Source organism: Telopea speciosissima, chromosome 6 (genome assembly GCF_018873765.1).
Source record: "Telopea speciosissima isolate NSW1024214 ecotype Mountain lineage chromosome 6, Tspe_v1, whole genome shotgun sequence".
Classification (NCBI taxonomy): Eukaryota; Viridiplantae; Streptophyta; class Magnoliopsida; order Proteales; family Proteaceae; genus Telopea; species Telopea speciosissima.
In genome coordinates this window covers 42,731,767-42,875,582 of record NC_057921.1, presented here as the reverse complement: position 1 = coordinate 42,875,582, position 143,816 = coordinate 42,731,767, and the positions used below count along the sequence as shown (strand labels likewise).

Genomic DNA, 143,816 nt, shown 5'->3' with positions numbered 1-143,816 from the left:
AGAAAGATAGACACAAGAAATGCTAGCATAGGCCATGCTCCCAGACATAAAATATCTTCCTTTAAAAATATTTGTTTTTTTCGATTCTATTTTCTAGGGTTTTGATCACTTTTGATGTCGAACCATTCATCGATGGACACGTGTTGTTACCCAAGCAAGTGTATAGGAAAAGAATTCAAATACTACACTATTAGTTGCCACATGCATACACAACACGTGTAAAAACATGGACCTATCAACAAGACTACATGAAAAATAAAGTAAAGGTTGGTGATCAACTCACACAAGAGTTGCCCTACATGATTATTTCATCATTCATCATATGGGGTGTAGCAACATGACTTTGCTAAATACGACAAAGTCTCCAAATATTATCAATATATGGTCCTTTTTGCCCATTCTTGTCATGTCATTGGTCTTTGTATTAGTGGGGTCTATTCATTAAGAGGAAGTCTAAGAGCACAGTTAAAAAAAATAAATAAAACACAAAAAAGTTTGTTTCCTTGAATTGGCTCAATGAGTTGCTAGGAAGTTAGTTGGTGCTTTTGAATTTTAAGGCATTCTTCCACACAGGAAACAAATCAAAGAATCCAAAACTCAACTTAGTCCACATCCCTCTCTCTCACAGCATCAATGCTAAGGTCAAGGTGTATATGATTTCAGTTCTTAGGGCATCTTCACCATCCCACTAGTTGAAAACCTAACCCTAAGAACAGAGAGGGATTGGAGGGTGAAAATAATAGCTTTCAAGACTAAAATCAGATACAGTTTGATTTCACTAAAAGGAAAGAGCAACAATGGGTTATTTGAAAATAACAAACCCAAGTTGCATCTTAATCATCAGTAGGACATCAGATAACAAAAGATACATACTAAGATGCCTCTGTCTTGTTTGTAACAATGTGTCTGATCTACCATAAATCATCCATGTTACATAGATTATCTGCCACATCACCATGGATGATCCAGTTGTTTTCAGACATGTGGCAATGGGAGGCTGAGTTGTCAAGTTCCCCAAGAGTTGACATGGAAGAAGACAGGTTATTGAAGGCCCCCATGTCATAACCACTGTTGTCCACATAGTAACACCCCTTTAGTAATGGGTTATTGTTCCCAAATTCATATGGGCTTGTTGGTATCTCTGAAATTTGTTGAGGGAATTGAGAAATATTCATGGAATGTGAAGAAGAGATGCTTATTGGGCTAGTGCTGTTCAAATCTCCTGAGCTTGGATTCTTCTTGTTATCATCATTGAAACTCATGGTTATTGGTTCACTTATGATGAGAGGTCCTTGTTCAAGTGGGGTTGGTGATGCCTGAAGGGCTTGATTGAGTAGTTGAGACATTGGGGGATCAGAGCTTTGAGTTTCCATGGCTGAGGAAGAAGAAAGAGCTTCTTCTTCCATCTTCTGGAGTAACCTGGGCATCCAAAAGCATCTGATGGCATCACGAAACCTTGTGCTATTCTCATCAATCTTAAGATGCCTTGCTTGTTTCTGCACCCTTGTTCTCCAATAGTTCTTGATTTCATTATCAGTTCTTCCAGGTAGATGTTGTGCAATCTTAGACCACCTAGAATTGTCAAATAGACAAAACAGGATGGAAGATGAAGCTGTGATTAGATTACCAAGATCAGTAATGGAGATACAAACTAATTGATGTTGAGCAGATCATATAGTAATGTTATTGACAATTGAATAAGCACCTGTTACCCCACTTGGAATGGAGTTCAAGAATCACAAGCTGCTCTTCTGGAGTAAGGTTTCCACGCTTCACATCCGGTTTCAAATAATTCAACCATCTTAATCTGCAACTCTTGCCAGTTCTCTTCAATCCTAAAGAAAACAGAAAAAAAGGAATTGATACTAAATCTCTTATATTATGAATTATGAATCAAAACAGTTGTGTAGCATAACAACTGTTTGTTTGTTTGTTTACCTGAACATCTAGCTAAGAGATTCCAACGACCTTCACCATGATGAGAAATGTAATGGATGAGAAGAGTGTCTTCTTCAAGGGTCCATGGCCCTCTTCTTAGCTCACTATCTTCTTCACCATAACTGGATCCACTCTTGGATGGAGAAGACATAGCAGCAACTCTCATTTGAGAGATACCCAAAAACTTAAAAGAAAGATTACAAACACAAAAGGGCTCAGTATAGTTGAATTGAAGTTATACAGCCAACCCAAGATTTATATAGTCCAACAATTAGTTCTAGCACTAGTAAAGAAGGCAACTTTCTTTTCAACACAAGAGCCTAAGAAAAGTAAAACCCACTGTAGATTTGATTTATTTTCCACATCTATAATTTTTTTTGCCTCAAAAATTAAATCAAACTGGAATTTCCCAAAAATGGTTTGGTCTCTTAACACAGCTTTCTATAGTTTTATTTCAATGCCACCAAGGTCCCCTGTCTGGATGATTTGTTAATAAACCAGAAGAGTCAAAAGCTCTGGTGGCTTTTGAATGAATGATCCTCATTAAAACTTTTGACCAAAAGCTAAAGAATGAGGTTTGATCAAGAAATCATGATCATGGAATCAGAACCTTCGGCATGTGGGACCCCATCAAAGAATGGATTTTACTCTTTAATTTATATCTTTCTACCTCAGTAATTTAGAACTTAAAAAGAGAATCTCATCTTATCAACTGATCCACTTAAATAGGCCAATAGAGAAACTAAGAAACAGAGAAAAGAAGAGTTAAAAAACAATTCTTGAAAATGAAATCTGGGTGCTTGGGTGTTGGTTCATTCAAATTCAAGGTTCTTGGGTTTCTAAGATTCTCTACACAGTTCTGAACCATATATCATAAATTATACAGTAAATCTAAACGTGGGTCTATTGGGTTGGCCGCCAAGGCAGGTTTTGAGGGATTGAGCATTTGTTAACAATTTTACAGATAAAAAAAGTTCCCTCTTTTCTATTGGATGTCAAAGGATGTCTGCTTCATACAACAACAGTTCATTTCCCTATGAGGTTCCTGTTTCTCTCACACCCTCAAATTTAGAGACAAGGATACAAGAGGTAATAACAAAGAAGACTACTTTTTTTGTCTGCAGCTAATTTTGACTCCAAATTTATTATTTTTTTCTCATACCGTACTGTGAAAATGAAAAAACCATTGAAAGAATTTAAATGAATGGGTATTGGGTAGTGACTGGTTTGTTTCTTGTTTCATTTTAGTAATTTTTTTTTCTAAAGTTAGCCGGTGTTAGATGAATTTGCTTGAGAAGGGAGGGACAGAGAGAGTGGATAAGGGTGTGATAAGATGGTTTTTTGTGGAGAGGGAAGGGTTCTTATAGTGGGTGTGAAAGGTCTGAAACGTGAACTTTGAGGATAAGGTGAGAAGCAATTATTGGTTGGTGGAGGGAAAGTCTATGTTCATTGCTTGGGTTTAAGTTTTAATTTGAGAAAAGAACAAAGCTTCTATTTTGGGTCAGTAACCCCATAAGTGAGGGGGATAGAGGTTTGTGTCTGATTTCTAGTTTTAGGAGTGAGAACACCTACTACCTATATGAAATGTGATTACTTGAGAAGGATAAAAGGCTAACCATATGAATTTGGACTGACCCAAGTTTCATTTAAGGAGTACCTACTCTAGGCTGTGTTTGTTATGCATTTTTGGAATAGATTCTGAGCCTAAAACGCATTCTGAAGCAAGAAAATGGAGAAGAATCGGGTTTGAGGATGCGTTCTAGACCCAGAATCTATTCCGAGAATGCATCATACCAAACACAGCCCTAGAGTATATGGAAGAGGAAAGAGATTGCCTTTTTTTAGTGAGAAGAGAGAACCTCCAAAGACCCCTCAAAGGAGAAACAATGGATGAACTTAAAGTTGGCTTTCTTCTCCAGAAAATTGGATCCTTACTACAGTCTCTTCCAATTCTCTGTTTTTCTACCTAAATCCATTTGTCATTCCTGTTCTTTTTTATCCATTAGGGAACTAACATTGTATTACAGAAGTAAAGGATTTACAAACGGGAGTGCAGAAGGACTTTCCTATAATATCTCTATATAGTTGTAAGTAAAGGGAAGTGAAGGAAATGAAATAGCTTTTGAAAAGACAAAAGGAAAATTTTGTTATCATGATTGTGTGACCTCTCTAAAACTTTAACCATATTTGGTAAATATACTTTACAGAGAATACGATACCAGGTCGCCTGTGGTGTACGGCCCTTGCGTTTAGACATAGGGCCACACGAAATGGCCGTCGCACCCCTAGGGATTTCCGCCTTTCCATGGGCTTACGGTGGTCATTTCGTGATGTCCTGTGTTTGGGCGTAGGGGCCGCGTGCTGTATGCGACCAGGTATCTCTCTTTCTCCCTACTTTAAATATAAAATGTATTGTACTTTTCAAATCAAAGGAAATTGATTGCAAAGTAAAATGAATTTTGATTACCAAATTTGGAATGTTTCGGTTCCTTTCATTTCTATTCCCTATATTTCCATTGCAATCAAACAGAGTCCTTACAAAAATCACAAAGAAAAGAACTACATTTAATGTATGGTGGATGGACAAGAGGATTTGGCTCCATTTTGTTCTAGAATATAATGGCATATATGGACAACAAGTCTAGTAAGTTAAGTTTCTTGTTGGTGTAGAGCCAATTCAATGTCTATCTTCTTTCTGTCATTCAAATTGTCATTGTAACTTAGGAGTCTTAGATTCATCTCTCTCCACTCATCTCCACCAGAGACAGAGTAGTCACTTCTTTTTCACGTTCCTTTGATTAGATGAAGATTAGAAGTCATAAACCAAGAAATGAAATTCTTTTTCACATCGCTCCAAAACTTCTGAAGATTGAAGTCACAATCTAGAAAGTGAATGAAAAGAATGAGGTGAGAGCAGAGCAGAGAAGAGTAATGGGACAAAAGGATTTAGAGATCCTAAAACAAAGAGAAGTGAAGATTTTCTTTGCCAAATAGTTTGTGAGGTTGTGATAAGCTGAGAAAAATAGTTGGTCACAAAGGTATGACATGACTTAGTGACATGGGCAGGCCATGAAAGGTCATTCTCTCAAGTCCAGATAAGTTGATTTCACTTTTTGGCTTTGGAAGGGCTCTCAAAATGTGCCTCTCTAGGCCCTAGTACCATTTAAGATAACTATTGACAAACCATGAACTCTTGGTTGCAATGATTAAGTCCCAATAATATGTTATGAATGAGAGAGAGAGAGAGAGAGAGAGAGCAATGGATACCATAGAAAAGAGATGATGATAAAGGATGATAAAGTTGATTGATAGAGTAGTACTGTTCTTTGGAGGTCTTGCAGCTATCAAATAATGTTTAAAGTTAAGGACTAAGTTTCCCTTCACCCATAGAGGTAAGAGGATGGTTCATCCATCCTCCTAGGGTTCATAAAACACTCTTAGGGTTTATGAATGTTCCAAAATACCCTCTCGATATCTTTTCCCACCCTCTCCTGTCCCTCGGTGAACGGGTGGGTGGAGGGAAACTCGATTCGTAAGTTAAAACTCAGATAAGTTCGTTTGAATTTAGGCTTTCTGGTCTTTAAGATGAATAGGTGGTTTTAATGCAATTTACAGCTGCATCATCTCAAAACTTTTATGAGGGATAAATCTTTAAGTTTGCAGTTGAAAATTTGTCCACGAAATCCTCAGATATTTTGAAAGTACCAACCCTTTATTGCCAAATGAGTAGCTTCCTCAAGTCTCAATTTCTAAGGAAAATGAAGAATTTCAAGGTCTACTATTTAAAGAGCCGAACTTCTTTTTTTTTTTTTTTTGATAAAATTTAAAGAGCAGAAGTGGAATACAAGATAGACAAGCAAATGACATAAAACATAAGGGTTGATGTTCTCTATGCCGTTGCACAGCCTACGCCCAGACACATGGCTTGCCATTCAGGGGGCCAGCTAGCTAGGGGTGTAAATGAATAGCCGAAATCCATTTTTGTATCCGTGTCTGTATCCGTCCGAAAGCTAAACGGATGCAGATACAAATAAGCTATAGCTATCCGAAGAGCTATGTGTACATGCGAACGGATAAAATATCCAATCCGTATCTATATCTGTATTCGTTTAGCACTATCTGAATCTATTTGAAAGCTAATAGGATGCAGATGCGAATATAGCACTATCCGAACCGAATCCAATCCATTTACGTCCCTAGGGCCAGCATAAGGGCTGATGTTCTTTTCACCAACCCCCATGAACCCCAGGTGTCTGGGACGCAGCCTGTGCCCCCAACACAGAGAACATTTGGCCTTTACAACAGAACTTCTTTGAAATTTAATAGTAGCAATTTCTCCTAAAGTTAATAGCTAAGTCCAAGATTCATTGTTATGAGGGCAAGCCACTGAGAAAGTTGAGGTCAATGCAAGAGCATGCAAAGAAACACATGCACTTAATGCGAAGTGATGATGAAAGTGAGCTTGATGATTGACAGTTCATGACAACCCCTTCACCTACTGTCTTTGATGGGATTGAAAACCTCTTCTTCCTTACAACTATGGAAATGGAAGGGATCAAGACAAAGACAAGCATAATTAAATGGGAGGGATAAATATTTTGATCCTCCATTAGATTGTTTAGCCCTCTTGGAAATTTTCATCAAAGAAAAATTGCAAATCTTTGATGAGTTACAACATAGATCTTTTAAGGCGTGCTGTCCTGTTCTGCCTGTGCGCAGACGCAGGGTCGTGTGCAATGACCACATAATCATAATTCATTTTGATTTTACAATTTGGACATCATTGAACTTGTAAACCATTTAGTCTGATTTCTTTGATTCAATTTATGATTTTAATTTGTCTAATTCATGAAATAGTATGTCATTATTACGAAGGTCATTACTTTCTTATTTTATTTTATTTTAAATAATAAGATATGTAGTTGTGTAAAATATCACAATAGAACCAAGATTTACAATTCACTCCTATTTCCAAAGGTGGGATGTGAATTAGATATGGGGATTTTGGATTAAATAATCAATATTTTATTATATAACTCTTCTTCTTCAAGTTTTTGGACTGTTTTGAAGAAAGTGAGAGAACCATTTGCTCTCGATGGATTGAATCTGAACTTATGTAAGATTGTCAAACACTTACATGGTTAGACTAACCATTTTCTTCCCATAATGAAGCATGGAATTCAATCTTCATGTCATTTTTCTTTGGATTATTTGTTGTTCTTTTAGATTGGTGAAAATATTCTAAGAATTTGGCACTTGATTTTAATATCTAGCTTGATGTGCCTAGTTCATTTAAAATCAATCTTTGCTCACTTGGTGACTCAATGGAAGACCTAATATAAAACAAATCATAATACAAAAGGCTTTATTGCTATGTCAAAAATTGATTTATTTAATATATCTATATGTTGCATCATATTCATCATTAATAGTATGCCCAATGGATTTTTTGAAATTTCTAAGTGTTCATAATTTTATATAATTTTATGGACTTCCAACTTTGGTTGATCTTATCCAAGCTAAATTTGAGTTGATTGACATGTCACTGACGGGAAGTTACATTGGATGTCAGATAGAGTATGTTAGACGTCAGAACAATTGAAGTCTTTATACCTTTCCAATGACTGCTTAGATTATTTGGTCTAGTTTTTTTTTTTTAAACTATTCAAACCAAGTGGCATATATATATTATATAATGCACATGATGGGATTTTAGTTCTAATTTTGTGAATATTTACAAATATATGTGTGCATATGAAATTGAAAAAATGCATGGAGTTATGTATATAAACTTGTTATATAAATTTTTTGAGTTAACCATGTATGATACTGCGATATGAACTTCTTACTAGAAGTTACCACAAAATTGTGGGGTTTTGAATTATTTAGTATATGCATTTTCATTATGTGATTACGCTATTGTCATATACAATTATATGACTCCAGAAAATCCAAAGTTGTGAGACTATTGTCTTGAATGCATATTATTTCATGGTGAATCTCTGTTCAAAGAGATACTTGTAGCAAAATTCACATATTTGATGGTGGAAAGTGAATTTCTGTGAAGAACATTAAATTATTAAACAAACGATTATGTCTTTTACATCATAATAAAATAGTGTGGTTGAAAGATGAAATAGAATGCTATTTAATATAATACATTGCATGTTATCACATTTTTCTCTCTCCTAGGAATTCTGGAGAGAAACCATTTTCACAGCGTATATTTTGAATATAATTTCCACCAAATTAGTGAACACTACACCTTATAAACTATGGATAGATAGGAAACCAAACTTGGAAAACCTGAAGAAATGGGGGTCAATGACCCACGTATACATGAACCATATAGAAACAATTTGGATTCTAGAATTATTAGCTGCAAATTTATTGAATATTCCAAAAGATCAAATAGATATAGGTTCTATCACACAGATAAAGGGGTTATTGAGAGTATGGACGTGGAATTTCTAGAGCACCTAGATGAGGTGCTACATTAGGAGGATTCGGAACCCTTGCATATCATTTTCAATGATTACGATATTGACTCTCAAGATGAACCTGAAAATTTTGTTTGAGAAATCCAGGCCCTAAATATCAAAATGATCCTCAAAGACATGACCGGAAGTTAGGATAAGTGGGAATAAAAGAACTAGAACCCACCCTTAACTTATTTAGACGACTATCACCTCTATCTCTTTGAACCATCTTGTCATACAGTTGACATAGACGTAGAAGAAGTAGTCAATCCTGCAAACTATAGTGAAGTGATAAAAATCATAGAAATCAGAAGAATGATCGAATGTCACGGGGGAGGAAGTTGATTCCATAACAAGGAATCAAGTATGGGAACTATGCAACCTATCAAAGGGCAGGAAAACATAAGTTGTAAATAGATTCTTACGAAATAGTATAAAGTAGATGTGTCTATTGAAAAGTTCATTGCCCAATTAATTGCAAAAGGATTTATCCAAAAAGAAGGTATAAACTATCAGGAAACTTAATCACTGATAGCCAAATTTGTCTCTATTAGGATAATATTGGAAATTATAGCACATTTGAAATAAAAAATATTCTAGATGGGTGTGAATGCTGTTTTTTCTAAATGGTAATTTGAAAAAAATAAAAAAAAATCATTTATATGCATTGACCTGAAGGTTTTCAGGTAATAGGACAGGAAAATAAAATATATAGATTTAAAAGGTCCTTATGTGGGTTAAAGCAGTCTTCTCATCAGTGATATTTGATATCTTAAAAAGAATACTCAAATTGAACAATTGTATATATATTTCGAAGAAACAGCTTTACTACTATATTTTTGTATGTCGATGAGATACTAAGCAAGACCAAGTATGAATTCAACAACAATAGATTTAAAATGAAGGATATAAAAAAGGGTCTTATATCCTAGGAAATGTAGCTCTAGGGATATAATATAGTATAGGTTGAGTATGAGTCAAGGAAATATTTGTAATATGTATTAAAAATGTTCGAAATGTAAAATTGTGATCCCACATCAACTCCAATCGTATTAGGAAAGATTTTTTCAAAAAGTCAATGTCCTTAAATTAAAAAGGATTAAAAAAATTGAATGTATCTTACGTTCAAGCAGTAGGTAGCTTGATGTACACTATGTATTTGACCAAATTTGACATATCTAGTCGGTTTGGGAAGCGGATACCAAAGTAATCACGTCTTTATTAATTGGGAAGCAATGAAGAGGATAATTAAGTACCTAAAAAGAATTAATCTTCTAAAGTTGTCTTATCAAGTGGAAAAGCTTGAAATTCTAGGATATTTCGATGTTGATCGTAGAGGTGACAGAGAACTTTCGAACATCTGCTTATATTCGGAGGAGTAGCTCTTTCTTGAGTTAGCAAAAAAACAAAGGTGTGTCATAAGGCATTCATTAACTAAGTGCATTGCTTGTAGTATGACAGCTACTCATGCAATCTAGATAAGATGGTGCTTAATAGAATTTGAGTTGAATCTTATAAATGTACCAAGGGAAATGTTTTGCGACAATCAAGTGACACAAACAACTTGAGAGAAAAACATGTAGCAATCCAGTATCACTATATACTTTTTTTTGCTAAAGATCAGCAAAGTAGGTATTGATGTAATGAATAGATGTTATAAGTCTTTCAGAGTATTAAACTGCTCCCAATGGGATTACAAAAACCTGTAGTGAGGTCGCCCCATAGCTTCCCATGTGATTTGATTTCCAATCCATCTTGGTGTTGTGCTCATAGACCATGACGTTTTGGAGTTGACCGCATGGTTTGCAAGGGAATCAGCTGGACCATTTCCCTCTCTAAATCCTCCAAGTTATTGTGTTTAGATAATCTATTGTTGTCCACCATTCTTGTAAAAATCTTCCTGGAGGATTAGCTGAAAGCACTGTTGTTACCACTGCTGTTGAATCACTTTCCACCCACAGCTTCTTGATGTCGAGTTTTTTAGCCTCTTTGATTCCAACAAAAAACGCCTCCATCTCTGCATAGAAATTGGTTTTAAAGCCATGGAAAGTGATAAAGCATTTGACTACAGCTCCATAATGATTTCTAAACACTCCTCCCGACCCTACTAGCCCTGGGTTTCCCAGTGAGGAACCGTCAATATTTAATTTGCACCAACCTTCTGGGGGCTGCTTCCACCTTACCTCAATTATCCTTCTCTATTTGGGGCTGTCTATTTTGGCATTCACCGTCCTTGCTAGCATCAGTTCTTGAACTGTTTTAATCTTCATGCCACTGATACGGGTGCCATCTGAAACATCTCTCAAGCAATTATTCACCACATATCTTGGTACTTGCTTAGAGCCTTCATATCTCCTTCGATTCCTTTCTAACAAGATTTGGCGACAGGTGATTGTTATTAAATTTCTCCAAATCTCCAACAGCATGACCACCTTAGCTTTCCTTCTCCACCACGAGAAAAACAACTCAAAACAACTCAATGGAAGGGAATCCTCTCCATCTTTCATTGAAGAGCAATAGAATTTCATCCCATATGTGTCTTGAAAACCTGCAATTTATGAAGATGTGTAGACTTGATTCCACTGCATCGTGGCAAAGCTCGCATCAAGACACTAAAGGAACCGAGCACCTGCTGATTCTATCATCCGTTGGTAAGGCATTATGTAGCAGGCGCCACCCAAAAATGGAGATCCGGGGATGCAGCTGTTTGCGCCATATATCTCTAGTCCACGGTAGCTGTTCAGCCTTCCTTCTTAACTCCTCCCATGCTGAAATCACTAAAAACTGACCACTCTTTGAATGCCCCCACAACCTTGTGTCCTTTCTACTTGATTTTGTAATTTTCTGCTCTTTGATGCTTGTGAATATATCCTTAAGCTCTGCGTTGTCCACCTGTGGAAAGGTAAAACTATCACCCTCAAAGAAATCTGCCACTTTGGTAGTTAAACCACTGGGAATTTGGTAAGGCTGCAACAGTTCCTCAATGCTCTCCTCCCCAAACCACTTATCACTCCAAAAGTTTATATTTGTACTATCACCTACAGCCCATCTTTCAGCAGTTATAGTAAACTTCCATACTTTTCTCAGACCTGGCAGTACTGATGATGAGCCAATACTCCTTCTCAGGGTACCATCTGCATTCAAGTAACGTCCTCTCAAGAAGGCAGCCAAAGGTGAATTACCTGTTTTTATAAACCATGCAAATTTAGATATTAAAGCCTAATTCACATCCTTCATCCTCCTGAGTCCAAGGCCTCCCTCTTCTTTGGGCTTACACATTAAATCCCACCTAACTGTAACTCCTTTTGCCTTCTCAGCATCTCCAGACCATAAGAAGTTTCGGACCCATCGTTCAAGCATGACTATAGCCGATACCGGCCACAAATAAACTAAGAAGTTATGGATCAGAATGCTGCAGATCACCGACCGAACTAACTCAACTCGCCCAGCCATTGAAAGCATTCTTCCCCTCCATGCTGACAGCCGTTTCTTGAAGTGATCTATCAAAGGCATAAACAGGTCTTTTTTAACCCTCCCCCTTGTCAGATTTACCCCCAGGTATCTTGTGGGAAAATGGCATAATGGAATCCCCAAAATTTCCTTCAGACGTTGCTTTTCTCTCCTCCAAAATTTTGTTGCCAAAAAAGGCTTTACTTTTTGCCAAATTTATTTTTTGGCCTGAGTATGCCCCGTACTCCTCTAAAAATTTCAGAACCTTCTTCACATCAATCAGGTTAGCTTTCATAAATATAAAGAGATCATCCGCATATATTAAATGGGTGGGGGTTGATACCTGTCGCGGGCCTGGGAGGGATTTTAAGACTCCTGAATTCCTGAGAGCTGCAAGTCCCCGACACAATACCTCTTCAGCTATTATAAATAATAACGGGGACAGTGGATCCCCTTGCTTTAGACCTCTCTCCATGCCAAAGAAACCAATGGGTCCTCCATTAATGAGAACAGATATCCTGGTTGCTGTCATAATCTGATGCACCCAAGATATCCACAAAGGCGAAAAACCAAATCGCTTGAGCACATCCAATAAGAAACCCCAATCCAAAAAATCAAAAGCTTTCTGAATGTCCAATTTCATGCTGAGTCCCCCTCCTCTGCATTTTACATCCATAAGATTTGTCAATTCAGAAGCCACTCCAATATTTTCAAATATTACCTTACCCTGCTGGAATGCTCCTTGTTCTTGGGAGATCAGCTTGTGGAGAATTGTGGATAGTCATGTTGCCATTATCTTAGGTATTAATTTGAAGAAGAAGTTACCCATACAAATAGTTCAAAAATGGCCCACTGTATTTGCATTATCCACCTTAGGGATTAAGCTCAAGAAGTTACTGTTACCACCTTTCGTTATCACCCCCTCCTTAAAAAAATTTTGAACACCCCTACAAACATCATTTCCAACATACCCTGTAGAATGTACCTGGATACCCGTCTGGCCCTGGAGCACTATATGGATCAAGGTCAAAAATTGCCTTTTTAATTTCTTCCTCCGTTGGAATTTTAGCCAACATCATCTCATTGTCTACTGCATTGAGAATAGTAGGAATCACCTCCAGCAATTCCGGCTTTTTAATTGAGTCCCCAATTTTATCACTATATACTAAATATAAAAGAAAATGATAAAAAATAAAGTAACTTATATATCTACGAGTGACATGGTAGTCGATCCACTCACAAAGGAAGTTCGTGCGAAAGCCTACACAAACATGCAAATTTAATGTGACTTGGAGAAATTTAAATATAGAACTGGAATTGAATGTTCAAAATATTTATGGAACTTATAACAGTTTGAGTCTAGAATAGAAACTGAATGTTACAAACATCATGAGGGTTGTTCCTAAAAAATGGGAACGTGAGAATATAAATACATCATGATGGTTGTTCCTGGAAAATGGAAACGTAAAGCATAAGTGCATCATGATGGTTGTTCCTGAAAATAAGTAAGTGAACCGTAAACACAGCCAGTAAGGCCAAATGAAAATGCATATATCATGTTTGTTTATTCCTGGAAATGGAAACGTAAAGTGTAAATGCGTTTAATATGACCTAGTACAAGATGTTGGTGAGGTGACCCTCTAGCCTCATCTAATTTTATGAGAAATAGATCAATGGACCCTTTATTTGATAGATATATATATGGGGGAGAGGCAATCAATAGTTGTGGAATATAGTTGTTAGGGAATGAAGGCACTCCAATATTGGTTCTATATCCGATTCATAACTAGAGCATGCAGTTATTGACAATGGAGACATACAAGGATATTGAGTAGACGGTTGAGGTATCAGACTTGACCTTACTTCAGTTGCTAAGATCGATCCAATGTTCATTCTATGGATATTTCTTCAAGTAACTCTATTTGAATCACAATAGTTCAATACCATGTGTTCATGCAACTTGGTTTTAATCAACTCTATCAAGTAATAAGTACTCCCAGGAATATATGCATCAATATTCAACAATTGAACTCTCATTGTTCAAAATTAGAGGCATGAATTATAAGTCGGTAAATATGAAATACCTGACTTACTGCCCCCACCAACCAGCACTCACAAAATGCTACTCAACTCAGTAAATTTTACTCCATGAATTCTTGACTCACACAAGAAGTTTTTGCATTCTCAGTGGTAACTTTTCTGGGTTTTTAAAATTTAAAACACAATGAAAATGTTTACCACATGTTTTCATCAGCCATTAATTGATGCTTAGGGTATCTATTTCCAACTTCTTAACCTAAATAAAAAAAAATAGAGAAAAGACTGCTACACTGCCCTTGTATGGATTCCTTTAATCCCTTTTCAAATAATAAATAGTGGAACCTATAATGATATTTTTCTTTTTTATTCTAACCATGTGGGCCCCACATGGTTTTAGTGCACAATCTCGGAATAGGTATCAGTCAATTGGAAACCAATACGGTGTTGGATCGGTATCGGCACGAATCAGCCGGATCATATACGACAACGACAACGACAACGATACCTTAAACCATGGGGCCTCATATCAAGATTGATCACTTGCAAACCCGGTACGTAACTCTCGATACGGGCTATACGACAATGATACCTTAATCCATGGGGACTAGCTCATATGCAAGATACCATTTTCCAAACCCTCATTGGTTGTAGTCTCTTAAACTATCACATAACTTTGTTTGGTTGATAGCACAAATGTATACAACTAGGGTTTTAGTAATTAGTATCGGGATTGGTATCGGTCTAGATCAAACAGATTTTTACCTCTGTTTTCTTCAAAAAATTAGATTTTTTATATATTTACCCTTGATTTGTATCAATCCACCGATATGGGATTGAATCGATATCGATACAAATCGACTGATCCGATACCGATTCCTCACACCATCGCATAAACCACCAAATCTACTATAAAAAAAAAAAAAATAGAAGAGTAGCTACAAAGTCCTCTGTTTGGGCAATAGCAACATCCTTAAAAAAGGGAAAAGCTGCGGCTGATAAATAATAAAGTCCACAAAGTTGGTTCTGTTCCCATTTTTAAGTCAAAACTCAAAACAGTAGGGGCTCATTTCCCTTCCCCCAAAACATTTGTTTTCCTTTGTTTCAGTAGAAAACAACAAAGCTTTCACAGCAACCAAACTAAAAGGGAGGAAGAAAAAGGTGGTTAACCATCATTAGTAACAAGATAATTGGGTCCCAAGGATTTAAAAAAGGCCATTAGGATCAGTCATTAGTTGGAAGAACAATAGCAGAACATAGTTCTTAGATACCCAAGTTGAAGTTGACACCTGAAACCAAGATTTTAAAAAGTGGAATCGGAGATTGAACCAATCAATGCCCATTCCAAATTGATTGATTCTAATCCTAATTGGCCAAAAACAGAACAGAATCGATGAGAATCAGCCGGAATATTTGCCCGATCCGATTTCAATTTTCAAAACGATGTCGGCAACTCCTCTTGGTATAGTTGGGAATAAGATAGAAGTCAATCTCTCTTGTTTGCTGTGCTTTGCATCTACCCACTTATAAATATGCAATTAGCAAAAGGGAGGACGACAAAGATTAAAGGAAAACGTGTAGAGGACCCAAGGTCCACTAATTAGCTCCTAAATCCATTTTTCTTTTTTTGTCAACTTTCCACTAATATGTAGTTAGAAGAAGTTCCATATTAATTGGAGAGGAAAAGGTTCTATAATTGAGTCTCCTTGTTCAGTTCTGCTTCAAACCTGTGCTCTGTATTAGTACAAAAAAATTTTCTTACAATTTGGATTAGGCAAGATACATCCCAAACACCATAAAGAACTGCGGAAACAAGAACCTCAAACGATGCCAAAAAAAAAAAAAAAAAAAGTTAATAAAAATTGCAAACATTAATCACACAATCGGCACAAAGATTTATGTGGTTATAGTAGCTCGACCTCATACCTCTCAGATTGATCACATATAAAGAACCTTTGCTACAAATTTATAACGAAATCCTATACAGGTAATTTACCGAAATACCTATATAGCTTTACAAAAAAAAAAATTTGGTGATCTACAGCTCCCGTAGGCCCTAACCCCCACCATGGACTGTTAGTTTGTCGAAAAACGCTAGGTGGGCCGATTCCTCCGGGCCTCTAGGCCTATGACTTCTCAACGATATTTCGGAATCGACACCAACAAGAACAACTATCTTGATGACATACCTATACACTTTTTATTTTGTGTGTGTGTCCCCAAGTGACTACTTTGCAGGAGCAACAAGGGGTTTTGCTTCTTCAAACTGTTATAGCCATGACAAGATAAATTTTGCTTCATTCTCCCATATTGAACAATCCAACAAACATATCATGAGCAACCCCTTCAACACAAACTAGCTGCTCCACATAAAATCTTGCCATTTCACCAAGTCATTGGGCATCCTACAAGCAACATCCATTTATTTTTGTTTTGAATCATCAGCCAGTGATTTATGTTGCTTGCAAACATAAAAGGATCATACAAGGTTCTACAATTGATAGCGAATCGGAGGATTCGCCTGGATTGGATCAGTATTAGTGGAGGACGATACTGATTCTGGGGCACCGGCGTGATCCTGTATCAGTGGATTGATAAGGACCAAGGGTAATAAAGGGGGAAAAAAAATATTTTTGAATGAAGACCAAGGATAAATCTGTCCGATCGAGACTGATTCGAAACGATACCATATCCGATAATGATTCCTAAAACCGTGGCCTAACATGACTTTGGAATAAGTGGTGAGAACAAGTATAGCTTTGAATAGAGTGAAAGGCAAAACTGGATCTATGAAGCAAACCCCATTAGTTAGGGATAAGGATTAGTTGAGTTGAGTTGTACTTGTACAATGTGAAGCCCTGATGAATGATCGAACGATTGGCTTGCCAATACCAATATAATAAGGGAAAAAGAAAGTTGCTTGATTGTGTGGCCCTTGCGCACAGACACAAGAGTGCGCAAACTTACCATCCCATTATCTCTAAAATAAAAAATCTCATCCATGTTGATACCCTACACATGCTCTCATTGGCCTCTGCGCTGATGATGGGGCTATGCAACTAGACAATGATCTCTTACCCTATAAATAAATAAAAATGGCTACCATGTGATATCAAATATAATCGTCTCCAAGGGTACTAGAATATCTTGGAATATTTCACACAATATATTCCTAAATTATCATAAAGTAGAATGTGTGATACGTCAATGTGAGGAATAAGCTAACCACAATGAAGCCATTGCTAGGACCCAATACAATGGCAGACTTGAACTTTGTTTCATCAGTTTCTGGTAAAAGCAATAAAGCATAGAGAGAGCAAGCTTCAACTCCAAGATCATTAACACTGGATGAGTGGGTGTGTGATTCTAACGCAAGTCCAGTCCAAAAATTAGTCCTATTTCAATATCTATGGGGTATGGGCTTTTAATTGTTTGGTTTTATTTGTAACAGGTGAGCTCCTTCTCCAGGGAGCCCAGCGCCCAAGGAGTGCCCAAGGGGACATCCAGCCATTGGGCTGTGTCGTGTACATCTCAAGGACTGACTGGCCGTATGTCGAGATGTGTGTGACACAGCCCAGCCATTGGATGTCCCCCTGGGTGCTGGGCTCCTGGAGAGGAGCCAAATCCTAAATTATCAGCTCAAAAGTGAGAGTCTAAAAGAATGTAAGAAAATAGACATTTAATTAGTAGTGGAATTCGTTAGATTATGTAGTTGGTTTTAGTTTAATCATTAAAGAGTTCTATTTTGGTTAATTAGTTGTGTAGGCCCAAGTTATTTAGAAGACTTTTGGCTTCAATAATTCTAATTAGTTAAATACTTTAGAGTCCTTCTTAGTTAAGTTAATCTAGCTATCTAAGAGTTTTATATATAGGAAACTTTCTTTTGTTTTCTTATAAATATTCAATCAACCCCCAAAGATAGATGGTTAATTAATAGAATAGAGTACAAAATTTGGATTTCAATTGTGTGGCCAAGCAAGCATCCTCTTTTCTCTTTTTTCCTCCTGTTGGGGAGCCCAGATGGAGATGGGTCCAAATTTGGATCTTCGGATCTAATAGAATAAATTACAAATATTTTCTTTATTAGGATGGTCTTGTAATCTTTTCATTTATTTTTGTTTTATTTGGTAATGTTAGATTACGTAAGAGTTATTTGGTATTTTCTTTATTTGAGATGTTGTCTAGATTGCTTAGTTTCCTTCCGGCAAGCCTTCAACATATGGTGAGGATACTACATGTATGGACGATGACATCCATAGATGGTACGTTGAGCAGAAGAGGCATAGACGTATTTCATATCCTGAACAGTCCGGATATGAAATTCATTTGTTAGAAGTTTTTAATTATGGGTTTAATTAATTATAAGATTAGTCACTTAGTGGGAGTTTACTCATGAATCGGTTTGATTCATCACACACAGAGATTGACCAACCCAATCTCACTTTGGAACTAAGATTAGGATTGAAATAGTATTATATCTACTAGTCTTGGGTCCCTACAGCCTTCGTCATATTTTTCCCTCTTTCTCCCACAAAGAAGAGATTTGTGGAGTGACGAAAGACTGTGAAAAACTCAAATCAAGACGTCAGTGACAGAGTTGCGGCTAGTGTGCTTCAACTCACTTTAATTTTTTTTATTAATTTTTCAAGTTTCCTCTTTTGTTAAATTGCATATTTTATGTGAGTAGGCAACTTTATATCATATTTTTAAATATTTTTTATTAATATATATTTCTGAATTTTTTATATTTTTAGATTGTTTTACATTTTTATTGTAATTTTGCTTGTATTTTGTTTAAATCTTCACAAGAAAAAATATGTTAGTTTTTCATTTGTATTTTAATTATAAAATGACATTTATGATTTTTTACTATCCTTTTGATTAGTATAATGCTTGACGACAAGACAAGGCCGTGCATTTTTTTGAGAGATACAAATAACAAATTTGGTTATAGATATAAAATCCGATTAAGTGAAGAAACTTAGGCTCTCTTTAGTTTAGGCTCTCTTTAGTATATTTACACTCATAAAGACACGATCTTTTTTTTTTTTTTTGGCAAGAAATAAAGACACGATCTTAATGACAAGTAAATGTGGTTGCCAAAAATCAACCATTTGTTACCATTATATAGACCCACACCAACTCCCCCAAGAAAGGAAAAAAAATTAAAATTCAATACAAATTATTAATGATAACCAATTAAACACATTAAATTCCACCACACTGCAAGAAGCACCTCATGGGAACTCTATCTTCTAGAAACAATTGTGGTAAATATAGTTTTTGGAAGCATTTGATATCCATTCTTGGTTAATTTCGCATTCTCGGATGATGAAAATAGTTGTTTTTATTGTTTGAGAAAGCAAAATCGGCCTAGAATGCATACCAAACATAGCTTTAGATTATTGAAGAAGGGGGACTTCAATCATATCAATCCATTACGCGTTTGAGACTAATGTTTAATGGAAATTTTGAAAATCTACGACCTTTGTATTTTGGGTCATTAAAAAATCTTTGATCAAGCAAGAAGAGAATCTGAATCAAGTTCCCGTACGAATATGTTATCTTGGGTTCTCGTAAACTCTCAACCAATGTGATTTATCACTATGGCGATCGTCATAGCATTATGGCGCAATGGCAATATGACGCTGGCGATCTACCACTATGACGATCTAATGATTTGACACTATGGGGATTTACCGTTATGTCACTATGGTAATCTAGCGATATGATGCTATGACATTATGGTGATATAGTGTTATAGAGATCTACCACTATGGCGCTATGACGATCACCATAGCGCTATGGTATCTACCATTATGGCGATCTACCACTATTGCAATATAGCGCTATGACATTATGGCGATCTACCGCTATGACGATCATCATAGCGTTATGGTATCTACCACTATGGCGATCTACCGCTATTGCAATATAGCGCTATGACATTATGGCGCTATGGTGATTTACCATTTACTATTCACTTTGTTGGGCTAACCATACTCATGTTAAAATAGGTCATTGAGTCGAAAGGCTTTATGTTTCCTACAGTTTTCTCTAGCTTTATCATAAATTGTTTATGGGCCGAATATATGGGCTAAAAAAATATTTTGTGGGTAAAATAGACTTGGTGCTTTGATCTCTTTCTAACATTTCGTTATACAAGTTGCACAAATTTGTGATCTTAGATATTGTAGGTTCGATCTAGGGTCAATATAATCTTGTGTGTGTCCGTGTGTGCATTTATTAATCGTTGATTTATGCTGAGGTGATGACTATAACCAAGAGTTTAATTAAGCAAATGGTATCACATAATGTAAGGAAGTCCACAATATACAATTACAATATGACATGAGAAACTAAGCAGGATCCAGCTGCTCTCCAGGGAGCCCAGCGCCAAGGGGGTGCCCAGGGAGACATCCAACGGCTGGGCTGTGCCCGCACATATCCCGGCGTGTGCCAATCAGCTGTCAAAATGTGTGTGGCACAGCCCAGCCGTTGGATACCCCCCTGGGCACTTCCTTGACGTTGGGCTCCCTGGAGAGGAGCTCGATGTGACTAAGCAACCCTCCCCCCCTCCAATATTAGTGTCCTATTGTGGTGGATGCTAAATGAGAATGTGAACAAATTAAAAAATTATATTTTGGCAATGGAATCTTCAAACACCAAAATAAAAAGAGAAAGACCTAGTTTGCCTTCACTGATGGTGAAGAGAGAATCTCTTAATTCATAAGTTCTAGTAGTTGGATAGGACTCCAAGAATAGTGTCAATGTCATTTTAGATTTCATACAATAGGGATGCAAAAGAAATAATGACACTTCAATGGCCAGCTTTTCTTCACCCATGGTGAAAAAAAAGTGGTGGGGGCGTGTTCTCTATCTGGGAACGTGGTTCATGCGCCTTTATAAGACCTAATCAGTGGCTTCTTTGGGTCAATCTATAGGGGGCAAAGAAGTCATTTTATAAGGAGGAGAAAGACAAACACAAGGGTGTTGTCGTGCGAGCCACGCTCGCGGACAGGAGATTTTCTTTCAAAAAAAATATAATAATAAAGATTTGATAGAAAATTTGCGTTGGGAGCACTCAAGGGTACACCCTAAAATTCAACAATAGTCACACCTGGCAGACTCATGTGAGTCAATCGCTTCATGCCCTAGAACACCAAAGTGAGTGCGTAGGAGATGCCTATGCAATGCTTGAGTCAGTCGCTTCATACCCCAGGAACACCAAGGTGAGTGACCAGGAGATGCCTATGCAATGCTTTTTCTAAAAGCGCCTATGCAATGCTTGAGTCAATCGCTTCAGTGACCCTTGCCCTAGAACACCAAAGTGAGTGATTAGGAGATATGCCTATCAATGCTTTTTCTAAAAGCAACACTTCTCTCTTTCTCTCTAAATTTGAAGGCGGCTTGCCATTCTTTTTTCTTGGGAAAAGATCTCTGTCTGGTCGTGTGGTCCTACATCTAAACACAAGTCCCCTAAAATGATGCTTCATCTCTTACAAAATGAAAAAAAATTTCCCTAATCGATGCCATTGAGCGTCTCCTGTAGGGGTCAGATATAGATCAACGGAGGGGCCAACAAGGGCCCTAAGGGCCACAATTTTTGGAAAGCAAGTGGTGCACATGAAATGAATTGATCCATTGACCAACCCTTGGGCACGCTCCAATGTGAGCAGTACCAAACCGCTAAGCCAAGCCTAGGTGTGCTTGTATGGATCGCCAATTTTTCAACCACCAAATTATGTATTCTTCTGTTTTTTTTTTTTGGTAAAGAAATTATGTATTATTCGCTCATGCTTCAAGCAAGAAATTTCAATTGAGGGGCTCATTGATTTACGTTGAGATGTAGTCTCCTTCAATCTTGAATTTTCCCTTATTTCAATCGAAGGGTTTTTTTTTTAAGGGAAATTTTTCTTTGCACCAGGGGTGTAGGCTACGCCAAACACATGGGGGATGGGCAAATGACTGCCCTGCCCCCCTTAATGGCTGAAAGGACCGTCCGATCTCACACCTTGTGTCTGGCACAATCTACGTTCGGTGCACTGTGGTGCATAGAATATCACCCCTTTTTAAATAGATGCTTATATGGTTTTAAGGAAAATAATCTTCTCCAATTCTTTAAAGTGTGGCAGTACGGCAATACTAAGTGGAGATGCCGATACCTTGCAGCTGCCGCATCCAACGATTCATATCAATAAGCTCAGACTGTTGGATGTGGCAGCTGTCAAGTGTCAACATCTCCACCTAGCACTTCCCCACTGCCACACTTAAAAGGAATTGGAGAATATTAAAGGGTATTTAAATCATAAATTGAGCAAAGCATAAGGTTAACACCTCTCAACCCAATAAGGAAAATCTTTTGACAATAGAAACTGCAGAAAAGTGATAGTCACCAAAGTAGTGAATGATAAATTTTGATATAACTGTGATTAGACGATCACTGAATTTTGATTTGACTAATAAATTGGGTAACACACCTATTATTGATTTGCTTCATACAATGAATTGGATCACTCTCTATATTTCCTTTCACTTTTTTCTTTATCCATTTTGGCTAAGATTAGGCCTAGTTAGAGATTAATTTTAGGACTAAAGTTTCCCTCCACCCATAAAAGATGGTTCACCTATCATCCTAAGGTTCACAAATCCCTCCAAGGATTTTGGTATGTTCTAAAATACCCTCTTAACACCCTTTCCAGTCCTCTCCCGCCCCGTGGTGAATTGGATCCCATTCACCATGGGTGGAGGAAACTCGATCCAGTAAAAACAATGATTAAAGATTTCTTAAGAGTCAATGTAGCTCAACGAGCAGTTGTGACAAATCTAAAATTGGTTGTAGTGATGCTAAAATTAGCATCACAAGATAATTTCTACTACATAAGTCAATGGAAGGTAGGGGTGTAAATGAATAGGCGAAATCCGTTTTCGTATCCGTTTAGCATTATCCAAATCCGTCCGACAGTTATACGGATACGGATAGGCTATAGCTATCCGAAAAGCTATATTTACATATAAACGGATAAAATATCCGATCCGTATTTGTTTAGCACTATCCTAATCCATCCGAAAGCTAATCAGATGCAGATGCAGATATAGCACTATCCGAGCCAAATCTGATATGTTTACATCCCTAATGGAAAAGGTGATCATAAAATTAAAACAAATTATTTCAAAAAAAAAAAAATGTATTCTATCCTTTTAAAAAAATTCATTAATAAGATAAGATAAGAATAGGCCATTCATAATTCTTATGATCTAGACCTACCTTTCTTATAACAAAACAAACCTTCCCCCAAAGGAAAAGAAAGAAGAGAATTCAAGGGGGGGAAATAGCAGAAGTTCTCTAACCATAACCTCAGATATCACATCCCTAATATTAAGGACAATCAACGTCGATCGTTGCGAACCATAACCTCATGTCCCAACTATAAATAGCAATAAGAAGAAATGACCCTAACAATGTGATCTGATGAGACCACAATGAAGGGTAAATGAAGATGAAATGGGTTGGATTGGTATTACTCTGGAAACGCCAAAATCATTTTATCAGATCTGATGTACTTATTCGATCTAAGAAGAACCTTGTGCCGGAATTGAGAAATCCAACTGCCTTAAATTGTTAGAAATGACTTCTTACCATGGGAAGTGAATTGGTAGATCTATTGCAGACATGTGAGTTATGGGCTCATTACATTGAAGATTTCCTTCCCAATGCTCAAGATAACCTTCGGAAAGTTGGTGTATGAAAAATAAAAAAGAAAAATTGAATTTCCATGTACTTGGCTGAATTGGCTTTTATTCTCAATGTTCTCATAATATTTCAACCTCAATTGCCATTTATGGCCTTATGAGTCTTTGAATTGAATGTGACAATCAAGAGAACAAAAAAGAGGAAAGTTTAGTTCAGTACTATAACCTGTCAATGGTGAGTGAGTTTCTCTAATTTTGCTAAGTTTCTTCAATTCTGCTATGCATATGTCAAACTAAAGTCTTTGATGCTTAATTGTAGATTGGAAAACTACAACTGGGAAGTGAAAACGATGAGATTTTTCCATGTTTTTGGATTCTGACCACCCAAGATATCTTACTGATTTTGGAACCTAAGTACATTGCAACGTACCAAAAACTTGCCCCTTCTTATGGGTTCAATGCAAATACTATACGAATGGTAGGAAAATTTTAATTCAATGATGATTAATTGTTTATGTAGAAAGATATACTTCTTTGCTACAATTATGAAAAGGATTGAGACTAGGCTTGAAATCTTTCTTGATCTAATCAATTAGAAGTAATTGATAAGGCCCCGATTGATAACACTCTTGATTCTTGATTCCATTGATTTCTATTCCGTGGAATAGATTGAGAGAGGAATTTTGTTTGGTAACACTGGTCTGATTCCATAGGAATGATTTTTGCGTATCATGGTTTTAAAACTCGGATCAGATCGGATGAATCGCTTGAACTGACCCTAAATTGATTGGGGCTGATTTTGTAGAAATGAAAACCTATAAATGATGCAGAAAATACAATAATAAAACAGGAAGAAAAAAAAACAATCACACATGACACATCCACGATGCAAGGATATATGTTATTCAAAAATGTGTCTACATCCACAGTGAGATGTGAATAGTCGTTCACTAGTAATGGAGAAAATGACATGCTCTGTTCCTCCTGTCTTTCTATGTTTACAAAGAATTCCCCGTAACTTTAATAAGTCCTAACTGATTTATTGGGGAAACAAAGAGAGAAAAAATTTTGAATTATCCCCATATAAATGGCTTACTACCCCCAAACCCCATTGCTACCCGCTACCAATTTATTGGATTAGATGGATGGATTTTTTATTCATTACTAATCCTTGTGATTGTATAGTGTTGCCTTTGAAATCTAAATGGATGACTTGTCATTGGGAAACCTACACACCACTTTGAAACCAAAGAGTGAGCACAAGAGAGGGACAGAGTTAGACTCCACGAGGGACTCTCTGATACTTTAGGTAGTATCCAGACAACAAGATATGAGTTAGGGAAGATGAGAGAACAGTAGTGAATGGAATAGTTTTGGATGTTTTTGTCTCGAATATTTACCTTTAATTTGACCTTATTTATAGAAGAAATGATATGTGAATCTACCTTCTTATCATGGCGGTGGAGAGTCTAGGCTTGTCTGTCTATGGGTGGTACGTTCAAACCTTTCCGTGATATAGGGAGCGCACCCAAACCTTTCTGCGTGTTGGGGATGTGTCCTGGCACATCTGACATACTGCAATTGTTGATTTTGTATACCTTTTTTTTGGTGGAAGTTGATTTTGTATATCTATTTGGTAGTTTTGTATACCTATTTAGTAGTACTACGGATATCTTGTTCTAGCCTTGCCATGTGTCAGTTTACTATACGCGAGCTGATTTTAAGTATACCATATAGTATGGTGGGTCGCACTTAAGGTCTCTAAATGATGAAATTGATTTGATTAGGAGATGTAAAATTGTCGATCCAATTTTGGTATGGTATATTGAAGGTCTTCAATTGTCTTGGACTTCCATTGGATTGTAATTTAATGTAATGAGAAACCTAACAAGGGTGTTTCAGTAAAATTAGACAGTAAACATGCATATTTACCAAAATACCCTTATTAGGTTCTCTGCCCTTTTACACCATTCTGATGTGGCATCTGCCTATTGGTTGTTGAAGTTCCATCTTCATCCAGTTCAGAATGGACCCCATTGGCCACAACCCACCTTTGTATTATTCTGAAATTATGGGTTCATATCACTTCCAAACATTTCTCATGCCATGAACTATAAGATTCCTTGGCCATTAATGTATGTATTTCCACCTTACTTGCCTCCAAAACATGTTTTTTTTTATTTTTATGTATTTATACTTCTCTCCAAAAGCTTACAGTGGGCCCACATTATTGGATATATATACCTCCAGAATGTGGGTCCCACGAAGGGAACAAAATCACAGAAGCTGGGACTGCCACGTGGACCCTCTCCAGTTTCTTTCCCATAGGGGGAAGAAACCTGAAAAAGGTTGAAATAGTAGGCCTATGGCATCATCCAAGTGAATATTTTAATCTATAGGAAGAAAAAAAAAAAAAAACAATACAAATTGGTCTCACACGCTCCCCTACTTAAACACCTTTTGGGTTCTCTCTCAGAAGCTCTGTCATGCAAAGTCCATGGATGAGTTTTCAGGAGATTCACAGAGGTTCAAACCCTTTACATTCTTAGACATTGACACCAACATGGAGCTAACAAACCATTTTGCAGAATTTAATCCAAATGGTTTGGAGAATCTCAATTTGAGTTTACAGAGTTTCATGGGTTTCTCTAGTGACAATTTCTTCCCTCAACAACAACCCGAATTCGCGATGCAATTTGCTGATAATCTTCCTGGCCTGTATCATTCAAATGGTCCGAATGAAGCTCCAATTGCTCACTCCATAGCTTCAGCTGGAGATTTTGTTCCTGAATGTAAGAAGCAGAAAACAATGGCAGTATCAGAGAGTAGTTCAGGGAATTCTTCTACCCCTGTTTCTGAAACTGGGTTGAACAGAAATGAAAAGATTAAGAGAAAGAATGTATGTTTTACTCTGTTTCTTCTACCCTTTTTTCTCATATAGTATATCTTCCTTTTGTGAGAAACTGAGTTCATATATTAGTTTGATTCTAATACTTGCAGAGCTTAGGGAGAGGAAAGAGAGGGATAAGCAATGACAAAGAAGGGGAGAAATCTAAGGAGGTGATTCATGTGAGAGCAAGAAGAGGCCAAGCTACTGATAGCCACAGTATAGCAGAGAGGGTAAGTTTGTCAGAGGAACCTTTGCTTTTCCCCTTAATTATGGAATCCTGAAAGCAGATGATTCCTATCTGTACTTTTGCTGTCCTACATATATTTTTAAAAAAGAAAAAAAAAACATAAAAGTAACTTGAGGAAAGGATTCTAATGGAATTGAATCTGGCACATTGTTGTGGGTCAGGTGAGGAGAGAAAAAATCAATGAGAGACTCAGATGCTTGCAAGACTTGGTTCCCGGATGCTACAAGGTACATCCAAATGATATCGTTCTTTCTGTTAGTGATTTCTTTCTTTCTTTCTTTCTTTTTTTCTCCCCGACCAACACCCCCCCCCCCCTCCCTGAAGAACTTGGTGGTTCATTATTTTTTTTCTTAATTTGGAGTAATTGATTTGCAGACAATGGGAATGGCTGTAATGTTGGATGAGATCATCAATTATGTTCAGTCATTGCAGAATCAGGTTGAGGTGAGCTAAGATTGAAAAAACTAAAGAAATTTTCATATTGAGAATATAAAGTCAATTTGAGTTCTAATCAGTTTTATCTTCTTGTGTTGTTTTTCTTCTGTAGTTTCTTTCTATGAAGCTTTCTGCTGCAAGTTCTGCCCATGAGTACAACCCAGATATGGAAGTCCTGGGAACAATGCAGGTGCTTCTTCAACACCTCTATCTAATCTTAGGTGTGAGTGGATAGTTAACCAAACATGAATAAACAGGTTTATGAATAATTGGTTTGGTTCCCAATTCAACTAAAAAGGGCGTACCCAGTGCACAAGGCTCCCGCCACTACAGGGTCTAGGCAGGGTCATAATGTACGCAGCCTTAAATCTGCATGCGCAGGGTTAACCTATTACAAATTACCAAGATACCCTTTGGTGGGCATATGTTGTGTCACTGTACTGAGTGTGACACAAAATGAATGCTAAAAGGAATTCTCATCAATAAACCTGAGAGGGAACAATGAGAAATTAGTGATTTATATATGTAAAAAGGAATAATATGAAATTTTGGATTGTTTATGTTGCAGGGGACAAATGCATATGATGCACAAGAGATGGAGAGGTTGATGAGAGAAGGGTATGGAGGTTTCACTTGCTTCCACTCAACATGGCCTCTTTGACTGTCATTGTGGCTCTGACTTCCAAATGTCATGGACCACGTAATCATGCTATTCATCTTCTGTTCTATCTTCTCAATCAACTCCATCTCCTATTCATGTTATATACATAGCTTATATGTGAAAGGAAACTTGTAATACCACTAGTAGGGAAGGGATTTAACTTATGATTCAATAATGAAGGATCACTGGATTAGTTGTATTTGTCTTCATCTTCTTGGTTTAAATTAACTTTAATTAAACATAATTTTGACATTAAATTGAGAGTCTTAGTATAAACAAATGATGGGTTTGCAAGTTGTAGCTGTGTCGGCATGGACAGAATTTAGACATAATCTGACTTGATTGGACTCTCAATTTTGTTATGTTATGCATATATTTTCATAAGAAAACAATGAAGTAAGTTATGTCAATAACCCAAAACTTAAAGCTAAACAGCTCTAGTCAAATCTGTCACTTTTTGATTAGCTGAGTGAAGGAAGTGGGGTAATATTATTGAGCCCCTGTATCAAGGATATTATGCCACAATTGTTCCAATGTGTGTGTGTGTGTGAAGTGCCATGAACCCGGACTCATTGATGACATGATATTGTTCACTTTGGCAGGTGGGTCTCAATGTTTTAAAATGTGTCATTTCAAGTAAGAAAGATCATAGCATATATGTGCATTCCATGACACATCCCCAGACGATATGTGATATTCTATGATTCTACATCCACATGAGATTAAGTGAAAATGCTCAACTGATGTACTAAGGCATCTAAGGTTCTCGTGGTGAACTTCAGTTTGACGGTTCCCTTTTCAACCACTTTCGAAGTTGAAAAGTTGCCCATAAAGAAATTCATGCCAAGCACTTGCCCGCCTGCCTTCGTCTAGTTGTCTAGAACAAGCTGAAAAACTAAAGTGTGTGATGCCGTTTTCTCTTCACCCGAGGCAAAGTAACCCTCAAGGGTGTCCAAAAGTATTTCCCCTTTGATCCCTCCTGACCCTTTAGAAGGACCAATCAGAGGCAGTAGAAGTTGTGAGCCTTTATTCTGTAAGGACATGTTGTAAGCTCAAAACATCTTTGCTCACGAAAGTTCATAAAGTATTCGGTTGGAAGGGTCACTAAGCATCAAAACCTCAGAGGCATATCTACCTTATACTATTTCCTGGTTGAACCTGAGAGTTTGGTCTATCAAGAAAGTTTTCAAACCGTTCCTCTTGTACCCGTTTCAAAATTTGCCCCTCTCCAACATTTTTTTGGTGACAACCCGGAAGAGAAATTTTGTGAGGTCTGTGATGGTAGCATAGGGCTTGGGGTGCCTATCCACCACTGATCTCGTATGGGGGTGCGGGGGCGAAGCCCATATGATACGGAACGACCTAACCCAATGAATAGACCCAACTTGGAGGAGTATTACCTTGTTTTATTTTCTTGTTGAGTAAGCATGATAGAGTAGTGTGATTAAGGCATTTTTCATGTTAAGGTTTTCTAAGGAGAGTTCTTGCTGCAATTTTTGGTGTTCTGGAGAGATCTCCCTTGTATTTTTCTTCCATCACATAGTGAATCATTTCATCTACGCCCGTGGATGTAGCACATCAAATTGATGTGTGAACCACGTTAAACCTATGTGTCATCCTTGCTTGATTCTTTTTTGTTTCTTCGTGTTTCTTGGTTTTTGTATTAATAAAAATATCACACCAAACCGCACGGTTTCAGGCTACTCCAACGGGGGACTTCTGATTGGGGTCAGGTCCAGATTGAATGATGTAATTAACCCATTACTCTCACCTAACAAATTGCCACCTCTAGTTGCAAGGAGTCAAATCTGGGGTCCTTGAGACATAGTTTCCACATTTCATCATAGCCCACAGCCAACTATATGAATCTATTTTGGTTCATGGGTTGGTTAGGGGTGTCTTTTAGGGATTGATTATATCAAGACAAATGACAATTAGTTGATTAATTAACTGAAACTTAGGGAGATCAAGTCAATAACAGATCAAGTGACTTTAATGTTGACTCAATTTTAAGTACAGCCAATTTGTTAATCAAATTTTAATCTGGCTGAGAATCCAAACTAAGAAATTTTTTTTAGTTTTCTTTTCAATTCACAAAATGAAGGAAAGAAAGAAAACCAAACAAACAAACTGAACATGTTGGTGGGTCAGAACCTAGCAACCCAAACATGGAAGACCCACAAAGAAAACTACATTAGATTTTGGTTGCCCATAAGAATGGAACAAAGGATAAAAGACAGAAACCCAAGTAGATGGGCCCTTTAATCAAATAATTAGATGTGTGTAAGTCATGTTTATGTCATTTCAGATAAAAGTGAAAGCACCCCATCAGTGCACACAGCATAACCTTGCTGGTTTCAGCTATTAAGCCCAAGATAAGTTCAATCACTATCAACTAACCAAAGTTTTTGTAGAAAACAGAATCTATAACAATGCAAAAAAGAATGGAAATCACAAACAAACAATCATACAGTGCACAAGGATTTACGTGGTTCGGTGAGATTGTCTATGTCCTCAGTGAGATGAGATCTACTTCATTATCAATGGAGAATAGGGTAACATTCTCTTGTCCTCACACCTCTCTCAGAATGTATTACAGAGAAAGAATCCTTGCTACAAATTTATAGTGAAATCCTATACAGGAATTTTACTGAAATACCCATATAGTCCTCAAAGAATTTTCCTCAACCCTCGATGCCTAGGGCCTCTTAAGTCTTAACAGCCTTTCGGAATCAACCCAAAAATTCAAGCGACGAAATGCAAGACATTGTAACCCCAACAGTTTTTTATTCATTTCTTGTCTTTCATTTCATTGGTGTGAGTTACTTTTCAAAAACATATGGTAGATACTTATCTTTATAGCTTAATAACCAATTGGTGTTGGACAGACATATCATTTGACAATCAACTCTTAATCACTATGGGACCACAAAAGCTTAAATGTAGTATTAGATTTCCCTAGATGTTTCCAATTCATAATTGTAGAGAATGATTAGAAAAAAGGAAACTTAAAGAGAATAAGTTTTCTTTTTAAAGGGGAGAAGCAAGGTGCACTGCATCCATCAATTTGGGACAGAGAGAAAGACAGCTTGAATGGGCCACACAATGCTCACAACAGTATGGGTAATGTGGGTTCTGGAACCCCTGAAATGAACCTCTAAAGCAGCTTTTGAATTTCCTTTTCCTTTGACTCTCTTTTGACTAACTATTCTCTCACTTCACCATTCATGTATAAGGGAGAAATATGGGACCCTTCACTAACTAATTGGATAGACTATATTCCCAATTTAGATTTTAGTCACATATGTCTCCCAATATGGTTTACTTATTAGTGAAGTTGGGATGGAAAGACAGCAATGACTACTCTGGGCAAGTTCAAAGTCCCAGAGTATTGTGTTGTCCATTATCAACTTTTGAAGTTAGAGTGCTTCTGGTTGTTAGACACTCAGAAATCTTATTCAATATTAGTGCAGCATCAATGTTGGAGAATGTGGGTTTTTTTTTATTGTTATTGTTAGTACAACTACTTCAACTATTACTACTACCATGCTAGGCCACTCTAAGTATGGATATCTGATAATCTAAGATAAAAAAAAAAATAAATAAAATTTCAACCTCCATAACTCAACTTTTTTTATGGCAAAAAACTCATCTGTCAATGATGGATTCAAACCCCAAACAGATAAAGAAGATAACAATTGGATAATGTGTTATCTTTGTGCAATGGATTGGTTGATAAGGCAAATTGAGAGGGTTCCAAATTTTGTAGATACTTAGAGCCCAAGATTCTTGTCCATATGTAACTTGTAGTCCAAAAAGGTGAAACATAGTTTTAAAAATTTGCCAAAAATTAAAAAAAAAACACACAAGGGAATATTTGAACTTGGGAATTAGGAGTGGTATGCTACAAAGGTGGTCATGGAATTTGAGATGTGGTTAGTACCAAGGTATCAAGTATCGATATCGGGTAATGTATTGGAAAATTGGTTTTAAGAGACTCTCGGAGACGTATCAAAGAGATGTTATATATATATGCTTTGATATGCATGATATTCTTATGATATACGCCAAACAAATGTTTTAAATATATATATATATATATATATATATATATATATATATATATATATATATTTTGATGATAAAGAGAAATATATTAAAAACTAACTAACTGAAAAATATACAGATTTTTTAGTCTGAGTATGCCTAGCTAGATTAAAGGCTATAGCTATACAAAAGTTGTCTCCCTGTCTGTTAAAACATATATCTTGGGATATATTAGATATATAAATTAAGTCTTTTATAAGATGCCAAGGCCAAGGAGAATTGGTTGGCGATGGAAGACCATCAGTGATCTGTTGATTGGAGCACCACACTTCTTTTAACTTCAACCCCATACTGGCAGCATGGTCGAGGCCTGACCGGATGCTAATTAGTTCTGGTTCCATATAATTAGTAGCAGTTATATGTCCTGTAGCAAAACATATAAACTTGCCATCTAACAAAAAGATATAGGACCCTCCTGCCAAATTTAGTCCAAGTGTATGGTATCCTGCACAGATTAAAACAGGAAAATTGAGTTTTGATACGATATAATCTTATATACTAGCACCATATTAACCATAGGATGAATAGAATATATATCAACCATTCGTTTCCATTGTCGATGCAACATCCATGATCCATCGTTGTTATCGTAGTCTGGTGTCTTAGACTCTCCCTCCCCTTCCTCTCCCCTCCAACTCTTCCTATTTATTTCCTCTCTGTCCTAGACTCCACCTCCCTCACTGGCTTTGGCTACCCCCTAGCTCCCTCTCCCCTCCTTGCCTTGACTTCCCATAAGTAACCCCCACCTCCCTCTTCCCTACCCCCAATACTTGACCCACTCCTCCCCTTCTCTGTAACTACAACCACCCTAGAGATAGAAGAAATCTGATCATTCACACAATACACCCTTCATGTATAGACACAACAATTGTTGTCATGGTACTAGAGAGACTAGGATTTACAAAATTAAAGATTACATTGTTTCTAGCCTTCCAGATCTGCCAAAAAACAACATACCAAACAATGTGAAAATCCATAGAGCTAATTGTTAGGGTTTAGGGTTTAAGCACAAGGTTGCTGGACCATGGAAGAGAGCATGGATAATGGTCTCTTCAGCACTACAGCAAGGGGGACAAATAGTCTTAGAGCCTAATTTCCTTTTAAACAAAAGATGTTTGACTGTTATGGCACTGGAACAACATTTTCAAATAAACATTTTGATCTTAGGCACAAGCTTTAGATTCCAAATAAACTTTCACAACTCCAACTATCCTTTTGATACCAGAGATAATCTTACTTTGTTCAGCTTTGAGTAACATAGAAGAAAAAGCTTTTTGTTGACAAATTATGAAAAGGTAAGGGTTAAGAGGGCTCCGCTAGTTTTATATGAAACGATACAGTTGACGCACATTGAAGAACCCAATTGATCCAAGTTGAATGAGACTATTTAAAAAAACAGTTTCTCTAAAGTATAAAAAAAAAAAAGAAGCGCCATTCTATTTTATCATAGCTTACACAAGTCTAGCTTCATGGCCATAAGTTCATAAGAAGAATTTCATGCGCAACATATACATTATCAGAAATTGCTCGAGAAAGGATGAAAGTACTTTGAAAATAACTCGTAAGAGAATTTAAAATAGGGTTGAGATGATTAACTAAACATTTTGCAATGATTCTATACATAACCATGCGCAAATTAATTGTCCTAAAATGGTTCATTTCACAAGTAAGATCGTCTGGGTGACCAACCCAGTTTGACTCAAAGTAAAACTGTCTCCGCTGTGGGTTTTCATAAGAAGAGAAACGGACCAGAATTGGTATGTGATTAGAAGCAACCATAACATAAAGATGACTGAGATAAGTCCTTGCTCTCGGAGAAAGTCACATTACCCAGGAATTTGCCAATGCTTGACATCATTAAGTCTTTCCCAGAATAGAGCAAAACCTAAACCTAACCTTCCAGGGATTTTATGCATAAAACCCTCTTGTTGTTGGTTTCAATTAAGAATACTAAAATCGGTTGAACATCTTGGATCGGATATTGGCCGAGCTAGACTGATCCGACGCACCTATACAGACAAGAGTAAAAAGGTAATTTTTTTAGGGGTGCAAGTTTAGCCCTGACGGCCCGAACCATCCTGAGCTTGAAGCAGGGCTTGTGTTGAGATACCCTGACCCTGAGGGTGGGTCAAGGTTGAGAATTTCAGACCCTTAGTTAGGGCCAGGCCAGGTTAGGGTTGAGGCCCTGGGCTAAGCCTAGCCCGGCTCAACCCGACCCTATCTTCTTCTTCTTTCTTTTTTTATTCTATTTTTTCTTCCCAACCTAACCAGCCCATGAATCTCCCATTCCTCCATGGTCAGGACCAATTAAGATCAGCCTGGCCCAACCTTAAGAGCGGGTCAAGGTTGGGCCAGGCCTGAGCCCAACTAAGTGGACTCAGGATTGGGCTGAGGTTTTAAAATGCCCAGCCGAACCCGACCCAACCCGTTTGCAGCCCTAATTTTCTTTTACGAAAAAACAGAGACAAATGCATCATAGTTGGCCGGATTTTGTGCGAAAACCGATCCAATCCCGATACTGATATTACGAACCATGGTCTTCACTCTTGAGTGACAGGTTTCATTTTCTTCTCACGGGGATTTTCAAGTTTCAACTTCAATTTTTTATTCATTTAAATAAAATGATGTTTATTTCAAGGAAATTCAAAGATTAGAATTTAGAACTTCAACTTGTTGGTAAAGAAAAGATTCAGAACTTCAACTTCAATGCGAAGAAAGAAGTGAAATAGAAGTTCTTACCAATTCGAACCTTTCTAAATACGTAAATCGATAACCAATAAGGCCAACTCCAATTGAGGAATTCCAAAGATGATGTCTTCAAAGCAGGCTTCTGAAGATCGAGGAGCTTCTCGTTCTGCTTCATTGAGGTAAGAGATGAATAATTTCTGGTTCGTTTTTTGATTCATGGATTGGAACCCTAAGTGATCTGAACTCCACAAAGCGACCGTAGGTTTTGGGGTTCATTTTATAAATCTTATGTTTTTTTCGACTTTCTGCTCCTAATCTTTGCGGGAGTTTAGCACATTGGTAGGTCACTGGTTCTGGTTGTGTTTGTTCTGTAATTTGTTGATTCTTCTTTTGCTTTTGTTCGTTGAAACATAGGGTGAACTGCGGTATCTGTGACAATGTTGAACTCCTTGGGAGGTTTTAGCTGAAGAATTCTCCTTCTCGTAGTATGGAGAGTGATGTCTCTTGTTTAGTATTGAAAAGAGAAATCTTTTGAACATTCTAATTAGTTACTGCATTCACATGATTATTGATTTGTTGTAAATCTCACTGCCACAATTGTGATTTGAAACCTATAATTTTATTAACTTATGCAATTGTTCAAGTAACCATACCAGTTGGAAGAACTGTCAATAGAATGCAAATCTGGGAGCTTTGTTGTGTCTCCATAAAGGATGAAGTGATAGCATCTAGTAATGGAAGCAATGATTGTTTGTTTTTCCTCACACGAATTTGAGAGGATCCTTGGCCACATTTATGAACGAAGGATGGTCGATGGCTGTTAAGTTACCATAATAACCTTGAAAGTTGGAGTAAACTGTAGTTAAAATGAAACACATGCAACAATTAGAATTTTATGTCTAAATTAGTGATGAGTCATAATAGGAATTTCTTACAGTAGGAAACTTTGTGATATGTGGTTAATTTGTGTTTGAGGAGAACTGTCTTCTTTTATTGAAGCACATAGGTCATCCCTTAGTTTTGATGGTGGTGGCATTGAATCTTGTCTCAGTTTCTCATGGTTTAGTAGACGCAGTGTAGCCAACAAGAGGCTTTAAGATTAGTAGAATGAAGTTGGAGTATATGATGTGTAATTTTAGTCATACTATGAGGGATACCAACATGGTGCGAATTGAGGAAAAAGAGATACCACAAAGTGACTATTTTAGATATCTGGGGTCAATCATAAATAAAGAAGATGACATAAAGGATGATGTCTCATAGAGAATTAAAGTGGGATGGATGAAGTAGAGATGCGTTTGGAGTGCTGTGTGACCGACATATTCCTTTAAAGCTTAAAGGAAAGTTCTATAGGACTATGGCACAATCGGCAATGATGTATGGGGCAAAATGTTGGGTAATTAAGAAGTGTCATATTGAGAAGCTATGTGTAGCAGATATGAGGATGTGCGGAAAAATTAGGAAAGATAAAGTAAGGAATGAACGTATTAGAGCTGACTTGGGAGTTGCCTTGATCAATGACAAACTCCGAGAGAGTCATTTGAGGTGGTATGGTCATGTTCAACGGAGGCCTAAGGACGCCCCAGTTAGGAGGAGTGATATGATCCCGATTGAAGGAGTTAAAAAAGCTAGGGGCAAGCCTAAAATGACCATAGGAGAAGTTGTGAGGAAGGACTTGCATAGTCTAGGTCTTGTTCCAAGTATGACCTCGGATAGAGCCTATTGGAGGGCAACGATTCATGTTGCAAACCCCATTTAGTTGAGATTCTCCTGACTTGCTGGGCTGTGCCTCTTTCCTCTTACTTTCACCTTTCATCTTTCATTTGCCATTTTCCATTTCTCATCTCTTCATTCCCTCTTTTTGTTTAGCCCTCAGTGTTCCCTACCTTGTTTTTCCATCTCTTCATTAAGGCTGAGTTTGTTGTTGTTGTTGTTGTTGTAGTGTAGCCAACTTTTAATGGATTAGTCTTTTAGCTTAATTGTTTCGTGTTTGATTTTGATTGGGCAAGTTGAAGTTAATTATTTTTCAGTTTGTCCATTAATGTTTTGGTTACCCTTCTTGCAGTTCAGTGTTGGCTTGGATGAATGATTCATTTTATTTTTTAGTGAATCGTTTGACTTGGTTCTGGTTTAGTCATTGTCAAGCTAGTCAGAAAATGCTAATTGCCAGTCCTACTTTTCAGTGAACTATAGAATATACTGCCACATCTCTGAGTTGGAACTTATCTTTTTTCAGTGATTCCATAGTCCTGCTTGCATCCCATTTAACCATAAGATAACTCATTTATCTAGCAATCGTCTTTACTTCTGTATTCATTCTTCAATGATAATTACAAAGCAATATGATAATTCTGAGAAATTACCCTTGGTGTGGACGGGGTTTTTGATTTCCGATTATGGGCGGATTGAGGATAGACTTATGATAGAGAGGTTCTAGTGGTGATGGTTGAATAATGAGAATATGGTCAAGTAATGAAGGGATGGTCAATTCATGCAATGATACGGTCAAATAGTGAAATGTTGGTCAATTCTGGTGGTATGAACCTTGGCGGAGGTTTTTTGCTTCCGCATAAGAAAGGTCTGGGTGTCCCAGTTCATTCGGACCTGTAGTTAGCTCAGCTTGAGCAGCACTTTACAACCATAAACAAGCAAAGCTAAGAAACAGCATAGAAAGGTGGGTGGGCAGGAATTTTCTTTTTCAATTCCAGCAGGTTTTGAAATATCTGGTTCGAAAGGACCAGGGAATGAATATGTATTGGTATCTTTACTGCATTGCCTTGCTAGCTCAAGCTGCACCAACATAATGCTGAGTTTCCTGTACTTGTGTAGGCACACTCCATTGCAGATTATCCATTTTATGGGCAATTTTATGAGAATATGGTCGGTTTACTCAATGCACCATTATTTGTCTCAACAAGGAGCTTCAGTTGTAGGTTTTATCTTCAGTTGTCTGGTGCCATCTTCCATTCTGTTTTTAGCATTGCAAAGGCCTTGGAAAGGCAGACCACTCTCCAATACACAGGTTGACTTTCTTCTTACTTCTCATAGGAAAAGAAACATGAGAGAAAAGTTTATTCTATCCTGCTATTATACATTTGTGTGACAGAAATTGAATTGCAGGTTGTACCATCTATAATCAATGGTGGAATAATGGCATTATACTTCATCTTGTGGGGAAAGGGCCTCAAATCATGTGGCCCCCTTAGGTACATTTTACTATACCTCTTTAGATAAGATTCAAATATTAGTATCTGTTGCATAATATAAGATATTTGTTTTTAAAAGCCATTTTTTGCAATTTGGTAAACTGGCCGTGCTGAAATTGTTCTCATCTGATAGAGATAAATTGTTATAATTAGAGGCCACTACAAATATAATTCTGGGACTCTTTTGTCGTTTCCTTTTTATTCCCCGATTACAACCCTCCCCCTCCCCCCTTTCCAGTTGCATAATAGTACATCTTGTGAGTTGTGATTGATTCTGTTTCTTATTAAACTTCAGAGCTATAATGGCAGAGTATGCTGGCGCTGTTCTAGGAGTTTTATCTGCATTACTGTATGGACGGAGGGGTTTCATTTGGAAAAAGGTAGTGTTGTAAGATAAGCCTCGTGATTTCTTGCTGCTTAATTCTATTGACTACTCCTCTGTTGGATACCAGTAGCTGCATTATTCACATTGCTTAGGTGCAGTATGCTCAGTTTCTTATCAGTCATCACGATGTCTTTGTGATTACTGAAGTTTGATTTTTGGATATGAATTTCTTTGTGGTACTGTGTTTCCATATAGCTATGTAAGTGTTATTGCATCACTCTAAACTGCTCCATATGCGAATCTCATAATTGGAGCCAGTGTTCCAACTCATCTATTCTATATGGTAAAAGGAACAGGTCCTTGCTTGCACCTAGTTTTTGGGATTTAATTTTCAAAGATAAAAAATTTTTAAATTAGAGAATTCCCATTGATTACTCAATTTTTTTAATTAAATTAAACGATCCCTTCTTTTAGGAAAGAAAATTCACTCCCTCTTTTCCAGGAATTCTTTTCTCAACAGAATCCTAACTATCTCTCTCTCTCTGTCTCTCTCTCATATACTCGTCCACCCACACAGGTACTCTTACACCCCCAATGCTTGCACCATGTTTTTTTAGTTAAATTTTAACAATTAAAATATTTAAAAAAAATAATTTTAGTTATCTAAACTTTTCAAAATTTTAAAGTTTTTAATAAATCAAACAGTAAATAGTCACAAAATCTCTTTCAAGGAAAATTCCTCCCTCCTAGAGAGGGAGATAGAGAGATGTATTTAAATTGGTGAGAGAGAGAGAGAGAGAGAGAGAGAGAGGGGAGGGGGGGCAGGAGAGGGATAGGAAAATAAAAAGGGTGTACCCAATGTATGAGGCTCCGCCACTGCGGGGTCTGGGGAAGGTACTAATGTACGCAGCCTTACCCTTGCTTGCGCAAAGAGGCTGTTTCCAGACTCGAACCCGTGACCACTTGGTCACTATGGGAGAGAGTGAGATCTGTTGGATAGACAATGGCAACTTGGATAAAATGAATTATCTAGTGTGTATTGTAAGGGTTAGTTGAATTCCAAATTTGATCCTAGTACATAATAGCGGCATAAAAGGGAAACTAAGAAGGGGTTGGGTTTAACAAAGTAAAAAACATAACGTGGATCCTACAAAGTTGAAAAACAGGGGGGGGGGGGGGGGAGGGAGTGAGTAGTTGATTTAGATAAGGTTCAATTAATTTCTAAATCCATAAAAAATATTAAAGCTAACTAGTTGAGAATCAGAGGATTAGGGGAATGTTTCGACTTGTCAATCAATGACAGAGGTCAGTTTTATTTATAATGAAATTACAACCCAAACAAAATAGATAAGTAAGGTGTCTATGACAACTAGGCATAGTTATCTCAACACTCCCCCTCAAGTTGGTGCAAAGATATCATACATGCCCAACTTGGAAACAAGAGGATGAAACACCTTACAATTCAAACCCTTTGTAAACACATCAACTAGTTGATTAGCAGAGTTGACAAACGGAACACATATTAACCCTTGCTCAAGCTTTTCTTTGATGAAGTTCCTGTCAATCTCAATGTGCTTCGTTCTGTTATGCTGAACTAGATTATCAGCAATACTAATGGCAGCCTTATTATCACAGTAAAGGCGCATAGGGTCTTCAAAAGTTACTCCTAGATCACATAAAAGGCCCTTAAGCCACATGAGCTGACAAATCCCTTGTGCCATTGCCCGATACTTGACTTCAACACTAGAGCGGGACACAACCGACTGCTTCTTGCTTCGCCATGTAACAAGGTTGCCTCCGAGGAAAGAACAATACCCAGAGGTGGATCTTCGATCATCAATAGACCCAGCCCAATCAATCAGCATTAGTGAAAGCTTCTAACTTTCAAATGCCCATTATTAGAGAAAAGAAGACCTTTCCTAGGAGCAGACTTTAACTACTGTAATATACAGTATACAGCTTCAAGATGTGATGTCCGGGGATCATGGAGGAATCGGCTAACAATACCCACAACATAGGCAATATCAAGCCGTGTATGGGACAAATAGATCAACCAGCCAACAAGTCTTTGGTACTGTTCCTTACAACAGACTCACCAACTGCACTGCTGAATTGATGGTTAACCTCAATGGGAGAATCTGTAGGCTTGCACCCAAGCATACCAGTCTCAATTGTGAAGACCTAAGAAATACTTTTGTTGGGAAATAACAACTTTTGCTGGATCTTGCAACCTCAATCCCAAGGAAGTATCGGAGAGGCCCTAAATCTTTAGTTTCAAAAATCTTTGCCAATAGTGCCTTTAGGTTGGAGATTTCGTCATCATTATTGCCAGTAATCACTATATCGTCAACATAGACAATGAGGGTAGTAATCTGACTATCCTTCTGTTTGACAAACAAGGTATGATTAGCTTGACTCTGTCGATACCCAAACTTCTGCATAGCTTTCAAAAATTGACCAAATGCCCTGGGAGATTGTTTGAGGCCGTATAAGGATTTTTGTAAATTGCATACACGGCCAGCAGTAGATGAAGATGCAAAATCGGGAGGTATGTCCATGTAGACTTCTTCTTCAAGGTCCCCCATTGAGGAACACATTCTTAACATCTAACTATTGAAGATTCCACCCAAGGTTAGCTGCACATGATAACAAAGCCTTGACAGAATTCATCTTGGCAAAAGGTACAAAGATTTCTTGGTAATTGATCCCATACATTTGGGTGAAGCAAATTAAGCATGCCTTGTATCCTCGATGGTTCTATCTGCCCTTTGCTTAACTTTAAATACCCATTTGCACCCTACTAATTTCTTCCCTTTGGATGAGGGACAAGTTCCGAGGTACCATTCTGCATTTCCTCTAGCATAGCAGCCTTCCACTTCAGATTTGTAATGGCCTCTTTGTAGTCCTGTGGAATAGACACAGAAGACAACAATAAAACAAACTCACGATAGGAAGGAGATAAAGATTCATAAGAAACAAAATTGGAAATAGGGTGTTGAGTACAGGAACAAATTCATTTTTCGAATAGCAATGACGGTTGTCATCCAAAGGAGCAATAGGAACATTATCAGGTATAGGAGAGATATTACCTGATGGTGGAGGCGCCACAGAGGGATATTGTTGGTCAGCATTGGGATCTTTTTTCTTGGACCTAGTCTGAGTGTAAGTGATCACATCCTGTATAGGCTGAACTGGAGTCTCCCCCTTATGATGGTCATGGTCAATGTGCTCCCCTTGAATTGGAACCGTATCAATAACCAAAGGAAGCTCTTCCTCAAAATTCTCCCCCTGAAGAGGTGACGTAAAATACGGTTCGGACTCATGGAACGTGACGTCCATGGTGACATAAAGACAATGGGTAGGAGGGTGATAACATTTGTAACCCTTTTGAGAGGCCAAATAACCAAGGAAAACACTACGAAGAGCACAAGGATCCAATTTGGATCGAGAAGGAGAAGAATTATGGGCAAAGCAAACGCAACCAAATACCGTAGGACGTAGAGAAGAAGCAAGAGTGGGATCCGGGAGAAAGAAATTGGTGTCTTAAAGTTAAGGACACTAGATGGTACCCGATTAATAGGGTAGGCAGCAGTAAGGACAACATCTCCCCAAAAGGTTTTAGAGACATTGGTGGTGAACATCAGGGCATGCGCGTCAAGAAGGTGATTATTTTTGCGCTCCAGGATGCCGTTTTGTTCTGGTGTCTTAACACATGAGATTTGGGAGAGAATACCATGTTAAGCAACTGCTGAAACCTACTATCGATCCATACCGTGCCATTATCATTGCGAAGAACCCGGACAGTAGCATTGAACTGAGTTTGAATCATGGCATGGAATGACTGAAAACAAAAGAAAACATTTTCAGATGAAATATTATTAGGGAAGTAGTTTTCTGTCCGGAAGTGTGGCCTACGCCAGCACTCCCATGTGTCTATCTCTCTCCTCCTCAAAACAAGGGGGCAGAGGTGTCTTTTCATATGGGGAGGAGAGAGATAGACTCATGGGAGTGCTGGTGTAGGCCACACTCCCGGGCAGAGAACTTTCTTCCATATTATTATATCAGGCAACGATGGATCTGATATTGCCCAAGTCAAGTCCTATCTTCATCAGCATTTTCAGATGAAAGACCTAGGTTCTCGTAACTCTTAAGTACTTTTTGGGTATTGAAATTTTACGAAGTAAGAAAATGAATTAGTCTATCACAAAGAAAATATGTGCTAGACCTTTTGTATGAGACTAGAATGCTTGCTTCTAAACCGGTTGATACTAATGTAGTCTTAGATTTGAAAAGTCAAGCTAGGAGCCAGTAAACCAGGATCTGCTATGAACACTCAAATCGGTTAGGCTAAAATAGGTCTTGGTGAAGGTAGGGTTAGGGTATGATGCGTGGGTAATGTCAAGTTGATGTAGGGAAGTCTATTAGTGAAGGTCTCGAGATGTTTTGATGGATGGAAGTGTGTAAACTTGATTGGGCAGCAAGTTAGGTTTAGGGTTTCGGGTTTTTGAGAAGTGGAAATTGAGGGAATCTAGGGTTTCGGATGAAGGGATTGGGCTAGGACTTGGATCGAGCTCTCCTTAGGGTGTGGGAGAGATTCAGTCCAAATATGGACAGAATCTGATGGTTGATTGATTTGTGCAGGTTTTAGGTTATGGGAAAATTAAAAACAAAAGGGGGAAAGTTGGGGTTGGGGCTGTGGAGGATTAGACGAAGAATAAGGGGGATGGGGAATGCTTCAAACTTACTGGAGTTGCAAAATTATCCTGGCAGCAGCTTGTTTGAAGGTAGAACTTGAATAAAAATTGAGTTTGAACTTGAACTTGAAGAAAAACTTTACTAGAACCACCCGGGCTTCACACAACAAGGTGTCGATTGGATCACACAACAATTCCACCAACGAACCACCCAGGCTTCCCATTGCAAGGTATCTTCGGATCAAACACTGATCCCACCAGCCTTGATCAAACACAAGACGATTCTTCAAAGGAGAAGAGAAGTTGCAGCAGCTTGCAAAAGCAAAATTTTCAAATCTGTGAGGAAATGAGCACCCCCACGATTTCTATTATTTATATTGGCCAAAAGGCCTGTTGTCCTAATCAGCCTAGGAGTCTAAAAGCTCCTATCTGACTCTAATTACTCATCACAACCTCTCTCAAATTCGTGGATAGGGGTGGACCCAACTTATAATTGAAACAATAAAAGAATGGTGACTCAATTCACGTAAATTGAACCAATGGGTCAAACCAGTTTTGGAACGGTTCAATTTAAAATACTAAAACATGAAAATAAATTAAGTATAGAAGTTAATCCCGTATGCTACCTCTTTACCCCTACTTTAGGTCCATAAAAGTGACCTATTACATTGAAAACCCATGGGACCAAAGACCCAACATGTATATAACCTAATCTTGAACTTATTCCCATCAAAATAAGCTTCATTTGGTGATGTATCAACATCAGATACTCCCATGGATCCGCATCAAAAGTTTGGTTATAGCGAGAGTGAAGACTTTGAATATATACACCGGTATAGAAGTTTGGTTGGAAAACTTATCTATATAATTGTTACTCATCTTGATATTTCTTTTGTTGTTGGAGTCACCAGTCAGTTTATGTAATCACAAAAGCAAATTTACTGGGATGCGATCTGTCGTATATTACGATACCTAAAAGGTGCTCCTGGTAAAGGGTTTATCTATCGACCCAATCAGAATGTTGATCAGGTAGGGTTTTCTGATGCTGATTGGGCTGGTGCTGATGGTGACAGACAATCTACTACTAGATATTGTACCTTTGTTGGTGGTAATATAGTCACTTGGAAAAGCAAGAAGCAAACTACTGTGGTTAAATCTAGCGCTGAGGCTGAATATCGAGCTATGGCTCATACCACAGCTGAGCTAATGTGGTTAAAATTGTTACTTCAGGAGTTGGGATTTCCAGTTACTCAACCTATGAAGATGTTTTGTGATAATCAAGCTGCTATTTACATTGCAAGCAATCCAATGTTTCATGAGAGGACCAAACACATTGAAGTTGATTGTCACTTTGTGAGAGATGCTGTTATAAAAAAGTTGATTTCTACTCTGTTTGTTTCATCTACTAATCAGCTTGGTGAAATGTTTACTAAACCATTATTTGGTCTACTTTTCGAAAAGGTTGTTCCAAGCTGGGGCTAGGTGATCTGTATGCTCCAGCTTGAGGGGGAGTGTTAATTGTGTAACTTGATTTGAATAAAAGATTCCTATATTAGTTGATATTGTAATTGGGATGTCTAGTTAGGATTCCTTTTTTAATTTATAATTCTGATTCCTAGTAGGATTAGGAATTTGTTTATGTACTCTCTTGTTACTATAAATAAATACTGGGGTTGGGGGGGGGGGGAGCTGCTGAGTATTGATTCTGTCTCTTAGCAGCTCCCCTTTCTCTCCCTTTCCTCTCTTCTCTTCTTCGATTATCTGATTTCACAGGCTTAACTCTATTACACATCAGATTTATTATGAAGGAGATAAATCCATGTGACGTATGCTCAATAAAAGTAATAAACCATTGAAATCCATTACGATCAACAGTCCGAGAAGTACCCCGTAAATCCAAATGAATAATGGAAAACGGGAAATCACTTTTATTATCAGTAGGGGATAAGAAGATCTAGTATGTTTGGTGAATTCGCATCCATCACATTAAGTTGTTCCAAACCACAAAGTTTAACTAAATCAGGAAACATAGAACGTTAAATATGAAAAAAAGGGTGTCCCAGACGATGGTGCCATTGGTGAAGTTGAGTGAGAGCGCTGCCCAAACAAAGAGTATGAGTTAAAACCGGGGAAGACATGGTTGGTGGAGAATCCAAGTAGTAAAGCTCATCACGGACCCAACCATACCCAATTGTTGCGCCCGTCACCAGATCCTGAAATAAGCAATGACTGGAAAAGAAGTGAATAGAACAATTTAATTAAACAACTTAATTTGATGTATGCGAATTCACCAAACATACTAGATCTTCTTATCCCCTACTGATAATAAAAGTGATTTCCCGTTTTCCATTATTCATTTGGATTTACGGGGTACTTCTCGGACTGTTGATCGTAATGGATTTCATTGGTTTATTACTTTTATTGAGCACACGCCTCACATGGATTTATGTCCTTCATAATAAATCTGATCTGTAACAGAGTTAAGCCTGTGAAATCAGATAATCAAAGAAGAGAAGAGAGGAAAGGGAGAGAAAGGGGAGCTGCTAAGAGATAGAATCAATACTCAGCAGCTCCCCCCCCCTCCACCCCAATATTTATTTATAGTAACAAGAGAGTACATAAACAGATTCCTAATCCTACTAGGAATCAGAATTATAAATTAAAAAAGGAATCCTAATTAGACATCCCAATTACAATATCAACTAATATAGGAATCTTTTATTCAAATCAAGTTACACAATTAACACTCCCCCTCAAGCTGGAGCATACAGATAACCTAGCCCCAGCTTGGAACAACCTTTTCGAAAAGTAGACCAAACAATGGTTTAGTAAACATATCACCAAGCTGATTAGTAGACGAAACAAACGGAGTAGAAATAAACTTTTTCATAACAGCATCTCTCACAAAGTGACAATCAACTTCAGTGTGTTTGGTCCTCTCATGAAACATTGATTGTCACTTTGTGAGAGATGCTGTTATGAAAAAGTTGATTTCTACTCCGTTTGTTTCGTCTACTAATCAGCTTGGTGATATGTTTACTAAACCATTGTTTGGTCTACTTTTCGAAAAGGTTGTTCCAAGCTGGGGCTAGGTTATCTGTATGCTCCAGCTTGAGGGGGAGTGTTAATTGTGTAACTTGATTTGAATAAAAGATTCCTATATTAGTTGATATTGTAATTGGGATGTCTAATTAGGATTCCTTTTTTAATTTATAATTCTGATTCCTAGTAGGATTAGGAATCTGTTTATGTACTCTCTTGTTACTATAAATAAATACTGGGGTGGGGGGGGGGAGCTGCTGAGTATTGATTCTATCTCTTAGCAGCTCCCCTTTCCTCTCTTCTCTTCTTCGATTATCTGATTTCACAGGCTTAACTCTGTTACAGATCAGATTTATTATGAAGGATATAAATCCATGTGAGGCGTGTGCTCAATAAAAGTAATAAACCAATGAAATCCATTACGATCAACAGTCCAAGAAGTACCCCGTAAATCCAAATGAATAATGGAAAACGGGAAATCACTTTTATTATCAGTAGGGGATAAGAAGATCTAGTATGTTTGGTGAATTCACATACATCACATTAAGTTGTTCCAAATCACAAAGTTTAACTAAATCAGGAAACATAGAACGTTAAATATGAAAAGAAGGGTGTCCCAGACAATGGTGCCATTGGTGAAGTTGAGTGAGAGCGCTGTCCAAACAAAGAGTATGAGTTGAAACCGGGGAAGACATGGTTGGTGGAGAATCCAAGTAGTAAAGCTCATTATGGACCCGACCATACCCAATTGTTGCGCCCGTCACCAGATCTTGAAATAAGCAATGAGTGGAAAAGAAGTGAATAGAACAATTTAATTCCACAGTTAAACGATAAATAGAAAATAAATTAGCACACAAATTAGGGACAAAAAGAACAAAAGAGAGAAATTGTGGGAGAACAAGACACTGAACCTTTACTGGAGATGGAGGACATAGACCCATTGGTAACACGTACCTTATCTTGACCATAAGAAGGTAGGTACAGAAAGCCTCTGAGTTAGTAGTAATATGATCTGTAGCACCAGCGTCAAGCAACCACAAGGGACATGAAATAGAAGAAACTTGGAAATTACCTGATTGAGCAAGATTAGAGGTAGGAGAGGAGGAAGAACTAGTGCCTAACTGTGTCATCATTTGTTGGAGAGCAGCCATCTGAATTTGATCCGGAGAGAAAGGTGCAGTTGTAGAAGCATTGTCAGGAGTCTCGGAAAGCTGAGCCTGCAAATGGGTATTGCCCTGTTTACTATTACGCCTACCCTTGGGGCGCCCATGGAGCTTCCAACAGGTCTCTTTGGTATGACGTGGACGACCGCAATAATCACATTTTACCGACTCACGTGTGGAAGAGGTAACCTTAGAAATGTCCACAATAGGTGGTGTAGAAGGAGTAGCGAGAAGAGTAGACCGGATGGGAACAAATGAAGGCATCATGATAGAGCGGCGATGATCTTCGGATGAACCATATTATATGTCTGAAGTAATGATGGAAAAGTGTCGCGACCTAGAATCTGCACCCGGATTTGATCATATAAGGGTTTAAACCAGTCAAGAAATCATAAACATGCTCTATCTCCCGTTCCTTGGCAAAATTGAGCAACACAAAACTGGGACTGATGGTAGGCTCTATGGAATTGAGCAAGAAAGACATAACAAGGGCGTTATTGGCTAACAAGGTGTTAGTAGTAGTAGGATCCGTAGGCTTAGGTGTATCACCAAAGATAAGACTTGAGAAGTTTTTCCTATGGATAGGGAGGAGGCAAGCGTGAGACTATGTGAGATAGTACTAACCGTTCAACTTGATAGGACCCGGTTGAAGAGAAAGATTGTGGCCATGGGTACCTGAACGACCTAGTGGACGTCCATCGGCAACTCCAGAGGAGGTACCATTGTTGGCTCCCTTAGACATGGGGTCAGTGAATTAGAAATTTAAAACAGAAGCGCAACAACAAAGAGAAGCAGTGGCAACGCCAGCGACGAAGAGGCCGCAACGGGAAGGCACAATGACCGAGGGGGTCGCGGCGATAGGAGGCAGCGACCAAGGGGTGATAATTGGGCGCAGAGGCTATAGGGGGCAACGAAAAGGGTTACGTTTGAGTGCAGTGGCGGGAGCGCTGGTGATAGGGAGTCGTTGCTGTGAGGCGTGATGACTAGGGGGTCGTGGCGATAAGTGGTGATAGAGGGCAGCGACTAGGGGGTTGCGATAAGGCACAACAATGGTGATGGTGGCTGCGGCGACAGAGAGCCGTTGCGGTGAGGCGCAACAACTAGAGAGGGTCGTGGCGGGGTAGGACAGCGACCAGGGGAGTCACAGTGAAGGGCGCACCGACTAAGGGATGTCGCGGAATGATACAGCGGCCAGAGGAGGTCGCGGCAGGGAGGAAGAAGGGTCGCGGCAGAGGCGCGACTGGAGGCAGTGGCGGCTGTGCGGTGACGGAGAGGTCACAACGGTGAGGTACGGCGACAGAGGGATCGCGACAAGGGCAATGGCTGCGGAGAGGCACGGCGGAGGCAGCGGCCGCAATGATCAATGTTCACTAGAGAAGAGAGGTGGCAGAAGGTGTGGTGAGGAGGCGCAATTGGTTAGTAGGGTTAGCGTGACATGGTGCGTTGTTAGTCTACCATGCTAGACCAGGGAGGCTAGAGCCCCCACGGGCTGTGGGAAAAAAACTACTAGAGGTGAAAAAGAAAATAAACTTTTTTAGGGTTTTGGGCTTTGATACCAAGTTGAGAATCAGAGAGGATTAGGGGAATGATTCAACTTGTCAATCAATGATAGAGGTAAGTTGTATTAAAATGAAATTACCCCAAACAAAATAGGTAAGTAAGGCGTCTATGACTCAGTGTCCCTATCTATAACGACTAGGCATAGTTATCTCAACAATACTATAGAGTAGTTTACATCATAATGGGAACATGGGCTTCCACACATATGATATATGTAACAGGGCAGAGAACGAATAATCAGCCACAAAGATAGGACTATAGGAGAGAAGATCAAGGAGAGAAGAGAAGAGAAGAGAGAAGAACCAAACCCAGTGATAGATTCAGTATGAATTCTATCGCTGGTACAGAAGTTTATTTATAATGTCAAAACAGAGTCATAATTAAAGTGGGAAACTAACAAAAGAAAAAACTAACAACTACTAACACTTCTCACAGTGGGGACATCCCCCTCCCCCCCCCCCCCCACCCAAAAACCGTGAGAACTATCTAAACTACTGGACGATAATCCAATAGGACAGAACTTTAACAATATACAATTCTTGAAAGTAGGAACCTTGATTCTCTTAATATTATAGTATATAAATATATAAGATTTACTTCTGAAAAAATTTTCTATCGATATTCTAATATTTGTCCTTATTGGTAATTTCCTTCCCACCTCCAGTTCATGGCAGCCCTCCCCTCCCTTCTCTTTATGTAAAAAAATATTTTATACAATGATTTATTTTTATTTTTCTTCTTCTTCCCCTGAATTTTCCATTTAATTCTAATAGGGATTTATTCTGTTACCTTAATCTTTGAGTGGGACCCATCAAATTAGAGGTCCATATTTAGCACCTATTACTATTCAATTCTAACTAGATGCAACAAATAACTACACAGTTTTACGAGAGGTTTTCCTTAATTTGAAGAGTACTAGACACATGGGTTTTCTTTTCCTCCATAAAAAATTGTCGATCCTTTGTTTTTTTCACCCTTTTATTCTTGCTACTAATTTTTTTTACATGTGTGTGGCAATTATACTGCTCATAAGTAGGTTATGTAATGTGTTATTATGTTTATTAACTTCATGCCGTGCATTGCACAGGTTGAATGCTTGTATCTTATTCTGTGTGCATGTGAGTGTGTATTTGAGAGAGAGTGTTATTCTGTGTGCATGTGTGTGTTTCATTGGCTTATATTAAGACCATAAGTCTTTCTTAAAATCATTACGTTTATTCAACCATTTCAATGTGCCATTTCTAATAACAGAATGGATTTTTGTGCTTGCAGCACATAGTTAAACTTTTGTAAAGATTCTAGTGCATTGCTGAGTTATGCATATTGTCAAATGGTTATATATGTATGTATTCTTCTACTGATAATGTTTGTCCTGCACCCAAAAAAAGAGAGTCAAGTACACAAGCTGTTATGTTTAAAAGCTGTTATGTTTAAAAGCTTGAACATGCTACATATCCAGCTGATGTTTTCTGACAGCAAGGCTCCTTCAACAGGATTGATTGGAAAGAAATAAAATGGATGTCAACTTCCACTCTTGTGTGTGATATTTCTTTATATTTTACCAGGTGGGTGGACTAATTGCGATGGTGGGAGCATTCTACCTCCTATCTCAAGGATGGGCTTTGAACACATACTCACCAATCTATATCCTTGGGATATTGAACTTTTGAGATGCTTAGAGATGTTATATGCTAGCAGTTAAAGTAGTATCATGGGTTTCTCCTAGAATATAATCATAGTTTAATGTCTGATCTCTGTTATGCATTTTGGTGAGGATTGACAATTAACTTAACTTGAAGACACCATTTAAAGATAGGGTTGATGTGGAGATTGAGACAGAGAAATTGATAGGCATGAAACAATTGGCAATTCCCATCACTGCTGGAATCTTATCAGCTTTGAGGAGGGTGATTGCAAGGCGTGTTTCACTCAAGGTATTGATGTCCATCTATTGAAAGTTGGCCAGAATTTTTACTAGGGTCAGGCTTTCACATCTTGAAACATTTTTTTTTATTCTGATTTTTATACATGAATTATACCAATTAATAGTTTGTAGTTTCTAACTGATTTTGTTCTTTTCTTTTAGAATCAGCTTAAAAGGCGACTTCATGCAATAACCATCACTTCTGCAACGTGCTTTTTGTTTCCTTTCACCATGTGGGACGTAGTATTAGTAAGTTTTACTTTATAACTTCTATTCTTGGATTTCAATTTGGTCGACTATAGTTGGAAGGTCTATAGTTTTTTGCTCAATAATATCATAGAGCTTCATATTATTTTCTACTGATTGCCAATTGATAGTTTCCATTTGTTCCTTCTTGGAGTAACTTCAGGGATCACCTTCTGAGAGCAACACAGAGTTACCATTTCTAACATGGGCTTATCTGAGCACAATACTATTTGGAATTATCTTAATTTTCTATATCGACAATATTGCTGAGGAAAGGTAACTTGCATGAGATTTTTTTATGATTCTTAAGATGTTGCCAGGACAAATTTTTTAGTTTGGGTTGCTACTTGTTCTTGAATGACCATGTTTCTTCACATGCTCAACGCATGCCACATTTCTTTGTATTTTTCTGCATGTTCTTTCAATACAACATATTTCTTTTGTCAGAAAGAATTTAGAAAACTATTTAATAATCCTTGACATCCTAGTACTGCTTATTATAACATATGGGAAAGGGTTCTCTGAACGTAACGCAATTCCTACGCTTACAGGCATACATATTTTTTATTCATATTATTACAGAGAGAAATATTAAAAAACAAGAATGTGAGTAGGTGTAGAGTATGCTTTATGTTCAGAGAGACTTTTCCCATAACATATATAGGCACTGAATTAGCACTTCAATCGATGCTCCAGCTTACGGATTTGATGGTTCATTTCTGATTTTATCTCTTGGAGATGGAAAGAATATTATAGATGCTAGTGCAAAGTGCAAACATACATTTCCTGATGAAAAATTCAAGAATTCTAGAAAACCAAGTGAAGATTATGGAATATGCTTGGTATATCAGGAAATAATGAACTGTGACATATACATACTTTATGGTGTTAATACAGTCATTTGGATTTAGTTATCCTATTTAGATTAGCAACCTACTTGGTGAGGTGCATGTACCATATTTTATTGCTTTCAAAGCCACATCTCTAAATTGCTTATTTAATAGTTATCTTGTGACACAAACATCTTCATGAAGTTGTAGTGGGCAAATATTTGATGTTATGGTTTGGCTTAAAGTCACCATCTTCCCATTTGGAATTGATGTGACTTTGTTCCAAAGAGTTGGATTTTTGGCAGTATTAAGCCAGTCTCATATAATGGGCGATCTGACGCAACGGTAAGGTTGCTCCATTATGACCTAGTGGTCGTGGGTTCGAGTCGGGAAACAGCCTCTCCGCGAAGCAGGGGTAAGGCTGCATACATTATGATCCTCCTCAAACCTTGTAGTGGCGGTAGCCTCGTGCACTGGGTATGCCCTTTTTTAAGTCAATCTCATATAATATGACTACAAACAGTTGTTCCAATCTTACCCTAAGAAGTATCTTGATTACATCTATCATTTCATATATTTCGTAAGTATTTAACGGAAAAACATTTTAACTATGCTATTTTAATTCCCTAAATACGATATATTTTTAAGAGTATATATGAAGTGATCTAAAATGTATCTGCATTAGACGACACCATTTTTAGAACATATGGATTTATTAATAAAAAGTCGAAGATTATTAGATGAATTCTCGAACTAATCAATACTTATAATTTTGTAGACCTTATACAGATTACAGGGGGAAAAAAAAAGAAGAAAAAACCTGTACAGATACACTGTGGAAAAGTCCCTGAACACAAAATTTTCCTTCCAGCTTGATTGGGATCCTGCGAAGACCCGTTCTTTCATTTGAGGCCCATATTTGTTCTAAAGCCATATGAGTTAATTTTTCCTTTCTGAGAAGAGAATGTTAGTAAATATATATTTTTCAGTTACATGGACAATCAATGCAGCATATGTCTAGACTGCAGATTGTCGACATATGTTTTATGCATGATTTAATTTTTGGTATATCTCATTTGATATGATATCATATATTCATATTAGAGAACATGGATGGATGATGCAGATTTTATCCCTTTGTAGATTGCATATGGTTTTTTCTTCTCCAAGGCATTTGGCAGTAGCTGCTGGATGCATCATTATTATGGAGATTGTATACAAGATGGACTTTTGTCTACAAGGTTTCCTGGTTTGCTCCACAATATTAGGCTTTGGTATGTACCGAATACATTGGCTTCCTTGTGTTTCTTTATCATCGTGTTCACAGATGTGTCATGATGTTGCAATAACTTTCTGAAGTTTCAATAGGGCCATTAATTTTATATATTGTCTTAAAGAATTAAATACTGTATAGTCTCATTCTCTCTGTACTCTTTGGGCCTTTTGTAGCATAGAGGCTTTTTTTTTTTCTCTGAATAAAACTCATCCTTCTTTCATATTAAAAACGAAGAAAGAAAAAAAGTACTAACATCATTGGAACCAATGTCTTAGGAACCAAGGTTTAAAATCTTGTTTCATTTCGGTATTTCGGTCTGACAAAAATATCCGAAATTTCGGTCGAAATATTGTACTTTTTCTGCAAGGTTTGGGTAGGTCATTTCGGTGGGTTTTAGGCCAAGTTAAGGCCTGAAACTTCATGGAAACCCTATTTTAGGCTATATAAACACATGTAAATGTTCAAATTACAAAAATAGTCACCCAAAGTGGTGTTTTGGATTTGCACCATTAATTGGCAGTATATGGTCGAATCCTAATGTATAACTTAGTTAATTACACATACACATTGTTTAAGACTTTAAGTACTAGAAGACATAATAAATTAATAATTAATAAGCAATTTAAACAAGTAAATTCATTTGGAAACATAAAGTCAATGACTCATAACGTAAGTCATAATATTAAGTACAATAAGTCAATAACAAGATGATATCAATATCCCAAATTCTCAATACAAGTTAAGTAACATCAAGTGACTTAAATGTTTACAAATATTTTAATAATAATTACGCTGCCAATGGTGTCTAATATATATTTAATTGATCACCATACAATGTACATAACCCTATTTTTTTCAAGATTTTTGTTGTATGAAAATCAAAATTTTGAAGCTAAAAAATAAAAAAATATTTATATACAGAAAAAAAATTTCAACACCGTGAGGTTGTAGATCGGCCTCCGGTGTCTAACATATATTAATTTCATCACAAACAAACATGTCTGGTTCATGTTTTTTTTCTCAAAAAAACATTTTTGGAGAAAATGGTTTTACCTGAAATAGTGGAAAGGCTTCGCAGATGTGTTAAGAAGATTCAATCCTGTGTTTTCCAAGTGCTTCTGGCGTAGATGCGGCGAAGATTCGAAGAACAAACCAAAAATCACCAAAAATGAGTGAAGAATGAAGCAAAAAGGACCAAAACTCAAAAAAATGCAGTCTTGTGCGCTCTCGGTAGAAATTTTGATTGAGAGTCACGAGACATTGTATATTTATAGTGTGACTTTGTAACATCTTGCCGATATTTCACGAAATGACCGAAATATCGGTTGAAATATTGCATTTCGTTTCGAGAAGGTCGAGATACTCGAAATTCTCGAGATCTCGACCGAAATATAACAAGTTTTGTTACTATGTTAGGAACTGAATGTCAAGCTGTGTTCTCATGTTTCCTGAAATGTCCCTGAGATAGTTCCAACTCCCAACCATAGTTGTCAAAGTCTCACCTAGGTGACAAGACAACCTTTTATGCCCTGGGCTACTGGTTGCCTTGAGTGTCAAGGTGACCAGACAGTGAACGCATACCTGAAATTGACATAAATATGGCAAATATGCTGTGCATTGGGAAATTTGGCCCCATTCCCTCAGGTTTGTCGGTCACCGCCTTTGGTTGCCTTATTACCTTGACAACTATCCCTACAACCAGCATTTGTTTTGGATATGCAACAAACGTTTTCAGCCCTGAACAGCTGAATACTTGTGTTGTTGAATGTGGAGTCACAAAGTGATCTATCAAAAGTATCTGTTGGTTCACCTTTAACTTTTAAAAAAGGTGAAATGGACCAAAACGCATACATTGCTTCACACTCACAGGAAAAATAAAGAAAAGCAAATGGCCAAGAATGCTTATTTTACGACGAATATGTAACAATGACATGATTTGGTTAGGACTGATGATAGGGAGATGCCCTAGAATGATAGTTTTAGACTTGGGAAAATCTGTTAGAAATTTAACCGGTTACAACCGACTCATGTGTTGCTGTGTAGAGAACTAAATAGAATACAGAGAAGACTAAAGAGAAGACAGACAAAATAGTGGAGAAGAAGCAACCCAGCGATAGAATCAGTGTGTCTTCTATTGCTGGGGTTGAGTATATTTATAATCCAACTATAGAAACATAAGATAGGTAGGAAAGGAAAAGAATAAATCGACTAGGACTCTAAACACTAATCCTACTATCACTAAACTACTAATTTAGGAATACAAACACTCCTAAACTTGGAAACATATTCTCGGTGGGACATTCCCCCAAGCCGAGAATCCTCAACTCTTTACATCTTGTAACCTCTTTTCTTTGCCTTTGGCCACAGCTGAGGTGCCTCTGATCTCTTTTTTGTTTTTTCTGTGAAACTCAAGCAGCCACGAGACATCTCTTCAATACCTTTGAGTGAGTCTACTCTGCTGCCATGCCAATACATGTGAAGACACCCCAAAAATCTCCATTAAACCAGTCTGTCTTACACACACAACTTAGAGGATATGGTGGAGAGTGTGGCAGGGGAAGTTGAGGTGGTGGTTACTGTAGTGGTAGTGGTGGTGGATACACATGGCAGGGGGTAGCGGGGATGGGCAGCAATGGAGTTCACGGACAGGGGACAGTGGGAGATCGTGGTGGGAGGAGGGAGGCACCACGGGATCGCGAAAGGTGAGAGCAGCCCTGGGGAACAGGTGGAGGGCACTATCATAATTTATTTTGATATCTCGGTTGTTCGTTTTGACATTCATCTCTTAGAACTGTTATAAAGGAATTGAGACTTTGGAGTTCGGAAATTTGTAGGAGTGGATCGATGAGTTGGAATCAATTCATCTGCATCTGATTTTGTTATTGTTAGTATGTGATGTTAATGGAAAAAATCATTGGAGCTACAATTCTAGTGATGGAGCTGAGTTCATGAGAGAAATAAAGCTAATTTTCAGTGTAAAGACTCTGGTTGGGAGATGGGGCTATGAGGAAGTAATGGATGAAGTTCCGCATCATGAAATACACGATCAGCAAGGAACCAGTGAGAATTCATCGACTTCGGGTGGTCGAGCTGCTTCTGAGACTGTTAGTGGTAAGAGCTGAACAGTCTGTGAGTGTTAGTGCAGAAGGAGGTGATTCAAAAGTTGAAGTCTGGACTGCGTCCTCTGCCTCCGCTGCTATGCTTCGTGTGTGTGCCCTCTGCCTCTGCCCTGCTCTCTGCTCTGTGCCCCTACCCTCTGCTCTGTGCCCCTACCCTCTGCTCTCTGCCCCCTCTGCCTCTCATTGTCTCTCCCGTGATCTCGTGCAGCACCCCTCCCCCTAACTCCTGTATCCCGTTGATTCTGTCAGAGAAGAGGTCAAGGAGACAATGTCAGGAGAGAGAGAGAGAGAGTAATAAAATCTGAACTGTCATTGTGAAATTATGCCAGGTCTCCTCAATCCAAGTGAAAACACATTATACTAGGGAGAGGGAGAGAGTAATAAAATCTGAACTGTCATTGTGAAATTATGCCAGGTCAGGGGGCGGACAAAGTAAGGTTACAACTTTTGTTTGTAACCTTATTGGTTACAAACTGACACACCCTTTAGATTTTTAGTTTCCATTGTAAATAAAGAAGGGAAATTGGGGAAGATGTTGCTCATACACTTAAAGCAGGGTGAGTTACCAGGAGTGCTTTGGAAGTTGTATGTGATCGAGACATTCCATTCAAAGTCAAAGTCAAATTTTATAGTACAGCCATAGGATCAGTGATGTTTTATGGAGCCAAGTGTTGGCGACATAGGAAGGTATTTTAGTAAAGCTGAAATAGCAATGTTAAGTTGAATGAGTGGCAAAACTAGAAGAGAAAATTAGTTGAACAGATTAGAAGTTAGTAAGGGGTAGCCCTGATTGGTGAAAAGTTGAAGGAGACTCGTTTGAGGTTAGGGCATGTAAATGGAGGCTGTTGAATACCCCAGTAAGAGTGACAGTTTCCGGAGTTGAATAGCAAAACAGGATTCGTATAGCCAACCCCTTAGTTAGGAAAAGGCTTAATTAAGTTGAGTTGACCTCAAGAAGTGTAATGGAAAAAAACATTCAATCTGTATAATAAATTGTATTTAGTCCTGGTTATTCATCTGAAGCAAATGTTACTTTAGAAGGATTTTTCATTTTTTTGCCTTTTGTTTATTTACTAATTTTTTTTTAATCTCTTAAAGATCACACACAAAAAAAAAAAAAGCAATTTACTTTATCTTCCCAAAGTTTGGTCTCCTTTACCTGACCAAAACTGATAACAGATGAAAAATGACTAGCAATATCCCAATATCTGAATCAACATAGTCATAAGACCAAGTTTCATCTCCTATGAGCTTCTTTTTCCACGTGCTGCAACTAGGTTGAAATGGCTGCTTCAGCTGGTGCTTGAGTGAGCGGTACAAGCTGCAAATTTTTGCTGTTAAAACTTACTGGCTCCCTCCCACCAAAAAAAAAAAAAAAAAAAAAAACGAAGGGGAAAAAGAGGAAAACCTTGAGAGGACTAAAATACTCTTTTTTATGCCATTAGTAAAATGCCAAGGGCATGAGAAACCTTTGAAGAATTTATGAATGAAACTAAATTAAATCCTGAACGAAAGGACAAAAGTATTGTTAATCTTCATGTATAACAAGTCTTGCCCCCATAAATGCAATGCGAAATCAATTCTTAAAGGATATAGAGTGTATCGTAGTATACAACAACAACAAGGCCTGAAGGCCAGCACCTGAAAAGGGACTAGGCCATAGGATAAGAGCCAATATACAAACCCAGTCTACCTGCTCCTTTGTTAGTGATGCTGATACATCACCAAAAGAGGCTTATTTTGATGGGAATTAGTCTAGGGTTAGGTTATATACATGTTGGGCCTTTGATCCCATGGGTTTTCAATGTAATAGGTCACTTTTACGGACCTAAAGTATGGGTAATTAGGTTGCATACGAGATTAGTTGTTTTAGTTCCATACTTAGTTTTATTTTGGAGTTTTTGGTCATAAATTGAACCGGTTTAACCAATGGTTCAATTTAAGTGATTTTAGTAGTTTTCTTTTAAGTGTTTAGTGGGGCTGGACTAGGACTCTGTTTTGAATCTATTTCAGTTCCCTAGTCAGTTTAAGTTACCTAATAGGTTAAGAATTGTGTTAGGCCTCAGTGTAGGAGTCTATTTTTGAGTCTTTTATATAAGGTTGTGAAGGGGGCAAGCATTGAACACGAATTTTGATATTAATGAAAAGCTTTTTGCTACTCTTCTTCTCCATTGAAGATTTTTGTCCTGTGTTTGATCAAGGTTGGTGGGATTGGTGTTTAATCCAATCATGGAAGAAGAACTCGTGAGATCTCGGTTTTTGAAATGGTCGAGACGAGATGATATGCGAGTTAAAAAACTACACCATCTCAGTTGAGTCGAGATCTCGACCTGACCCATTTTTCCTTTAAATACTTCCAGAACTCAACAGATCTCGCGAGTTCTCTATCGAGTTCCAGATTTCAACCCTTTTTTTCCCCTGTGAGCTGCTGCTGCCTCATTTTGCACATGGATTTCAACATACTTCCTTTTGGAGACTATATTCAACTACAAAACTGAAGGATTTGCATCATATATGTGATTCTTCATCTCAAATTTGAAGATTTTTTGAAAGGTAAACAATTTTTCTGAGTTTGACCCCTACCAACCTAGGGTCCAAAGTGAACTCCTATTTGGACTTTGTTTTTGCAAAATCTGATAGTGCCATTGTGTTTAAATGATCTAAAATAGGCTGAGTACCAAGTTTCAGACCGAAACTAGGTCTAAAAACCCACCGAAATCAGCCTTCGAGTTGGGAAAAAAAATTACCCCAACTCGTCGAGATTTCGACCCAACTCAGAAATTTGGCAGGTCGAAACCTATACTCGCCTATACTCGAGGCGAGTTCTTCTTCCTTGGATCCAATCGAACCTTGCAGTGTGAAGCCCGGGTGGTTCGTTCAAGCTCTCTTTGTTCTTTTGAAGCCCTACTTTCAAGTTCAATTTAAGTTTTGATTTTTATTCAAGATCTACAATCAAACAAGCTGCTGCCTAGGAAATTCTGCGACAACAGTGAGTTTGAATCATCTCCATCCCCTACAATTCTTCTTCTAATCCTCTCACAGCCCAAACCCTAAGATTCCCCCTTTTGTTTTCAATTTTCCCAATGCCTAAATTCTGCCCAGACCAAACCAGCGAGCCAAATCACACCAAACTTTGATCGAATTCTCGTCTCATACTAGGGAAAACTCAATCCAAGTTGTTCCCTCATCTGACCATCATAAACCCTAAAAATCCATCTTTTCCTCTTTCCAAAAACCCGAAACCTTAACCTCTACATTGTTGCCGATTCGCTGGACTTATTAAAACTTAACAAGACCTTCACTGGAAGACTCCCCTACATCAACTTAACATAATACTACCTTCAAACCCTAGGTCCCATTAAATCTAACCCTAATTTGACCAAAATCACCTATTTTGACGTACCCGAACTACATGTTCAGTTCAGATCCTGTTTGTCTGGCTTCTAGTTAGTCTCCTACCAATCTAGAACTACATTAGTTAGCCAACATATCTGCAATAAAATTAGCAGACCTCAACATCCCCCCTCCCCCCCCACCCCCACCCCCCACCCCCCACTGTCTAGCTGGAGCTCTAGCCTTCTTGATAAGGTTTTGGTATCTTGAAGGTCCCCCAAGATCAGACTCTGGGCAGTTAATAACTGATCTGGAATTTCCCCTCTATGGAAATATCCGTCCATGGTTTCTAAAGCTAGCTCCATACCCTGAATAATAGCCTTGAGTTCTGCTGTAATAGAGTCCACAATGCCAATAGGGGGGAAAGAAAGGAGGAATCATTCAGCTGAGTTATTATAACATTTTAACGATTACTCCTCAGAACATGATTATCTGTGTCTGCAATTTAGGGTAAATTTGTTGTAGTTGTCAGATTACCTGTTTGATGGAGTTGTCATCTATAGACTGGATGATAGAAAGTATAAGATCTTCTTTGGCACTCTTTGTAGGTAATTCAGCTATTTACATCATGCTATATTTATGACATCATTACAGTCCTTTACTTCAATACCATTTTTCATATTTGATTTCTACCTTGTAAATAATTGGTGAACTTGGATGCATTTTATAGGTATTTACGAAGCCACATCTTTGGATCGCTTTAGAAAAGATTCTTTTCAGCGAACAGACCTATCAGATGGAAACTTTGACGACCAAATTCAGATGATTCCACTTCCAACTTAATTTGAAGTATGTAATCCTGTTTATTTGTCTTGAGATTTGCATACAACTGCTTCTAAGTTGATCATTGTTTCTTATATTCCTAGTTCCGATGCTATTATTCTTGGATGGACTAGGAAGATATTTTTCTTAGTTGGGTTCATCTATAGTTTTCTATTCTTTTTGCTTTTCACTTTTTCTTTTTTGAGGGGATACTAGTACCAAATGATTTATTATATTCAAATATATAATTATCAACCATGAGAATGACAGGGGAAGACCAGTCCTCAAAAAGTTGAAGTAACAGGACTTGGTTGCGGAATTGAATTATGCATACACTGCATGCATCCCGTGATGAACCAGACGAACTTTCTTCTATAATAACGTTGGATGAATTTACCAAGTATTTACAGAGTAGAAACCTATATCTGTTGCTACATTCTTTTTCAGTTTTGAAGAGCCAAGCTAAGAATTAGAGATTGTGAAGACAGGAGAAACTGTAGTGTGGACCCTTAGCTTAATGTAGAGTGAGATGTTGCCGATTTTTATTATGTTGATAGGTTTCCTCCTAATTTTATGCTCCATGAAATACAAGTTAAGCTCCTCCCTGGCAATTATTTCACCTAAAATACAAAGTTTGATTTCATCGCAGTCTATTTTGGGCTCTGCATCTTCTGTTAAAGCTGCACAAATATTGGTAAAGCACTGATCCCACAGTGGACAATAAACATGGAAACCACAGCTGTGCTGAAGCAGCCTAATTGATTACTAGCTACTGGAGAAACTGGGCATCAGCAATTTAGAGTTATTTCGGTGAATCCTGTGGGAGTAAAGATGATAAGCCTCTGTTATAACCAAATTCTTATTTAGGAAGTATGCTGAGGAAGTTAGTTGCAGAATTCTCAAGGAAAGAAACTGAAGGTGATGTTACATGAAGGAAGGAAAAGACGACAAATGGTTGTGGACAAGCATAGAGTGTTTTCTTTATTAGAAAGGGTTTTAGTTATTTAGAGGTGATGATGCAGTACAAGGCCAACATAGGAGGAGAAAGAACCAAAAAGGGCAGCCCAGTCAGGCTTATATTTAGGCCCAATAACTCAAGTCATAACCAGCCCTCATTAGGCCATGACTTAAGTTATAGTCAGGCCCATGCTTAGGCCCGTATGATGGTCATAACTTAAGCCCATAAAGAGCCCATGTGTAACCATTGACCCGCAGCCCATGTGTAGCCATCGACCAGAAATCTTTGGAGTTTCTATTTTGGATGATTATGTGGGCCCATGTTGCTGCCACATTGGAGTTACTACAATTTTTCCTAGTTACCATTTTGTTTTAGTTTCTATTCTTGTAAGAGGGTCTTGGTCATTAAAATTAGTACCAACTAAGACTCTTTATATTTTAGTAGGTTTTTAATTTTTGTAATAGCAAGGGATCTTCTTTCTAGAGGTTCCTAAATATTTTGCCAGCCAAGTAACCCCATACAATAGAAGGGTTGCTAATTTAGTATTGTGGTCATTGGTTATTATAAATAAAGAGGAAAGGACAGCTAGCCCTCTGATTTGAGGTTTTGGAAAACTAATTCTATGTGAGTGTGTACTGTGGTGAATCAATCACAGCCCTTGCGGTGAAGCAAGTGACAACCAATATGGTGAAGCCTTGGAGGGAGGATGGTGATGCCCAACCACAGGCCATAGGTGGCGATACCTTTTGGTCATATCTTCTTTTCCTTTTCTCCTATTCTACTTTGTGTTTTCCTTTATTGTTCATTCTTCCAGAAACATTCCAGCAGCTCCGTGGGCATGCCTTAGTGATTTCTATTCTTCTTCTTTGTGTTTATTTGATTCCTAACACTGTTACTTAAGTCTCTTAGATTCTGTTAGTGTTTCCGAGCACTGATGTTTGGTCTATTACCTACTGTTGAACAGCAACATAGCTTAACCTTCAGCCGACAGATTCTAAGATTCTTGCCATCAATCTGGGCTGATATTAAACTAAGTCACTCTCCTCCATCCCTCTTCCATTCGACTTAAACTGTGTGTTCATTGGATGGCTGGTTTGTGAGTTATGATAGTTTTTCGACTTACTAATTTGCTGTTTTTGTGACTTGCTATTTTCTAACCTTGTTAGTTTCTCATCATCCAACTGTTAACTTCCTTTGATATTTTACCTCCTTAAGCTCTCTAGGATATATTAATGTTTGATTGAGAGGAAGTGATTAGGCTGCCGGTGTGACAACCCTATTCTATTTATAATAACTAATAAGTGACATACATGTACAAGTACAATAATGCCCCTATGGACAGATTTACCCTTATACCCACATTGCACCCAATATTACAACGCTCCCCCTCAAGTTGGTGCATAGATGTCACACATGCCCAACTTGCATACAATAGGATGAAACAACCTACCACTTAACCCTTTTGTAAAAACATCTGCTAAATTTTCTCCAGATTTTACAAAAGGAATACCAATCAGGCCTTGATCTAACTTTTCTTTGATGAAATGACGATCAATCTCCACATGCTTGGTGTGATCGTGTTGGACTGGATTGTGAGCAATACTTATTGCAGACTTGCTGTCACAATAAAGCATCATAGGAAGGGAAACAGGAAGGTCCAGGTCTTCCAAGAGACCTTGGAGCCACATCAACTAACAAATGCCATGAGACATGGCACAAAATTCAGCTTCAGCACTGGACCGAGCAACAACTGTTTGCTTCTCCAAGTAACCAGGTTGCCTCCCACAAAAGTGCCATAACCGGTGTTATATCACCAAGGCCCAATCAACATCGGTAAAGGCCTCCACTCATAAGTGGCCATGAGAAGAGAGGACGATTCCCTTTCTTGGTGCAGACTTCATCACATCCACTCCCTCGCAAAAGAAAGAATTCTCCGACTCCTTGGCCAGCATTTGGCAAGGACACCTTTCCAGATGAACGAGGAGAGGGGGCAGGCAAAGAAGAGGTGATATATACTTCTTACTTCAGCTTTCACTCCAATTAAGCCAGTCCTTGAGCAGTTGACATCCAACCATTACAAAAGGTTCACCACAAACTCAAGAAAACAGCAAAGTAGTGCTGGTAATTTGGGAAAGACAAATCCCTTTTTTAGGACATGCTTGTTGCTCAATCTCATGACAAAACACAAATCACCAATCAAGAAGATCAGTACTGGTCCATTGTAGTTAAACTCAAGTAAGATAACTTTGAATGATAATGGAATTTAATAGATTCAACAGAGAAACACAACAATCATCAAGTGGAATAAGTAATGCCGGGCCAAGGATATTCATGCTGAAGTTTGCAACAAGCATATTTATCACTACGAATGCCTTACCTATATATCTAAAAAGAGTGAGTTCCCCACGATGCTAGTGTGGGGTTAATTTGCACACCACACCAATGGTAGTGCCGAGAATTGTATCATCCCCATGGGAGCCACATGGTCAGAGCAGGAGAGAAAAAATAATGAACCCCATGTGAGAGGGAAATAGTACTCTGGCATCATGACGATTATTTTCCCCTATCCAAATGAAACCAACGGAACTCTCTGAATTCTGTAAATTTCTTGCATGCAACAACAAGGAAGGTAATTAGGTAAATGAGTTTGGGTAACCTGACCTCTTACGTTCCTTACAGCTCACTTTAACAAGTTCACGAAATCATAGTGGAAATCAGGTTTACCAATCTAATGTAAGATTTTACTGTTTATAATCAAAGAATGATCCTTATCACCATGATTATGAAACAAATAGTTTTGGGAGTGCTTGACCCACAAAGACAGTTTGCCATGAATCTGTAAAATGTTGTCCATAGCTGAGTTGCTCTTATTTCCACCCAGAATGATTTATTAAAGAATCAAAATTTTCTACAACTGGCGAGGGAATAGAGGCCAACATTATTCAAAGAACCACGTTAGAATAGATACACAAGTATAGCATTATAAATGAATCAAACTCCCAACTCGGTAAACATAAATGGAGTTGGGAGATCTGGAACACAACTTCTAAGTTTGAGGAGTAAGGATCATCCATATACTAGCTTACCAGACTAACAACAAAGGCAATGTTAGGACGAGTGTATGAGAGGTAAATCAGCTTTCCAACCAATCAATGATACTGTCCCTTATCCACTGGATCACCAGCCTTACTAGTGAGATGAACATTTCCTTAAGAGGAGTATCTAAAGGCCTACAACCTAGCATCCCTATCTTAGATAGAAGGTCAAGGGTATACTTTTGCTGAGATAGAAAGATACCATAAAAAGACACCCTTGGTAGAGCAGGCAACCTCAATACCAAGAAAGTAACCGTAACATCCCGAACCCAGACAGGGTTCTAGGCACTGCTCTCGCAAGCACCGACCCAGAAGGTCACAAATAAACATGTAAAAGTAGTAGCAAAAGTCCCAGTATCACATACAACATAGCGGAAGCATAAAGGTTAAGTTACATTTTAAGAGTTAAATTTATGCACCGGTGGCAAATAGCTACATTTATGCATATTCAAAAATCTGAATCAAAATAGCAAAGTGTCATTTACAATTAAAAAAGTCAACTGTTCTTAAAATCATGAAATGCCTTTTGGGCCTTTAGGCCCCAACCTTGGGTTCCCAACTCACATACACTGGAGTAGTACAAGCCTCCTCACCAGTTTCGTCATCTGAAAACTATCAACATATATGGGGTGAACTTACGCCCAGTGAGGTACTCATGATTCTATATACATAAGCAATCAAAGATACAATAATGGATACAAAGACATAAATGACAAACCATAGAAATTCATTCCTTAATTAGTTAGGTCAGGTCTTGGCCGTTTAGTGAACTATTGTAGTACACGATTTGTTGAGGGTAGTAGTCAACCTCGTATCATTATTCTACTCATTTCCCAAGCACTGAAGCCCTGGAGAGGATGATACGGTGAGCTTATGTACGAGCTCTTCTCTCGTGTATCTAGGCACCAGAGCCTTGGGGTTGGAACCCTCATCTAATAACATCATACTATTTAGACGGGCTCTATTCCCATGTATCCAGGCACCGGAGCCTTGAGGGAGGAACCCTCATCTAATAAGCATCATACTAATATAGACGGACTCTACTCCCATGTATCCAGGTACCGGATCCCTAGGGGAGGAACCCTAATCTATAAACATAATACTGGACATGTCTACTCACATATGTCCAAGCACCATAGCCTTGGGGGAGGACAAGCTTTAGTTCTTTGTAGACCACATCTGCACCTTGTTCTAGGTAACCGGAGCCCTGGGGTGGACGTGGTCATACTCATAATAAGGCCCTCATCCAATACATAACCCTCTACTGGAAAGGGGACTGTAGCCATAGGGATGTTTTACAAAGTTACCATTAACCATACATACATATATACTTTTCTTTCATTCATTTACTTCCATCTCTTCATTACCATTTTCATTTCATAATCATTCATTACTTTCTCCTAGCATAACATGTGAAATCATTCTCATACATATTTCATTGCATGTTATATATCAGATTTTATATCATATTAATAAATCATATGCATATCATCACTTCATATACACATCTCATGTCAAACTTCATACTACTTCCAAATATTATTAAGTAAACACTTTATAAGCATTCCCATGACATTCATTCATATAACACTATATAAATCAAGCATCATTCAATAAACACATCACATTATACAATTCATACCCATGGTTCCTTCACACAACTTGCATACACTGTATCATAGTACATACCATGGATCCCTCACCTTTGACTCAACTTCTCTGTTTCTTCTTAATTTCCTTTCAATTCACTACTCCAGCAGCACTAAGACTCATTAAAATAATATAGCAACATCATATAAATAATAGGAAAGAACAATGAGGCATTCCCACCATAATACACATCAATAAAATAATCATGACATGTATGCGAGGTGTTATAGTAATGCAGCTTATCTAAGTCCTTGATCTCAAACTCTTGACCAAGCTAAGTCTTTAGGTGAGAAATTTCCTCTATGTCACTCCCAGTAACAACAATGTCATTAACGTACACAATAAGGATAGAAATCTTGGAACCAATACGCTTAATGAATAGGGTGTGATCAGCATTGCTTTGAGTGTAACCTATAGAGACCATAGTTTTGTGAAATCTCTCAAACCAAGCATGAGGAGACTTCTTCAACCCATACAGAGCGCTCTTGAGCTTGCAAACCTTCCCTTGGTTTTTTGACATGAGAAACCAAGAGGAATTTCCATGTACACTTCTTTTAGTTCACCATGAAGAAATGTATTCTTGACATCAAGTTGTTGCAAATCCCACCTAGATTCACATCAAAAGAAAGAATCACACTAATGGTATGTTAGAGTTACTAGTAGTTATGTTCTAAGGGTAGTTTGGGAACTAGCCTGTTAACTAGTTGCCCTGTTTTGTAATTTCTATCTTTTTCCCTTTTTTACTGTTTACCTCCTTAGGGAGGTGTATGTAATTCCTTTACTTCTACTAATGAATCAATATAGCTGTGGAGAGACATCTCTCACACACACAAGTTACAACCGAAATATTATTCCTCCATTCTCTTGTTCTCTTCTTCTTCTCTTCTTCTTCTCCATCTTCTTCTCCTTCACTTACCTATATTCCCAACCTAAAAACCAACTTGGTATCAAAGCCAAAAGGTTTGAGAGTCGTATCACCACTCTTTTCCACATTTTTTCCCTCTCTTTGAAATCCTTTGAGTTCTAGGATTTCAAAGAAGAGGTTCATATGTAAATCCTTTGCTGAAGTAATATGACATAGGTTTTCTACAACCTATTTGGTGATTGAAGATGGTCCTTGAGATAGTGTGGAGCTCCTTTGAAGTTATTTTCAAGTAAACCAAGCAGCAGCCTAGGGTTCCGCCAGTTCAAGGTTGCAGACCATCTCAGTCCTTCTTTCGATATCTTTTTGGAGCTTGGAATAGCTCAATAGAATCATCTGAGGGTCCCTTCTATGCTCCAAGTGTGCCTCCTTGATGAATGAAGGTATTGTTCAAGCATAGCTCGGTTTCGTTGGAACTGCTCTGCTGCCCAGATTTCCGCCGTTCAAGGTTGAATCCATGGCTCAGCTTCATTTCAGCATGGGTTTGATCGTTGGACCAGCCCACTAGGATCGTACAGGGGTCCTATTTATTGTGCTTGTGGTCCTCTTTGATGGATGAGAGCATCTTTTGAGCCCACCTCAGTTTCGTGGTGACAGATTTTCTGCCCAGGTAAGCCCGATAATGCTGTATTGTCCTTGTTCTTGCATTTAGGGTATGTTGGGCTTCTTGTCTAGTTGAGAAGTGATTATGAATTTTTGTATGTGAGTATTGGAGCTTGTTTAAGCTGCTTTTTCTTATTGGGGAGTGTGGGAGTGAAGCTTTTTTCTTGCTGGAATCTCTGTTTTGTGTGTTGGGATAATTTCTGTGGGTTGAGTGTGCACTCCCCCTTGCTGGCTGTTATCTGTTTATGGTCAAGTGCTATTTCCCATACACTATGGTTGATACACCTACATCTGAACTTGGTTCGGCTACCTCACAGCCTCTCCCCACAGCTCCTCTAGTTGTCTATGAGGGGGCCTACACAGATTTCCTTTGTGAAACTTGATGGCACTAACTATTTGGATTGGTCACACTCCGTAAGGCTTTCACTAAGAAGCAAACGGAAACTTGGCTATATTACCGGTACCATTACGGCTCCTGAGCCTACCTCACCTACTTATGAACAATGGGAAGCCGACAATTCTACAGTCATGACATGGCTGATTTTCTCTATGACCCCTAAGATTGGACGGAGGTTTATAAGAAAGGAGACTGCCAAGGCCATCTGGGACAGCGTTTCACAAACTTATGATCGGGTGGGTGACTCTGCCAAGGTCTACCAGCTTCACCAAAAGATCAACTCCATGCGACAAGGTGATAGGACCATTTCTGAGTACTATAATGCCTTTCTTGGCCTCTTGGAGGAATATGATCACTACAGAGATCTTCACTTGAAGGACCCAGAGGATGAGGCTAAGGTCTATCGGACTCTTGAAAAAGAGCGTGTCTTTACCTTACTTGGTGGTCTGAATCCTGACTATGAGCCTATCAGACTTCAGATCTTAGGCCGGTCTCCCTTCCCATCTCTTAGTGAGGTCTGTAGTTACTTACAGAGTGAGGAGACTAGACGTGTTGCTATGGAGCCAGCTTCTGTATCTTCTCTTGAGAGGTCAGCCCTCAACTCCAGTTCTTCCCGCGACACCCGTGGAGGTGGTCATGGCCCGGGGCCTAGCCGAGAGGTAGCCAACACAGTAGAGACAGTGGGTGCCAATAGTGTTGGTCGGGACTGTTTTAAATGTGACCATTGTGGGAGAACTGGACACACCAAGGATCGGTGTTGGTCTCTTCATGGTCGTCCTCCTAGCACACATAGTCGTGGTGGCCGTAGAGGGGGAGCCCGAGCTCACTCTGTGATGACTGAGGCAAATACTATACCGGATGACCTCACCTTTATGGAGACAGTGGTTCGACGGGTCATGTCACAGCTTAGCACATCTTCTACACCTTCTGTAGCCAGCTCCTCATCATCCTCGGCCTTACAGGTCTCTACTTTAGCCTCTACTGCAGCCCAGTCTTGGGTCATTGACTCTGGTGCTACTGACCATAAGACTGGTACGTCCCATAATTATGATTCCTATACCATTTGCTCTGGTAAGGATAAGGTTAGAATAGCTGATGGCTCCCTATCCTCCATCTCTGGTAAGGGTAGTATTCCTGTAACCTCGTCTATTTCTCTTTCTTCTGTTCTTCATGTTCCTAACCTTACAGTTAATCTCTTATCTGTGAGTCACTTGACAAAATCTTTGAATTGCTCCGTCACATTTTTCCCTTCTCACTGTCTTTTTCAGGATTTGGTGACGAAGAGGATTATTGGTAGTGCACGTGAAGAGCAAGGCCTTTATTTTTTTGACCCTTTTCTGCCCACAGCTCAGTCTTATGCGTGTGGTCATACTGAGAGTAGTTCTGTGGAGTCTATTATGTTATGGCATCGGCGTCTTGGCCATCCATCTTTTGTTGTAATGAGGAAACAATTGCCTCACTTATTTTCTTCTGTTGTTTCTTCTCATGTTTTTCAATGTGAACCATGCATGTTTGCCAAACATTGTCGTTCCTCTTATCCATATCATGGTAACAGAACTGTTGTTCCTTTTCATCTTGTGCACACTGATGTTTGGGGACCTTCTCCCACTACCTCTTTATTTGGTTATCGTTATTTTGTGTCCTTTATTGATGATTTCTCTCGTGCTACTTGGACTATTCTGATGAAACATAAAAGTGATGTTTGTGATGCGTTTAAAACCTTCTATCAGATGATTCTTACTCAGTTTGACACCCGAATCAAAGTTGTTCGATCTGATAAAAGGGGGGAATACATGTTTAGTGGTCTCCAAAACTTCTTTACTGATAATGGCATTCTCCGTCAGCTAGCGTGTGTTGACACTCCCCAACAAAATGGGGTTGCTGAGAGGAAGAATCGCCATTTATTGGGGGTCACCCGTAGTCTCTTGTTTGGTATGCATGTCCCCAAAACCTTTTGGTCCGCTGCTCTTCTCACTGCTTCTTTCCTCATCAATCGCATGCCTACCAAACTTCTTGACTACAAATCTCCCTTGGACATTTTATCTCCCAAAGTTTCAGCTTTCTCTCTTCCCCCTAAGGTCTTTGGTTGTGTTTGTTATGTGCATGTCAACAAATCTGCCCGCACTAAACTTGATCCCAAAGCTCTCAAGTGTCTCTTCCTTGGGTACTCTTCTACTACCAAGGGCTACAAGTGCTATCACCCTTCTTCTCGCCGGTGTCTTATCTCAAAGGATGTCACCTTTCTTGAATCTCTTCCTTTCTTTGCCCCTTCTCAGCATCCTCTTCAGGGGGAGAAGTGTGGAAGTGAACAGGCTGCTGATTTTCTTCATTCTCCTCTTCCTATCTCTCCTTTTATGTTTGACATTGGTACACACAGGACTGTGGATGTGGTTAATACTAGTGATCAATCTCAATCAGATGTGAACACAGAATTGGTGGTTGAAAGTGGTCCTAGTAAGGAGAAGGATTACCACATTACATACAGAAAGGTTGAAGGCGTACATAATCAAAGAAAGCAAACCTACCAAGAGTCCTCTTTGGATCCAGATCCACATCTTGAGCTTCATCACTCTCAGTCAGGTGACATCCCTTCTCCTCCTTATGATTAGACCTTCCTATTGCTGTTAGAAAAGGGAAAAGAGCTTGCACTAATCCTATAGCCCTGTTTATTTCCTATGATGCTCTTTCTCCCACAAGTATGGCCTTTATTACTACTCTTTCTACAGCTTCTATTCCCAGGAATGTCATCGATGCTATGTCTGACCCAAAGTGGAGACAAGCTATGTCTGAGGAGATGATGGCCCTTGAGAAGAATGGTACTTGGCAATTGGTGGACCTTCCTAAGGGACGTGTCCGATTGGCTGCAGATGGGTCTATACAATCAAATATAAATCGATGGCGGTGTCGAAAGATACAAAGCAAGGTTGGTTGCCAAGGGATACAGTCAAGTCTATGGGATTGACTATCGGAGACGTTTGCTCCTGTGGCCAAGCACAATTCTATAAGAGTCCTCTTATCGTTGGCTGTCAATAATGATTGGCCTTTATACCAGTTAGATGTGAAGAATGCTTTCCTTCACGGTGACTTGGAAGAAGAGGTGTACATGCAAACCCCTCCTAGCTTCAAAATGCCTTCAGCTGAAGGGAAAGTGTGCCTTCTCAAGAAAGCACTATATGGTCTCAAACAATCTCCCAAGGCATGGTTTGAGCGCTTCCGACAAGCTATTCTGAGAAATGGGTATTCCCAGAGTCAAGCTGATCACACTCTCTTTACCAAGCGGGGCAATGGTACTATCACAGCCCTCATTGTTTATGTTGACGATATTGTGTTCACAGGGGATGATATAACTGAAATAAGTAAACTGAAAGACTACCTGGCACAGCAGTTTGAAATCAAAGATCTGGGTCCGTTGCGGTACTTCTTAGGGATTGAAGTATCAAGAACCAAGAAAGGAATCAACATATGTCAACGGAAGTTTGTCTTTGATTTGTTGACTGAGACAGGGATGTCAGGCTGTAAACCAGCAAATTCTCCCATTGAGCAGAATCATAAACTGGGAGAAGATTGTGGTTCTCCTTTGGTTGATGCGGGAAAGTACCAACGGCTAGTGGGGAAGCTTATCTATCTTGCTATGACTCGCCCAGATATCTCCTATGCAGTGGGAGTGGTGAGCCAATTCATGCATGCTCCCAAGAGTGGCCACTTAGATGCTGTGTACCGCATTATTAGGTATTTGAAGTCTTCTCCAGGGAAAGGACTATTATATGCCAAACACAATCACTCGAGAGTGGAAGGCTTCACTAATGCTGATTGGGCTGGCTCCATTACAAACAGAAGATCTATCTCTGGCTATTGTACCTTTGTGGGAGGTAATTTGGTTACTTGGAGAAGCAAAAAACAGCATGTTGTAGCCAGATCTAGTGCAGAAGCAGAATTTCGAGCTATGGCTCATGGTGTTTGTGAACTCATATGGTTGAAAAGGCTTGTTCAGGAACTAGGATTTGCTACTGAAGGCCCTATGAGACTCTACTGTGACAACAAGGCTGCCATCAGTATTGCCCATAATCCGGTTTAACATGACCAAACCAAGCACTTTGAGGTTGATAGGCACTTCATCAAGGAGAAGATTGATTCTGGCCACATTTGTACTCCGTTTGTGCAGACTGGTGATCAGCTGGCAGACATCTTCACTAAAGATCTTGCTTTTCCTCAGTTTAGTACACTCTTAAGCAAGCTGGGAATGCATGATATATATTCTCCAGCTTAAGGGGGAGTGTTAGAGTTACTAGTAGTTATGTTCTAAGGGTAGTTTGGGAACTAGCCTGTTAACTAGTTACCCTGTTTTGTAATTTCTATCTTTTTCCCTTTTTTACTGTTTACCTCCTAAGGGAGGTGTATGTAATTCCTTTACTTCTACTAATGAATCAATATAGTTGTGGAGAGACATCTCTCACACACACAAGTTACAACCGAAATATTATTCCTCCATTCTCTTGTTCTCTTCTTCTTCTCTTCTTCTTCTCCATCTTCTTCTCCTTCACTTACCTATATTCCCAACCTAAAAACCAACTTGGTATTCATTTTTGCAATTGGTGCGAATGTCTCCTGGTAATCCAGACCATAAGTCTGGGTAAATCCTCTTGTAATCAACTTGGCCTTGACAGTCCACAAAATCCATAGTTTGCTTTATGGTGAAACCCATTTGCAACTCATTGTCCTTTTCTATGGTGGAAGAGAGACCAGATCCCAAGTACCATTCTTTTTTAGGGCTTGCATTTCTTCAATCATGACTACCTTTCACTACGGTTATGTGATAGCTTCCTGCCAATTCTGGGGAATAGAAATAGATGACAAGGAAGACACAAAGTTATGATATGAAGGAGAAAGAGTGTTGTATGAAACCTCCTTAGCAATAGGGTGTTGAGTACAAGATCTCATTCCCTTTCGAACAGCAATGGGTAAGTCAAGAGATGGGTCAGAAATAATAGGAGAATCAGAGTGAGTATTACTTGACCGAGAGTTAAGACCTAGATCAGGAGAGTCTGAGCCAAGAATAGGAATAGATGGAGGCACATCTTCACCAAACAGAGAAGTATCCCCCCCCCCCCCCCCATGAAGAGGTACAAGAGAGTAGTAGGCAGCAGACTTATGGAACACAACATCCAAAGACCTAACGAGAAGGGGGGTGATAACACTTGTAGCACTTCTGGGTAGCAAAGTATCCAATGAAAACACACTTGAGTCCCCAATGATTGAACTTGCCATGAAGATGGTGATTTCGGACAAAACAGGCACATTCAAAGACTTTAGGTGGGATAAGAAAGGTGGAAGAACCTTGGAGAACCGCAATATGAGCCTTGAAGTCAAGGACACGAGTCAGCATCTGGTTGATGAGATAAGCAGTAGTGAGAACAACTTCACTCCAATACTGAGGTGGAACATTCATTCCAACATATGCCCATTTTTGCGTTCAGCCACACCATTTTGAGCCGGTGTATCAACAAAACTGGTCTGATGGATAATCCCATGAGTGGCAAGATAAGTTTGAAAGGAACTTTCAAGATATTCTCTGCCATTATCACTACGGAGAATTTTGTTGGTAGAGTTAAATTGGGTATGGACCATGGTGTAAAACAGTTGAAAAGAACGAAACACTTCAGTTTATTAATGCATCAAATAAATCCAGGTAACCCGTGTATGACAATCAATAAAAATTACAAACCAACGATAATTAGTAATAGAAGAATAGTGGGCAGGGCCCCACACATCAGAGTGAATTAACATAAAAGGAGAACTTCTATTATTCAAATTGGAATAAGTTGCACGAATTTGCTTGGCCAAAACACAAGCATCAAAAGAAATCCCTAAGATTATAGTGCTGAAATAAACTGGAAATTTTTTAACCAAAGTGCCAACCAGGGAATGACCTAAACACCTATGCCATAGAAGTAACTTAGAAGATATTGAAGAACCAGTCTGATGAGCTTGACACACTGAAGAAATGTCATCGTCGAGCAAATACCGACCACCATGCACCCTACCACAGCCAATCGTTTTCCCCATCACCAAATCCTGAGTAGGCAAGGTGGGACTCAAAGTAAACCAGAGTAGATGTAGAGGTGGAAGCAAGAGTAATGGAAGGCTCCAAGTGAGTCATCGAACGCCTAAGCATAGTAAGCTCATCCTAGGAAAGAGAGGGACTAGTACTATCATGAGCCGGTTCAGAAGCCTTTGTGTGATGTGCAGCCTAGGAAGATCAACCACGGCCACTATCTCAGAGGAGGAGGTAGGTCGACCATGCAACTTCTAGCAGAAGTCCTTGGTATGACGTTCCTTGCCACAATTGTCACACCTGATTGGTTCTCTATCAGAAAAGACGATTAGTAGAACGATCATTGGATCGAGGGGGACCGCCTTTAGGCTGAGTGGACCCAGAGAGTAAAGCTGATCAGTCCTGAGTAGTATGTTGTAACATAGCATTGCGGTGGCTGTCCTCCAACCAAATCAATGAATAAGACTTCTCTAAGGTAGGGAAAGGATCTCGGCTAAGTATTTTGGCACGAATCTGATCATACTCAACATTCAGCCTAGCTAGAAAATCATAAACCTGAAACTTGTCTTCTCATTTCTTGAAGGCAGTAGCATCAATAGTACAGGTTGACTGAAAAGTGTCATAGAAGTCGAGCTCCTGCCACAGACTACACAACTCAAAATAGTATTGAGAAAGAGTTAGGTCCTTCTGCTTGGTTTCATAAAGCTTCTTGCGCAGCTCATAAACTTGGGCATCATTCCCAACCTAAGAGTATGTATCCTGAGCTGCTTTCCAAATCTTGGTTGTAGTATCCAATAAGAGATAACCTCGAGCAATATGAGGTTGTTTAGAGTTTGTTAACAAAACCAGAACTGGATGAATGCTTGAATGATCGATGTGATCAGCCAGCCAAGCCTAATATTTATAACTTCAAAAATTACATCAAGATGACAAGTATACCCCTGCCATAGCCGACATAGCTAGGCAGTATATAAAAAACATAAGAAACATAAAAATAAACACCAAAAAGACCAGAATACCCCCACGGTATTCTAGTTTACAGTATTCAACACTCCCCCTCAAGTTGGAGCAAAGATGTTGATCATGCCCAACTTGACTAGATTAGAATGAAATAACTTCCCAGGCAATCCCTTGGTGAAGATATCAGCAAGTTAATCAGTAGACGTCACAAAGGGAGTACAAATCAGCACATCTTCTAACTTCTCCTTGATGAAATGCCTATCCACCTCAACATGTTTGGTACGATCATGCTGTACTGGGTTGTGTACTATGCTGATTGCAGCCTTGTTATCATAGTACAACATCATAGGAGGACGAATAGGGACCCCAAGGTCTTGTAGCAAACCTTTGAGCCAAAGTAACTCACAAATACGTTATGCCATAGCTCGAAACTCAACTTCAGCATTAGAACGAGCAACTACATTTTGCTTCTTGCTACGCCAAGTGACAAGATTTCCACCTACAAAGGACCAACACCCAGAAATAGACTTACGATCCGCAGAACTTGCCTAATCAGTATCAGTGTATGCCTCTATCCATAGGTGACCATGTGCAGACAGAAGAATGCCTTTTCCAGGAGCTGACTTCAGATAGTGCAAAATACGAAGAACAGCCTCCATATGAGAAGAGTAGGGATCATGCATAAACTAACTCATAGTACTCACGGCGACAACAATGTTAGGACGAGTGTGTGAGAGATAAATCAGCTTCCCTACAAGTCTTTGGTACCGGCCTTTATCAACAGGCTCACCCTCTTTTTCCTTAAGCTGAACAGTAGGATCCATAGGAGTATCTGAAGGATGGCAGCCTAACAATCCGGTTTCAGCCAATAAGTCTAGGACATACTTCCTTTGGGAGAGAAAAATACCTTTAGAAGATCTGGCCACCTCAATCCCAAGAAAGTATCTTAGTTTTCCTAGATCTTTAATCTCAAATTCTTGTCCAAGGAAGGTCTTCAATCGTCTGATCTCATCACCATCATTGCCAGTAACCACTATGTCATCAACGTAGACTATAAGAACAGAGAGTTTTTCACCAACCCTCTTTATAAAGAGTGTGTGATGAGCATTACTCTGCTTATAGCCCATAGAAATCATAGCCTTATGGAACCGGCCAAACCATGCTCGAGGTGACTGCTTCAGCCCATATAGTACACGTTTCAGCCTACACACCTTTCCTTGGTTTTTGTCACAAGAGAACCCTGGTGGAATGTCCATATACACCTCCTCATCCAGTGCTCCATTTAGGAAGGCATTTTTCACATCTAGCTACTGCAAATCCCATCCAAGATTGATTGCACAGGATAATAACACACGAACAGTATTTAGCTTCGCAACAGGTGCAAAGGTTTCCTGGTAATCAATGCCGTATGTCTGAGTGAACCCCTTGGCCACGAGTCGTGCCTTATACCTATCCACAGTGCCATCCACCTTCTGTTTCACCACAAACACCCATTTACATCCAACAGTTTTCTTCCCAGGTGGAAGAACCACAAGCTCCCATGTATTATTTTTTTTCAAGGCCTTCATTTCTTCCATCATTCCTGCCAATTGTTAGGAATACGAACAGAAGAAAGGGAAGAAACAAAAGCACGAAAGGATGGGGAAAGTGAGTCATAAGAAACAACATGAGATATGGGATGCTGAGTGCAAGTCCTGACACCTTTGCGAAAAGCAATAGGTAACTGAGGAGAAGGAACATTACCAGGTGGAGAGGCAGGTTCTGGATCCGGGTTCGGCAATTGGATGGGTACTGGAGCAACAGTTGATTGAACCTGCTTATGTTTCCTTGCATAGGTCTTCACAGTACTGTCATCAATCCTCCACTGAAATTCACTAATAGTCCTCTGGACAGGTGTTGGTTGAATCGTGGGTCAGAGAGAGGAAATAAAATAATGGAATTGATTGATTTAATGAGAGAAAGACCCCCTCTATTTATAATAGAGGGGAAGTTACAACTTATATAAGCTAGGCGATGTGGGACTAAACCCACACAGCCAACTAAACACTTAATAACATAAAATACCCCCAAAAGGACCAGAATACCCCCACGGTATTCTGGAGTACATTCTTCTAACACTCCCCCTCAAGCTGGATTGTACAAATAAGAAAGAAGGAAGATCCAGCTTGGACTAAAAGAAGGAAAAAACTCTAAAAGAAAAAAACTATCTCCATAACAATGCTAACACTCCCCCTCAAGTTGGCGCATATAAGGTATTAATGCCTAACTTGAATGAAAAAATGGGAAAAATAAGTTGTAGTAGAATCCAGCTCCAAAAGGAATGCAGCTCCCAAATAGGCCTTCAAGAACTTGAAAAAAATAGACCTTCAAACTTGGGCAGACTTTATCAATTGTTACCAATCTTCAACAATTGTCCAGGGATGAATCTCTGACTGATAATCTTGAAGGTAAGTAACTAGGGCAGCAAGCAGATGAGTCAGGCAGCAATAAAGATCAAGCAGCGGAAACAACTAAACTGTAGGACCTTATATGGGTAGGCAATAACCAAACATCTTCAAAACTTTTAACACCAGCCTCCCCCTTACGGCAAATGTAACCCAATAACAAGGTAGATATAATAACAAGGTAGATACTTATTGGCAATGGTGAAACCTCTGGCCTTCTATGTTTTGCACCAAGTGTCCCTGCATGTTCTGCTATCTGCAATGGCTGCAGGTATACTGCATATAATCCCCCCCTCACGTGTAGTGCACGTGGACATAAGAGAGATTAGGTTAGAGATAGGGCAAAACATAACATTTCAAAATGGTTCAGTGGCTGCCAAGTGTAATGGAAAAAAGAAGAAATGGTAAAGAGGAGAATACCATTAACTTCCAAGGGTGTTATGGGTAATGCCAAAGGTATGTTTTGGGAGGTGGTGAAGGAAAAACAGCAGTGGGATAATGGAGTAAGATTAACTTGGGTAACATAGAAAGCTCCAACCATCTTCCATCAATCAACCAAACACTTTGAATGGAAACCCCTGCAAGGGAGAAACTCCTAACTCCAATATTCAGATCTGAAAAATATACAGATCTGATTCGAAGTAAGGAAATGCTCCAATTGTCAAGGCTTGATCAATCTTCAAACAGGGAGGAGCAATTGTGCAAAACCCTATTTTAGAGGGAAAGACCCCCTCTATTTATAATAGAGGGGAAGTTACAACTTATATAAGCTAGGCGATGTGGGACTAAACCCACACAGTCAACTAAACATTTAATAACATAAAATACCCCCAAAAGGACCAGAATACCCCCACGGTATTCCCACGGTATTCTGGAGTACATTCTTCTAACACTCCCCCTCAAGTTGGATTGTACAAATAAGAAAGAAGGAAGATCCAACTTGGACTAAAAGAAGAAAAAAACTCTAAAAGAAAAAAAAACTATCTCCATAACAATGCTAACAACAAGAGTCTGGACTGGGGTAGTTTGCTCCCCCTGAATAGAGATAGTCTCCCCCTGTATAGAGACCTCTCCCCTTGACTCGGGGGGAGTATTAGGAGCAGGCCGAACTGGTTCAGACTCATTGTAAACAGACTGAAGTGGAGGTGGAGAGTCAATAGTCAACACATCTTCACTAACACTCTCCCCCTGAAGAGGTGGGGACACATAATATGAAATACTCTCATGAAAGACGACATCCATGCTGACAAAAGTCCGGCGGGATGGAGGGTAATAACATTTGTATCCCTTCTATGTAGCAGAGTAACCTAAGAAAATGCAGCGGAGACTACGTGGTTCAAGTTTACCAGGGGACCTTGTATCCCTGGCATAACAAACGCAGCCAAATACCTTAGGTGGGACTATAAAGGAAGAAGAGCCAAGTAATAGTTCAATAGGGGGTCTGGAATGAAGAATAGGCAGCCTATTAATTAAATAGGCCGAAGTAAGGACAGCATCCCCCCAATAAAGGGAAGGGACATTGCAAGCAAACAGAAGTGCTCTAGCTACCTCCAGGAGGTGGCGGTTTTTCCTCTCAGCCACACCATTTTGGGCTGGAGTGTCAACACAGTTGGTCTGATGGAGGATTCCATGGGCAGCAAGGTATTTTGGAATTGACCTTCCATATACTCTGTCCCATTGTCACTTCTCAAAATTTGAAGAGTGGCATTAAATTGGGTCTTAACCAACTAGTGAAAATGCTGAAAACATGAAAAAACTTCATTTTTTGTGTGCATAAGGTAGACCCAAGTGAACCTAGAATAGCAGTCAATAAAAGTTACATACCACAGATGACCATAACGGGAAACTTTTCTACTAGGACCCCACACATCAGTATGAACAACATGAAATAAGGAAGAAGATCTTTTATTAGAAATGGGATAATTTGAACTGTCTGTTTAGCCAAGACACAAGGCTCACAAAAAAAATCTTCCTTATTACAATTTTTAACTAATGCTGGAAATAAAGTGGATAAAGTACCTAAAGGGGGATGTCCTAGCCTAGAGTGCCATTTGTGTAATTCAGAAGAGAAAGATGTCGGGTGACAGAGCCTAGAAGGTAAAGCCTGGGTAGATGTAGGGTCTCCATCAAGCAAGTACAATCCGCCATGCACTTTACCCGATCCAGTCGTCTTCCCCGAGTCTAGTTCCTGAAAAACACAATGAGTGGGAAAAAATGTCACTTTACATTTCAGGGATTTGGTTGTACTGCTAATGGAAAGAAGGTTAGTGGTAAACTTGGGAATATGCAACACAGATGACAGTGTAAGAGAAGGAGAACATCCAATGAATCCTTTCCCTGAGATGGAGGAGAGGGACCCATCAGCAATTTTGACTTTATCTTTACCATAAGCAGGAAAATATGTATTAAAAAGGCTGGAAGAACCTGTCATGTGATCAGTAGCACCGGAGTCTATAATCCAAGGAGTGGAGACTGCTGATGCACAATGACCAGCAAAGGAAATACCTATACGGGCAAAGAAGGAACCTGAATTGGCAGCAGATGTAGTAGAGGCAGCGGATGTGTTCAACAGACGCCGGAGAGCCTGGAGTTCTTCCTGGGAGAAACCAATGTCAGTAGTGGGAGTTGGAGCTACACTTTCAGAGTGATTGGCTTTGTTTTTAGACTTAGCACGACCATGTTTGGCCTCAAAATCAGCAGACTTCCCATGTAATTTCCAACACTGAGCCTTAGTGTGATATGGTTTGTGACAATGATCACACTTCACAGGCTCTTTGGCAGTAGTAGTAGCAGCAACACTGTTCGAAGAAGGATCTGGGGTGGAGCCAGTAGCCTGTAAGGCTGATCTCTCAACTTTGGTAGTAATCACCATGGCAGCCCTGCGTGTCTCTTCACTGTGAACATAAGAAAAGGTCTCCTCTAAAGTAGGGAAAGGAACCCGACCAAGAACTTGCACCCGAATAGGATCATAATCATCTTTAAGGCCAGCCAGGAAATCACTGTGAACATAAGAAAAGGTCTCCTCTAAAGTAGGGAAAGGAACCCGACCAAGAACTTGCACTCGAATAGGATCATAATCATCTTTAAGGCCAGCCAGGAAATCACTGTGAACATAAGAAAAGGTCTCCTCTAAAGTAGGGAAAGGAACCCGACCAAGAACTTGCACTCGAATAGGATCATAATCATCTTTAAGGCCAGCCAGGAAATCATAGACCCGAAACTGATCAACATAAGAGTGATAGGTAGTAATGTCAGCAGTAGTAGTAGGTTGAAATCGAGCATAGTGATCCAATTGCTGCCATAAACACTTGAGGGCAGCATAGTATTTAGTGACAGACATCTCCTTCTGAGTAGTATTTTGGAGTGTCTTCCTGATTTCATAAACCTGAGCACCACTACCTGAACGACCATAAGTTCCCTTGACAACAGTCCATATCTGAGTAGCAGTGTCAAGGAGGAGATACTGACTAGAGAGGGCAGTGGTCATAGAATTCAGAACAAATGACATCACCATAGCATTGCTGGCAGCCCATTTAGTACGGGCAGCACCTTCTTCAGTAGGCTGTTTGGTGGTGCCAGTAAGATGGCCAGTGAGTCCCCTACCAGCCACGGTAAGGGATAAGGATCTGGCCCAAATTAAATAATTCATACCATCAAGCTTAATGGCAGCAGCATGGGGAAGAAAGTCATTCCTAGTCTGACCATCTCCTCCAGAAGTAGCAGTAGTCATCTCTGAGTCACCCATAATTCAGCCAGGTAGAAATCGATCCACTAATTTGAAAAAATCAGATCTTTAAAAAACTGCAGCAGATGAGGCTGATACTCAGGTCGAGTGTAGCAATGTGATAGGGGAACAGTCCCTCAAAAAATCTCCCCAAGCAAGTAGCCCAAAACCTAAAATCGATATGGTGTCAGGGTTTTGAAAAACCCTGACAGTTGAGATCGATAAAGGGAAAAGAGGGGCTGGAACTTGAGGGTCTTCAGAATTTGATGATGTAGCTTTGATAGATGCTGTCCAGAGGCCTGCCAGTAGTGCTCCAAGGTGAACAACCTCCCAAGTCGATAGGGTTGATTTTCAAAAAATAAGAGCAGTCCAAAAATCGTAGAGAATGAAGACAGTAGCTATCGTGAACAGAAATTAGGGCATATAATGTGAGGTGAGATGGAGGGCAGCAACTAGATCATAATGGGATCACCTCATTAGTGCTGCCCTTGAAGGATGGAAAGAACCAAGGAAGGGAGAAGAAGAGAAAGAAGAGAAATATCGATGGAGAAGGGTGGAAGAGAAGATCGATGGAGGGAGGAAGGTTTTGAAAACCCTAGATCAGAGAAGAAGGCTCTGATACCATGTTAACAAAACCAGAACTGGATGAATGCTTGAATGATCAATGTGATCAGCCAAGCCTAATATTTATAACTTCAAAAATTACATCAAGATGACAAGTATACCCCTGCCATAGCCGACATAAGTAGGCAGTACATAAAAAACATAAGAAATATAAAAATAAACACCAAAAAGACCAGAATACCCCCACGGTATTCTGGTTTACATTATTCAACAGAGTTGATGAGAAAGGCCATTACCAAGGATTTTTCTGAACTCCACTTCCTCTGTGAAGCAGGCCGTAGTACGGTAGTAGGCTTTGCAGTTTCACCCATCAAATACCATGCATAGCCATGTGAATCAATGGAGAGATAACAGGAGCGAAACCACATCAAATAATTGCTCCCATCCAATCGAACAGAACTAATAGGGAAGAAGGAAAATCATTATGAATCCCACAACTCGATCCTTCAATTCCAGTGGATGCAGTAGAGTCAGCCGACATAGTTATCACTCAGGTTTATGAGAAAAAGTTTATCGAAGGAGAGATGAGGCCTTAAAGAGATCGATAATCATTGCAAAGGACTAACAAAAAGTCGAAAAAGGATTCAAAACGTTGAAAAAATCGATCTAGGCCTTAAAACCCTAAAAAAGTCGATCTACCTCAAGACCCTTAAAAAGTCGATCTTAGACTCCTGATGAAAATTGATTTAGGCATATGGGTCTCTCAGATCATTATTCAAGGGGTTTAATACACGTACCCCTTGTAATGCACCCAATATTCCTCGTACCCCCCTAAGCTTCTGATAAGTCCACGTTCCACCCCTCAATATTCCACGGACCACCCCTACTTTATCCCCCTAATGCCATTTAAGTCCACACCAGGTATTAAATGCTAAAAAATGACCAAACTACCCTTTCTTCTATCTTTTCTAATATTTGAAAAGACCTAATTGCCCTGACCTATTTGCTAAAATTTGAAAAGACCAAAATGCCCTCATCTTCCCCAAATCATCTTCTTTTACATACCCACCACCACCACCACTGATCCCAATACTCATTTCCCTCAAATCTCTCCACCCCATTTTCCTTTTTTGCTCTTTCTTTCCCAAGTGCAATGCATCTCTCAAAATCTTTCCTTTCCATCCGTTTAGTTTCTTCAAATGGCTTTCGTTTCATCTCTCTTTTAAGAAGAAAAACCAGAGAGAGATAGAGAGGGGTGAAGAGGGAGAATACATTTGCGGAGAGAGCAAGCGAGACCTCTCTTTACAGCTCTTTCTGGGTTCTGGTGTTCCTTTTTTAATTTTTTTTTTTCCCTTTTGTTTCAGCCACCGACCGGCGAAGGGCGATTGATAAATCTATTGATCTTTGTAGCCGATCGTTATCCTACTGTGTTAATCAGGTACTGGTTTCTTTTTTTTTCTGATTTTAGTTTCAATAATAAGTTTTCTTTGATTTGATGGGCTATAATTCTGTGGTTTTAGGAGTTCCGAGGAAATTTGTGATTTTTTATTCGAGAGTATTTTGATGGAAAATAAGGACGGTGACACTCGTTTAGGGTTTTCTCAGCAGTAATGGTCTCTTCTTTTTTTTTCAAAAGAAAAAAATCATGTGGTTCATTCGGTGTTTGCTTCTCTTGTATTTGTTGTCAACCATTTGGGATGAAATGTGGTGTTTTGTTACGATTCTCCCATCAATGAGCGGTCTTGTTGGTCATTGACTCTTTGTAAACTTTGGTTACTTTGTGAAATTCTGCATGTACTTCACATGCTGGGATGAGACACAGTGAGGTGGGGCTTCACGGTGGGATGGTGATGGTGTTAATGGTGGGTGGCGGCAATGGTGGTGGTGGTGGTGGTGAGTATGTAAAAGAAGATGATGATTTGGGGAAGATGAGGGCATTTTGGTCTTTTCAAATTTTAGCAAATAGGTCACGGCAATTAGGTCTTTTCAAATTTTAGAAAAGATAGAAGAAAGGGTAGTTTGGTCATCTTTTAGCATTTAATACCTGGTGTGGACTTAAATGGCATTAGGGGGGTAAAGCAGGGGTGGTACGTGGACTTATCAAAAGCTTAGGGGGGTACGAGGAATATTGGGTGCATTACAGGGGGGTACTCGTATTTAACCCTTATTCAAGGGGGATCTGAGAGCCCAATAGGTAAGGGGAAGACCCTTAGTGGCCTAGGATAGACCTGCCAAGAGTAGAAGTAGAAGATGAGAGAGCGAGAGGTGTTGAGAGAAGTTGGAGAAGAGAAGGTGAAACCGAGGGAGGAGAGAGGTGAGAGAGTCGGCGGCGGCTAGGGCTGGGATCCCGAGGTGGATCTTGGATCTGATACCTTGTTTGATTAAGGGGAATGATTAGGCTGCCAGTGTGACAGCCCTATTCTATTTATAATAAGTGACATACAGGTACAAGTACAATAATGCCCCTATGGACGGATTTACCCTTATACCCATATTACACCCAATATTACAACAATTAATTTCACCTTCATCAAGATTTCATCGTTTGCGAGTTCTGTTCATTCAAAGTTTCTACTGTGTTTTAGGATTACTGTGATTCTGTTTCTGTAGGTTTGTTATTATTGATAAGTTTCAGCCTACCATACCTCATCAGGTGAAAAAGAAGCAGTCTTGCTAGAGATTCCTTTGTCCCTTTGAAGATGGAGACCAGAAAATGCTTTATGTAGGGAGCTCTTGGGTTGCTGTAGCAGATTCAAAATATGTCTCCACCCATAACAAAGGAGACCATTTTCCATTGTATGCGGTGTTGTAGAGATTCCTTTTAGTTTTATATTAGGACCATTGACCACTGTATGTGGTGTTGTAGGTTCTTTTATGTTCTAGGATAAGGTTAGAGCAGCTAGTTGTAGGTCTTGGGGAACCGAAATTTGTGTGTAACGATTGTTAGTTGAGCTGCTTAGGGCTTAATTGTGGTGTTGCAATGTCTTTGTTTGTTTGCTTGCAAACGCTTTGAGTCCATCTCGGTGCCCCATATAATCTTTTATGTCATTCTTCTCCTTCCTATTAAATTTTGGCACCATGCGTTTAGGAAGGTCTAAATGCTTTGTTCAATATCTGTCTCCCTGTTCTTCTATTTGAGCGAAAATATGCATATTTTAGTGACATTAGGAAGTCCTCATTTCATGGACCTAGTGAAGGCACAGCTTGAAGGGCTTGGCACAATGTGGCACTGATGTACTAAAGCCTGTCAAAGAATGAGCTGAAGTGACAAGAAGCACACTATACACACAATCATCACAAAAGGCCATCAACCCAGCAAAACTAGACAGAAATTCTACAAAAAGCTTGCTGGTGGCTCCCCTTGGGCTTAGCATTGGCAAGATTCTTAGCTTGATGGGCTTTTACTAACAGAATGACTGTGGGCCCTGGATCCAAACAAGCGTGGAATTTGAACTTGCTGGTGAAGCAAGGTTGGGCCACCCCTAGTTTCCTACAAGGCCTCGGAAACTGGCCTTGTCGACCAGCTGAGAAGAAAACAAGATGTATATGAGCTAGTAAGGAAACTGCTCACCTCCCTCCCCCCTACCACCACCCCGGTGCACTCAATTTAAATAATCAAATTGCAAGGAGGTACATAGGTATGCATGGATGGATGAGTGTATTTTTCTATAAATAGAATACGTCCGTACTAAAGAAATTCCAATATCAAAGAACTATTAGTTTTAAAATGTTAGATATTTCAGCATGTTTGTGTCTTGTGTATGATGCTTTTGTAATGCAACATATCTCACGTTGACCACTACCACTTTATGTTAAATGTTATTAGATTATATTTGGGAAAAGGTTGGGCACGCTGCCAGGGTGCCTAGCATGTGTCACCCTCTCTCTTTCCACTTTGGAAAAGACCCCACTGCCCTCCTGTGTCCGGCCCTGTGATTGGTGCATGCCGCTAGTTTACAGAAAGCTGGCGGCATGCTCAATCTTCTCCCATTATATTTATATGCTATATGGCAGATGTGGTATCTATACACATGCATACATGAAGGGGCTAAATGCAAGCTGGGCGGTACTGGCAAAAGCTCATAACACTAAACGCAGGGCAGGACCTCACCTGAGAAGCATTGGGCCCAGGCTGGGTTTTAAATTCCACCCCTTAATGTTTCTTGTCAAGCAAGCCATAATTAAATTTATTTTTTTTTTATGGAAGGAAAAAACTAAATATTAATAATCAAAAGTTTGTACAGAGTATAAGGTAGCCGTTCTATTGGTAATAGCTGTGAGAGCCATACTTTCTAAGTACCTAATTAAAATGTATTTAGAACATAATTTAAAATTCACTTCAGAGAAATTAGAAGTTGAGTCAGCTAATTCTAAAACAAAAGAACGGCAGTTCCAAGGGATATTATTCTTGGTTGGGTCAATTAAACTATAGTAGGTGTTTTTTATGGTACACCATACTTCTTCTGGCAAAAGTCCTGATCTTTGAGCTGCTTTCCATCCTTCCACAAGACCGATGAATTCCGCCTCTGTTCGATTTGTGGTAAGGTAGTATCCTGCCCCTGTTAGAATATTGTTCCCATCTAGCAAAAAGCAAAAGGCCCATCCTACATCATTATTTGGAGGAAAAAAAAAAAAAAAAAACTTCATCTCTGTTTTCTAGTGAATTCTCTTATATCATTTTCGCTAAGTTTGAGTTTTTTGGCTGGCTGAGTGATAGTTTAGTACTTCGTTTTAATTCTTTGCTGCTTATATTAATTTGTGATGGTTTCTTTCATCGTAACATATCATGCATGATGAATATGATCTTTAGCTGCCAGGTTCACTGAGCATGCATTGCTCATTTACTGATTTCGGCTCTTGTTATTTTCCCATGTCAGTGTGGTTTGAGGAGCAGAATACCGGAATCTCATCAAGGCAACTCCTCAAGTTCTATTACAACTGGGAGTAACCGAGTGAGGCCAATATTTGTCACGGAAGGAAGGATAGGAATTGATTCTGGTTCATTTTTGTCATCCTTTTTCTGTTTTTCTACATTTACAAAGAGCTATTGCTCTCATTGTATGTACAGTAAGTTACCCTCTGATCCATTATCCATCCTTGGAATATGGTCAGATCATCATTCACTTGAGATACGAGATTTTTTTTTTAATCCAATTGCCATTAATCTTATTTGCTCTTGAATAATGAATTGTAACAAGTGGTAAGTTAGGGCGGACCTTGGTGCAATGGTAAGGTTGCTCCATTTGCGACTTAATGGTCGTGGGTTCAAGTCTAGAAATAACCTCTGCGCGTAACGGGGGATTGAGGACTGTGTACATTATGACCTCTCCAAACCCCATAGCGATGGGAGCCTTGTGCACTAGATACCGACCTTTTAACTAATGGTAAGTAAGTCATTCAAGTCACTGGAACCATATTTTCAGTAACCAGATCTGCGTCAGTGACTGTTGGAAGGTGAAGAATGTCCAACAGCTGCATGACAAGCCATGAAGGCAGTTGACCATTGATTTTCTTTGTGAAGAATTTATCTTCTTTCTTTTCTTTTTCTTTGAAAAGACACATGGATTAAAGTTAATTCACGATGGCAATGCTTATAATAAACAAATGGGAAGACGTTCTCCATTTGGGAGTGTGGCCTCTACGTCATTAAGCGGGGTAATGGGAAAGCACGCAGAAGCATCAACAAAGGCAGTAATTCTGCCTTTCACTGAATATGTGGTGGTCATTTCATCCCCCTCTATGTTTGGACGTAATGCATACATTCCCAAACAAAGTTATTTTCTTCTAAACATATATCGCATAGACAGATATTTACATTTACTCTGATGATCATGTGTTAGAGAGGGAAAACAGGTAGACCATGGGTTAGGGGTACAAGTTTGGCCTGGCAAGCCTGAGCCCGAGCTTGTTTGAGCTGGGAAGGACTTGAACTGGGTTTTCCAACTTACAGGGAAGGCCAGGGTTGAGATTCCGAGGCTCAGGTTAGGGCCTGGGCTGTGCGTGTGATACATTATATTTGAATCATAGGTATCACATTTTCTATTCCTTCTCCGAAGTTTGCAAAGTGGGACAAAAAAACTTCTTTTTCATCCAAGGGAGAAGAAAATACTAAGGTTACCAAAAAAAAAAAAGAAGAAGAAAATACTAAGAGAATCTATTCATTTTGTTGCATCGTATAGGCAACCCAAGAGGGCTGAATTGAGTAATGTGGAATTTTATCAAAATTTAAATATTTTTTTTTACGCAATCTCAAATCTTCAATAATTCATTTTTTATTTTTTTAATCTTGAATATTCTCTAGGACCAAGGCTGGCCCTTAAAATTTTATTAAAATCAGCATCAATCAAATAGGATAAATACAAGGGGAACATTCCCACCTTACCCCAACCCGAAAAGAAGAATAAGCTAAATCACTCACTCAAACAAGGATCTCTTTCGGTTACAAAACCCAAAAGGCACCTACTGCTTTCTCAAGACTGGAAGACTTGAAACATCCTCGCGTAATATCCGCCTGATATCCAATGGTAAATTAGAATCAAAACTAAACAGAGAGTTAGTTGCCGATTCACATGCAAAATTTGCTAACCAGTTTGCCGCTCTGTTTCCTTCTCTAAAAGTAAAGGAAATCAACGGGTAAAGAGCATCAATTAAGGCCAATATCTCGTGGAACCAATACCAAATTTTCCAAGTTTTGCACCCTTTCTTAGAAATACAATGAACAACCATGTTAGAGTCTAAGTTCACATGAAAAGTCGAGAATCTCATCTCCACACAAAGTTTGAGACCATCCTTCATCGCTCTAAATTCTGTTATGGAATTAGTGCACTCCCCATAAAAATTGGCAAAAACAGCCAAGACACGCCCCTCATTATTTCTAATAATGTCCCTCCTGCCCACATTCCAGGATTCCCCTTGCACACCCCATCCACATTGAATTTAACCGCATTAAATCTCCAATAATTCATTAGTAAACAAAAACGTAGTTTAATTTGAAGGAGATAGAGAGAAATGGACAGTGCACACATCAACTCTATAGTGGTTTGGTACGATCTCAATGCTGTCTTACGTCCACTCTTGTCAAGCCCTCGACTTGGAATCTACTAATCACTCTCCTTATCAAGGTAAGAGAAACACCCTCACACAATGACCCCGTGATCAACCATTATCAACTTTCACTAGATCACCACATCAACCACAAACAAAAACATAGTTTAATTTAATGGAGAGAGATGGATAGTGCACATAACAACTTTATAATGGTTTGACACTTTCTCAAAGTCTTTCTATGTCCACTCTTCAAGCCCCTCGGCTTGAAATCCACTAAATCACTCTTCTTATCAAGGTAAGAGAATCACCCTCACACAATGATCAACCATTGATAATTTTTCAGGATCTATCAACTTTCACCAGATCATTATCGTGATCAACCACTCTCCTTGCTAAGTAGGAGAAATACCTCACAATGATCACCACCATGATCGAACCACAATCACTAAAAAGTGAAACAAATGGCACACAGGTCAAAAACAAAATTATCTCTTTAGTATGTTGATATACAAGATGTAGCTCAATCAATCTAATTCCCTTTGCTCAGAAGCTTGCTCAAATGTTCATATGAGATTTCTGTTGAAGCTTAATAAATCTTGATCAATTGCTCATATTAGGGCTACAACTAGATCGAGTTGGGCCCAGGCCCGACCCGGAGCTGGCTTAGGGCCAAAAAAATCCAACCCTAACCTGCCCTCAGGGTTGGGTTGGGTTGACCTTGATTGGCCCTGACCATGGGGGGGAAGAGAGATGCATGGACTGGCCAAGTTGGGAAAGGGAGATGCATGGGCTGGCCAGGCCGGGAAGAAGAAGAAGAAGAGAAAGAAGAAAGAAGAGGCAGAAGAAGACAGGGTCGGGTTGGGCCGGGCCGGGCTCAGCCCGAGGCCTCAACCCTAACCCAGCCCGACACTGACTCAGGGTCGAAAATTCCCAATCCTGACCCTCCCTCAGGGCCAAGGGATCTCAACCTAGGCCCTGTTCTAGCTTAGGACGGGCCAGGGCGGGTTCAGACCGTCAGGGCCAAACTTGCACCCCTAGCTCATATGTTTTGCAAGTTTAAGGTCATATTGGCTCTAGAATTTTCATGTTTTAGCCTAGTAGAGTTTTCCTATTATTTTGCCAAAAGTCTATTTTTGAAACTCAACCAATCCCCTATTTATAGAGGATTCCAATAGCAAAAAAAAACTATTTGTTATGCTTTCTATTGGGCTAATTTTTCAAGCATCAGTCGGTATCATGTAGATTGAATTTGAACATCTCTCGGACTCCATCGGTCGATGGTCCGATTGGCTTCCATATCAATCATCTGCACAATGGTGTTATCGCTAACCAACGGTCCCTGTTCCGGTCAACTGCATGCACTATTCATCGATCAGCCACCAATGCCATTTTGAACCTTTAACCGAATTTAGCACATATCACTTGGACAATTTTTTCAGTTGATATATATATATATATATATATAAGGTCTATTCAGGTTACCAAAGGGCTAAGTCAAGATTCATGATGAGTGTTAACCATTAGGTCCATTTTGACTAAATCAATCTACACTAATAACCACTAATCTTAGGTATTCCAAGTTAAGTCATTAGGTAATCAAATGAGCTTTGAACACTTGGAATCATTGCATTCTAGGATCATTTAGATAAACATATCTTAGGAACACATTCAAGGAAACTAATAAGATCTTTCAATCTTGGCACGAGTTACTTGAATCCTTAAAGATGGCTTGACTTGATCTCCAAGTTTATGTTCCACCACTCCATGACAAAATCTCTTGTGTAGCTTGATATCTCAAGGTTGATACTCTTGATTTAAGGACACACTTAACGATTGAAACGTAATTACTCATTATAGCACTTAAAAGAGAAAAAGCTTTTTCACACACAAATAGATTGTAAATTCCAACCCATATAAATCATTAAACTTTAAGTGCATGGATTGTACATTTAACAACCTCTTTTCTCAATTTTCAGTCCCACTTTGAAAATTTAAGAAGAGGGAATTAAAATATATATATATATATATATATGAGGGAGAGATGATAGATATTTTTAATGTTGGTTATTATCCCCAAGGGGGATAGCTTATTCGCCAAGGACTAACTCTTCACAATTAAGTGGTCATGAGTTCCTCTCCTTGGGGCTTACCTACATTAAAAAAGTTGGTTATTATTAAGCTAACCAAATAATCTAATGATAAAACACTATCTCAGCCTGACCTAGGGCTGAGCCCTGTGGATCCTGGGCCGGGCCTGGGTTTTCAAAAACCTAGCCCAGCCCGGCCTGTTGTACCCCTACCGTGTATCATGTCAAAAGAAGTTGAAGAGGTGATGGATTTAAGCCAATGGTTGCCCAATCAGCTTTAGGTTAAGAAGTTTCTTAAATGGGTATATGCTAAGAATGAGCCTTAGGTACCATTCAAGAGTTAATAAGAATGGTTCGCTTGTTTGGGTTGGTGGTGTAACGAAAAATTACCAGCCAAACTTCTGATCCTATTTGGGATGAGCCTTGTGGGCGCAATGACCACCCTGCCCCCCTAAGTGACAGGCCCATGTGCTTGGGTGCAGCCTGCGCTGCAGCATGGAGAACATTCTCCCTAATTTTAATTCAATTTTGTTTCTAATGTTTCTGATTCCTTCTATTAGAAGGAATCCTATTTCTATTTAATTCCAAGGATATAAATAAAGTTTTTGGGAGAGACTATTAGACATCGATTCTTCTTCTCTAGACAATCCCCCTTTTCATTCCTTCTCTTTTGATTACTAGTTCTATTGTTCAACAATGGCTAGATCCAGTGTTGAAGTAGAATATAGAGGTATGGCCCATACGGCTGCTGAATTGACGTGGTTACGATCTCTTATTCAAGAGATGAGATTTCTTACTATGCGCTCTATGACTATGTATTGTGATAACTAAGCTGCTATCTACATTGTTAATAATCTGGTGTTCCATGAAAGGACCAAGCACATTGAAGTCGATTGTCATTTGGTGTGAGATGTTGTCATGAAGAAATTAATTGTTACTCTGTTTGTTTCATCTACTAATTAACTTAGTGATTTGTTTATGAAGCCTCTCTTCGAGCCTACGTTCAGGAAGAATTGTCTCAAGTTGAGCATGGGAGATTTGTATGCTCCAACTTGAGGGGGAGTGTTAACTACAATCATCGATGTTTTACAAGAAAGATGTAATTATAAACTACAAGGATGTGTGTACAACTTATGCGGCTTCTAAGCTAGCTTAAAGGGTATGGAAGGTAAGCAAGCTTAACCATGTTGTTGAGACTAATGTAACTAACTCTATATTTTGCAAATGTTTTTTTTTTTTTTTTTTTTGTTCTAAAAAAATAAAGCTAATAATAAGAATAAGGAAGATAGTTTTTTGTGGGGAGTGTACTCCATGCCCAGACACAAAGGGGGATGGAATGACCACTCTGCCGCCGATGAAAGGTGGAAAACCCGTCCCATGACGCTAATGCTCGCGCTCTCATTGGCTGCATGCGTGTAGGGCCACACTCCCCCCTCCCTACATAGAACACCGACCCTAATAATAATAAAAGAAACTTTCCTCAACCAATATGTTCCAATATACTTGTTGCGGCGAAGTCCGAGCTATCGTCCACCTGGCTGAGCTGATCTGCACAAGAAAACAACACAAGATAGAAGAGTGTCGGCCTGAGCCAGTTAGTACACTCCGATGCCTAAGTCAGATCTCTGCAACAGATAAATTCTCAAATCCAAAGAGTTTGAAAGTGAGAGAGTCCCCCATACCTGGTATAGGTGTTACTATTTATAGGTTGTGTACAGTAATTCAAGTCTTGCATAATCCTAGGTGTCATTCTTTGGTTTCGACATCTGTCGGGTTGGGAGTCATGGAGAAAGCATGACCTTGACCAAGTTAGATGTTTGGTTAGGTTAGTTAACTGTGTTGGGTAAGGTGTCGGAGCCTTAAGTCTGATCTGAGTGGACTCGGCCAACCCGAGTGGACTCAAAGACTAGTTTGTTACTTCGTGTCTGCCTGCTCATCACCAGGTCAGTGGGTCGGCCTTGTTCCCACTAACTGGTCCTCTACACCTTCCCATGATCCGACCCAAGTTCTCTACTCGGTTCGGCTATGAGCCAGCCCTCAACGTGTCATCTATTGGTTGGCTAATCCCAATTATGGTTCATCAATACTCATTACCAATAAATATATATATATATATATACTTTGTGATCAAAAGCTTCGTGGGTTCACTCAGCTTCCCAAAACACAAGAATGTAGCCAGAAGGTTCTCTCTCACCTATCAGAATAACCAAAAATTTAACACCTCCATAATAAAACATTGAAGCCCACAACAACACTCATCTGTCATGTTAACTCAGTCCATTGTCCCACATACCTAACCACCAGAGTGCATGATTATGGCAACTAACAAAAAAGACCTAATCACCCAACTCCAGTGCATTTTTGGCCCACTACAGTTTCCATTTCTCACTGGCTCTAATGAATGGGAAGGAAGCCCCACTCAATTGAAATCACACAGTACACATAGCACATGGTCAGAGTGAAGTTTAAGTCCAATGAGATAAGGAAAGTGTCTCAAAAGTGAGTTCAAAGATAAAAATTAACATAAATGCCACTATATTCCATTACAATGAAACAACATTCTTGTAACCTATGATTTCCCATGCTTGTTTTAGGTGATGTTTGATCCAGGAGAGGGCTGTAAAATCTTCTCATTCAAGCAACCCATATGACACAAACTGTGGAGCTAAGAGAACTTACTCTTTGGAGTTCCTTTTATCATTCATTAATCTGGAAACTCTTTGGCAAGGTTTGGATTAAAAATTATGTCCTTTGGTGAATAATGAGGTTGGTGATCAGTAACTGTGTTTCATGAATCACTACTTCAGCCATCCTCACCATTAATCTCTGAGGGAAGGTAAGCAGATTAGTAACAAACCTACAACCAAACCATTAATAGTGAGGGAATGACAGCAGAACATGAGCAGTTGCGGAACTAACTTATAAGTATGAACCGTGGGTGCTTTAATGGGTTTTGATGAAAGGCCAGAGACCTTAAAAGGGTCCTCCATGGTTCCAATCTCCCTGAGTTGGATGCAGAAATGTTGCAGTCTATAGTTTCCTCTGCTGCTCATATGGCATTGCCCACTTCATGTACCAATGCAAGATTCCCTCTTAGCCGGCCAAAACCTGATTTCCTGGACTCACGGCCATTGCGCCACCTACAACCACTCTCCTTGCCATGTCTCCGATGTGTTTCTCCTGTTAGACATGGTGTAGTGCCGGCATTGGGCTTACAGGGTAGCAAAAGGTACATACTCTTGTGATGCCTAGCATATTTTTGGTTTGTCAATTTTTTACCAGTGCAAATATAAAGACTCAAATTGCTTTGGTTTTTGGGTTATGTCAAAAAATTCTGTTTCTTTATATTAGGTCATGTTTGATTTGGATTTTAATTTCTAAAAAAGCAAGTACCTTCCTTAAGCCATGTTTGGTTTTCTCCCACCCCCCTGGTGAATATGTTTGTGTATTATGGGTGTGGTGATATCTTTTGTCTGGGGGGATGAAATCTTGTATGTTAAGCTACCTCTAATTTCATCTGTGATTAAATTTCTTTGGGTTCAATTAGCAGATTATAGTTTGCAGTCATGGGTTTGACGATATTTTTTGAGACTGTAAGCTCATGTTTTTATCCAAATATGTTTGGATTACTCGCTATATTTGAAAAGGAAGAAAAGAAACAGTTCAAGTATGAGGCATCTATTATTTTCTCACTTTTCAGCAAGCCCAAGTTCTTTGAAGTTGAGCTTAAAGTTCGGGACTCTGAACTGGATCAATATGGTGTTGTAAACAACGCGATCTATGCATCCTATTGCGAACATGGTGAGATTTCATATTTTGACTTAACTGTGATTAAACTTGTTCAACTTGAGAGATTATGTTTGTTTGTTACCTCTGTGCTTTCATATGTAAGTTAACAATTTGTTTTTTTTTTTCTTTTCTAAGCTTCACAAAAGACTAGATGAGCAGGGCTACGCTTGCCTACTCACTACCAATTACCTGCATCTCCCTCTTCTTCATCCCTCTCTGTATGTATCAAGAACAAGTTAATTTAGTGAAGTAGTATTTTCCATTTGAAGAACAAAAAAAAAAAAAAAGATGGTGAGAATATGTGAATACTATAATACAAGTGGTTTCTATCTACCTTGTGTCTGAACTGTTGGAATCAATAATATATTTTTTCCTCAAGGATTCTCTTTTCATGACCATGGAAATCCCATTTTCAAAGCCAACACATCTTAAAAGTAAGAGATAAGAAAAAAAATCCTGTTTTCACTCTATGTGATTCTTATTAGAAAGAGAGAATAAAAATAAAACCTCCCCATCCCATTTCTTTCTAGGAAAAATGGAGACACAGAAGGGGAAGGAAAGTTGAATTCCTCTTCCTCTATTGGAAGGAGAAGGAAAGAAGAAAGAATGTAGGGAAATAATCGGGAGGAGCGGGAGAGTTTCTGTTATGTGTGTCTTGAATTCTTGTACCCATTTCGAAGATTGGCCCGCTCGACATTTATGGTGGCAACCCCGAATGAGATTTTTTGTGAGGTCTGTGATGGTAGCAGAGGGCTTGGTACGATTTGACCCGATGGATCGACCTGACTGGAGGAGTACTTATATGTTTTATCGTCTTGTTGTGTAAGCAAGTGAAAAAGTGAGATATGGGGTTTTTCAAGTTGGGGTTTTCTGGGGAGAGTTCTTGCCACGACTTTTGGTGTTCTTTAGAAATCTCCACTACCTTTCTTCCGTCACATAGTGAATCATCTTCAGCTTTGCCCATGGATGTAGCACATCATATTGGAGTGTGAAACATGTAAAATCTCTGTGTCATCTTTGCTCTGTTTTGTTTTCTTCGTATTTCTTGTTGTTTGCAATATCACAGTGAAATGCAAAAACTGAAGAGAGAGAGAGAGAGAGAGAGAGAGGGAAAGTTTACAAATTTTCCCTATATTGATATGGGTACTTTGGATACATGGATTTGGATGCTGAACATGCTATAATGGTACTACTGACTTTCTCATCAGGTGCATCTTGTCAAATGCCCTTAGAAAATATAGCAACAGTGGTGGTAAGAGGGGGAGCACTGGTAGTAGATAATCTTGACGGGAAAGAATTTATCAAACAAATGTGAGTGAATATTTTGCCTCATACATCCAGTCAAAGAGTAAAAATAGAAATTTGGGAAATTTTTTTTAGGGTTTCCCAAAATTATGCTTAAAGATTATGGAACTATGTATGAGAAAGGTGTGGTTGAAGTATGAAAGCAATAGGCTTAAGAATAGTTCTCACTGGCTGAAGGTGAAGTTGACCATGTTAAAATTACACTTCTTGTTTTTTCAATGCACTAACCAGATCAGTTTTGAACTTTACTGTCTGCAAACCTGTTACAAAGATTCACCAATTTTTTTACTGATAGTTCATTCTATCTAAATTTGTTTGACTCTGTTATTTTTTCATTTTGTTTACATTCCCTTCTTTTGTTTTGAGAATCAGCTCGTAATGAAATGTTTCGAAGATATGGCTTCAGAGCAGATGCAATTGCTCGTGCCGGTGCTGCATTAGCAATAGCAGAGTTATCCCTTAAATACCTTGGACCTCTAAGAGTATGTCTATCACTCTAATAATTAATTCATGATATGTACATACACAATTGATCTGTTGATTTCTCTTGGTGTTTATGTCATGTGCAGAGCAGCTTATGTAGATAAAAATTGTATTAGCAATTTAGCATCCAAACCAAAATCAGCTTTCAAATGTTTTTACTGATTGTTCTTTACACTCTTTCATGCTCAGAGTGGTGATATGTTTGTAGTGAAGGTGAGGATCACTAGCTTCACAGCTGCTAGGGTTTTCGTTGAGCATTTCATCTTCAAGCTACCCAATCAAGAGGTGCTATATATTTTCATCCTTAGCTATAACATAAACTTATCTCAATTACTTCTGCTGACTATTGGGTTCACAATGCTCTCTTGTTCAGCCCATTTTGGAAGCAAAATCCACAGGAGCTTTTCTTGATAAAAATTATCGTCCTATTCGTATTCCAGCAGAGATTAGATCAGTATTGGACCAGAACGTTTGCATTGCGGACTTGAACTGATTTGATTATAGTACTATGAAGCAGAAAAGCAAATTTTTTTTTTTCTTTTGATTTTTTTGTTTATTTCCCAAAGGAAGCTCTTTAATTCTACCAACAACTTGTGCTAGAGTGGTTCTCTTCAAGATTGTCCTTGTCTAGCTTTGTTTTTTGATTAATTTTTCGCTCTATCTTCTCAAATAAAGGCATTTTTTTAGCTGAAAGTAAAACAGAAATAAATGGACCACAAATCCAAAGATACAGAAGAAGCAAGATAGGTAGAGGCATTAGAAGCAACCCAAGGGATTGAAGATTGAGAACTGTAACACATGCTATATGTTCAATGAACTAAACGATTGAAACGTCTTGAAAGATATTTAAAAGAGATGAAGCTAAAAATAGATTTTATATCTACATTCTGAGCCAGAACATGAGATTCAAGCCATGAACAAAAAAATACTGACCCTGCTGTAGATTTAGCATTACTTCCTAAGAATTGAATTACCTTCCACAAACTGAGTTATAAGCCCCATTCTTGCAAAAACCTTTAACACCTGCAAAAAACAGCCAATCATTTCTGCATCAAGGATTGATCTGCACACCGGATCTGATCTTTTTTCCCCTCTCCACATAGAAGTGAACCATCATAAATAAGCCCTTAAAACCACAGCCATGCAGCCCTTCAGTTCAGTTAGAAAAACACCATCTGTATTAGCCTTTTAGGGAAAAAGTAAAGGGGAAGGGGAGCATCCCTTTACTGTTGTAATTTAAATGGTTTTAAAATAAAGAATATTGTTTAGATACATTAGGGGTGTCAATTGGTCTGGATCCTTAGCGGTCCCAACTTTAAGGTATTAAGATCATAACCGGACCAATAAGTTTATCGGATCCAAATCTGAGACCCAGGACTGTTTACTAATGGGTGGTCCGATTTTGATTCCTAATCGGTTTCAAACATTACTGAACCTAAAACAAGGACAATGAGAATTTCTCTAGGAAAATAGGAACTTCATCATACATAGATACAATCTTAAAAAGTCCAAAATAAAGACATTGATGCATATATCTAAATAAAGAGATAGCTTCTTAACCAAAAAAATAATAATAATAAGGAGACAGTTTTAAGAGTTCATGATTTCCATTTCAAACTCAACTCATATATTGATGACTTAAAGAGCAACAAAAGAGTGCCACTTAAAAGTTCCAAGTAATGTAATACTATTAATAAATAGGTTAGGATTTAAAGCCTTGTAGGGTTTTAGATTTCTAATTTCTCATTCAATTTGTTTACATATCATCCATTTCCAACGGTTCCAGTGCTATCGAGTCCTCAATCCGCTATCGATTTTGGAATCGTTGGGAGACCCAGACTAGAACCGGCCCGGATTAATAGTATATCATTAAGATCATATCCGTCCCAATAAGCTATTGGGTGGTCCGATTCCAATTTCTATCGGTCTAGATTGGTTTTGATTTCCGATTCTAATCCTATATTGACACCCCTACATGTATGTTTGTTTAAAATACATTATTAGATGTTCGAGTTACTAGGTGTCAACATCTCTACTTCAAACTATCGTACTGCACATTTTTATCATTAAATATACAATCCTAAATACACTGCAGTAATTTAAAGGATCAAGATCCTCTGCAGTGTGGGCACATATGGCCTTCGCTGTGCCGTCAGATGTGCACCACTGCCCCACCGATACTACAGAAGATTTTAATACTGATTTAAATGGCTCGAATGTGCGATCAGACGATTGTCCAATAGTGATTGGAAGGTTCAAAGGTGGGATCAGACCGATATGATAGTCTAGCAGTGATTGAAAAGGTTCAATGGTAGTCCAATAGGCCAAGGTGTGATTAGACCGATACGATAGTCCACACTGATTGAGAGATTCAAAGGTGTTAAAGGTATTCAATTTTTTATCAAAAAAAAAAAAAAGGTGTTCAATTGATTTGACACTCAAGGCCGAACAAACTTGGAACAAGTTCAAAGTGGGGTGCGCAGGAAACCTAAATCCTATGTCCGATCCAACCCTGTTTAGAACCGAACCCTTATCGGGTTGGGCTGAACCGATGAACCACCAATGAGCCTGATCGATAGGGCTGAATCCAATCCTTAAGAATCCTACCTAAGTCCTATTGAAAACCACTCGACACCCTATTTTAAAACCGAACCCAACACAAACTGAAACTGAGCCAAAACCAAAAAATTCTTAACCGTTCGGGTTCAGTTTTCCTAAAACTCAAACCAAAACTGGAAAAACCCAACCGAACCGCTGAATTGACACCCTTGTACAACAGAGGATCCCAGTCTCAAATTGCTGCCACAAGGGAAGAAAAAAAAAGAAAAGAAAAGAAAAAAACAGAACACCAAAGATGTATAAATGTAGGAACCAATACGGTCTAACGAGCAATTCATGGGTTTTCACGCCTCCGAAGTAGAGTAAGGCCTTAATCCAGTAAATGGTGCTCCAACTTAAATTCAACCTACCTAAGTAGTAAGGAGAGAGAGATGTCGCAGGTTTTTGGTTCCACCGCTAATATGGCGTTGCCCATTCCATGTCTCAAATTGAGGTACCCTCCTCTCAGCCTGCGAACAACCAATTTCTTGGAACAACGACCATTTTTCCGTCTTCACCGGCACTCCTCCGCGCGACGTCTCCGATCTCTTCTTCCTATTACGAATGTTATTCCGACGGCATTTGATTTCCAGGGTGGCAAAGGGTACTTACTATAGTGATTTCTTGGTATCTGAATCTCTTCTTCTGATTTTTGGGCGAATAGAAGTTTCAAATTCGATTGTTTTCGTTTTCACCCAAAAAAGTCGGTCATTTTTTTGTTTCTTTGTTTGATGTGGAAGATGTCTTCTCAACTTTATTTTATGACTATTAATAAAATCAGAGTATATGAATTTCTCTATTCGACAAATGGGTAGTGGGTTTTTTCCATTGTATTGATTTTTATCATGCCTATAGCTATTTTGCTTGATAACCCATTCGTAGAAGTGCTGGATTCAATGTAAAAGGGAAATAGAGAAGAAAGTTTGGGGTCTGAGCCATTTATTAATTAGAATTTTCTGACTTTTCAGAATGAGTGGGTTCTTTGATGTTGAGCTTAAAGTCCGTGATTATGAACTGGATCAGTATGGTGTTGTAAACAATGCGGTCTATGCGAGTTACTGCCAACACGGTGAGATCTTGTGTTGCCTTACGCAGATCTGTTCAACTTGAGAAATTATGTTACTTTGTCACCTTCATGCCTGCGGATATTTGTTTGCAATTTGTTGTTTCTGAGCATCCAAAAGGCTAGGTGAGTGTTGCAATTGATAATAGATCTAGTTTATATCTGGTATGTGGAAAAAAGATGGTTGTTATTACTGCATTTCATATGCTAGGTCCCATTTGTAATTGGAATTCAGTTTGTTCCTTTTAACTGCAACACCCCCCCCCTCTCAAATCCTCAACCACCCCAACTCTGCAGACAGAATAAAGTATAGCATTGCAAGCAGTGGCGTAGAACTGATAAGTAGACTACAACTGTTAGGCACTTGAGGTACATACCAGGCACAAATTGGTCTCTAAAAGACCCTACTGAAGGGTTTTGAGGCTCAAAATCCTTCTCCATTATAACACATAAAGTTATGATGTGCATGTAAGCTGATATTGACTAGTTAGTCATTTGATCCAGTTTAAGGTCCAACTATCTCCTTGTTGCAACTATATCATTTCTGAGAAGATTTGCTACCACAGTGTGGTAGAAAGAATTGGCATTGCCTTGATGGAGAAAATAGATCAATGGATGTGTCTATGTTCATTACTCTGTCCTTATGAAGGGTACAGCAAATGGCTACTTTCGACTTTCACGAGGATCAGACATGTACCCTCAGGATGGGGTTGGATTCTTTGTAAGGCTGAACATGATAACATGTCAGGGGCTTCATGAGAAAAAGACAGATAGTAGAGGAATCCCCCTTCAATTTTCAGATAACCATATGTTGGGAATTTGGGCCTCATATAGGTCTAATTTGCATGAAATGATGGAACTTTTAGAGAGGATTTTTGAGCTGAATGTTAATTTGCACAATAGATTAGAAGATTAGCATGAATTAGTTTCAATATTCAGAAGAGGGTCATCTAACAAGTGTTCTAGAATGTGAGATTCAGGACTGGCCTCTCAAATAACTTGTTCTGCCTTAAGAGAGAGGGAGGGGGGGGGGGGGGAGGGAGAAAGAAAATTGATGAATAATAGGACACTTCATAATCTTTTCACTATTGGAAAAGGGAAATCCTACCATTTGTGAATGTCAACCATCTAAATTTCTGTCATTTTTCATTTTTTTTTCCTTTTCCCCCCTGATGAATCAAATCTGTGTTAAAAAAAACCTCTATTATTTGAGTAATATGAAAATACCCTTATATTCTAATTCAAGTTTCACAACCCATGACTCCTAAAGAAACCGAATGCTCCTGTTTTCACATCCTGTGATTCTTAAAATGAAAAGAAAATGAAGAAACCTCCCATTTTCACTGTTAAAGCACCTTTTTTTCTCTCTTAAACAAGCAAAATCTTATTTCTTAACACCCCTCAATTCTGATTAGAAGATTAAAACCTTCCTTGCCCCTTTCCTTTTAATAAACAAGGGTTGTGAAGATAGAAGGGGAGGGAAAGGTGAAAGGTGAAAGGTTGAAATTTTTTTTTTTCCCTCTAAAGGTGAATGGAAGAAAACAGAGAGAACTGAATAGATTACTTGAAAATGTAGGAAATAATTGGGGTAGGGACAGAGTTTTTCTTTCCTAATAATTTTAAGATTGTGGGATGGGCAAACAGAACAGGAAGGGAAATTTTACAGTTTTTCCACTTGGAGGATTGAATTACCATGTGGCACTATATACTTATCTTTCTTCTTTTCAATAAAATATTTTTTTTATTAAAAAAAATTGACTATATTTTCCTTTATTGATATGGGTCATTTTTTGGTACATAGGCGAGATTTGAACAATGACCTTGCTTAAATTATAGCGTTGACTCACTCATGAGGTTCAGATTTTCAAGTGTCTTCAAGAACATATTGAAGTGTATGGTAGTAGAACTGGCATTATAGTGTAGGAGCAGTGGCAGTAATGGTGTCTATAGCTGTAGCAGCACTGGTATAAGAATCTTGATGGCGAATTTTATCAATCAAGTGAGTCTTTGCCCGATATATTCAGTTATAGAGGACAAGTAATAATATGGGAAAGATAATTGAGGGTTTCACAAATTAGGCTTCAAGAGTTTTGGATGGGGTATGGGAAGGGTGTGGTTGAAGTTTGAAAGCAATACGTTAACGTCTTTAAGGATTGTTCTTGGTGGGAAAGTTGAGTTTTTTTAGCAGGTGTCTAATTCAACAGAATATAAGGAAATTCAGATTCTTTTTCTTTAAAGATCTAGGGTTTTAGATAAACAAATTTAGGTTTTGTATCAAGTTGGACTTTTGTTAACAGAATGGGTTAAGGGTTTTCAAAATGGGGAAAAGTAAGAGCAAATGGATGGTACTTGCAGAAAGTTCCCATGATTAATACTACTGTTTCTGAGGAAAATGGGCTTCTAATTATAACATCGACAGTGGAAACAATGTACAAAACAACATAAGATAATTAAAAAAATTATAAACTCGTTTAATCTACAAGGAGTGATTAAATACTATTGTTTCTGGGGAAGAATGGGCATTCTAATAGGAACAGAGACAGGAAATTTCAATATTTTCAACAATGAAAAAATGACAAAAAATATAATGAAAAAATTTGTAGAATTCCTACTTGCTAGGGTTAACTAATACTTCTTAGATCTGCAAGGCGCATATGAGTTATCACAACCCACAATAACATGCAGCGGAAATTTTCTAGTTCTTAAACTTGTTTCTCAAAACTTTTCATATTAAGAGTTACAGGGCTTTTTACGCAATACTTCTTTAATTTGGTGTCCTACCCTACTAGGTTGACTCTAGCTTTGAGATCGACTCGAATACCAAAAATAACCACAGTATTCATTAATGCAATGTTTTGACACCCACTTGTGACATAAAAGTGATAAAACTGATCCAAAACATAAATTATAGATTCCAAACAATTAAGAGAACCAAGTAAAACCAAACTAGATCCAACTGAAAATTACAAAATTGGGGAAAACTACATCACATGGTCTTGTTTAGGAAGGGCTTCCTAAACGATCCACTCTTACTTTGCTACATAGGCAGATGACAGATGATGTGGCTATTCTGCTGTTGGATAGAAAGGACATGGTTTGGATTAGCCACGTGTCAAATTTCAGGGCCTAATTCAATTAAATGCCCTCCCGTGTATCGGCATGAATCCTCATGTTTATGCATAAACTCCCACGGTACTTTGAGTCTTGGACCACTATTGTGCACTCTCCCATAATCCTGGGTTTTTCAAAGCTCTATTTCTCATTTTGTTCACAAAATTTAGGCCCCATCTGATCTACCTTGTGGCAGATTTTTAGGGACATGGATAGTTTTGGAAAGCTACCACCTGCAAAATACCTCTCATTGTCCAAGATAAGATAAATTGAATAAAGAATAAATTAATTCAAACGGAAAGAAGAAAATAATGCCTTTTGACATTTCATTAGGATTAATTCCCCTTACTACCTCCACTCTTTTTTGTGTTGTTTGGTGTCTGAATGTACAAATCTTTTCTTTTACCGATTGATATCTCATTATGTTGTGCCTGGGATTACCTTTTCTTAGTTCTGCAATTATGCACCAACCTGACCAACATTGAATTTTAGTATAAATATGCAATAAGGATTCACTGAACTATTAATTGATTCTATCTAAATTTGTCTGATTATGTCGCTCTCTTTTTTGTTTGTGTTTTTTTTTTCTTTTTTGGTCCCACGCCTCCTGCATTTTCTGAGAATCAGGTCGTCATGAACTCTTTGAAACAATTGGCATCAGCCCAGATGCAATTGCTCGCACCGGCAATGCATTAGCACTGTCAGAGTTATCCCTTAAATTCCTTGCACCTTTAAGAGTATGTACATCATCTTAATGTTTATATCATGGTACACATCAGATTTGTTAACTTCTCTTGGTGGTAAATAATTTCCTAGTAAGGACTGGAGAGGCATCAGCAATTCAGCATGTGCTGACATGCTTCTAGAGATTCAAATTGTAACTGTTTAGCATCCTAACCAAATCAGTTTTAATTTTTTTTTTTTTTTTTAATAATAGAGATCAGTTTAATTATTACGTAATTGTTCTTAAGATTTTTTATGCACAGCCAGAGTGGTGACCGGTTTGTCGTGAAGGTGAGGGTCTCTGGCTCATCAGCTGCTCGCTTATTCTTTGAGCACCTTATCTTCAAGCTACCCAATGAGGAGGTGCCTGTTTCACCCTTAGCTATAACATAATCTATCTCAATGACTTCTTCTGACACTTGGTTCACAATGATCTCTTGTTCAGCCCATTTTGGAAGCAAAGGGCACAGGAGTTTGGCTTGACAAAAATTATCGGCCTTCCCGTATTCCATCAGAGATAAAATCAAAGTTTGTTCAGTTCCTTCGCAATGAGGAATCAAACTGATTTCACCATAGTAGCATGAAGCAGAAGGGTCTTTTTGTTCAAAGTGCTCGGTTGCTTACAAGAGTATTGTATTCAGGATTCTTTTGACCTTTTCAGCTCAGAGTACCGTTTCTGGTTATTGATCTAAGTTCCACATTTTTGAAGGTCAAAAACAGTACTAGTAATGTTTTTTTTTTTTTATGAAAGTGTAATCACACAAAAACCACACACCAATCCCAAACTGGTATAAAGATTATTCGTCTTTCAAAAACATAAGCAGGAATCTGGAACATGTTAACTTGTGTGGTCTGTTTTACAAGTTTCTACTGGGTGGATTGGTTCATGCTGTTCAAGGCCATTCCTTGTTAGTTTACTTTTCTGTGAAATCCATTACATGGACTGTTTCAGTGTTGAATCATCATACCAAGCATCTAAAGCAACTCGTCCGATCAGTGGCTTACAAGTGCACCCACATAAAAATGCATTTAATACGTTGTTTCTTTTTCCAAGAAAACAGTTAAAAAAAACAATAGGGGAAGTGTTTCCTACGGGGGAGTGTGGCCCTTATGAGCACGTAGGGGTCAATGGGAGTTTGTGCCGAAGCATCACTTTCTCCAAACTTTTAATAAGTTAATAGGCAACCCAAAAGGGGGTTGAATTAGGAAATACGAAATAAAATCCCTACTTCAAAATTTCTTTTGAAACCCTTTGTTGTTAGCTGTCACAAATTTCCAAATGTTGTTAGTTAAATGTAATAAAATAAATAATAGAGATAAAGGGAAAAATAGAGACAACACATACGATTTATAATGGTTCAGCCACACACACACACACAGATCTCCCCGAGATTACAATCTCTGTTTAAAGGAGGAAGTGATACCTATATACACTCTGTCACTCTCCTTGTAGAGTATGAGAAAAACTCAATACAGGTTCATGGCCTCAATACCTCTCACCAACCAAAGTACTAAAAAGTGATTCACAATGGCACAAGATATATATCATTTTTAATCTCATTAAGGGAAATAGCATATACACTTATGAGACATATTCAAAATAACTACTCCCCCTGAGAATGTGCATAAAATGATTTGGCATCTCATTTAAGCACACAAACTTTGGCTCTTAATAGTCACATATATATAACAATATAACCTTTTAAGCGCATACATATTCTCATACACTAGCTGTTTTTTCAAGCCAACAACATTTTTTGGCTCCTTTGTCATCGACAAAAAGAGGGGAATCAGGAGGCAAATCATTTAAGAACAAAATATAATCATAAACATGGTCTTCTAATGAGTGCAAACAATATACCAATGAAGAATAGGCAACTCAAAAGTCATAATTAGTCTTACATAGCAAGTCAAAAAGCTATACCAATATCATGAACAAGATTGCCAAGACCACAACTTGACTTGTGTAAGAATGTCAAATAAGCACATGATATCATCTTGTATCATAAATAAATATATTCCTAGTGCTGAACATAGACTTATTTAGAAATCATATAATTCCAATCTTAAAAGAAGATGTCTAAAGCTGCAAACTTGAGCTCAATCACAAGAGTTCAAATCAAGGATGGATTTACATAGTAATGAAATATATAACCATTAAAAAGGGTAATGGAGAGATGGAAGTGCATGAATGAAAGAGAAGAAAAAAAATAGAAGATCATACAAAAACTATATATATAACCATTTAAGAACAAGATTACTAAGGTTGCAAGTAGACTTATATAGAGAGGCATATTCTCCCATAAGATGAATATACCAGAATAAAATAAAATCACTCTAAGGCAAAAATTTGGTCTCAGAAATGAACATCCCCTATAAGATGAATCAATCTAGGCCAACACTTGGTCTTATAAAAAAAGAAACATCCCTTATAAGATGAATCATTCTTAAGCCAAAACTTGGACTTACAGAGGCATCCAACTATATACCATTTAAGTTCAATGATACCTATTCCCGAAACGATGGTCTTGTATAAACATCACAATTAATTCCAGCTCAAATATAAAATGTCTATAGCCAAACATAGGCTTATATAATAGCACAAGACAAGGTGGTGGGATGAAGAGGTCCAAGCAGCCATCAAGACCTAAAAAAGTTTAAGACTAGGCAACGGATTAATAAACATAAGATAAAAATAAGTACAAAGAGACCAGAAATGAGGGTAAGAAGATGGTGGGGATGGCTAGGGCGAGGAAATATGAGGAGCTCTATATTATTCTAAACACAAAGGAAAGGGAAAAAGTTATTTATAAGATAGCTAAGATGAGAAAAAAGAAAAGTAGAGATTTTGACCAGGTGAGATGTATAAAAGGGGAGGATGGAAGAGTATTGGTAAGGGATGAGGACATTGTGAGGAAATGAAATGAGTATATTTGTGAACTTCTAAATTGAGATAGTTTGAATATGATTGATTCGGTTAACTACATTATTCATCAAGACACCTCACATCATAGATATGTATGAAAGGTTGGTGTGGAAGAAGTTAAAGAAGCCTTAAAAAGATGAAAGTGGGCAAGACACCAGGCCTAGATGAGACCCCAATAGAAGTATGGAAGGCCCTAGGATCAGGTGGGGTTTATTGGTTAACCAAGTTATTCAACAAGATTATGATTACAAGGAAAATGTCAGATGATTAGAAGAGAAGTATTGTAGTTCCGATCTACAAAAATAAGGGTGATGTTCAGAGCTGCAATAACTATAGAAGCATAAAACTAATGAGTCAAACTTTGGGAGAAGGTTATTGAAACCCGTCTGAGAAGAGAGACTCATATCTCCAAGAATCAATTTGGTTTTATACCAGGTAGATCCATGACTAAAGCTATTTACCTACTGAGGAGGCTCATGGAAAAATGTAGAGCAAGCAAGAAGAACCTCCATATGGTCTTTATTGACCTGGATAAAGCCTATGACAGAGTCCCTATAAATTTAATCTTGCATGTTCTTATGAAGTGATGGGTGTCAAGTAAATATACAGATATAATTAAAGATAAGTATGAGAATATGAAGACCAGTGTGAGATCTATGGGATGACAGAGCAAGGAATTCCCAATTACAGTTAGATTACATCAAGGATCAGCCTTAAACCCTTAACTGTTTGCGCTTATCATTGATGAATTAACCAAGAACATTCAAGATGAGGTACCATGGTGTATGCTATTCGTCGATGATATTGTTTTGGTGGATGAGACAAAAGTAGGGATTAAAGCTAAGTTAGAGATGTGGAGATCAACCTTGGAAGCAAGTGGCTTTAAAATTAGTATATCAATGATGGAGTATATGATATGTAACTTTAGCCACACTATGATGGATGATGACATGGTGAAAATTGAGGAGAAAGAGTTACCACCAAGTGACTATTTCAGATATCTGGGGTCTATCATACACAAAGAAGGTGATATAGATGATGATGTTTCACAAAGAATTAAAGTGGAATGGATGAAGTGGAGAAGGGCGACCGGAATACTGTATGAACGGCACATTCTTTTAAAGTTTAAAGGAAAGTTTTACAGGACTGTGGTCTGATCTGCTATGATGTATGTAGCAGAATGTTTGGCAGTTAAGAAATGTCATATATTGAAGCTATGTGTTGCAGAGATGAGGATGTTAAGATGGATGTGCAACAAAACTAGGAAGGATATAGTGAGGAATGAAAGTATTAGAGTCGATGTGGGAGTTGCCCCAATCCGTGACAAGCTCAGAGAATGTCGTCTGAGGTGGTTTGGCCATATGCAACGGAGGCTTGGGGATGCCCCAGTAAGGAGAAGTGACCTGATTATGATTGAGGGAGCTAAAAGAACTAGGGCAGGCCTAAAATAACCATAGGTGAGGTTGTGAAGAATGGACATGCAGAGTCTGGGTTTTGTGCCAAGTATGACCTCAGATAGAGTCTATCGGAGGGCAAGGATATATCCACGTTGTTGACACCTAATTTTCCTGATTTCCTAGGCTTGCCTCTTTCCTCTTACTGTAATTTTTCATTTTTCCATTTATCACTTTTCTTATCTCATTTCTTCATTTTTTTTTTCATTCTTCTTACTTTACTTACACTTTGACTTTTGTTTTCCCTACTTTGTTGTTGTTGTAGTACAACCAAGCTCACTACCACTCTATTGGTTGCGCGTTTGCCCTAAAGAGGTAACGTTTCAGGAACCTTTCTCTCCTTCTGTCTTGCCCTTTCCCATCGCCACCGATTGAGTACTGCTGGCTTAAGATGGGTTAAATGTTAAGTGACGACTGAAGCGGCTGCCTCATCTCTCTCACGCCTGAGCTCATGCTGCCTCATCTGGTTTTCTCCTGGTTTCTCGCACGAAACCTCTTCTCTGTCGATTTTTCTCCGTCGTTTGTGCGCATTATTTCTCTGTCGTTTGTGCGTGTAATACTTCTCCTCTCCTTCTCTGCTCCGTCCACCATGATCCTTGGAACCGCCGGTAGCGATGCCAACGATGACGATCCCACTCCCCCTTTTCACGGATCATCACCGCCCCGCCTTCCGCCCTGCTTTACCATCTCTGAAGCTCCCCGTTCTACCTTATCCAGCCTCGGTTCTGTGGCTGGTTGTGGTTTTTAGCCACCGTACCGAGGGGCTTCCAAACAAGGGAGGTTTTTTCCTTCTCTTTGTTTGTATTTTTGCAGGTGTTGGCGTCCCGGGTGCTCCTGGCACTATGATTATCGTAAGCTCCAATGCTCCAACCGCCGTTCAACCTTCTCCTTACCTTTCCTGACGTGGACGAAGCTCCACTCGCCGATCCAGCAGATCCTTGTATTTCTGTTCGAAAGTACGGCGTGGCAGTGTTTTTGGTGGCCCTTTTGCAGTCGATCGAAGCTCCACTCGTCGATCCGGCAAGTCTGTTTGAATGTAGGCTGTGGTAGTGTATCGGCATGCGTGGATAGTTTGGCGTTAGTCTGCTCGGCACATATGGGCCCCCTCTTTTGGCACGTATGTGCATGCACTTACTTTTAACTGTATCTTCAGCTTTTTCTTTAGGGAAGTGGTTGTACTAGGTTAATTTCCACTCCTTGGTTTTGGATACCATATGTCAATACCTTATGTTTATCATGTTTTTTATATGTCTTATGTATTTTGTTTCCCTTTGTTTGACTTTGGGCGTGCATGAATGAATAACCTTCTTTAATATCCAAAAAAAAAAAAAAAATTATTGTTGTAATATAAGACGATAACCCATTCAAAGATCAAAGGATACTTTTGCTTATATGAGTTAAGGTGTTTCAAGGCATATGCTGGCACCAAAAGCCAAAAGCACTTACTGGGCTTGAAACATGCACCGGAGAAACAAACATATATTTTTATTATTTTTTTTTCCTTGTAAAATTTTCCATTTGTCTGTGGGTCTCTTCAATGTTTTTTTTTCTGTCTTTTTTTGATAGAAATCTCTTCAATGTTCAATCCCATCTGACAAAGAAACAAACAGAATTTTAAATAAGCAGATCAACAGACTGAAAAAAAGGGACGCTGTTCTTTGTGCCGCAGCGTACCTGGGCGCAACCTGCGCTGCGGCACAAAGAACATTCTTCCTAAAAAAAGTTGAAGGAGAGAGATTGAAGAAATTTATCAGGTAATAACTTCAACAGAAAATAGAGAAGCAGAAACTGCATCACCATCGATAAGCGGCGGTTTAACTGATTGAAACTGTTCAGAGACAACCCAGAACAAAAATATGCTTCCGTGCCTCTGCTTGCTATATTTCTGCGTCTCTCTTTGTGTGTGTGTGTGTGTGAGAGAGAGAGAGAGAGAGAGAGAGAGAGAGAGGAGAAATATGTGGAGCGCAATTTGTTGAATTCTGTTTGTGGTATTTGGTGTCCAATTTTTGGCGGAGACCTAAAAAAAACCAATCAGTATTGGGTGGTTAAATATAATTGATGAACAGAATTTTGACTTAAAAAAAGTTAAAAATACCAACTTTCTGCAGGTAAAAATGACCCTCTTGCTGCAAGTAAAAAGAACCAACTTTCCATTCATTCCAATCCTTACTGGGATTCCCGGGCGTTTTCCCACCGGAGACCATAAGGGTAAACTCTTCCTCACCCTCCATTTATTTCCTGAGTTTTTCATCTTTACTTGTTGTTTTTGTTGACCAACTCTTGGTTTAAGTTTAACAGTGCAATTACCCACAAACACTTCTTCTATTTCCTCTCTGAATTTCTAATGCATTCATGTTTTTGAACAAATTTAAGGGTCTTTTCCTGCATTGTACTTAGTTGTTCTAATTAGCTTCATTTATGTATGCTTGAAATCTTCTGGGCAATGAAGTCCACCAACATTAGGGTAACAACAGCTTCTCTCCATTGGGTTTATCATGGCAGAGAACATGTGGTAGAACTAATAAAAATAGACACGAATTAATGATGTCTTTCAATCAATAATATTCAAAATAAGTTGAATGAGCTTTAACAAAACCTGTTGCTTCGATGAACTGAGCATGCTTGAACAATGGTAAGTAGATTTGGTTGCTCCAGACTCCTTTGAATATACCATAATTAAATGCCTTCAACTGATGAACTGGATGGAGCTCCTAATGAGCATGGTTTGAGGGATTGGAATCGTAGCGAGTGAATCGCCCGATTCGAATTGTAATCGATGACACCTGATCTCGATTCGAGCCGTTTTTCGCTACCCTCTTTTGAATTGCCTGGTTTCATGATTGATCTCCATTTTTTGACATTGTTTCCTTCTTTTAGTCAGTAAAATAGTAGAAAATCAATGGAAAAAAAACTTATCTCTTCTGGTAGTAAGATCCCCAAGTTTATTGAATAAAAAACACCAAAAAATCACAGATTTTGGGAAATCTCTACTTCTTTTCAATTTCAATTTCAATTTCTAGGGTTTCAGCCGATTGCAGTCGATTCCAATCCCATCGGAATCGGAATTGATGGAAACCGATTCCATCCCCAATTCCGTTCTCTTAAACCGTGCTTGTGATTCAAGAAATTATATTACTTAGAAGAGAAATGGTTATCTGACTTCCTATGTCAAAGCCAACTTAAGAAATCCTTCATGAATTTAAGAGGCTTGTATGTGAAGGAATCTAGATTGAATTTATTTGCCCCTCATGGGAGAACATTCTCATGTGTAGTTGATCATGGAATGAAGTCTGATTCTGGTTGGGCATTTGGTGTCATGAACTGCTTAAACTTCCAGTTCTCAAATCTGTTTCAGGTTGCAGAGAAAGGAGGCAAGTGTTGTTAATAGTATGGAAAGACTGGGAAACTCAAAGGTTTGACTGCTAGTGTTTTATAGACCATTCAATGACTGGGAAATGAAATCTATGGTTAGGCTTCTAGCACGTCTAAATGAGGTGGTGGTGGAATCTGGACAAGACAGAGAGGGTGTAGTGTAAATATGTGGAGGGAAGTTTCTCTATTAAGTTCTTTAAAGTTATTCAGCCAAGGGTGGTATCCCTGATTTTACTTTGATATATCTTCAAGATGCTGAACCTGTTCTCCATCTTTAATGTGTTGCATAGAGAGGAATGTTTGCTCCTCTTTTTTCAATAGCTGAATTCCATGACTTGTTGGGTTAGGATTTGAAGTGGAATTTGTGTTTTGTCAATAGGATTTGATTGGTTTAGGCTAAAAATTGGAAGGAAAGATGGCGGCAAACATGACAAACCTAAATTTAACGATGCTGTGCCCAAAACCGATGAAGGCAACATCGAATGGGGCATTTCAACATGAAAACCCACTGGATTATGCACTTCCTTTGGCAATTCTGCAGATTTGTTTGGTTGTGGTTTTCACCAGATTGCTTTCCTTGCTTCTGAGGCCTCTTAGGCAACCCAGAGTCATTGCTGAGATCATTGTGAGTTTATCTTTCTCAACTCAACTTGGAATTGATTTTTAGAATTATAATGAGAATAACATGCATTAATGGTGGATGGAACTATTGCAACTTGTATCAGGGTGGGATACTGTTAGGACCATCTGCCTTTGGACGCAACAAGAAATATCTTCACACAGTGTTCCCTCCTCGGAGCATGACGGTGTTAGACACCCTTGCTAACATTGGCCTCCTCTACTTCTTGTTCCTTGTGGGTCTAGAGCTTGACATGCGTTCCATCCGTAAAACTGGGAAGAAAGCCTTGGCCATTGCTCTCGCTGGCATAACCATCCCCTTTGTACTGGGCATTGGGACTTCAGCTATACTCGAAAACACTATCTCCAAAGACGCAGCCCATGCTCCATTCCTTGTTTTCATGGGTGTAGCTCTTTCAATCACTGCTTTCCCTGTCCTTGCTCGTATTCTTGCAGAATTGAAACTCCTAACAACAGATGCAGGACGCATAGCTATGTCAGCCGCTGCTGTCAACGATGTGGCTGCCTGGATACTCCTTGCACTAGCCATCTCTTTAAGTGGCACTAAAACCTCTCCAATTATCTCTTTGTGGGTCTTACTCTGTGGTGTTGCATTTGTTGGCTTTGCTATTGTGGTCTTACGACCGGCACTGGCACTAATGGCTCGACGCTCCCCTGAAGGAGAACCAGTGAAGGAGATGTACATTTGTGTGGCCTTAACGTTAGTGCTAGCAGCAGGTTTTGTTACCGACACCATTGGCATTCATGCACTATTCGGAGCTTTTATTGTTGGTATTATAGTCCCAAAAGATGGACCATTTGCAGGGATATTGATAGAGAAGATTGAGGACTTGGTTTCAGGGATCTTCCTTCCACTTTACTTTGTGTCAAGTGGTCTCAAGACAGACGTAGCCACCATAAGAGGAGCACAATCTTGGGGCTTACTATGTCTTGTTATATTCACAGCATGTGTTGGGAAGATTGGTGGCACACTCATCGTATCTCTACTCTGCAAGGTGCCTTCTCGGGAGGCACTTGCACTAGGGTTCCTCATGAACACGAAGGGGTTGGTGGAGCTTATTGTCCTCAACATTGGCAAAGATCGGAAGGTGAGGTAGGAAATTAAAATGATTCAAAATCTATATATTCAAGGTGATATGGTTGTTGGGACTTGGGTAGAACTCATCCTCAAAAGCCCATTAAGGAGAGGGTGCCCAAGTACATGTAAGTCTCCACATCGGGCTACTCACATCCGTTGTGGGATTATTACTTCTGCCTTCCGCATGGAACCCCAACATTACTATCAATTAAGCTATTATCAGATTGGAAGTGATCATAGTACTTGGCTTGATTCATTTTAAATCTCTAACCACAGCACTAATAGAAAGTTTGGTGTGGCACAGGTGTTGAATGATCAAACCTTTGCTATAATGGTTCTAATGGCACTCTTCACCACCTTCATCACCACTCCTATTGTGATGGCTGTGTACAAGCCTGCTAGGATGTCGGCGAAATCATACAAGCATCGAACCATCAAGCGTGTAGATCCTGACACTGAACTTCGCATCTTAGCCGCCTTCCATAGTACCCGAAACATTCCCAGCATGATCAACCTTCTTGAATCCTCTAGAGGCACAAATAAACGTCGTGGCGTCTCTGTCTATGCCATGCATCTCATGGAGCTTTCAGAGAGATCATCTGCAATATCTATGGTCCACAAGGCTCGCAAGAATGGGCTTCCATTTTGGAACAACCAGAGGGATGATAACGATCAAATGGTTATTGCCTTCGAGGCTTATCAACAGCTTAGCAGTGTCTCTATTCGTCCTATGACTGCCATCTCTAATTTCGATACCATTCATGAAGATATCTGTACCAGTGCAGAGCATAAACATGTCGCCATCATCCTCCTCCCCTTCCACAAGCATCAACGCATAGATGGTGCAATGGAGTCACTTGGCCACAGCATCCACAATGTAAACCAACTTGTACTCACCCATGCTCCCTGTTCAGTAGGAATCCTTGTTGACCGTGGCCTTGGTGGTACTTCCCAAGTCTCAGCCAGTGATGTGTCCTTCTCAATTGTGGTGCCTTTCTTTGGTGGCCATGATGATAGGGAAGCACTTGCATATGCACTTCGGATGTCTGAACATCCAGGGATCAAGGTTTCTGTGTTGAGATTCATGGCCCATGCAGGGAAGTCCTTAAAAGAGGTGGCTAGTACTGGTGCTACTACCAAAATTGGTCTTGGAACAGAGGATGTGAATGATAGGAGTGTGGATGAGGAGTTCTTAGCACTAAGTAGACAGAGCCACAACTCTGTATTATTTGAGGAGAAAGTTGTGGGAGGTAAGGCAGATATTGTAGCAGAATTGAAGGCAATGAACAAGTGCAATCTGGTTGTTGTGGGACGAACACCGCCGATTGTATCTTTGGTTGATAAAACTGATTGTCCAGAAATGGGGCCAGTTGGAGCATTGTTAGCATCATCAGAGTTTTCGACAACAGCATCGGTGTTAGTAATTCAACAATATAATTCCAAAGGATCCCATCATCCAATGGTGGAGGATAGTGAAACATCAGATTCAAATGAAATGGCTGAATTATCTGTTTGATTAACAAATGATCCAAGTTGATTCCTAGACCAATTGGGAAATTGGGGTGATCAGTCAATAATTTATTTTCTTTGTTTGTTTGCCTTCAAATTCCATTTTGTGTTTTTAGCCATCACCATGATGTTTGTTTGTTGTTGTTGTTGTTGTTGTTGTTGCTCTATTATTATGCTCAACTTAGTTTTAATGTACTCTGGGAAACCATGTAGGAGATTGGATATGAATGGATTTTTGGACTTAAAGCAGATATATATATTAGTCTGGCACCCTCTACTCCCCAAATAACTTCTTGTTTGTGATATATATATATATATATATATATATATATATATATCACATCAATCATATCAACCCATCCAATCCGGATCGGTCGATTCCTAACCATCTTTTTTGTATTTTAAGTTAGATCAGACTGATTTTTTAAACGATTCCCGATTCCAAGGCTACTCCGATTTTCATCCCGATATTGTTTAGAATCAGTTGGGTCGAACCAATTCAGACCAATATTGAACGATTCCATCCCCAATATGTGATCAAGGTTCATAATCTTGTTCTAGATACTGATCCGATACATCTGTATGGACAAGGGTAAAATGATAATAAAAATAATTTTTTATAAAAATCAAGGATAAATACGTCTTATTTGTCCAATCAGATCTGATACCCCCATTTGATCCCGATACCGAGATTACAAACTTTGACAGTGATGGTCACATCAGCAAAAAGGTTATGTCCACCAGTGTACGTTATAATTACTAGAATACCCTTGCACCAACCGAGCTATTTAAAAAATAAATAACGGCAAACCTGTTCTAGCCACGTGGTTCCATTCCCCCATGGAAAGGCACCTTTTCTGCAAGTGGGGGAGGGGAAGAACGAATGTGGACTTGTCGGTTTGGACTTCCCATCAGTGCAGTGCTAGTGAGGATTCCTCAGTGCGCTGACCGACGACCCTTTTCACTGTTCTCCACTGAGTTGCGTCGTACGTGTCTGTACGCTGTTTCTCTAAGAAGGAATTCCATTTCCTTCTCTATATCTTTCCTTTTTTTGGTATATCTTTAGCGAATGAAGAAGTTATTGTTGTTGTTTAACAACTTAGTTCTACGCTCAAGGAGATGGTCTTCTCGGCATGTTCTTGCGATTCTCAAACTTCGCTCATGGTATGGATGGACTTTGTTCTGTTCGTTAAAACTTCTTCACTTGGGTTTTGTTGCATTCTTCCTGGGTCGCGTTTTTGGCACTTACCCACAGATGTTTTTGATAAAATCTTGGATTGGCCTTAACTGGGTATTTGGTAGATTCTGTTGTTTCCGTGTTTTCTTCTCATTTTGGTGGAAATCCTGCCTGTTTGTAGTGGGTGTTTGACATAATATTGGTTTTCATTGTCTGAAGTTATGCAGTAATTTCTCTGCACTTCTCCAAATTTGTTGTTCGGTTACCTAGGCTTCTGGATGCTCTTCTCTCCGCTTTCTCACTCAGGATTGTTTTCTTTCACAGTTCCATTGTGATTTCAAAGTTTATTGAGATCAGTGATTTCAATATTCGGCTTTTAGTGGTTGGGCATCACTCAGTTTTTATTGATTTCATTTTAGTGTTATATGGGTTTCGGCATGTATTTCAAACTTCATCTGGTACATTATACCAACCTTCTATATTTGATGTTTCTTCTCAGTTTGCTACAGTGAATTTTTGTTTTTTTTTTGGTGGATGGTGATATTTGATATCTTCATGCTTCAACAATTCTTGGTGGAGTAATTTCCATGTATTTCAGATATTCTTTTGCTTGTTTGGTTTGATTTTGGCTTTCACTTGGATTTTGAATGTTGATCTGTAATGAGACTCTGGTTGATGCTTTAAAGCAGTCATTCTATCTGGAGATGTTAAACATCAATGGGATTGTCAGATGGGTTAAACATGATGCAGAGTATCTTTATCCTATTTTTTTGTACTGCCACTGTGTAGTTATAAATTTTTGTGGAGATGGAAAACTCTACTATCAAAACCTTTTTTTATTTTTTATTTTTTTGGGATTATTTTTACCTACTTTCTTTGCTTGTATTGTATCGTAATCTTCTTTGATTTCTTACATTTTGCTTTTCTTTTGTTCCTCTACATTCTTTTCTATATAATTTCATTGATTGAATTTAAATTGGATTGTGTCACAGTGGTGCTTCTATAGAAAGTTGTTACTTCTTTTTTATTCTATTGGTACAATTTTCTTACTGCCATGTGTTACTCTATTATAGATTAACCGATTGGGGCATTTTAAGCAACATTGGCATACTCTCAAGAGAGAACAAAGATCTGTCTCTTCTCTCAGAGGTATAAGCACCAAATTTGTTGGCCAACAAGTTGCAATTATTGGCATTAAGGAAAACACTGATTGGAGTTTTGTGAGGGGAACAAGAGTTGTATTCAGTCCAAAAGTTGCAGGGCATCTGCTTCAAAGAAGAAGCTATAAAGTATCTGCTTCATGTAATCTTCTTTTGTCCCTCACACTGCTTATTTCACCATTATATTATGTTGCACTGCAAGATAGAATTTTTTTTTTATTTTTTGGCTTTACAAAGTCTCATGTCCTAAATAAACACAGGAGATTCTGATATCATGAAGTAGTGCTGCTGCTTAGTGGTGTTTATAATTTAAATTTGTTTTCAGTGATCAAGACATGCTAAAATTTTAAAGTTTTGCAAAGAGCATGTGGTACTGGAGCTCTTGGAAATTGACTGTAGGTCTCAACCCTTCTCATCCATTCAATATGAATGAAATTAAAAGAAAGTTTTCTAATTTAGGTTTTCTGGAGGTAATCATTATCTACACATGGCATAAGTTTATATTTAAAGCACATTATTTCTGATTTCAAAGTGTCTCTGGATCCCTGACTATATAAGTCAATCATGAATCTCTTTTGTTAGTGTGAAGTTTTCTCCTACAGTAAAGTAGTATAATATGTGGCACAAACTGACCGATTTTTCTAGCTTATGATTTGATTTCCCTAAAGCTATCTAGAAGATGCACATTATCATGGTTGTAAATTGTTTATTTGTAGGACAGCAAACACTCTGTGTCATTAGGAATTCAAATATTTCAATTTAGAATTAAAAGCTGTATATTTAACTATAGAATGGTTCTAACTTCTAAGACAATTCTTATCTGTTTTGAACTCGAGGTGTGCTTCCACTCTTTTGTAATCTTGTTAAGCATATCATCAAGCATACCTTCAATATTGGCTAATTTATTGACAGACTGATCGGGTTTTCCAGAGCTAGGATTCTTAACGGTGAATGCATGTCTGCATGAGCCATATCTTGATTGCTGGGTGCTACTTCTTAAGACAGTAACAAACCAGTGAGGCTGCTGTGATTTGCTACATTCAGAAAAATTGCTACTGGTTATGGTTCTGCTGTTAATTTTTAAGACAAAATCAATAGAAACCAAAAGGATCTCACTGTCAGCCAGCATGGCCAGTTAGAAAGAAACCCAAATCTGGAGAAAAACCTCTGCTAAAAGAACTCAACTATTCAAAAATGAACAACAAATAACCAAAGCAAGACCTGTTACCATCGGGCATTCACATTATTGATTGCCCACATTCATTCCAATCCCTAGTGAAATATTAAAATTCAACTTGGAATTTCTGAACTCTTGACTGCAGCTCATGGAAATCGTGAACATTCTAAACCCTGACCAGCACACTGATTTCATGTTTACCCCAATTAACACTTCTGGGCACAGGCATTATTTGAAATAAGTTGCAAAGATTCAAACCAATGACATTGGACTGGCCTATTGCTGGGTTGCACAATCTTACTTCAAGTTGCCATGGATTGTCAAACTCATGGTTCTGTCTAGTATTCTTTCTGCACATAAGTATATCCTCTCCACTGTTTCTGCCTGATATTCTTTGTAACTGAAAAAGATCGCTTCTTTATTCCAGATAGATGCACATGTTCCTTGAAATATTTTTTTTTTTCTTGGAAATTTTGTTGCCTTTGTAGCCCTGCACTCTCCCCCTCTGTCTGCAACTGTGGTACGTTGAAACTTGAAAATTTTATTCTGTCAAACTTGCTGAGAATCTATGTCCAAGAGTTCCAAAGAAGATAGTTCAACAAATTGGAGTTTAGGTCTCTGATCCATTGTATGTTTCAAAAGTTGATTACTGCAATTGCCACTTTCTGATTCAATTGTTAAAGACTGAAAGTTGTCAGAGCCTAACTTGGTTGTTCAAAAACTTTTCTTCAAGACTTTTTTATGGGATTTTATTTTTCAATTTCTTATTATTGGCTTGTTTTAGCCTGTCTTCAGTGCAGGGTTCAGAAAAGCCTCATGGTAGAGGTGTTTAATTTCCCCCATGTTTCCTCTAGTTGCCTTAGGTACAGGTAGCATAGAGTGCTCTCAATCTCTTTCAGATCCTTGACCTTTAGAATGGTTAAGAAGTGAGAACATGTCTTCAAGCAGATACTCTTGAATGATCAGTTGATGGGAGAATTTGTATCCAATTTGACGCTCATGTTACAGTGACGGCTTCTGGCTGAAGCATTTAATTTTTATTTGGAAATTTTTTTGAGTCTTATTTTCTTCTGGTAACACAGTTTTCTCTTGTAGGGTTTACAAGTTCTCAAATTGCCAGCGGTGTTTTCACCCTGGGAACAGCTGCTGTTCTTCCATTCTATACCCTCATGGTTCTGGCACCTAAAGCCAAGCTGGTGAGTGTTGGGTGAATGAATTGATGTTTAACATCAATACCATTTTCTATGGAACAAGAAATGTAAAAAAGAAAAAATCTTGCATGCTTTTTTGCTGAGCTAAGTGACGACTGCTTTCCCGTAAATGTAGACCAAGAGAACCATGGAGAGCACTATACCATATGGTGCGCTTGGACTTATGTATGCCTATCTTCTATACCTCTCCTGGACACCAGATACCATGCGATTAATGTTTGCAAGTAAATATTGGCTGCCAGAGGTGTGTATCCATCTTCAATCGTTTTGCGAATCCTGTTTATTAATTTTAGGGTAAAGGATGGGCACGCTGGCTCTGTGCCCAGCCTGAGTCTGTCTTTCTCCCACCTCTCCATTGGGCGCAGCTGCTAGCTCCAGGAAAGCCAGCGGCATGCCCAACCCTCTCCCTTAATTTTATTAGAAGATTAAATCAATTAAAAATGTTCACTGAGAAAAGAAACAATCAGACAGATGGCAATTCTCTCCACTGATTCTCTCTCAAAATCTATCATTTATCTTTTCTTTCCTAGTATATACTAGTTTAACAAATTCTAAGCCATGTGCAGCTCCCTAGTATAGGGAAGATGTTCTCCAGTGAGATGACCTTGGCTTCTGCATGGATTCATCTGTTGGCTGTTGATCTCTTTGCTGCAAGGTTCTCTCTCTCTCTCTCTCTCTCTCTCTCTCTCTCACACACACACACACACACACAGGTTTCTGTAAAGGTTTTGAGTAAGACAAATACATCTGATTACTGATTTCACATGGCAGTTTGATTTCTGACAGTTCTTCGTTCTTGATCCAGGCAGGTGTACCAAGATGGACTGGAAAATGAGATAGAGACTCGACATTCAGTTTCGTTATGCCTACTCTTTTGTCCAATTGGAATTGTTACTCATATGATCACAAAGTCACTGACCAAAGGAATGGAGAATACCGAGCAAAGCCTTGAATAACCATACATTTATGCAATTCTGAAATACATCTTGAACAATCAATAGCTACTTTATCTGAGAATGCAATCAATATTTTTCGTTAAATTGTATTCTCTTTTTAGAGGAGGTTCCTTCCTCTTTTTTGATATTTGTCTAAATTGCCATTGAAGTACTAGAAAACTTATGATAAGGCTTAACATACTGTATTTCTTCTTCAAGTTGTATGCCAAATGTTGTATTGACCCGTGCTTTAACGAAATCAATGAGTTCAAGCATCTCTTGGGAAGTAGCACTCCCAGAATTGATGAAGAAATTTGCATGGACATCGGAAACCTTTGCACCTCCCATACTGTAGCCTTTCAGCCCAGCTCTCTCAATCAGTTCTCCTGCTGAAATTCCCAAACCTGAAGGATTTTGGAACACTGATCCAGCACTCCTTTCCACCAATGGCTGAGATAATTTCCTCCTGTGTGATACCGACAAACTATCAATGCCACTAAGTAGGGGGTGTAGGAACTTGAAACCTAATCACGATGCAATAAAGCAAACACAACAGAAAGAAAAATAATCACACAAACACAGCATAGATTTATGTGGTTCGTCAAGATTGCCTATGTCCGCGGTGTGATGAGAACTGCTTCACTAACAATGACTAATAGGGTTAGTGCCACTCGTCCTCACGCCTCCTCTTGTTCAGAGAATTCTAGCGAAACAGATGGGGAGCAAGCCATATTAATATTCAATGCTTCACCTTCGCAAGTATGCTTGTTGCCGTTCCCTCGCAGCCGCGGAAGGTTTCAGCTGGAATGTTACAGCCACAATTGCTGCCATGTTTTCCATCTCTTGGAAGGATGATCTGCGATAACCGAAGCTAAGATCATTTCTGTGCAATGTTTGATGTCTCCCATCAATGGTAACAATCTCAACAGTGTAAATGGTGTCAGCAGTCTCCTGAAAATGTATAAAGTGATAAACAGTCAACAGACTCCTATGCCTTTGCTCATTTCTTAACCAACAATTTCATTGTCCAGAAAGCTCTTTTGTTACAAAAACTAGAATTACAGAAGCAGAGTAACCTATAATTTCAAGGTTCAGAAAGCTCTTGCTGTTACAAAAATGAGAACTTCAGCAGCAATCACCTGTCCATTGGCACCTGCATTCATGTAAACAGCACCACCAACAGTCCCAGGAATGCCTCCAGCAAATTCAAGGCCTCCAAAGCCTTCATTGCAACAGTGGACACCTAACCTATTGAATGGGAAACCACTCCCAGCTCTGTAAATCCCAGGTTCAATCCTCTCCAGGTAGTCAATCCGGTTCAGAATAACACAACCATCGAAACCCGAATCGTCGAAGAGACAATTAGAGCCTTTACCAACGATAATAAACCGAATAGAATGATCACAACAGTATCTGCAATAGAATTTGTAATTGAAGGACTAGCAGAGAATTCAATTACATAAAAAATTATGAAGAAAGCAAAACTAATGGGTACCTGATAGCAGAGACCAGTTGGGTTGGGTTGAAGACTTGGACGAAATAGTTGCAGGGGCCTCCGATACCCAAAGTACTCAGCTCACTAAGAAGCTTCTTACCTCGGACAAAATCCAGACTGTTTGAATTCGAACACAGTTTTGGTTCATCAACTTCTTCTTCTCTCTCATTTCGCCTTTGTTTGCTAATAATGCAATTAACATTTCGGATTAGATTGACATGGCTGAGAGAGGGAACCGATATGGAGCTCCTTTGGTTGTTCTGGATGACGTGAAAGACTCTCTGGTTTAGTTTGGGTAACGGAACGAGAAAGCTGAGAGAAGATGGAGAAGATAGTGTATCCGGTTTTGTAAGCATTTTCTTTATGCACTTCTCGGGCGCTCTCCCTCCTCTGGTCCTCCCCCCTTTTTTTCTTCTGCAAAACGAAGAAAGAGAGACATTGCCTTATGTGTGAGGCCTTTTGTGTGAGGAGGAGGGTGTAAGGGGCAATTCAGGGAATTCAATTAGTTATCAGGCATGACGGTGGATAGATGTCAAGAAAGGATAGATAGGGAATCATTTAGTACTGTCAGGGAATCAAGACCATTATGCTCAGTCTATAAGTAATTGTAGCCCTGCTTTTTGAAAAGATATGAAAAGTTTATTCTCCAATCATTCTTCATTCTTCTTCTTCCTTCTTCGGTTTCTTATTCTTCTATTTCTCGTCCTTCTTTCACTCCCTGCTTCTACCAATCATAACATTTGGTCCGACCTGCCGGATATGGCTGAAGGGGCGAGACTACGGCAACTCAAAGAATCCATCAGGAATTTAGGAACGACTTCGACGAAGTATAGCGAACGTCTGAACTCTCTTCAGGAGTCAGTCAACGGTCAGTGACAAGCATTGACGGACATGGTTATCCAAATCACCGCCATGGACGGCAGGCTTGAGCAAGCTTTAAGGCTCACACCACCAACCCCGGAGCAACATCCTGTAAATGATGGCCACCTAGGAATACCGGGACCTCCACCCAACAATCCGATTCAGACAAGGACGATCCAATTGGAATTTCCCTGCTTCGACGGAGCCGAACCCATCTGTTGGATATTCAAGGCAGAGAGATTTTTTTATTTCCATGCTACTCCTGACGAGCAGCAACTACTAGTGTCATCGTTCCACATGGATGGACCAACCCTTCAATGGTTCCAGTGGATGCATAGATCAGGGCAGTTCACCACTTGGAATGCCTACACTAGAGCTCTGGAAATCCGATTCGGGCCTTCAGAGTTCGACAATCCGCAAGCATCTTTGGCCAAGTTGGCACATAGCTCCACTGTAGCAGATTACCAATTCAAGTTCGAATCTCTGGCTAACCGTATCGACAATCTCCCCGATTCCTTTCTTGTGAGCTGTTTTATTTCTGGGCTTCGCCCAGAAATAAAGAATGAGGTTATGGCTTTGAAACCAACCACCATGGCACATATGGTTAGCTTGGCTCGCCTCCAAGAGACTAAAATGGTGGAGGCTCGTCGATTGTTTCCCAGGACCTTTCACTCTCCAGCAAGACCATCACCATCTCCTACTACCATTTACTCCCCCACATCTCAACTCCCACCAGCAGCCAAACCTCCATTACTTTCTTCCTCAACCATACCCATTAAGCGACTCACGCCAACGGAGATGCAGCAAAGTCAAGAACGTGGCCTCTGTTTCAACTACGATGAGAGGTTCATACCGAGTCACCGTTGCAATACAAGACAATTGTTTCTCTTAGAGTACGATGAAGAGGAAGCCATCACTACAGACCCAACTGAGGAATCCATGCTACCCGAGTCTCAAGAGCTGGCTCTGGAAGCTATGATGGTAACAACCGAGCTGTCCTACCACTCCATGACTGGTATGGTCTCTCTAACCACCCTTCGGTTCACTGGCTATATCTTTGGAAACCCAATACAAGTTCTGGTTGATGGGGGTAGTACCCACAATTTCATACAAAGCAGGGTTGCTCACCATTTGGGTTTAATCATTGAGGCAGCACCTAACATCACCGTACTAGTGGGTAGTGGTAGCCGATTGGTCTGTGAGGGACTTATCAAACATATCCCCTTGAAATTACAAGATTATGTCGTGACTATTGATGCTTTTGTGTTACCCCTTTTTGGGGCAGACCTAATTTTGGGGGTACAGTGGTTAGCCCAACTGAGCCCAATGGTGTTTGATTATGGTCAACTAACACTCGAGTTTCAGGTTGCAGAGAATAGAGTCAGGCTGGTAGGCGACTCCCAACAGGCACCAGCCCAATTGCAGTACCACGACCTATGCAGACTCGTGGAAACTAAGGCTTACGCGGCCTTGTTCAAACTCAAGTTACAATCCGTTGTTGACTCACAACCCAACTGTGACCCAGCTGAGCTGCAATATCTTTTGGATGCCTACTCTATGGTGTTTGAGGAACCCAAGTAGCTACCTCCTGAACGGGCCCAAGATCATGCTATACACTTACAACCAGGGGCCCAGTCCGTAAATGTACGCCCTTACAGGTACCCACACTTTCAAAAGGGCAAAATAGATAGGCAAGTCACCGAGATGCTATCCACCGGCGTCATCCGTCCTAGTACCAGCCCCTTCTCATCACCGGTCCTGTTGGTAAAAAAAAAAGATGCTACATGGCATTTTTGTGTCAACTATAGGGCCTTGAACGCAATAACCGTCAAGGATCGATTTCCCATACCCACCATAGATGAGTTATTTGATGAGCTACAAGAAGCGTGTTACTTTTCAAAGTTAGATCTCCGCTCTGGTTATCATCAAATATGGGTCCAGTGCGAAGATATCCACAAGACGGCGTTCCGGACTCATGATGGGCACTATTAGTTCATCGTGATGCCGTCCGGGCTTACAAATGCTCCATCTACACTTCAGGCTATGATGAATTCTGTTTTTCGCCCCTTCTTACGAAAATTTGTTTTAGTATTTTTTGATGATTTGCTAATTTACAGCCCAACCTGGCAAGCTCATAATCAGCATCTTCAACTGGTGCTACAAACACTGCAGGCCCATGCACTATATGCTAAATGATCCAAGTGTGCCTTTGGGCACCAAACCATCGACTATTTGGGCCATGTTGTTTCGGCCCAAGGGCTGGTAGTGGATCCAAACAAGATTTCAGCCATAGTATCCTGGCCCATTCCACGCAACATTAGAGAGTTGAGGGGATTCTTGGGTTTCACGGAGTACTACAGGAGATTTGTACAAGGCTATGCTCACATCGCTGCACCACTGACGAAAATGTTGAAGAAGGGTGCTTCTCAGTGGTCTAATGAAGCTCAACAGGCCTTTTACGCACTCCAGACAGCCATGACAAAGGCTCCAATGCTCACTTTGCCAGATTTCTCCTTCCCATTTATGATCGAAACCGACACTTCGGGCATAGGGATTGGGGCAGTACTGTCACAAGAGGGGCATCCAGTGGCCTACTTCAGCAAGAACCTATCCCCGAAATTGCAAGCCGCATCAACTTACATTCGTGAAATGTTCGCTATTACTCAAGCAGTAGCACGGTGGTGGCAGTACTTATTGGGTCAAAATTTTTTTATCAAGACTGATCAAAAGAGTCTCTGTGAGCTCACTCAACATGTAATTCAGACCCCTGAACAGCAACAATGGCTCGCCAAATTGTTGGGTTATGTTTTTGAGATCTTGTAAAAGCCGGGACGTGAGAATTTATTTGCTGACTCATTGTCCCGCATGCCCAATGCCACCCCCGCTCTGTTCTCTATCTCAGTTCTAAGTTTTGATTTTCTTCCGGAGCTGCGCTCAGCTGTTTCCACCTCGCCTGAGCTTCAACACATTTGTGAGGGTTTAAATTCCATCTCACTATCATTCCCTAGTTATACCTTTCATGATGGGCTTCTATATTACCAGCAACGAATGGTGATTCCTTCTATTCCCAGTCTTCATGAGAAATTCTTGCAAGAATTTCACTCCTCCCCACAAGGTGGGCATGCTGGGTACTTATGGACATATAAGTGAATTGCCAGCAGTTTATATTGGGCAGGCCTACGGACCGATGTTAGGCACTTTGTATCGGCATGTCCAATTTTCCAACAAATGAAATCCTCCCATCGTTCATCGGCTAGACTCTTATAGCCTCTCCCCGTTCCAGAGCTTGTATGGGAGGATGTGTCTATGGATTTCATTACTGGGTTACCTCACTCAGAGGGGAAGATGGCTATATTTGTCGTGGTTGATCGCCTAACGAAGTATGCGCATTTCTGCCCCTTACCCCCCAACTTCACAAGTCATATAAGGTAGCAGAGGTATTCATCGCAAAGATTATCAAACTTCATGGACTTCCTCGCTCCATTGTCAGCGACAGGGACCCTCTGTTCCTTAGTTCATTTTGGCGTGGTATCTTCAAACTCCAAGGGACGACACTTTCTATGAGTACATCTTACCATCCCCAAACTGACAGCTAGACTGAAGTTCTCAATCGCTACCTCGAGATGTACTTGCACAACTTCGTTTTCGATGAGCCCAAACAATGGGCGAAGCATCTGCTATGGGCAGAATTTTGGTACAACACGGCTTATCACTCTGGTACAGGCACTACCCCTTTTCAAGCTCTCTATGGCCGCCCACCCCCCACCTTGCTTCATTATGTGCCAAATAGCTCTAATAACGTGGCCGTTGATCAGGACCTCAGGTTGCGTGACCAGATTCTACGCGATCTTATACTACACTTGGTTCGCGCCCAGGCCAGGATGAAGGCTCAAACTGATAAGAAATGGACTGATTTGGAGTTCACTATAGGTGACTGGGTTTTTGTTCGGCTACGCCCCTACCGCCAACTCTCTGCGGCTGTTTGTTCCAGTCAAAAGCTCTCACGCCGTTTCTTTGGCCCTTTTCAAATCCTGGAACGTGTGGGCAAAGTTACCTACAAACTTGACCTTCCTCCCTCTGCTCAAATACACCCTGTGTTTCACGTATCGGTTCTTAAACTGTGTGTAGGAGATCCTACGCATCAACTTCAGGCTCTCCCCCCACTCTCCGCAGCGGCACCACCCACCCCTGTTCCAGTGGCCATTCTGCATGTTCGCTGTCTTGTTCGTCAAGGTTCTACCATTAAGCAAGCCCTTATCCAATGGCAAGGATTTCCTCTGGAAGATGCTTCTTGGATCTACTTCTCGGTTCTTCGTGACTTGTTTCCTGCTTTTAACCTTGAGGACAAGGTTATTTCCCCAACGGTAGGTAATGTTACGTTTACATCTGGTGACCACATGGATTCTCTGCATGAAGACATGGCACCAAGCATGGAAGACGTTGGAGAAGCGTCACGCCAACCAGATGGGGTCCCACGACATACAACGAGAATCAGAAGACGCCCAACTAACTTAGATGATTTTGTGTGAGGAGGAGGGTGTAAGGGGCAATTCAGGGAATTCAGTTAGTTATCAAGCATGACGGTGGATAGGTGTCAAGAAAGGATAAGTAGGGAATCATTTAGTACTGTCAGGGAATCAAGACCGTTATGGTCAGTCTATAAGTAATTGTAGCCCAGCTTTTTGAAAAGACATGAAAAGTTTTTTCTCCAATCATTCTTCTTCTTCGTCTTCCTTCTTCGGTTTCTTATTCTTCTATTTCTCATCCTTCTTTCACTCCCTGCTTCAACCAGTCGTAACACCCCCCTCTACCCAAAATTAAATAAGGGAAAAAGTAGTTGGGGGAAGTTTTCCTTCACTGTACTGGTTAGGAGGCCCTATTGGTATCGTGTATGATGGTTTGGTCTATTTCTGATCCATGGTTTCAGGAAATGTGTTGTACCGTTGCCATGAGTTCTACATGTAACTATGAATAAATTTCCCCTTCTCCCTCACTTGGGAGACGGGGGTTGGGGGTTGGGGGTTTCAACACCCAAAATTGTGTAGGGTTAGCCACCATTGCAGGGTCATTAATGTTTGATCCCTTATAAGATGAAGTTGATGATACCCCATCCCCTTGTGTGACACCTCTCAACACCAATTGAAGGCCTCGGTTAAGGGAATCTCTCCAATAATCATTGTTGAAGGAAAACTTGGTCTGATTACCTTAAGAGCATCAATTTAGTGCATGGTATTGGATCAGGTATTGGCCATCCTAAAAACTGATATGATACCAATATGGATCAGACCGTATTTAACAGCTTTGCCCCTGGCTTTCCTAAAAAATCTGGTTTTTTTGATAATTTTACCAGTAGTCCATACCGTTCCATAGATACGAGATCATCCAACTATCAAGATTGGCCTGTGCTGATACCAATATAGATCACTTGATATGGTCGATTTGATATCGATACCTCAAACCATTCTTAAGAGACACCAAAATGTAGAGACATTATTCAATCACTGCATTTATTTTGCGTGACGAAGTTGGATGAATACCACAAAATAAGAAATTTTTGTCATGGGAAAAGGGTGTACATGCTGCCAGTGTATGCCACCCTCTCATAGTCTCTCCTCCGCTCCCTATGTAACACTCTCTCCTCGCCCTTCTTGCCCCTTATTTGAAAAACTGTCTCGCACCCCAATTGTTGGGGGCATGGAAATGCCAAGGCAAACAGGCAACGTGTCAATCCCTGCCCTTTTGTTATTCGCTAGGTTTCATGGAATTGAAAGTTTGTGGATAGACTGATTTTTCTTTCGTTCTTGGGTTTTAGTGCTTGGATGGGACTTCAAAAGCAATGCCAAGAGGACTTCGGATATTCATCATATGGGGGAAGTGTAATTATGAGACCGCAGTGGATCTCGTGGATAAGTAAATCTCGAGACCCTCTGCTCAAAAAATTCCAAACCAATTAGAGTTGGCCACTTGAAAGACAAAGTACTAAAAAGTTCAGGACTATGAAGATGATGTTTGAACTACCAACAGGGTGCAGTGTCAAATACATGTGAGGGTTAATAATGGAATTTGAGTTAGGAATTTGATATGTGGCTGTAAGGCGGGTACCAATTTAAAACTGGTATCGAAACTGGCTGTTTAAAACCAACCCGAATTAAACGAAAAAAATCGGTTTGTTTTTGTTGTTTGGAAATTGAACTTTCATTTGATAGGTTTGGTTTGGTTCGGTTTGATTTTGGTTAAGGTTTTAGGATATAATCGCCAATTTGATCCAAATGAAGTGTAACCATATAAATCAAATCTAAACCATACTAAACCCTAAAAGGCTAAAACACGAATTCTTTTTTTTTATTTTTTGGTAGAAAAAACACGAATTCTAAGATTTTAGTTTTTACTTCTTCTCTTTCTCCTCAGTCTTCAACTATCGACTCTCCTCATGAATTCTAAGATTTTAGCATTCACTTCATCTCTTCCCCCTCTGCCTCCATCTGTAGTTTTTTATTCTCTTCATTTCTCTTATGCAGTTCTGCACTTATGCTCGTTTCCTCGTTCGTGCGTTGCTTCTTCAAGATCAACACATGGCATTCCCAAGTCTCGTACAAATTGAAAAAGGAAACTGAACAAAACCAAATCACTGAAACTGTATACGAACTGAATGAATCAAATACAAAAAAAATTGAATAGGAACCAAATAAAACTGAACCGGTTTAGTTTCATTTTGGTTTGAGATTATGAAAAAGAATTTCAGTTTTAGTTCACTTTTGGTTTGTACATTTTAACACCCTTATGTGGCTAATCCAAATCATTCTCTAAATATCCAATTGGTAAGAATTGCTACATTAACTTTCTATGTGACAAAATTAGATATGCCCATCACATAAGCTTGACATCTGATCTACCATGTGATAGATTTCTACAGCTAAACAGGTAAAGGTTTAACCGTGCCAAAAAAAAATCCCTGTGGTTGTGGACTTATGAATTTTTATTCTCTCCTGTAACAGCACGGTGCTGTAATGCATCGTGCGACGGCTGTAGAGGCCATATACACCATGTGGGGCCTGCTGTGCCACATGTCCTCTGCAGCGCCGTACGATGCGTTACAGCACCGTGCTGTAACAGGAGAGGATAACGATTCGTGGACTTATGGGTACAATATAGAGAAGCTATTGATGAAAATTTCTCATTTTCTTGCTGGTGCAATCCATGGGGTAAAGATTAACTAGGAAGCTTTCCAATCAGAAGAAATGGCATTCAGAGAAAAATCAGGGAGACCTAAATATCTTTCCTGTATGTGTTCATTCGAGTAGTGAAATCTGATTTGATTTCTATAAAAAAGCTCTTTTGTAATCATAGTTGTAAACAGAATATATCCTTACAGCCATGCATATCCTTGCTTAATCTTTCCTTTTCTTTCATTGTCCATATCCTGAACCAAGATTATGTGACCAAACTACCCTGTTACTTTTTCTTTTTGGTTTCAATTTCAATCAATGGAATCACGTCAAACCCTTCAATGACAAGGGTGTTTTAGTCCATAAGTCCAGTTTATGCAACCATGGTGTGAAATGATTGACATTTCGTTTTCCTTATTTCCTTATTTCCTTCCATCAGTTACGCTTTTAACTGAAAATGCAGCTTTTGCTTTTGCAGTTCACATTTGAATTGTTTTTCTTACCAACACACTATCATCACTACAGTGCTCTCTCTCTCTCTCTCTCTGGTTTTCTGAAGCAGAAGAGAAATGATGAGCTTCTACAGGGTCCAAATATTAGTTTTAGTCTCAGTAACATATCTGTTTCAACTCAGTCATGGTTGGGGAATAGATGGACATCTCACTATCTGCAGGATAGCTCAGGTTATAGTCTCACTTCTTGAAAATCTCTGGTTTTTCCTTGTTTCCACACTGATCTACTTAATTCCCACATGAAATTTTCTTAGTTTAAGCTGATAGGGTGAGTTTTCTGAAATCCCCTCTCTCTGTTCTCTAGAGAACTATAATTCCCTCTCTCTTTCTCTCTACTTCCTCATCTTTAACCGCAAGAAACTTTATATCAGCAACCCTTTAATTTTTATGATTACCTAATGTATTTATTCTCACATGTTTTCCTTTTTGTCAATGTCACTACAGTCTAGATTAAGCAATGCTGCAGCAGATGCTGTGAAGCAACTGCTACCAGACTATGCTGAGAATGATCTTTCAAGTCTCTGCTCATGGGCAGACCGCGTCAAATTCAGATACCATTGGTCTTCTTCCCTTCACTTCATTGACACCCCAGATAAGCTCTGCAACTACCAGTACAGCAGTGAGATTCTTCTTCCCTTCTCTGACAGAAAACCACTCGTTTTGGCTATGGCTTTGGCTTCTGTCTGTTGGTCATGTTTTAGTGTATACAGATACAAATACAAGATCACACAAAAACTACACCAAAATTTTTAGCTTTTACATTTAATGTATAATTTTATACAAATACTAATTGATTTTTTATTCGTGTATGGTAAAAATTTATTATGTATGAAATGGCAGCAGAGTGCTGTACCATGATATTTTGGCATGAGAGAAAAGAATCGCCACAACGCCGGAGAACTATTTTCCTCTCACATGGGATTCTTTATCATTTTCTCTCCTTTGACCATGTGGGTCCCATGTAGATGATACCATTCTCCATGCAGCCATTGGTGCACCGTGCAGATTTCTCCCCACACCGGTTTTGTGGGGAACCCTCTCCCTAATGATGATTATGTATACTGCAACTGCTTTGCCAACATAACCTGTAAAGAACAAACTCATTGTTTAATGTTCAGGGGACTGCAAGGATGAAAATGGGGAGAAAGATAGGTGTCTTGCCGGAGCTATTAACAATTACACCAATCAGCTTCTCGACTATAGCAGTGCATCTACCAAAACTGAATGTAAGACCTTCAGCTGAGATCTGTTATGTTTCTTCTCATAAAGCTAATTTTTATTAATAGATCTATTGTTTATCTTCATTTATTTCTCAACAAAAAATACAACATTCTTTCTTGTGCTTCAGTGATTAGAATCTGTACTGAACTTCTGTAGATGTACAGTAGAAGAATAACAAATCTTGAAACTATTTCTTTGCATCTGCATATCATCAATCTATGCAGATATAATTTTGTAGTTCATTTAGCGAAGTCTTTGAGTAAGAAATTACATTCTCTGATGTTTTCTAATTTGTGGTGAATGCATTTATATCATATGATGGATGTGGAAACAATCAGATAATCTCACAGAAGCACTTCTCTTCCTTTCTCATTTTATCGGAGACATCCATCAGGTATTATGCTAATCAGAGTTGTACTTGTCTTGTGATATGGAATAATGGATCAAATTTTAGTTCTCCTTCCAAACTTTTGATGGTGGCTGTGCATTGCAGCCACTACATGTAGGTTTCACTTCAGATAAGGGAGGGAATACCATTGATGTCCATTGGTACAGGAGGAAGACTGTTCTCCACCATGTAAGTTTGTTTCTTATTTTTCCCCAAGAGTTTGATTGAATTTCATAAAAATACCCAAATCTTTTCTGCAAATGTTCATCATTTTACATCTAGCTGCATTAGCAAATAAAACTTACTAACTATCAAACACAGGTGTGGGATGACAGCATAGTTGAGACTTCAGAAGAAAGATTTTACGATTCAAATGTGGAAGATCTGATAAACGCCATTCAAAAAAATATTACGGTATCATTTTCTCAGACTACTACTATATAGCTTATAAATTGGAAGTAGAGAAATAGATTTTTCTGTAAGTAAAACCAATTAACTTACTTTTCTTGAATGTTGTATTCTAACAGAAATTTGCTGTCTTTGACCTTTCTGAATAACAGGGTGTATTGGCAGATCAAGTAAAAGAATGGGAGAAATGCAACTCTAATGAAACCGCATGTCCAAACATGTATCTTTCTAACCCACACATTCAAGAAAACTTAGACATATAGATCTTAATGGCCAATTTTTTTTTGTCAGCCTTTGTTGTTTTTGCATAATTTCCTTCAGAAAATAGAAAAAAGTGAAATAGCAGGGGAATCCTATTTACTCAGTATTAGTTATCTTGGAAGAGTTGAAAGGTTTGCTACTAGATTTTGGATACTTTACTGACCTAGATTTTAAACCTGACCCCCACACCCCCCCAAAAATAAAAAAAAACAAAAAAGAAAGGAAACATCTGACTTAGATTTATGGCAATTTTGGAGCAGATTTATCAAAAATGGGTAGCAACTGACTTTCTGTTAGGGGATTACTCTTCCCGATTTTATATTTTGATCTTCTCTATCTTCTTAAGGGGGCACCTCACACTCTAGCTTTCTGTTCCTTTTTTTTTTTATTCTTTTCAGCAATCAAGCTAATGTTTTGAGGGCAAAAATAAAAGATAAAGAATAAATTATGGCATTTATTGTACATTTTTATCTAGCTATGATAAATCTGTGAACCCCTCCAATTCAGTTTATGTTACTGTTTGCTAACAAAAGTTTGGCCTTGCCTGCAGATATGCATCTGAAGCAATTAAAGCAGCCTGTGACTGGGCATACAAGGGAGTAATTGAGGATTCGGTACTAGAAGGTAACCTTTACCTTCTTTTTTTATGATGATAACAAGTTCACATGAATAAGGAGACCTAACATCATAACTGCTTGCAGATGATTATTTCCTATCTCGTCTGCCAATAGTAAATCTACTTTTGGCTCGAGGAGCAGTTCGACTAGCTGCCACTCTCAATCGCATATTCGGATGAAGCTAAGCTGATTATGCTAAAATAAATAGATCAGAGGACATTTATGTTCTGCAACTTTATTTTTAAAATAAGGTGTCATATTCTACTAAACTATATCAATAGTTAATTCAAAATTCTGGTTACTGCTGACAAAATGGAAAAGATGACTCTCTGTTTGAGAAGGCCAAAATGACTGATCTTATAATTTCATCCAACTTCTCTATAATACTTTGTAAACTATATCCAGGTTCTCTAGGATACTCTGCTTCTAAGATTTAGCATAGTAAACAAATTCATATTCCCTTGCTCTACCCTTTTCTAATTTAGGGGATGTAAGGGTAAATTTCAAGAGTCCAATGGAGTGTTCATATATAGACAATGGATGATGGGCATAAATGGCTTACAATATAATGGTGGTCCACGCAACTTTTAAGCCATTTTGGATTGAGATTGTTTATTTAATGAAAGCTTCTTCCGAACCCTGAAACTTGGGCAGAAAAGTAGATTTCTATCAGCAGCAAAATTCTAATGGCGACCTAAATAACCATAAATCAGATCCTCCACAGCCACTGGAAAAATGCTTCAATTGATGGTAACATAGAGTATCAGTTAAGTCAGGACTACCAGGAAATATCAATTTATCTGCTTTAAAAATTATGTGGTTTGACTAAAAATTAAGAATATAGACAACTATCTATTACTCTCTATTGATATGCATTATATTACATATTCAGTAAGGGGCAAAGATCCACACACTATTCGTGTGCGGATTCTTTTCCATGCTCTCTCAAAAAAGGTAGGGCTCCACATGGATCGATACCTTTTTCAGACCACTAAGTGGTGATAGCATGCAGATTCCTTCCCATGCTGGTAGTGTGGGATCCCGAGATAGAAAACAAATTATCTATTATTTCATAGGGAGGGAGATTGCTTCCATGTTGTGATTGCCCTTACACCAATGTGGAGCATATAAGAGCGCAAGCCGAGGCATCCAATAAGGGAGGGGTTTTAATTTAATGGGGGGGGGGGGTGGACGGTCATTTCTCCCTGTATTAGGTACAGGCGCCACACAGCCTGACAGCCTTTTTTTTCTCCATTTGGGAGAAAGAATGCTGCCAGGTCGTGTAGCATACACTAGCACTGATACGAACTCGTATCGATCTGCTAAGGAAATGGCTATAAGGGAATGGATAAATGCCACTTCGAGGGGGGCAGCCTCCTAGAATGGGGGATTGAAGAAGAAGAAGAATAACAGAAAGGATTTGATATATTTCCTCTGCTCTTTACAACCATCCTCTTACTATATAAAGCCCTATCTAATGAAATGACTCATCTACCCTTATCTACTAATTACCCAATTGCCTCTAACAGACTAACCCAACACAAATTACCCATCTACCCCTAATAGGCTAACCCAACACAATAACCCATCTACCTATGATCATAACAAGCACCTCCTGTCTATCTCTCTCCTCTCCTCTCGTCCCCTCCTATTTTGAAAAAGTTTGCATTTTGATTTGGTTTGGAAGATAAGAAAACGATGCAAACACTTCTTTAATAGCAAGTTGACAAGAAGTATTCCAAAAAGAAAAGGAATACGAACTCAACTCCGACACGACAGTGTTTACACTTTCGCACTCCATTGCCACTCGATTAGCATCTGATGTATCAAATCACCCGGTGATTATCGTGCCAGCTCCTTCTTCGGTTATGATCTCGAGAAGCAGTGAATGCGGTTTTCTACCGTCGATGATACTCGCTGTACTAACTCCTTGCGCCAGTGATCTTACACAACAGTTAACATTAGGAATCATCCCACCAGCAATCTTCCCCTCTTCCATCATCCTCTTCACTCCTTTGATATCAATCTCCTTCACCAAGCTCTCCGGATTCTCTCTATCTTCCAGAATTCCGGTGACGTCCGTCAACAAAATCAGCTTCTCCGCCCGTAACGCCGCCGCTAATTCCCCAACCACGTGTTGGCATTAATGTTACACGCCTGCCCATGTTCGTCCACCACGACGGAGGCGATAACGGGTATGTGATCGTTCGCAATAAACGGCCCAAGGATGGTGGGGTCCACCCGGGCGACATCACTAACGAAGCCGAGGTCGGCCGATTTGGCATTCGGTCTGGCAGTGGCGCTAGCCTTATTGATGAGAGAAAGTAGGTTTTTGTTAACTTTACCAATAAGGACCATTTCAATGATTTCCATGGTGGAGGAATCGGTGACTCTGAGGCCGTTGAGGAAATTGTGTTGGAGACCAACTCAACCAAGCTAGGAGTTGATTTCAGGGCCTCCACCATGGACAAAGATAGGACGGAGGCTGACGCAGGAGAGGAGGACAAGGTCGTTGATGACGGAGGCTTCGAGGGCTTGGGATTTCACAACTGGGCCTCCGTATTTAACAACTATCATCTTGCCTCAGAATTTCTGGATGAATGGGAGAGATTCAGAGAGGATATCTACTCGGATGTGAGATGGAGTATGAGCTGTAGGTGGAGCTGAGAGTGATGATGATTTGATGAGTGGTATAGTGTGAAATCGCTGGTTGGGTTGGTTTCTGGTGGGGGTTGAGGACAGAGGGTTGGAAAGGAAGAATTTTAGGGTTTGGGGTTGTGAGAGCTTTGGAGATGGAAGAAGACCAGGAGATTGTTGCTGGGTTTGCTGCGAACATCTTTGCTTCCTTACTATAGCACACTCTTAAGTGCTTTGATCAAATTACTCACAGAAAAATAACTAGAGAGGACCTAAGAGGGGCGAGGATGAGAAGTGGTGACTCGCCGCTGCTCGTCAGTGCTTATATCAGGGCCCATTACGAAGTTCGCGGCCCAAAAACTCTTTTATTGAGTGATATCCAACATAGGGAGTTTGCATAGTATGGTTTTAGTCTTTTCTATTGCAGAAAAACTAGTGTTTTATATGAGAAATGACACACAAGCCACATGTGTTATTTGGTTTTTTTTTTGAAACCACAAAATTGGAATCCAATTCCCAATTCAACACAGTAAGGAAACAAGTACCAAAAAGTTATGTGAAGCTTAGAAGAAAAGGAAAGTTAATGCAAAAACCAAGGGAGAAATATTTTTACCATGCCTTCACCCCCACATTTTATTAAAAAAATGGTTGATGGTTGATAGGATGGTGATGTTCTAGATATGTCACTTTCATTTTAATAGCTAAATCGACTTGTGTATCATGTTTGGGCTTTTCTCCTTTCGATTTTCAACAATTTCAGTTGTGATAATTTCGTTGATGACACTTAGAAGTTTTTTATTGGTCTGGAATTCTTATTATCCTTAAGATGATAATGTAGACAACATATTCATCAAATCTAACACAAATTACATTACATATAGTATTGATTAGAATGTGCAGAACCGGGGTATCAAGAATGGGTATTGTAGAACTCATAACTCCCTTCACGTTAATAATAGAATACCCTAGATACATTTATTGTTCATAGAATTGATCAACAATCAGAATGTTGCATTTTTTTTTCGTCCCCAAGTTTAATGTCAGTTGAAGAAGTATTTGAGAGGCCAAGATTGCAATTAGAGATGGGTGAGATATCATGTGGCTCGCAAGTAACGTGAGTTAGCATTATCTTTTGAGTAAAATCCATCTTATTGGATCTGCTATATTTTCAATCAATAGAATAATTATTTAATTGGGACTATCAATTCAATAATTTGGAGTTTTCAATAAATCCATTGTCAAATTTGGTTATCTATCTCAATCATATAATCCACTATGTTTGAATTTTCCTTAATGATTTTCCAACAGTTCATGTTGAATTTACTTCATATATTTTCAAGCTTGTTTTAAACATTTGTAATAAAAATACCAAATCTTAGGTTTTTTTTTTTCCGCTCTGGTAGTTTAGCTTGGTTTTCCAGATCCGCCGCCTTGGTTTTTCCAGATCCGCCTCTGTGCGTGTTAACCTGTCTCCGCCACCGTGTGTGTTATACTCTCCGCCACCATGCATGTTATACTCTCCGCCTTATGCGTGTTATTTTCCTTTTTCCCTTTTCCCTTCTCATCTCTTCCACCATGATCATCGGAACCCCCACTAAAGAAGACGCAGATGACGACGATGCCGACGACGATGATGCCGCCGTCCATCCCATCGACAAGATCTGCTCTGACGGCAACGAACGGTTGAAGCAAAACATACTTTTCAAAGGCAACAAGAACAGTGAGGCCAAGCCTATCGACACTTCCAGCTGCGACCTCACCATCTGGGACATCAGGCGCAAGGCACCTCTTTCATTTGGAATGGAGTCGAGCTCTTGTGCCTCGGGCCCTCTGACAGCAACTTCGCCTGCGCTCTCGGGTTCTTCAACCACAAGGTCGTGGACAACCACAGCGAATCCTATGACTTCGCCTGGGATGGCGCCGAAACCTGCGTTTCAGTCTTCGATCCTGGCTCTGGTAGATGATATTGACCTGTGCTCGAACTCGGCTGAGTTCAATCTGGTGTTGGTGTTGACGTTGAACCAGCCCTGTGAGGCTGAGTTCAATTTGGTCTCGACTGAGTTCAATGTGGTCTCCAAGGGCTCCATCTTGCTGGTTTTGAGGAGTGGTGGGCCCGATTTGTGGGTGTTTAAGGCTTTTTGTCGGCCTAAAATTGTGCTCTATGTATACGTTTCAGTGTCTAGTCTCTTTGTCATGGGCGGTCTTTCTTTTTTCTTTTTTTGTGTGTTTGCAGGTGTTGCCCACCCTGGTGCTTGTGGCACCGAGGTTAATGTCGGCCCTGCTGCTCCGACCATTGGTCATTATTCATCAACTCTCTCCTGCCATCAATCGATTCTCCACTCGCCGATCCAGTAGATTTTTGCCAATTCGGCAAGTTTGTTTGAAAGTAGGCTATGGCAGTGTGTCGGCATGCGTGGGCAGTATGATGTTGGACTGTTTGGCACACTTGGGGCCCCTCCTTTTGGCATGTTCATGCATGGGCTTAAGTTTATCTCAGGCTATAGCCTGTTACCTAGGGATGCGGTAGTGACCCAACCCCTAACCTAGATGACCCAGTCAATAGCATGTGCGACCGGGTCAATCTCCATTCCTTGGTTTTGGATACCTTATATCCATACCTTGTGCTCATCATGCTATCTATCTATTTTATGTATTTCCTTTTCCTTTGTTTGGCGTTAGGCGCGCATGAATGAATAGCCTTGTTTTCTATCAAAAAATAAATAAAAATAAAAATTTTTGTAGTAGTTTTAAATTCAAATCATTTATAGACAATATATCCATCAAATTTTGGCTTAAACTAAACTACCACTTTGTAGTTATACAAGCATATAGAAACTCCACCCCATGCTCTTTCAAATACGCCCAACCATACACCTAATTGAAAAGTTTCCTTCAATTTTTTTGGGTAAAATGGGGCATGTCAATTGGTACCACACTGTGCTTTTGTCGCCAATGACATTGCCTTCTATGTTGCAAATTAGTTGGAGCTTAATTTTTGGGGATATGTAAGCGGCACCTTCCTCTACTTAGCACCAAGTTTTAAGTCCAATTTAAAACAGTTTTGTTTCAAAAAAAAAAAACAGTAAACACAATTTGTTGAAACACCTTAACCTTTGAATAATTTTGGACTAGTTGGAAACATTGAGAAATTTTGTTTAAAATGATATTTTATTTTTATGGTAGAAATAGGTTAAATATTTTTATGATTATCTGAAAACTTAAGAAATTTACATGGGTCATCTAGAGACATTGTTATCTTTATTAGAAATAGACGGTTAGACAGTTGGGTCTAGCTTAGATTTAGGGAAGGTTAATAATTTGACCCTCCTCCTACCTTTTTTGAAATAATAGTAGTATAATAATGTAGTAATAAGTGTGGCACAATGACCCCCTTGCTGACCTCTTGTGGGTTTCTATCTAACTATTAGTGGGTCCTTATCTACCCTTGGTGTGAGGCCTAGCAACAACAACTAAGGCTTTATCCCAGTTAAATGGGGTCGGCTACATGGATCTGTGCCCTCCACTCAACTCTATTTGAAGTCATACTTGATACAAGACATAAGCTATACATGTCTTTCCTCACTACTTCTACTAGGATCATTTACGGTCTGCCAAGTGCATGTTCTAGTACTTTTATCATTTTGACCTTTATAGACATTTTGGTTTTTTGCGATCAAATTTAGTTTAGGGCTCCGGAAAGCCCCTTGTCATATAGTTTGCATGTTTTAACTTTCATTAGTATGTTTCAAGCATAAAATGACATTTTCATAAGGTTTTCAGGCATATTTGCATTTTTTTGCCCTAATAGGGGTATTTTGGTAATTTATCATCTTACACTTTTTAGCCTTGTTAAAATTTTCAATAAATTTCATTTATGTATACAGTGTTGGTTAATCATATTTCAGTCATATGTGATATTTAAATGTGATTTCATGTACTTGTATATTTTTTGCCCTCTAGGGGCAATTTAATAATTGTTGCTATCAACTCTTAAATTTCATTGTTAGGCATACAATGTTACTTCAGCCATCATGTTAAACCTAGTTTAGGTTTTTAATCATTTTATACATTTGACCTAAGGGTGTCAACCATAGAGTGAGGATTTATAACTTAGTAAAATGCATAAATTAGCGCAAAATAAGATCAATAATGTACTTAATCACCCAACTTTTTCTTTTTTTTTTGGATGAACTTAATCACCTAACTTATAGTTAGAAAATAGGATTAAGTCACTAATATTCATTAGTCTAATTAGGCTCATAAATCTCTAACTAAGATAGGTTAAACATTCCAAAAGTTAGTTTAACTAAGTGCATAACATGTATAATCACCTAACTTATAGCTAGTGATACACCACTTTTTGTGCATCCAATCCCTACTTTACACGTGGCCCCACTTAGGCTACAAGCAAACCGGTTCTCAACCCGAAGCCCGAAAAGTCACGCCCAAGACAGTTATACCAACCTGAACACGTCAGCAAAGACAGTTGTAAACTTTCAAGTGGGTATACTCAGATAACCATAATTCACGTGCCACATCCGAAAGGATCACAAGATTTAAGGGGAGAATCTCGGTTCTTGTACGGGTTTCCTAATCCGAGCATGCAGGGACCACCTTACCAGAAAGGAAAGGTCCTCTGGCAGATCGGAGGGATGGAATAGGAAAGGGATTGGGCATGAACTTGTATAAATAAGAACCCTGTTGCTCATAAGAACTCAATCATCTATCAATAAAGAGATCAAGAAACATAGCAAAGTTATCTTCGTTTTTCCCTAATTCATTCCTAACCCAGGGCTAGCTTGAAAGTTGTACTGCCTGAGGGTCTTCCTCCGGTAACATTCTTTGTGCAACAGGTAGAAAATAGGATTAAGTCACTAATATTCATTAGTCTAATTAGGCTCATAAATCTCTAACTAAGATAGGTTAAACTTTTTAAAAGGTATTTTAACTAAGTGCATAATATGTATAACCTAAACATGTATATCATCAAGTCCAGGAAGACTAGCCATCAACCAGACAATTATTGGGTGCCTAACACCTTCTTAACCCGTAACCTGACATTTACCCAAAGATTTGGGGCAGACCATCTATTGAGTCTTAAAGTTAATTTAGCATTCCTTCTATGAAGGAAAGACACCGTTCATAAATCATAGACCCCAAATCCAGATGACGACTTTCTTTTTTAAATTCAATTCCCTCGAGGTGCAAGATTCAAAATTTTCAAATCCATTGCACCCACAAAGATAAATCTTATCATTTTACATGCGTACTCAAAAAATGTGTATGACAATGGCAATTTTTGATAATGATATAATTATAAGCCACTTTCAAATTTTATTTTTTTATTTTTTACTTCTACCTTAAATAATTTTTGGCAATAAGTAAAAAGACAATCAAAATGATGAAGCCATAATGTTAGTATTCATTAATTTTCAATAACTATTATGTAAGAAAGTACTATGTGGTTGTGTAGCCCTACATTAGCACGGGGGGCTAATGAGAGTACACGCAGGGGCATCTACACAGATGAGATTTTTTATTTCAAGAGAGGTTGGACGGTAATTTCATGTGCTCCTGTGTCTGGGCATTGGAGCTACGTGACCAAACAACTTTCTTTTTCTTGACTATATTTTAATAGTTCAATTTCAATGATTATATTTCAACGGCTCTTTTCTACCAGCTAGTTGACCCTTCTCTTATATGTATTTGTATTGTGAAGTATCGTAAAACAGAATAATAAATTTTTTATTCAAATATAACTTCCTGTGGTGAATGAGACTCTCTCTTAGGTTGAGTTAGTACTCATTTAAGTTTGATGTCCTCTTGTGGTTGAGTGAAGTGAATCAGTTTGATTTGGGTTTCAAAAGATAGATTCTTTTTCTCGGTTTAGTTCAATTTTGGTCTCAATACTAAAACTGTTGAACCGAATCGAATTACCTATTTTCAAACTATATAAGGAACCAGAAAAAAATATATTTCTTATCTATGCCAACGCATGGCATCAAATTCTGTCATATCTTGTAGATATTTTTGGAATGTATGAGTGTACAATATTTGAATTTAAATTGTACAGTTACAATACATTAACCTAGGGAATCCTACCCCCCAGATTAGGGAGGCAATCATGCCACCATATCCTTATTATTTTATGTGAAATAGCCTATCATCTATCAATGGAAAGACAAGCCATTATAGTCTCATATCTACATGTTACCAAATTAACATGGTATTAGTTTAGGTAGATCCTCCTATGTTTGAGATTTCAAAATTGGAAATTCAATTTTGGATTTCGAATCCCTTAGGCTCTCCACATGATTTCAAATTCAATTGGTTTTGTCTTATCTTTCACCATTTGCCACTTGGAAATTCAATTTTGGATTTTTCAAATTTGATTTTCCCACTTAGATTTCAATTTCCTTCTCCACGTGATTTCCCAATTGGATTTCAAATCCCTTCTCTACGTGATTTCCCAATTGAATTTCAAATCCCTTTGCTTCTCCACGTTATTGCTTCTTCAATTTCTATTACTACTTCTTCACGTTTTTGAATAGGTGATTGCCTCATACAATGGCAGGAGCCTCTAGTTCAACACCCTCAACCACACTTTCGGTGTTGCAATTATCTCATTCTTCTCCATATTTTTTGAACTCTTCTAACCAACAGGTTCCTCCTTGGTTAATCCGCTTCTTGATGGGGATAATTATCCCACCTGGCATGTCACGCCCCCATCCCAGACAAGGGATAAAATACATTATAAGGGATGACTAGGACGACGCGTGTCATCCCATTAAGCTACCAGGATCACTGACACAGTGTCCCAACGCACAGTCATAACCAATATTAAGACCATATAATATCAGAGTGCGGAAAGGGAAATATTACATTTCAAAAGATCAATAGTTTTGCGGAAGCGTATAAAATCAAATAGTTACAAGATGATCAAAGCCTAGATGATAAATACTGTAATTAATCCATTTTCCATTACCATCTAATAACTATCAACAATGGTATAACAGTAAATGTTTATACATGGGTCTACGCCCTAAAATAAACAAAAGGGGGAACAAGTCCCAAGAATTCTCACGGCCCATAGGTACAATCATCACAAGGACACCCGTTGCCATGTTCCTCTAACACAGCTTTCAGTTCCTCCGTACCTGCATCATAATCTAAAAAAATGTGTACACGAGGGGGTTAGCTCCACTGAGCCAGTGAGGGGATGGGGATGCACAAACACACAATTCACATAGTCCAATAATGCATGCATATGTTAAATAATTTTTTCACCTAACATCACAACTAAGTCAGAGGTATATGCTACTGTGACAACTCAGGAGACACTGTGGGTCACTTAACTTATCGCCACAATGAAACCTCAATTGTCACCTGGGACCTACGCCGATCGAAGCCTCCAAGACCACTCAGTGGCAAACCCCTGATAACCAATACTACCATGACTGTCCTCTCCCACCTCCACAGAATCCGGTGTACTGATTACCCAATACCTAAACCCCTGTTGGTAAGGGTCATAGCATAAGGGTGTAAAATTCTAGCCGCATATATACTACATGCAAGTCTTATCGTCCCGAGAGGTAATCTGGGCGCATCAACTTTTCATCTGGTTTAGTGTCCGGTTACCAGCACGGCACAACGCATACAATTCAACATGACATTCAACATAATTACTTCATAAATGTATATAGTATCCGGGGTTTTGGCACCGGCACCCACCGGCACCAAGACCCATCAAAGTAAAGCATCTCTAATCAACATCATAACAATCATATATAAAAGTATACAATATGCGCAAGCATGCTTAATAATTTATAATGATGACATAATATACAATGCAATAATAATATCAAGCCCAAA

At 39.0% G+C, this 143,816-nt stretch overlaps 9 protein-coding genes and 1 pseudogene across 10 annotated transcripts; 7 read left to right on the top strand and 3 right to left on the bottom strand.

Annotated features, from left to right (window-relative positions):
* Window positions 1-805: 805 nt before the first annotated feature.
* Window positions 806-4,415, bottom strand: LOC122663964 (transcription factor MYB62-like). Its single transcript, XM_043859634.1, has 4 exons — window positions 4,406-4,415; window positions 1,939-2,099; window positions 1,706-1,835; window positions 806-1,572 (listed from the first exon to the last, which is right to left on the bottom strand). Exons 2-4 carry the CDS (start codon window positions 2,087-2,089, stop codon window positions 912-914), a joined length of 942 nt encoding a protein of 313 aa, XP_043715569.1. The 5' UTR covers window positions 2,090-2,099; window positions 4,406-4,415; the 3' UTR covers window positions 806-911.
* A 21,607-nt stretch (window positions 4,416-26,022) lies between these two features.
* LOC122664901 (transcription factor BEE 3-like) lies at window positions 26,023-28,039 on the top strand. The gene is made up of 6 exons (XM_043860928.1): window positions 26,023-26,496; window positions 26,598-26,717; window positions 26,896-26,961; window positions 27,110-27,178; window positions 27,282-27,359; window positions 27,738-28,039. Exons 1-6 carry the CDS (start codon window positions 26,095-26,097, stop codon window positions 27,828-27,830), a joined length of 828 nt encoding a protein of 275 aa, XP_043716863.1. The 5' UTR covers window positions 26,023-26,094; the 3' UTR covers window positions 27,831-28,039.
* Window positions 28,040-34,633: 6,594 nt separating this feature from the next.
* LOC122663579 lies at window positions 34,634-86,676 on the top strand. 2 transcript variants are annotated; one of them, XM_043859163.1, is made up of 12 exons: window positions 34,634-34,804; window positions 37,455-37,647; window positions 37,746-37,831; window positions 38,127-38,211; window positions 50,181-50,259; window positions 50,419-50,549; window positions 50,702-50,788; window positions 50,949-51,061; window positions 52,759-52,889; window positions 60,074-60,186; window positions 61,552-61,559; window positions 86,324-86,676. In XM_043859163.1, exons 1-10 carry the CDS (start codon window positions 34,746-34,748, stop codon window positions 60,184-60,186), a joined length of 1,077 nt encoding a protein of 358 aa, XP_043715098.1. In that variant the 5' UTR covers window positions 34,634-34,745; the 3' UTR covers window positions 61,552-61,559; window positions 86,324-86,676. The 2 variants fall into 2 exon arrangements, with proteins under 2 accessions (XP_043715098.1, XP_043715099.1); XM_043859164.1 differs by lacking the exons at window positions 61,552-61,559; window positions 86,324-86,676 and adding an exon at window positions 77,876-77,887 and having other exon boundaries at window positions 60,074-60,196.
* A 6,727-nt stretch (window positions 86,677-93,403) lies between these two features.
* LOC122664143 (acyl-acyl carrier protein thioesterase ATL3, chloroplastic-like) lies at window positions 93,404-96,759 on the top strand. The gene is made up of 5 exons (XM_043859844.1): window positions 93,404-93,897; window positions 94,369-94,469; window positions 96,135-96,244; window positions 96,435-96,530; window positions 96,619-96,759. Exons 1-5 carry the CDS (start codon window positions 93,689-93,691, stop codon window positions 96,736-96,738), a joined length of 636 nt encoding a protein of 211 aa, XP_043715779.1. The 5' UTR covers window positions 93,404-93,688; the 3' UTR covers window positions 96,739-96,759.
* Window positions 96,760-99,250: 2,491 nt separating this feature from the next.
* LOC122664142 (acyl-acyl carrier protein thioesterase TE3, chloroplastic-like) lies at window positions 99,251-104,353 on the top strand. Its single transcript, XM_043859843.1, has 5 exons — window positions 99,251-99,447; window positions 99,812-99,912; window positions 103,645-103,754; window positions 104,008-104,103; window positions 104,186-104,353. The coding sequence occupies exons 1-5, from the start codon at window positions 99,266-99,268 to the stop codon at window positions 104,303-104,305; spliced, it is 609 nt and encodes a 202-aa protein (XP_043715778.1). The 5' UTR covers window positions 99,251-99,265; the 3' UTR covers window positions 104,306-104,353.
* Window positions 104,354-111,876: 7,523 nt separating this feature from the next.
* Window positions 111,877-114,840, top strand: LOC122664137 (cation/H(+) antiporter 19-like). Its single transcript, XM_043859839.1, has 3 exons — window positions 111,877-112,117; window positions 112,218-113,219; window positions 113,514-114,840. Exons 1-3 carry the CDS (start codon window positions 111,908-111,910, stop codon window positions 114,723-114,725), a joined length of 2,424 nt encoding a protein of 807 aa, XP_043715774.1. The 5' UTR covers window positions 111,877-111,907; the 3' UTR covers window positions 114,726-114,840.
* Window positions 114,841-115,841: 1,001 nt separating this feature from the next.
* On the top strand, window positions 115,842-120,653 carry LOC122664141 (protein ABA DEFICIENT 4, chloroplastic-like). The gene is made up of 7 exons (XM_043859842.1): window positions 115,842-115,882; window positions 116,969-117,197; window positions 119,328-119,428; window positions 119,559-119,687; window positions 120,010-120,098; window positions 120,249-120,428; window positions 120,533-120,653. Exons 1-6 carry the CDS (start codon window positions 115,880-115,882, stop codon window positions 120,397-120,399), a joined length of 702 nt encoding a protein of 233 aa, XP_043715777.1. The 5' UTR covers window positions 115,842-115,879; the 3' UTR covers window positions 120,400-120,428; window positions 120,533-120,653.
* On the bottom strand, window positions 120,371-122,252 carry LOC122664138 (UDP-N-acetylenolpyruvoylglucosamine reductase-like). Its single transcript, XM_043859840.1, has 5 exons — window positions 121,874-122,252; window positions 121,518-121,791; window positions 121,130-121,329; window positions 120,533-120,844; window positions 120,371-120,428 (listed from the first exon to the last, which is right to left on the bottom strand). Coding segments are annotated over exons 1-5 (1,143 nt in total). The 5' UTR covers window positions 122,230-122,252; the 3' UTR covers window positions 120,371-120,427.
* An 8,174-nt stretch (window positions 122,253-130,426) lies between these two features.
* Window positions 130,427-133,606, top strand: LOC122664140 (endonuclease 2). The gene is made up of 9 exons (XM_043859841.1): window positions 130,427-130,583; window positions 130,857-131,031; window positions 131,531-131,638; window positions 131,972-132,027; window positions 132,127-132,210; window positions 132,343-132,435; window positions 132,582-132,649; window positions 133,241-133,314; window positions 133,392-133,606. The coding sequence occupies exons 1-9, from the start codon at window positions 130,470-130,472 to the stop codon at window positions 133,484-133,486; spliced, it is 867 nt and encodes a 288-aa protein (XP_043715776.1). The 5' UTR covers window positions 130,427-130,469; the 3' UTR covers window positions 133,487-133,606.
* Window positions 133,607-135,053: 1,447 nt separating this feature from the next.
* LOC122665768 lies at window positions 135,054-137,450 on the bottom strand (annotated as a pseudogene).
* Window positions 137,451-143,816: the final 6,366 nt, after the last annotated feature.

Excerpts from the sequence above, each read along its gene's own strand:
- LOC122664140 (XM_043859841.1), top strand. The coding sequence starts at position 130,470 with ATGATGAGCTTCTACAGGGTCCAAATATTAGTTTTAGTCTCAGTAACA. Across the intron at positions 131,032-131,530 it reads CTGCAACTACCAGTACAGCA|GGGACTGCAAGGATGAAAAT; the intron begins GTGAGATTCTTC and ends TTTAATGTTCAG. Across the intron at positions 133,315-133,391 it reads TGAGGATTCGGTACTAGAAG|ATGATTATTTCCTATCTCGT; the intron begins GTAACCTTTACC and ends AACTGCTTGCAG.
- LOC122664138 (XM_043859840.1), bottom strand. The coding sequence starts at position 122,229 with ATGCTTACAAAACCGGATACACTATCTTCTCCATCTTCTCTCAGCTTT. Across the intron at positions 121,330-121,517 it reads ATGCAGGTGCCAATGGACAG|GAGACTGCTGACACCATTTA; the intron begins GTGATTGCTGCT and ends ATACATTTTCAG. Across the intron at positions 120,845-121,129 it reads CAACAAGCATACTTGCGAAG|GAGGAAATTATCTCAGCCAT; the intron begins GTGAAGCATTGA and ends GGTATCACACAG.
- LOC122663579 (XM_043859163.1), top strand. The coding sequence starts at position 34,746 with ATGATGTCTTCAAAGCAGGCTTCTGAAGATCGAGGAGCTTCTCGTTCT. Across the intron at positions 34,805-37,454 it reads TCTCGTTCTGCTTCATTGAG|GCACACTCCATTGCAGATTA; the intron begins GTAAGAGATGAA and ends GTACTTGTGTAG. Across the intron at positions 50,789-50,948 it reads CCATGTGGGACGTAGTATTA|GGATCACCTTCTGAGAGCAA; the intron begins GTAAGTTTTACT and ends GAGTAACTTCAG.
- LOC122664141 (XM_043859842.1), top strand. Across the intron at positions 119,429-119,558 it reads TGGCACCTAAAGCCAAGCTG|ACCAAGAGAACCATGGAGAG; the intron begins GTGAGTGTTGGG and ends CCGTAAATGTAG. Across the intron at positions 119,688-120,009 it reads GTAAATATTGGCTGCCAGAG|CTCCCTAGTATAGGGAAGAT; the intron begins GTGTGTATCCAT and ends AGCCATGTGCAG.
- LOC122664901 (XM_043860928.1), top strand. The coding sequence starts at position 26,095 with ATGGATGAGTTTTCAGGAGATTCACAGAGGTTCAAACCCTTTACATTC. Across the intron at positions 26,497-26,597 it reads AAAAGATTAAGAGAAAGAAT|AGCTTAGGGAGAGGAAAGAG; the intron begins GTATGTTTTACT and ends TAATACTTGCAG. Across the intron at positions 27,360-27,737 it reads AAGTCCTGGGAACAATGCAG|GGGACAAATGCATATGATGC; the intron begins GTGCTTCTTCAA and ends TTTATGTTGCAG.
- LOC122664142 (XM_043859843.1), top strand. The coding sequence starts at position 99,266 with ATGGCGTTGCCCATTCCATGTCTCAAATTGAGGTACCCTCCTCTCAGC. Across the intron at positions 103,755-104,007 it reads AATTCCTTGCACCTTTAAGA|AGTGGTGACCGGTTTGTCGT; the intron begins GTATGTACATCA and ends ATGCACAGCCAG. Across the intron at positions 104,104-104,185 it reads TCAAGCTACCCAATGAGGAG|CCCATTTTGGAAGCAAAGGG; the intron begins GTGCCTGTTTCA and ends TCTCTTGTTCAG.
- LOC122663964 (XM_043859634.1), bottom strand. The coding sequence starts at position 2,089 with ATGTCTTCTCCATCCAAGAGTGGATCCAGTTATGGTGAAGAAGATAGT. Across the intron at positions 1,836-1,938 it reads TCTCTTAGCTAGATGTTCAG|GATTGAAGAGAACTGGCAAG; the intron begins GTAAACAAACAA and ends TGTTTTCTTTAG. Across the intron at positions 1,573-1,705 it reads CATTCCAAGTGGGGTAACAG|GTGGTCTAAGATTGCACAAC; the intron begins GTGCTTATTCAA and ends TGACAATTCTAG.
- LOC122664143 (XM_043859844.1), top strand. The coding sequence starts at position 93,689 with ATGTTGCAGTCTATAGTTTCCTCTGCTGCTCATATGGCATTGCCCACT. Across the intron at positions 94,470-96,134 it reads TGCATCCTATTGCGAACATG|CTCGTAATGAAATGTTTCGA; the intron begins GTGAGATTTCAT and ends TTTGAGAATCAG. Across the intron at positions 96,245-96,434 it reads AATACCTTGGACCTCTAAGA|AGTGGTGATATGTTTGTAGT; the intron begins GTATGTCTATCA and ends TTTCATGCTCAG.
- LOC122664137 (XM_043859839.1), top strand. The coding sequence starts at position 111,908 with ATGGCGGCAAACATGACAAACCTAAATTTAACGATGCTGTGCCCAAAA. Across the intron at positions 112,118-112,217 it reads GAGTCATTGCTGAGATCATT|GGTGGGATACTGTTAGGACC; the intron begins GTGAGTTTATCT and ends AACTTGTATCAG. Across the intron at positions 113,220-113,513 it reads ACATTGGCAAAGATCGGAAG|GTGTTGAATGATCAAACCTT; the intron begins GTGAGGTAGGAA and ends GGTGTGGCACAG.